General features: G+C 38.3%; 1 protein-coding gene across 1 annotated transcript; it reads left to right on the top strand.

The window, feature by feature from the left end:
- Positions 1-40,267: 40,267 nt before the first annotated feature.
- LOC149085706 (uncharacterized) lies at positions 40,268-98,703 on the top strand. Its single transcript, XM_089232087.1, has 6 exons — positions 40,268-40,354; positions 55,890-55,997; positions 60,556-61,169; positions 71,216-71,341; positions 86,158-86,324; positions 94,778-98,703. Exons 2-6 carry the CDS (start codon positions 55,890-55,892, stop codon positions 98,599-98,601), a joined length of 4,839 nt encoding a protein of 1,612 aa, XP_089088213.1. The 5' UTR covers positions 40,268-40,354; the 3' UTR covers positions 98,602-98,703.
- The last annotated feature ends 45,476 nt before the right edge of the window (positions 98,704-144,179 follow it).

The following is a 144,179-nucleotide window of genomic DNA, read 5'->3' as shown; positions in this document are numbered from 1 at the left end:
TATGGTAAACCGTTGACCCGCAGACCAAATGCGGCCCCTGAAGGTTATCTGATGTGGCTTGCCCCCTCAAACCCAATTTTGTAAAAATGAACTAAGCGGCACATTTTTACAGATCACTTAAATGATCCGTGGCACAATTCCAGAGCATTTAAGTGGCTCGTGGCACATTTTCAGATCGCTGAAATAGGCCTCAAAGATCACTTTCATATTCAAGGATCACTTAAGTAACGTGCGACACAGTTCCAGAACACTTAAACGAACCGTGGTACATTTTAGAGATCCCTTGAGTGACATGTGGTACAGTTTTGGAGCACTTAAGCGGCCCCACAGTGCGGCTCTAAATCACTCAAACTACCCGCGGGACAATCCCAGATTACTTAACTGATCCGTGGCATAATTACGGATCACTTGAGCGATGCGTGGCACAGTTCCAGAGCACTTAAAGAGGCGGAAACATTTCCATAGCACTTATGCTGCCGGGACATATTTCTTGAGCACGTGAATGATCCGTGAAACATTTAGAGATCCATTAAAATGGCTCTGTAGGAGACTTGGCAATACGAAGAATGTTAGTTCAGTTACCCAATAACTATCGAAATTTTTTTTCCCGTTTTTTGTGCAACGAATAAGATGCCATTCAGAATATTTCATATCTTCATGAAGGGTGGTTGATGACGTAAGCATCATCCAAACCCCCCCCCCCTCCCTCCTCCCCTTGTCATCAAAAGTCAGCAAATCGGAAATCCCCTTCTCCCCATCGATGCTGACTTAATACTTGAATGACCCCCCTAACGCAGATTTTATATTTCTGGATGACATTTTGATCCTTAATGCTAGAATACAAACAATGCGCTTTGATGGGGCAGTAAAGCATGGGGTGCACCCAGATCGTTTTTCTAGAAAACCACGTATTCCACGGTTTAAAAAATCTGTGACGGCACATCGAGAACATCCAACTTCATTTGCTACGTACGTTATAGATACACCGTGGAGACGCAATGGCAAAATTTCACCACGAATTTCACTTTTGTGCAGCACTGCACCTTTTCTGCTGATGAGGTACTTTTATAAAGAGGGAATATTTTTATTAGTTTGTTATCCAGTGACGCAAAAAAAAAAAAAAAAAAAAAAGATTTGCATAAAGTAACGCAGTGCTACACTACTATATGAAAATGTCTTATATTTCTGTCCCACTAATTTCTTACTGCAATTCACAAAAATATTAAAAATAACAAAAACATTTTCTCGGACGTCCTTGTAATTTCACTCGCAATTGTATACAACATGAACGATACATATAATAGAGTTTCATTATTGTGGACATATTATTCTTTCCGTTTTCTTTTGCGAATATTCGTAGCGTCTTGTAATTATGGCTCGCACTGTAAGTAGTTTTCAATTTATTCCATTTCATAGATTCTTAGCGTTGAAATCAAACAATTATTTTATACTGTTTTCCTGTTAATTTTGATAGTCTCTTTTCTAACAATCTCGTTGGTCATTTTGCCTGTTGTGGCTCTTGAGGTTGAATTCTGTGGTGTTTGGTCAGAACACGATAACTTCATTTTTGAGATATAAGCATTTTTATTGTCATTTAAAAATCAAAAATTAAGCGTGCACACAAATACAAATGAAAATACCATACATCAGCATGTCGTTTAGCCGTACGCACGTATTTGTGCATTTATCTCACTTCTAATTAGTTATAATTAGCAAGACTTACTACAAGATCAAAAAGTCATTTTTTGTAGATATCACGTTCTGACCAAACATCACAGATTATTAGTCTCTCATTATAAGAAACTCAGTCCTTTTTTTGCCTTGAAAATTTAGAAGAGTGTAAAAAAAAATTTTATCGGTGGTGTTCAACCTGCATTTTAAATATGCGTGAGGAATGATGTATACCCATCAAGCGGTTAAAATTATCCAACAGTGTTTGGATCGTTTTCGGTTTTAAAGGTAAAAATAAGAAGTGTGTGATGTGTGTGTGTGTGTATCTTTCATTTATTAGCGATCGATATAACGTTATGAGCGTTTCTCGATCTAAACTTGAGGTTGCATGCAGACTATCTTCAAATGACGAATTTCATGGAAATTGTCGATTCTGTTTTCTTTTTTTCCCCCCCACAGAAATACGCAGCTATTGTATTCTTATACATGTAAAGTGTTTAAAAAAATTCTAGCTGAGTTAATTCATCTCAGGAGTATAGGTCTCAACTAATTTTCAAACGTGTTCCATGAAGATTCGTGTTTTTCGTTACTTCACTGCATGCAAAACTCATTCCCCTCAAAAGTATGTTCGATATTTTAATGAAATTTTTGTTTCAGACGATACTGACTGTGCAATGAACTGGTTGTACAGTTCAGTTGTATTTTACGATTGTTTAAATGAGAAATTTTGAACTTTTTTTCTTTCAAACTTTATGATTTGTTTCATAAAAATTAACATATTTCAGAAAACATTTAGCATATCTTAGAACTTCTTTATTGCATTGGCAACTGCTATAGCCACGTAGTGTATAAAAATGAGATACATACATTAGTTTTTCAGTGTACAATGTTCAGCGTAAGCATAAAAATAAGCTAATTTCGAGGAAATAATGTGTGACAGCTCAAAAATATCTCTCAATTAGAACCACACTTTTTGTAAAAACTGCTCCATTTCTAAAATTGTCTCAAACGTAGTCAGTTGTAATAAACATAATATTCCTGACACTTAATTTTTCAATAATTTGGTTTAAACTATTTTTACGCTCAATAGAAAAATAAAATCGATGCTAAAAAATATTTTGTTTTCTTATTAGTATCAACATTTTAAACATGCTATCGAAGTGAGACACGGCTTTTGATCGGCATGATTTATTCAATTTCACCGCCATAGTTTCACAAACTGTTTTGTGTGTGATCAAAGGGGAACAAAAATTTATAAATAAATAAAAGTTATTTTCTTCGGTTGTCTATATAATCTTCAACACTAAAATTCAAATTTTTTGTAGGAAAACTCTAAAGAATAATTTTGCTATTTTTAATTTAGGGCCGTTCAAGTATTACGTCAGTAAATTTTTAGCCATTTTTGACCCCCCTTGTCAGCAAAATACCATCAGCACTGCCCCCCCCCTCCTAACGCATGCACGTGGGATCAGAACGTACGCGAGAGGGGGGGGGCATAGGGGGCTCGTGCGCCTCCCCCACAGACGAAAAAAAAAATTTAATGTAAAAAAACATTTAAAAAAATTAAGATTTCGAAAGAAAATACCTTTCATATGTTATTATAATCAATTTCTGTTCATTTCAATGCTATTTGAAGGGTAAGAACTCAAAAAATTTCTCTTTAATAAATTCATTGCCAAATGACCCTTTAGGCCATATGTGGCAAATCTTTGACCCACGGACCAAATGTGGCCCTGAAGGCTATCTGATGTAGCTTGCCCCCTTAAAACCTATTCATTTGTAAAAAAAAAAATAAAACCCCATCATTTGTAAAAATGAACTAAGCGGCACATTTACAGGTCGCTTAAATGACCTGTGGCACAATTCCAGGACACTTTAGCTGCCCGGACACATTTTCTGAGCACTTGAAGGATCCGTGAAACATTTAGAGATCGCTGAAGTGGCTCTGTAAGGGATTCGTCATTAGGGAGAATGTTAGTTCAGGTGCACACAAACTAGTGAAAGATTTTTCTCGTTTTTGGCGCACTGAGTAAGATGCCATTAAGAATATTTTATATTTTCATAAAGGGTGGTTGATGACGTAAGCATCATCCAAACCTCCCCCTCACACCGATGCTGACGTAATACTTTAATGACCCCTCATCTATTTTTAAAATTAAAGTTCTTTTTTTTTTTTTAATTTTTCATTTTTAGACTCAACAACGTGTTCGAGATTGGGCGAATAATCGTGAATCAGCCAATGAAGTTCTTTTAATTGACATCTCAAGTTCCCCACACTATTCGACAACCCCGATATATTATCAGATACACAGCTGCACCCAGAACTTCTTACGGATGAGGATGATGACTGGGATAGAAACTTGTGGCCAAATCCAAATGGAGATCCACTAATAATGAATCACGGTGTTGATGATACTGAGTTGGATGGAAGATGATACGATTTAAAGAAATTATACAGAATAATCAATAAAAATAAATATATGTTAAAAGTACGGGGTGATTATAAAAAAACTATCCCGACATATGGGCCCCTAACTATCATACCATTCACAGAAACCTAATGAAATTTTGGCATAAGGTATTTTGAGGTATGCGCTCAAGAATGATATGGAAAACAACAGTGTCACTCTAACAGTTACGGTTACAGTGAGAAAATTTCAAAAATATCAAATGGCAACACCAAGTTTTTTGTATTGGAATGCGATCTCCATACTGAAAAACACTAAATAGCGTTGGAATGGCACCTGTAGCACGAAAATGCCCGGAGCTAGGCAAGGAAAAAGGACTTTGCCGTGCACCAGAGCATTAATGTTCGTTTCATTCGTCACACCGTTTCTTCGGCTGAGATCCCAGCCTGATTAGTCCTCCACAAGGTCATGTGGGAAATTTGTGAAACACAATAAAATGCTTTATTTTATGCTGCTTCTCTGTCCTTATTGGTTGTCCTCACTTTTAGCCTATCTACCGCCGGTGATTTTCATGCTACAGTTGCCGTTCGAACGCTATTTAGGGTTTTTCACAATGGAGATCACATTCCAATACAAAAAACTTGGTGTTGCCATTTGATATTTTCTCACTGTAACCGTAACTGTTAGAGTGACACTGTTGTTTTCCATATCATTCTTGAGCGCATACATCAAAATACCTTATGCCAAAATTTCATTCAGTTTCTATGAATGGTATGATAGTTCGGGGCCCATATGTCGGGATAGTTTTTTTATAATTACCCTGTATTTCAAAGCCTCTTAGTATTACTATCTGTTTGATTTTATTGTTCCTATAGCATCTTCTTCGCTGTTATTTTTTCCCCAATGTTGACAAATGCGTAAGTTTGCAGGTAAAAAGTTTGAAGTTAGTACTAAACGATGTAAGCTAACGTTTCCGCATAGTCTCAATAAACGGATGAGCATCCATCTTTGTAAGTGATTCTCGACTCTTCGTTGAAAGATGACCCTTTAATTTTTTGTTACTTCATGAAATCATATAAATTCGGATAAAATAGTTTGTCTTTTCACACTATTTGACTGCGAGATCTCTAAAACGTCGTGGGGTTTCTTTAAGATTAACAAATGCATGCGAAGATATGTATATAAAGTCGAATCCCGTTATAACGAACGCCAAGAGACCGGAGGAATCACTTCGTTAAAACGAAATTTTCGTTATTAAGGAATTCCAGGTTACCTAGCATTGTTGCTACGTTAACTTATTTGGGGGATTAGAAAAGTGTTTGTTAAAACGAGATTTTTTTGCTATAACGGTATTCGTTAAAACGGGATTCGACTGTATATATATATATTATTTTCTATGAAAGCTAGAAAGTTTACCTGCTGGTTGACAGTTAAGAAAGAACGCCGCTGTGGTGGTCGAGTGGTCACAGTAACGGACTCGCATCACGAGGATCCGGGTTCGAATCCCACCACAGTGGTGGTCAGCTGAAGTTGGTTTTCTGTGGTTTCCAACTTCAAGGCGTGAATGCGAATCGATCTCCCCGTTAAAAAATCTCGCCACAGAGAGCAACAGGTCTACAACGTTACAAATATTCAATCATTACACTTCACTCACAATTTGAAGTATAGATGGCAGCACTGAAATATCAAACACGACACTAGCTAGACAATCAGACTGTTAGGTGCACTCACTTTGTCCCAGACTCTGCCACGAAGCTGGGCTGGAAGAGATCTCGGCAACGGGATAAGACCGGTGGCAGAGCCCCTGGCGTTCATTCATTCATGCTAAGAAAGAATGAGCTATAACGATCGAGAGTTTTTTGCTAGTTCGACGTTTCTTTAACCTCTTTTCGTACAAAGTGTGACATCTCTGTTTAGAGTAGATGGAAGAATTGCACATTGGAGCTTTTTTCTCTCCTCCTTTCACAATTTATAGTCTTCCCAACAGAACTAACATTATGTTACAGTAACTAGAGAGGATGTCATTGGAAAAAAATAATAGAAATTAGCGTAAAAGAGACAAAAAACAAGCTAAAGTGATGAACACGAGTTCTACATTACTGTGATACTATAGTCGGAAGTTATAAAAAAAAGTTATGATTTCGTAGGGAAAAAAATTGTCGGTCATGGATGCGCTATGGGCTATCAGTTGGGTACGGATGCCTACAGTTGCGTGATAACTTAACATATTACAAATATTACGATCACGCCTGGACTTTGATTGACTTTCATGACATCGCTAAAATTCTAGCGGAAAAACATAACGTCTTGGAAAGTTGTTTGATTAATTATGAAAATTTGAAATGTTTGATTGAAGAAAATTATTTAAAAACAAAATACAATAAAAAACTTGATTTGTAGAAAAGACTAATTCATTTACAATAGCTCTTCTATTTTACAAATACAAATACAACGCCACAACAGGCAAATTGCCCAACGAGTGGCTGACTTAAGAACATCATGGATACCCGAGCCATTTTTTTGGAGGCCCTACCTACTACTGCTACACCACACAACCCCCCCCCTCGCGGAACCCCCAACGAATCGGTACATGCGGGAATGTGCGTGTACGTGTAGTGAAACCTGACGTGAAGTTTTTTGTTTCTCTGTAACGCTTGTTATGTGTAGTGCTGCCATCTGCCACCAGTTTTTCTAACTATGAGTGAAGTGTTATGATTGAATGATTTATCGTTGTAGGACTGTTGCTCTCTGTGGCGAGACTTTTTAACGGGGAGATCGGCTCGCATTTGCGCCTTGAAGTTGGGAACCACAGAAAACCAACTTCAGCCGACCACCACTGTGGGGTTCGAATCCGGATCCTCGCATCGTGAGTCCGTCCCTATAACCACTCGACCACCACAGCGGCTTACAGATCGGAAAATTCTCTCAGTTATGTAAAAGAACTCATATTTCAATAGAAGTTACAGGATGGTAAAAACATGTGAGAACGAAAAGTTTTCCAAACGATAATTTAATGACGTGTGAACGATAATTCAAGAACGACCCCTGTGAAACAAAAAAAAAAAAAAAAATATATATATATCTTTTAGATTATATATATATATATATATATTTCCCAAAAAAAAGTTTTCTGAACGATACTATCGGACATCACGGAGTGTTGTGACGTCACGGAATTAGTGAAAACGATAATTTTGAAAGGACGTATGTACGAAAATAAAGTGGTATTCAAATATTTTGTTGCGTAAGATTTAAAGTCTTGTCACGTGCTGATTTATAGCGCCCTCTTGTGGAAAATCGCATTACTTGGGTGAAACTCAGATTTGAACATGGGGATAACAAAAATTTCCAAACGATAATTTAGGAAAGACCCCCCTCTTTGAAAAAAATCTCATCACCTGGGATAGAAAAGAAAATTTCCAAAATTATAATTTAATGACGATCTCTTTTAGGATATAGCAACTTGGAATCTTCGAAAAAATTTAATTTAGAAAAATGTGGCTAAAGAAAAAAAATGGTAATTTTTTTATTTTAAAATAATTTAAGCCCTCTTTGTAAAAAAAAAAAGTAAGTTAGAAAAAACGACAAGTCAAGAAATATCCCTCTAAATCATAGAGTTTCCTAACCCTTTTTGTCCCATCACCCCTTTCTCTTCAGAAAGTTTTTTCTCCCATCGCCCCCAATGCAATCTAACCCATAGGATCGTATGTTATACACGTAGCTTCTACCGCCCCCTTGGAACATTCCAACGCCCACGTTGGGAATCACAGCTCCAAATCCTATCACGGAGTGTTGTGATGTCATCGCTGAGACTTGGAGGGCGGAATGGAGTTGAAAACTTTTAGGAGACTTGAAAAAGAGTAATTTATAGAGTATATGTAACATAAAAAAAGTTTAATGCCCCCTGTGGGGGGAAAAAAAAGCTTCCCATGTGTTAATTTAAGAACAAGCCCTCTACCTCACCAACCTCTTCGACGTCAGCAAATCGGACACCCCCTCCCCCATCGATGCTGACGTAACACTTGTAAACGTAAATTCTAATATTGACATTTAAATATCGAATTTCAATTTCAGACGTTTTTTCCGCCATGTTAGTAGATGAGAAGGTTCAAGGGCTACGTATTTCGGTATTTTGTTTTGAGGAATGACACGCTACGCGTTCCTCAATTTAAAATAAATTTCTGGTTACGGCATTGATTCCTGGGATGCCCAAGCTTCAGGTACACCCTTTCCCCCGGAAATCAGTAAAATGCTTCCGTAATTAGAAAACCTGTGCACCCTCCACCCCCCCCCCGTAAAATATGTAGGAGGCATCCATATCAATAAAACCAAGTAGAGTCATTGCCCCCAACCCTCAGAAATGGGTAGGAGACATGCTGATTACCTAGACATGTGTTTGATTCTCACCAAAGACTAGTAAAGAGCTCGAGACCTGCTGACTTTTATAAATACGTAGGAGTCATGTATAGGCTTCTGTATTCCTTGAAATGCGTGGAGGGCTTGCTGTGTGATATCAAGTTATCAAAAATGTGTAGAGTATTTGCTGATTCCCTAGAAATGCGCAGAGGGCACACTTACTGATCCCCTAGAAACGGGAAGTGAACTTTCTGATTACCCTAAATAAATGCGTAGAAGTCTTTTTACTGGACCCTAAAAATACGTAGAACGCTTGCTGATCCCCCTAGAAATGCGAAGACATGCCCATCTCCTAGACAGTCGTGGATGACATTACCAACTTCTAGGCAGTCGTGGATGACATTGCCAACTTCTAGAAATGCGTTGAAGACTTGCTCATCCCCCCTCCCCTTGAACTGTGTAGAAGACTTGCGCTCCCTCTCGTATAGTGCACCATAATTACTGTTTTGTATTGGGAGAAAGAGGGCTATTTTTTCCGCCAAGGAATTGGACAGTTTTCTGGATATTATGCCGAGGAATTCAGTGGTGCATATGGTATCGCACTTGTCCTATTTACTACGGGACTTGGGTTCGTGTCCCGATGGATAACAGATGAGTTTTCTTTCACAGTTCACTATGGCATAATATCCATAAAAGAGGCTAATCCCTTAATGGTTTGCATTATTTTATTGTTCTAGTCCTTTCTCTCCACAATGGCTGATTATTTGTAAGTACTGTCATCTGTCCTACGAATCAGAATTGATAGATCCAATGTTCTAATGAGTGTATTTTCGGATTTTTCTGGTTCTACTTCAGTTTAGGCGAGACTTTTCCAGCTTGTAAGCTGGCAGTAATTAGACGCCATATTTCATCCGAATTGCTGAATAGCGATTATAGATGGACCTGGGTCATTTGCTAATTGCCGCTGATGCTACATCAAAGGATACAGACGACATGTCATCTGTAAGAAAAGAATAGAGCGCTGCCATATTGTTCAACGTTTGTCGAACCTAATAACCATTATACAACTCCTTGCTTCATTATTATCACTGGAATCACCTAGAAACAAGTTCCGCCATCACGAAACTTTCATTAAAAAAAGAGGGGGGGGGGGGGACTTACACAGGGTAACTGGCCGTTTCAAGTTCATTATCATCGTGCAACGGTAATGAGTGGAGAGAGAGAAGAAAGATTGGATTGTAATAGTAATGAGGACGGGGACACGAATCCCCCCCCCCAGAAAAAAATATCATTGATGATGACGATAAAAAAAACATAATTAAAGAATGACGTGCTTATTTAAGATGGAAAAATCCTTAGGCCGTGCCCCGGCTTCGTGGGTGATGCTGATGATGATGATGGTAATGCTTCCGCGATGCACGCGCGTGGCCTTGCCTTTGGGCGAATCCTCTTATTAAGAAGTAGGCCGAACAGGGCTCATCGTCATGTCTATCTGTCTCTGCCTACTTCTATCATGTCACAAGAAAAAAAGTAGGGAATTTACGAGACATACTCGCAAGAAGGCCAACATTGACGAACGAGTCCTGCTGTGGCCTAGAGTTGTTGATGCGGCCGATATTTTATGTTCCTGGGGAAATATAGCGTCGGGGAATTTGGGTCTCTTTTTTTTTTTTCGAAAGGACTCGCGGCTGTTGAAACCCTTTGCTATAGCCCATGCCTACGGCCTCTACTTAGGATATAGGGAACAGGGGTTCCCAACTTTTTGAATTTCAAGTAAATCTCCAAACAGACTCACCCCAGAAATGCGTTGATGGCTTGCGTTGCTCTGAATCAGAGGTTCTCAAACTTTTGTCTCCCACAGCCTCCGTCATCCCAGAATAGTCTGAAAAATTTTACGAAGCACATATCTGGCGCACATCAATATCGCCAGCTCGCCACGACATTCCCTGGAAAAAAGGTTGACGGCATCCCAAGGAACTTCGACACGCACTTTGAGAAACACTGCCCTTCATATAAGTAAGAGGCACGCGTTGTGAGTACTCGTAGAAATGCGTTCGTAAATGGCATTTTTTGAGAACCCGAAATGCGTTCTTGGAACTCTTAACCCTTGAAATGTGCGTTCTTGGCATGCTTACTCCTAGAAATGCTTTTTTGGCGTGCACCCCTTGAAATGCTTTCTTGTCGCGAGTGTCCTTGAAATGTGTTCTTTGCGTGCTTAATCCTTGAAATTTGTCCAAAGAAAATCCCCTAAAAATGCGTTAGAGGCTTGCTTATCCGAAATGATGTCATTCTCCGCTATTACTACAAAGGTTACGACAGCTCGCTGATGCGAAGACAAATCCAGGAAAGCCTATTCAAACCTTCATAGTAATATCCGAGAGTGACATCATTATCTTCGGATAAGTTGGCATCTGCTGGCAGTGTCAGAAATTGTGATCTTTGGCCCGTTATGTGATTACAGCCCCGTTCAGCGAGCTGTACATAGGGAAAGTGGATCCGCTGACTTTGTAGTCTAGTGGTCTAAGTCACTCACCCAGCAGATGAGAGGACGTGCGTTCGAATCCCCGCAAGGCCAGCTGAATTTCCTTTCCTGGATATATCTTCGCATCGACCAGCTATCGAAACCTTCGTAGGCCTTGCTTGGGGTCATTCAAGTATGACGTCACCATCGATGGGAGTTTCCGATTTGCTGACAAGGAGGGAGGGGCGCATTAGTTGATGCTTACGTCATCAACCACCCTTCATGAAGATATGAAATATTCTTAATGGCATCTTATTCTCGGTGCGCCAAAAACGAGAAAAACCTTGGGATAGTTATTGGGCACCTGAACACCAACATTCTCCCTAATAATAAATCCCTTACAGAGCCACTTCAGCGATCTCTAAATGTTTCGCGGATCCTTCAAGTGTTCGGGCCGCTTAAGAGTTCTGTAACTGTGCAACGCATCACTCAAGGGGTCCATAATTATGCCACGGATCACTTAAATTATCTGTTCCACGAGTAACTTGAGTGATGTAGAACCGCACTGGGGGCCGCTTAAGTGCTCTAAAATTGTGCCACATGTCACTCAAGGGATCAATAAATGTGCCACGGATCGTGTAACTGTTCTGGAACTGTGTCACGGGTTACTTAAATGATCTTTGAATGTGCCACGGGCCTACTTCATTGATCTGAAAACACGCCACGGGCCTACTTCATTGATCTGAAAACACGCCACGGGTCACTTAAATGCTCTGGAATTGTGCCACGGGTGGTTTAAGCGATCTGTAAATGTGCCGCTTAGTTAATTTTTACAAAATTTGGTTTGAGAGGGGCAAGCCACATCAGGTAGCCTTCAGGGCCAAAGGGTGGGTCGCAATGAATTTCTTGAAAATAAATTTTGAGTTCTTCAAATAGCGTTGAAATTAACGGAAATTGTTTATAATAACATATAAAGGTATTTTATTTCGAAATTTTAATTTTTTAAAAATGTTTTTTTTACATTAAAAATTTTTTTTTTCGTCTGGGGGGGAGGCCACGAGCGATCCATGCCCCCCCCCGGGCGTACGTTTCTGACCTCACCAATATGCGTTACGAGGGGGGGGGGCAGTGCTGACGAAACTTTGCTGACAAGGAGGGTAGGGTGTCAGAGTTTTGCTTACTTTTGCTGACAAGGTAGGAGGGGGTTCAAAATGGCTAAAAATTTGCTGCGTAATACTTGAACGACCCCCCTTGCCCCTAAACATGGATACAAGATGTGCGGTAGCTTAAAATGTATAAAAAGAGTCGTACTTTTTCAATTATATATACACGAGAAGCCTCCATATTCTTAAAAATGTGTACAGGGTGCGCGTGGGGTAAAGGTATAAGGCTTATTTCCAAAAACAAAATTGTCAAATTTAAGTAAAGTAGCGAACTATCGCTAAAAATGCTGAAAAATCCCAAATGGCATGAAATAGAGAGATATGCGATATGAATATATTTATACACGACTATAATTAATTATGACGGAGTCATAATTGTCATAATATAATTTTTAAAAGACATGAAAATAAAATCTTAATTCCACATTTCAAAAACTCAAGTGAACTTCATTGAAAATACGAGGAAAAACAGGACATTTTATATGAATAAGTCGGAATATCCCCCGATTACGAAAATGTACCGTAAAATACATAGGTCATATGGTCATTCCCTATATGTACAAGTTTCTGGCCCGCGAGCGGCAGAAATGCCGCATATATGGCACCCGCGTCCTGTAGGCTTTTAACGAAACAAAAATTGGATGACTTAAAGTACCAGTGATATATCACAGTAATATTTACTACTTTACCGCACACCAACTCCGGTTATATATCGCCATACGGCAATTTCCAACCAGAGGAGTTGGGTGGGAAATGAAGGCTCCATCCATCGGTGGTTGCCCCAGACTCGGTAGGTAAAGAACTTGCTTCTAACGTTCTATGCGCGGATTCGAACCCATGGACCTTAATGGAAACCTTCGTAGTGGAAGACGAGCATCTTACCACGGTGCTACTCAGACCATATGTGTTTTCTGTTTCCATCTACTCTAGGCCGAGATATCTTGCCCTTGCAAGGGAAAAGCTTAAAACGAGTGTCTCAGACTGAATTAAACCTGGAACCATTTGCTTCAAAATGATCTGTCAAGTGGAGCGCCACTTATTAAATAATAATAAATAAAAATCTGTTAATTAACAACGAAAGTATGGCAATTAAAAATTTGTTAATTAGCAAGCAATTAAAAACTAATTATAAATATTGAAGCAGAAAAGTGTTCAATTGGAATGAGAGGGAAGTGAAAGAAGAGTTATATATAAACCATAAAATTAATTCTACCTGCTTGTAAAAAGTAATTGAGAATATTCTCTTCTAAATGAATTCACACACAAACTTGCCAGTGCAAGGAAAAATATGCGTTATTAGCTGACCGTCTCCTTGAACAAAACAGATATTTTCTGGATTTTATGCTGAGGTGAACTCGGAAAGAAAAGTCACCTGGTCTCCACCGGGACTCGGTCTCAGGCCCTCGTGCATTCTACCTCACGCCACAGTGCGTGAAATAAAGAGGACGGGACCGTGTCTCCAGTGGTGCAGATGGTAGCATGCTTTCCCGGAAGGGCCTGAGTCCGAGTCTCGGCGGAGACCAGATGACTTTTCTTTCCGAGTTCACCTCAGCATAAAATCCAGAAATATTACCGCTTAACAGTAAAAAATCAACTAAATAGTGTGAATAAAAAAGGAGCAATTACATCACACGCAATGCATTAGTGCATGATGTGATGTAAATGTAATGTTTATATTTTTTCCTGGTAAAATCTTCTCAATACTTGGCTTCTATATTTTCATATTTAAATTTGGAGAGTCATTTTATAGATAGCATATATGTTTAAGAAAAGGCAAATCTTTTCAAAATTAACAAATTTGCTATGTGGTACGATGCTTATTGTAAAAATTCAGTACGATTAAATACACTCATGTCCATAAATTAAGGATAATGCCAGCTCCGGCAAATAAAGGTTCAGAAACAAAACAAACGTTACTTAATCATAAAGCCCATTTATTAAACAAAAGATAAAGAACAAAAACGATGGTGTATGTATGATACCATTCATAAAAACTACGATTTTTGCTCCCTGGAGCAATTGTAAAAAATATCTCCTTTACAAAAACTTATTATTACATGGTTGGTATGATGGTTAATACATTGTATGTCTCCCATGCGATGAAATACAGTCCGTACAACGTCTAGGCATGCTGAGTATCAAATCATCGATCTGATCTTGGGGAAGATCACTCCACTCAGCAAGCAATGCTCTCCGAAGTTCCGGTACACATGTAGGAGGTGGTTGACGGGCTGCAACTCGTCGGCCAAGCATGTCCCACACATGCTCTATCGGATTCAAGTCAGGTGAGAATGCTGGCCATTCCATACGGGTTATATCCTCAGATTCAAGGCATTCGTTTACGATGTTTGCTCGGTGAGGACGGGCGTTGTCATCCATAAACACAAATTCTGCGCCCATGACACACCTAAATAAACGTACATGTTGTTCCAGAATGATGTCCCGATAAATTTGGGCTTTCATGGTTCCGGTTTGAACATGCAGATCTGTTCTGGAACCCAGTATAATTCCACCCCAAACGAGCAATGCTGCACCACCGTAACGGTGTCGTTCAATGATGTTGTCTTGGTGGTAACGGGTACCTGGCGTTCTCCATATGAAAGTCCGACGTGAATCAGACTGCAAGCTAAACCTGAACTCGTCGGAAAACATCACACAAGCCCACTGTGACGATGTCCACATTGCATGTGCTCTACTTCAGGCTAATCGTTGCCGACATTGAGTTGCCGTGAGCGGAACACATCTGACAGGCCTGCGAGCATATAGACCAATATCTCCCAAACTTCTGTACACGGTTTGCCTTGAAACTGTGGTACCCGTGGCTGCAGATAGCTGACGAGACAGGTCGGATGCTGTGCTCCGTCTGCTTCTTTTGGCAGTTACTGCCAAATACCGGTCTTCAGTCGGCGTTGTAACTCGGGGGCGACCTGTACTGTAACGTCTACTGACATTTCCGTTATCTTGGAATCGTTGCCAATTCCAAGTTCCTCGGATACTTCCATCTAAGTACGCCCACATTCCAGGCGGCCGATAATTCTACCACGTAAAAAATCATCCACATTCGCTTATGGCACTGAGCGCCTTACAGAACTCTTGTGATCAATTTCACTTCTTTGCCACCATTCCTTATATACCCCCCTCTTACACTCTCGTCATTGTGACGTACTATCGGCATCGTCTGGTGGCTTCCTAAAATTTGCATATCGTTCTTGCAGATGTGTGTGATAATTCTACAGGTGAAATTTTTACTTTAGATTTCGATTTCCGTGTGATTCTGAATTATCCTTAATTTATGGACATGAGTGAATATTGCACTAAAAAAGAAACGGCAGTCAAAATAACTACCAGCGGCTCTTATATGTATAACGGCCCTCCTTGTGATGAATACATTTCCTTCAATTTCGCTGTAAATCTTAAGTAACTAACGTATTTTCTGTCACGGCTACTAGTTTGTTCATAGTAGATTGATATTTTTCCCAAATGCATAATTTGATACAGATTTGATACCCCGATGCCAGAAATATTTTTCCGCGTTGGGGTTCCGTGAATAAAAAAATAAAAAAAAACTCTTCAGTGATGTTCATATTATGACGAAAGACGTCACTCTTCCTTGATAATACGACAGATACGGAAAACTGGCCGAGTGAGGAGATATCGATGTTTTTCAGGAGAGAAAGGAATATTCATCTCTGCCCTCACGGCATTTTTGCAAACCTTCATTTTTGAAGATTTCACAAACTTTTCGCGAAGTCCGCATATTACGACCAATATCCAAAGTCTGACCCAGACTGGCCGTTGCCTGGACTCTGGCAAATGTGTGGAGTGGCCAGACAAGCAGAACATGCAAATAAGGGGGGAGTAATCGGATCTGGTGCGGGGGCGCAAATTTAACCCTCCAACTTCTAATTCAGCATTACCAGGGGGAAATGCGTACTTGCCCCGGCTGACCAAGTATGTACTTGCGGCCCTGCAGACATGTGGTCAGCAGTCATGTCGGTTCGCAGACATGTAATTCGTAAATAGTTAAAAATTCCATGAAAATTCATGGAATTGGCATAATTGAATGCGGTTCGTGAAAAAGATATTCTCTAGAACAGTGATTCTCCCAACGTGGGCGATGGAATGTTCCGGGGGGAGGGGGGGGCGGTTGAAGATACGGGTATAACATTACGGGATCCTATGGGCTAGATTACGTTGGGCGCGATGGGGGAAAATATTTTCTGAAGAAGAGGGCGATGGGACGAAAAAGGTTGGGAAACTATGCTCTAGAACAGTAATTCCCAACGTGGTGTTAATGCCCCCTGGGGAGCGATGCAATGTTTCGGGGGGGGGGGCGGTAAAAGCTACGGGTATAACATAGGTTTCTATGGGTTAGATTACGTTAGGGGGCGATGGGAGAAAAACATTTCTGAAGAAGGGGGCGATGGGACAAAAAAGGTTGGGAACTATGCTCTAGGATTTATTTATTTTTTGGTACAAAGGAAAAAAAAAACCCAAATTAATCAATAGAGGGCGCTGCACAACGCACCGTAATTGCAGTAATAACTGCACATATGCAAATCAGACGCCTATAAAATGTGGGATGTATGATTAACAGCTTATTTTTGGATTTTCGTGTTACTTGCTCTTACATAAGGTTTCATTGTGATGTTGACATTAGTAGAGTCGTTTCACCTCAGCCACGAATCGCTAACTGAAGCTTACGAAATGCAAACATTTCGAACGCAGAAGAAACGTTCATGGCCAGAATTCTGTAATTCACTTTCGTACATCGCCCTCTATCGACAAAAATTGAACCTATTCTTTTTTTCTTTACCAAAAACAAAACTTTTACACATAACGCATTCAAATATACCGATTCCTTCAATTTTTATGAATTTTTAAACTTTCAACGAATTTATGAGACACCCTGAAAATGCGCGAATGTTACAAAAAAATAGGGTAATTCTCTTATTAAATAAAGTTGCTACGTTTTTTATCGATAGTAGATGGCAGCACATAAACATATTCCCATTCAATTTATTTTCCTAACAGATGGCAGCATAAGTTTCAGTTGTTCAATTTGAGTAGTTTCTTCACATTGTCAATAGATGACACTGTATATAAACTGAGATCGATCGTTGATTGATTGGCCACTGGTCAACAGCATTGTGCATGCACTTTCACAAAATTCAAGGCACTAGAAAAATATTAGATGAAAAAGAGTGGATAAAATAATCATTATTATTATTGCATAAGTATCAATTGTCAAATAAATGAATCCTTACTGGTCACTAATTTTATACGATAATTATATACATAAAATGTGAAAAACTCGGGAAAGAGCTTGCACAGTTAACAACGTCACTTCTACAATTTTCAGAACAGATGGCGCCTCTGTTCTGATCGATAAACCCAGCAATATTTCTTTGGTCAACAATTTTGCTTTTTTTCCCTAACATGAGTAAAATAAGTTATTTTAGACAAGTTTTTGGGTGCTGAATTCAAATATGATCATAAAAATCTTCATGACGTACGTGAATTTTTTTCTGTATGCATGATGCCATTTTTTGAAATACGCATCCACTATGAAAAACCTACACGTCTTGAAAATGGAGATAATCGGACTATGGTTAATAACAAAATTATAAAATATTTATTACGTTATATATAATATTATATATAATACATTATTATATATATTATTATAGTAATTTTACTATATCTATACATCGCTATATGTGAAAGAGAGCAAAAAAAAAAATTTTCCCCTCATACACATACATGTAATATACACAGAGTGCACATGCATACACACAAAGCGAAATTTATACTGATTTTTCTAGTATTTTATAAAAATAATTCATTTCTTTCTCTTATATGTATTGTGTTGTCTTCTTTCTGCAGAAACCAACAGCAATCACTCATCATTTAAGGGTTCCCCCCTGCTTGATTCCCAAAAAAAAGAAAATCCTTCATTGCAGATTAGAATGATTGCCATGCATCGAATTCTATGTGAAAACAAAATCACTTGATAGTTCCTTCATTCGAGGACTTACAAACACATCGTTTAGAACAGCGGTTCCCAACCGGGGGTACGCGTACCCCAAAAAAATTAATGTGATGTTTGGGACTGTATTGAATTAAAAAGTTTTGAAAAATTAAGCTCAAAAAAGAGGATAATAAATACAAACTCAAATCCGGAGCTTCGTTCAATTTGTTTCTATATTTATTTTTTATATAAGTATACGAAGACCAAGCGCCGAAGACGAGAGGCCGTTAAGGGGTAGGCCATCCATCTAAAAAAAGAACAAAATAATTAAAACATTAAAAATTCTTTTTAAAAGTAGGTAAAGGTTTTAACTAATATTGTCAATTTTGTAATATATTGGCCTCCCTATCAATAAAATCTTCTGTAACAGAGGGGTTGTGCCCGCTGGGAGGTTCAGCCTTCCCTCCTCCCGCCCGCGCCCAACCTATGATCGGTATTCGTGAACTCTTTCCTCTAGGCTCACTTTTCTTCGACGTTTTAGATTTGATTGTCGGCACATGCCGGCTGTGCATAAAAAGCGAAGAATTAATTCGTGTTGTATTTAACTTTTGTTGTTGTTTGTATTGAGACGTGTTATTCCCACAATTTTCTACGTCAACTTTTCTACCAAGCACCTACTACTCACGCGATTTGTGCTATGGATCAGTGGCTAAAAACTAGATCTGTGCGGAAGCGGACTGAAACACCAAAATGAAATACCGTGCATCTGTAAACGTGAAAACATATTTTGAATCTTCCAAAAGTGATTCTGCCAAAGCTCCCGAAACCTCCTTCTACATTAGCTGCCGTATTTCGAGACGAGGAAAAAAATCACACTATTGGTGAAAAGTTGCTGTCAGATGCATGTTTGCAGAGGAAAGTGCTCTCTTATAATGAGTTCAATACCTCTGTCAAATAATACGGTGTCTCGAAGAATACAGGGCATGTGAGACGATGTTGGGAGCACAGTCACAAGTCACGTCAAAGGTTGTGAATTTTTTTTCTATCCAAGTCGATGAAAGTACCGACGTTCAGCGCAATATTCTGTGCTACTTGTAATTGCTGAGTACTTGAAAGAGAATTCGAAGTAAATCTTTTTATTTGTCACCCATTGAAGGGGTCGTACGACTGTAAAAGACTTATTTGGAAGCAATTAATCATTATTTCGTTGAAAAAAATAATTCAATGGTCAAAATGCATTAGGTTCACAACAGATGGAGGAAAATCCACGGAAGGTTGTTACTCAGATTTGTCCATAGCCTTCACAATGTTCTCCATCAGCCCCAGAGGTGTACGCAGGATCGTTTAAGGAGGAGTCACAAAAGATTGCGGACGGGGGGGGGGGGTGGTTTCACAACAATTATCTTCCACATAAATTATTAGTTATCAAACTTCAAAAACATTTAAGTTAACAGAAATTCATAAAAATAGCCGAGATAAAGATATTTTATTAGTCTTTCGATATTTTATTTTCTGCAAAAAATATTTTTAATTTTTGATCGTCTTTGTGTGGAGTGGCATAAGCGCTCATGCCACCCTGCGTCCACCTGTGATCAGCCTCAATCTAATGTGACGTGGTGGCTGCAAAACTTGTTTAGAACGTTAAGTGCATCTGCGACATTAACTTAGCTCCAGTTTTATACTAAAGTGTTGTACATAAATAAACATATAGCGTGTTTCTCTTTCAATTAAAAAAAAACGGAGAATCCGGTTGCAATTAGAAATGAAGTAAGTGCTGCCATCAGGGCCGTCTTAAGAGCATAGTGGGCCCCCGGGCCAATTGGTTTTCCTGAGGCCCTACCTCGTAAATTCTAGAAAATTTCAACCGAATCTCCTTTATGTGAGGCCCCCTCTTCTCCTGAGGCCCCCGGGCCGTGCCCGGGTGGGCCCATGCGTTAAGACGGCACTGGCTGCCATTACCCAAGTTTTAGACGGCAAAAAATAGAAACAAGATTTCTAGTATCATTTCTCTCGTATAGCCCATCGAGCTTATGTTACTGGAGAGAGTATGACGTCAACGGTCTCCGCCTTGGCAGTGCTGAGAACGGTGTTCCCCCAACATCTTTCGTTGGAAGATCACGTGACTCGGTGAAAACAAACACAATCCCCCGTTATTTTCTTATGGTATCCACAGAAATTTAAAACAATAAATGTGTGTGCGTGTGTGTGAAAGAAATAATTTCAGCATCGATGAGATAATTCCAGAATAAATGAAATATTCTAGAATTAATGTAAGAGATAATTTCAGCATTAATGAAAGAGATAATCATAAAATTAATGAAAGAGATAATCATAAAATTAATGAAAGAGATAATCATAAAATTAATGAAAGAGATAATCATAAAATTAATGAAAACGATAATTGCAGCATTAATGAAAACGATAATTGCAGCATTAATGAAAGATCATTTCAGATTGATGGAAGAAATAATTTCAGCATTAATGAAAGTGATGATTCCAAAATTAATGAAAGAGATAACTCCAGAATCAATGAAAGAAATTATTTCAGAATCAACGAAAGAAATAATTTCAGAATCAACGAAAGAAATAATTTCAGAATCAACGAAAGAAAGAATTTCAGAATCAACGAAAGAAAGAATTTCAGCATTAATGAAAGAAACAAATCAAGAATTTATGAAAGCAATTATTCCAGAAGTAATGAAAGAAATAAATTCTAGAACTAGTGAAAGAAAATTCAAGAATATTAATGAAGAGGGAAATTCCAGAATTAATGGAGGAAAAATCCAGAATTAATGGAGGAAAAATCCAGAATTAATGAAAGAAAATTCACAAGAATTAATGAAGAAAAATTCACAAGAATTAATGAAGGAAAATTCACAAGAATTAATGAAGGAAAATTCGCAAGAATTAATGAAGGAAAATTCGCAGAATTGATGAAAGCAATTATTCCAGTATTAATGAAATAAACAATTTAATCTTTTTTCATCTTCAGATGAATGATCTTTCAATCCTTTTTTTCAATCTTTAAAACTCAAAATTTAGAGACCGAATTGTACATTTCTATGGGTAAATTGTCAGGCATGAACTTTGTTTTCACTGAGTCACGTGATTTATTTGCATTTGATGTAGCTGCCGTCGCGGCACCATGATGCTCCCTCCAGTAATATAAGCTCGATGATATAGCTTGAATATGACAGATACGGAAAAGTGGCTGAGTGAGGAGATACCGATATTTCAGGAAAGGAAAATTCATCTCTGCCCTCACGAGGACACGAACCCCGGTCTCTCGTTTGGTGGACGAGTGCTCTACCAACTAAGGCTAAGAACATAGTGGAAGCGCCGAGCAAAGCGACGAATGAGAAGGAAGAGAAGCGAGATGAGAATACAGCTGCGAGCAATGAACATAGCACACCTAGTGGGGGGGGGGGGCATTTGATGTAGCAGAGAGTATGGAATAGAAACTCGTAAAAAGCTTGGTTTTTTAATTAAAGAATGCTTAAAAATTTCATAACTATAAAAATCATTTCTCAGACAACATTTTAGAAATAATAGTGTTGTGTGAATATCCCTATTTTTAAATATAACGACGTAAATATTCCTCATATTTTGGTCGCTTTCCTCCCTACATCTTTTTCCGCGGCACTTGAGTGCGATCACTTCTCGAAAGATCAATAATATTTTTTACTAAATTTATGAGTAAAAATTGAGAAAAATATCAAGTTTACCAAAGCGCCCCCACCGTTTCAATTTGTATTATTAGCATAGGTGGCAGGGTAGAAGTGGAAAATCCTCCCCGAATAGCTTTATTTGTAGAAATATTTGTTGGTTTCATTGTTTCATTCTTTTACACAAGAAGCGTAATTATTGACACCCAAAAAATCCAGCATAAAGAACATTCGGTACGCTTCCAGTATGGAAATATTGGCAGTACACAGAAAATAAACAAACAACTAAAACTTACCAATTTTTCCACAGAAACATGCGTGATTTTTAATTCAGACTACGTAAATACATTTTCCCACACACGGTGCATTATAAATTAGTTTAAGACTCAAAATATAAATCATTTTCGGTTTGGTTAAGCACGTGAGCACGAAAAAAGTTGGACGGGAAATATATGAAAATTGTATTCGGTACTTGCTGTTTTCATTTGATCGTCCACAGTAAATAATTTCTGTGTAATCATTAGCTTCAAAGTTTACCTCAGGGGACACAAATTGTCTAATTGTCTTTGTTTCTTTAGAGGCGGATTATCTTGCTTTTAATGTTCTTCTATATCCAAGCTCTATCGAATGTGTTCTCTGTCATCAACGATCATAGCCAACAGTAAATTTTCAGGGTGTGCAAAGAAGTCATTGTGTTCAATTACTGGATTAACAACTTTAAGTAAGTCGTCAAATAAATACCTCTCTGGACAATATCCAGGCTTTATTGTTTTTTGATATGTCAAGTAAATACAGTACTGCTCGTCTTTGCTCAGCATCTTTCTGTCTACTTTCAGAATCAAACAACAGGTTCATACTCCCCTACAGAGAGCTCTCACATCCAGTAAGCTGTTATCCAGTGGGATCAGAATAAGATTTTGGCCCTGTGGTTGCACCATCTATATCTGTGGTTCCCAATTTCGAGGCGCGAATGCGAGCAGATGCCCCCCCCCCCCTGTTAAAAAGTCTCGCTTCAGAGATAAACAGGCCTACAACGGTAAAAATATTAAATCATTTCACTTCATTCGTAATTTCAAATATAGGTGGCAGCACTAAAAGTTCCCACACAACACTACATACGCACTCAGACTGTTAGTTACACACACTTTGTTCCAGACTCTGTATCGAAGCTGGGCTGGAAGAGATCTCGGTAACGGGATAAGTCCGGTGGCAGAGTCCTGGCGTTCATTCATTCATTGCACATAGTTTATGTGCTGAAAAATATGAAGGAGAGGGGAATGTTCGTTGTGAAATGTTGTAGACACACAACATTCCAACGGGCAGTTCATATGTGCTTCAGTCGCACTCGGGTAGTCGAGATGTGGGCCAACTTTTTACCGAGGCCTCAACTAAAGTATGTGTACAGGAAGCTAGAGATAGCTACATCACAACGCTGTTATCAAATCAGTCGTGCCTGATTTCTTCTAAAAGTCAAAAGCTTTGAAAAGAAACAGTAGGAGTGTGCAACAGTGAACCACCGGACCCTAGTCAATTTCGGTGACTAGTTTTGAAATATAATGTACTGCCTACTTTGAATGGCTGATTGGGTAGGGTTTGAGTAGAACTCGACATGCAGCTACCTCCTAGATGATGGATTCTGTGTCGTTTTGTTGCGAAAAAACGGGCGAAGTGCTGCACAATGAAACTTGCAAAAATTTGGTAAATTCCTGTTTTTCAAATGCGTTGCGCGACCGGAAGATATCAACCGATTTGAAAAATGTTTACACCGTTTTTCTTATTATTAAAAGGAGGCAACTTTTCCGCACCTCCGACCCGTGGGCCAGATGGCCGTCTAGATGTAGTTCGGCATAGGCGGAGATAGACTTGGAAGTCTTGGGGGCACGGTCAGGGCCGTATTTATGTTTTTGCCGCCCGTGGGCTATACAAATTTTGCCGTCCCCTCCCATTTCAGTCTAACTTTTAATCCCCTTCCCCTTGCCTTCCACCCCTCCCCATTCCATTACTAATAAATCATAAACAAGCAAAAGACAAAAAAGTGGTACTGTATGTAGTTGCGCCTAAATTTTACTTTTCTGTCCTGCATTCGTATCCTATTCCAATCCATAATGATGGCCATATAACGGAGGATGGGGGTGCTCAACCTCCGGCCCGAAGGCTTCTACCACGCATACACATCGATGAAGGCATATAACCCTCTATTATACATATAACCGTTTTTTATGCACAATAACTGGATTTATCACATTCACCGTATCACGCATAACCATACGTTATTATGCAAACTATTTGGTAAGACGACCATTTAGATAAGCTTGATAAATTCCGTTAAATTTATCACTTTTACCGGCGTTTGTGCATAATACTCAAACGTTGTTGGTAAATTTAATAAATACTAAAAAAAAAATGATCACACATGCATAATTTACCGGCTATTATGATAAATGTGCGTGTTTCGAAATACCCAAGCATGTTAGTTAACATAATTTCATCGATACTAAATTCATCACGCATTCTTCCGGTAATTATGTATAATCAGACCTCGACATAACGAACTATCGTTTAACAAATTCTTTGATTTAATGAATTTTTCCGGTTTCTGTGCGTATACAATAAGAAGCCCCCATATAACTCCTATTTGACGAATTCTACAATCAGACCTCGGTATAACGAACTCCTATTTAACAAAGTTTACGACTGTATCATGATCAGTGTTCGCTAATACCCATCTAGATGCATGATTCACTCATCAAAATTCAATTTTACTCCAATAAATTTCGTTGAGAAGTGATAATACTTCTTGAAATTTTAGGTCACGTTTCTATAATAGTTCTCACTGATTATTTATTCAGTGACTTATAATTACTATTTCTCACTGATAAAAAAATAACCATTTTTTTAAAAAAATACTCCTTAAAACTTGGGAGAGTAGTAAAATTACTCTCTCTAAAGTTATATTTTCGAACAATACTTATCCCAATAAAATGAATTCTCAATTAACGAGTTCAAAACATTATAAATACAATAGAAAATACCAAAAATATAATGATAAATAAAACACTTAAATTTCAAGTATTTATCAAATTTACCAGGTATGCTTGGGGTTTATGTATAATTGCCACAGGAAAAGTGGTGATTTTTCTATTATTCACAAATTTATCAAAGCTACTTGGGTATTATGTATAAACGGTGGTAAAGATGATAAGTTTATGAAACTTGCGTTCCGAGAAGATTAGAAATTATGCATAACAACCGGTTATATTATGATATTCATAATATTTATATTTCTCAACTTCATACAAGTTTAAAAATTTCCATTTAAATTCATATTCAATGCTTCAATGTTTATAAGTTGAAGCTAACAAATATTTTGAAGAAACTAATAATTTTGATTATATTAGCTTCAACTTATAAATATTGAAGCATTAAATTTATAAATTTTAATGGAAATTTTTCAACTTGTGTGTATGAAGTTGAAAAATATGTGTTTCTACGATGATTGTTTCAGTACCGAGAACGAGCAAACTTTCAAACTTTCGAGTGTTTATTCAAATCAATGGTTACAAATAATCGAACGTTCCTTCATGAAAAGTCTCAAGAATCCCGTCCAGGCGGCTCCTAATGATGTCTTCTTAACCGGGGTGGCGTCCTGAAACAGCTACACGGCTTTTGAATCTGCAATTATGGAAAATAGAATCGGCAGTATCGCGAAGAAAAAGTATTTTGAAAGACGCGGAATAGAGAAAATAAAATTATTAGGAGGTTTTATTAAAAGAGTTAAATATCGAAGCTTTTATCATCTTGAATGATTTTAATGAGTGACTAAGCTTGAAGAATTTGAAAGACTTCAGCGTCTTTAGCATTATTTTGTATTATTAGTCTTTAGTATTATTAGGTCTAAGGTGTTTTAGCATTTTTAAAGTTGGTAAACTTTATACAAACGAGGGATTTTTACCCTAAAAGTTTGATTTAAAAATTCAGTTTACTTGCGTGTGCGCGTTGAAAAAATTAGCGGCACATTAATATTTGTAGTGTGATTAGGGCAGTAATGATAGTTTTGAAACCGTTTAAATCGTAATTTGAAATAGTTACTATATATTACTGTTTTTGCGAGAAAAATGATTACTTTCATTTATCTCCGCTGAATCTTATGGTCTACAGTTTTTTGCTTTTTCTGCACTTTGGCGTACACGTAGATGCTGTCAACGCATTTCAAAGGCAAAGTTTTCAGCAACGCTCACCTACTCACTTGCCAGTGGAAATAACGCTTCCAGAAATCTACGTGTGAGAAGCGTGTACACACGATAAGAGCCACGATACAACCTCTCCACACCCTGTTGGTAAATTTTTCCGCAACGCTCGTCTACTCGTTTACCAACAGAGTAGACGCTGAGCCTCACACGGAAATACTAAAATACTAAATGGCACCTGAACTAAATAAATGGCAATGAATATCATATATAAATTGTTAGAAATTTAATTCTTACTGCGAGATTATTTTTTTCGAAAAAAAATTTTTTTTAGTTAATTTATATGAGTGTTTCCCAAAGTGGACAATATCAATCTCGTACCTGAGGGGCGATGGAAAGGTTCAGGGGTGGAAAGAGCTTTGAGTTTAATATAGGATCCTATGGTTCGGCTTGAGTTTTGGGGGCGATGAGAAGGAACATTGTTTGAAGAAGGGGGCGATGTAACAAAAAGTTTGTTTGGGAAACTGATTTATACCCTTAAATTCCAGGTTAGATTGAATCCCATATGAATACCCTTTAATTTTTCGACTTGAAAAATTGCTATTTATTTTTGAAAAATAAGGACTATTTCTCTGAATCAAGCTGTACGTTTTCTCTTTGGGTCATTTGTATGTTTTTAACTAACTTTTTTATTCAAAGTTTTTTGAGTATTCTTAAAATTAAAAATAACTTTATTGCATTTTAATTTACGTCTATGAAGTGAGTAGGTCATATGTATAAGCAGTAATTTTAATGGATACTCATGGAGGACGAATAAAATATCATTTCCTACAGCAATCGAACTTCTATTTTATATACAAAAATGTTGATTTAATTTTTTTTCTCGTTTTATAGCATAATTTTTTAGTTTTTAAAAAATTAAGCTCAATTTATAAAGCTGGAAATAGTTCGTGATGCATTTTTATAGAGTTTGTTTTTTAAAAATGTTATAGTTTAATTTAATTATGTATAGTTCAATATTACTTTCATTCTGAAAATTAATTAATAATGCTTTCACAGTAAGTTTTTAGTCATTCATGTAATTTTTTGCACTTTAGCATCCACGTAGATGTTGTCGACACATTTCAAAGGCAAATTTTTCAGCACGCCCACCTACTTGTTTGCCAGTGTAATGGCACCGCAAGTCATCTACGTGTGAGAGGAATGTATGTATATAGCTGAGACACGCAAAAATAGCCTTTTCATACCCTCTTGGTAAAGCTTTCCGCAACGCTCACTTACTCGCTTTACCAACGAAGTAGACGCCGTGCCTCATATAGGTCTTAAACTCAACTATTACCGTCCTAAATTTAGATTTATCTAATTATCTATGGTTCTTTTATTTTAATTATGATTCTTTTATTTTAAAAACTAATATTGATGTTATTAACTGCTGTACCTGAAATTGAATTGTTCCATGTTTAATTGGTTATTTATTATTCGACAGCAAAATTTTGTAGTGATTTTTTTAGGTAAGCATCTAGAGACAAACGATTTGTCGTATCAAATAGCTTTCGCATTTAAACTTTGGATGCATTATTTGCACGAAACAGTTACTACTTATTCTTAAAAAATAGGGTCGAACGTTTCTTGTGGTCGAGCTACATGGTTTCTATTCAGAATGGATTTTTTATATCGAATGCTTTTGTGTTGAATGTGAATTAAAAGATTTTTAGATTCGGATTACAAGCTTTTCTGTCATTGTTTCATGAAACGTTTAATTGAAAATAGCTTGTTTAAATTTTGATTAACATGTAATAAAATATGTAGATTATATAATAAAAAATCTGGAATTAAAAATTAAAATATATTTTAAAAAAATATATTTTTATTTTTAAAAATTATGTAAGTTATGTAAGTTATTTGTATATATGTTATTTTATGTAAGTTATGTAAGTATTATGTAAGTTATTTTGTTATGTAGTTTATCAGTTAATTAAAAATTGAGCTCCATTTATAAATTTGAGAATAGTTTGTGCATTAGTATTTCCATAGGTTTGTTAAATGTAGGTATATTAAGTAAGTATAGCTTCTTTAATTATTATTTGTTTCGTGAAAATTAACTAATATTAATTTTATGATTCGTTTAGTCATGCTTCACATTTTCTGCCCTTTAGGGTCCACACAGATTCTAGTGACGTATTTCAAAGGCAAAGGTTTCAGCAACGCTCACCTACTCATTTACCAACAGGGTAGACGCCGTGCTTTAGGCCCTGGGATCTACTTCCACTACTGCCGTTTCAGCTACTAACCGTTAACTTTATAGAAATCAAGTATAATTGTATTTTAAAAAAATTAATATTATTTTTCCACTCATCTTCTTATATTAGTTTTTTTTAGATCTTAATTCATTAATTTCAAACTAGAATATATTAATGTTATTAATAATATTATTAATATATTAATGTTATTAATACTATTATTAATATATTAATGTTATTAATAATATTATTAATATATTAATGCTATTAATAATATTATTAATATATTAATGCTATTATTAATATATTAATGCTATTAATAATATTATTAATATATTAATGTTATTAATATATCCTAAATTGATCTACATGTAATTGATTTTCCTATAGAAATGGCTTTTTTCATGAATTTCTATGCTTAGCATCGAGATATAATCAGTTAATTATGTGACATAATTTTATTTCTGTTTCGTATCAATGTTTCTTTAAAGTTATTTTGGTGTAATAAATACGTATAGTGCAATAGCACTCATATCCTGGAAATAATTTATACAAATACAACGCCACAACAGGCAAATTGCCCAACGAGGTGGCTGACATCACGGATCCCCGAGCCATTTTTTGGAGGCCCTACCGACTACTGCTACACCACACATGCACCCCGCGGAACCCCCAACGAATCGGTACATGAGGGTATGTGCGTGTACGTGCAGTGAAACCTGACGTGAAGTTGTTTGTTTCTCTGTAATGCTTGTTATGTGTAGTGCTGCCATCTGCCACCAGTTTTTCTAACTATGAGTGAAGTGTTATGATTGAATGATTTATCGTTGTAGGACTGTTGCTCTCTGTGGCGAGAGTTTTTAACGGGGAGATCGGCTCGCATTTACGCCTTGAAGTTGGGAACCACAGAAAACCAACTTCAGCCGACCACCACTGTGGGGTTCGAATTCGGATCCTCGCATCGCGAGTCCGTCACTATAACCACTCGACCACCACAGCGGCAAGTTTGTTGTTAACTGGATAGTTCGGATAGTGTCATTCACGTTTTCTGCACTTTGACATTCACGTTGATGCTGTCGACGTATTTTAAAGGCAAAGATTTCAGCAACGCTCACCTACTTGTTTGCCAATGAAATTACGCTTCCAGAAATCTGCGTGAGAGGCTGTATACAAGGCCAAGACCTATATAGAACCTCACCATTCCCTTTTGGTAAAGTTTTCTGCCCCCCCCCCCTACTCATTTACCAACAGGGTAGACCCCGTGCCTTACATGGTAACCCTATACCATAAATCATTTTTATCTGTTGACTCCCTATCTTATGTCGAACTAGGTATTTTAGGGTGCATTAAGTATAGAAATCCAAGTAACAATTACATGATGTGAACTTTTAGATTGATTTTCGTCGTAGAGCGTGTCAACAGGGCCTCTCAAATAAATAATCTTATTTGTTACTTCTTATATGTTTCTTCTTATTTACAGTTTATGAGTATTTTTTAAACCAATTCTATTTCTTAGATTAAGTTATTGATTTTGAGTTCATATTAATTACCAGGCTTTGTATGAAATTGTTCCTCTTCATAAAATTTATTTGTTATCAGTAATCTCTCGAAAGTGAAAATTTATAATTTTCTAAATTCATCTCTAAATCTGTATCCAATGAAGGTTATGGAATCAAAGAAATTTTTGAGAAAATATTATTTTTTGGATATTTATAAGAATTTTGTAAGTTTCAAATTTATGTTATATGATACAACTATGATATTAAAGGTGTATTATGCTATTATTTATATGTGTGATGCCGCTAAATCTTTAGTATACTTTAATGATAAATATTTAATTATAAATATTAGAAAAATGATCGAACTCATGGAAATATATTCATCGAAAAAATTAATATTATACTTGCTTATACAGAATTAAAATGCATTGTATTTGCTGATTGTCTATAAGTATTTCATCTTTGTCAATTCAAGTTACGATTAAAAATTAATAATAGTAATTTTTAATCAATCTGTTGTCGTCATCGATTTTTCTTATTTTAACTCATATTTAACTCTTATATAATTTACAATTACAAATCTTATCAGAATACTGTACAATTTATACTTTAGTCATGTTAAAAATACCTTTTGTTTGAAATATTATGTTGTACTTATGTTGTACTATATAATCTTTACATTTGAATATGTTCTCCCAGCTTTAGATCTATTGACTATGTATATTATATATGACTATTTGTGTATGACGTAATAATGATGTAGTCCATAATTTAGATAGCTTATACCATTTTAAATATGTTTAATAATTTATAAGTTTATAAACCTGATATTTAAAATTATCCGTTTCCTTAAAATCTTAAGTAAATTAGACGAGTAGACACACGCAGGACAATTAAACAAATACCGTGATGTGAAGATGAAAAAGTATACCTTCTATCGTATTTTTTAACTTGAATAATTTGACAAAAGTGTGTGTTTATTGTGAAACAAATTAAAATTATTCGTTACAATAAATAAATTGCTTTGTCTTTTTTTTTAAATTTTAGGAATGCATTTTGATATGATAATCAAGGTTTAAGCCTGTTTATTTTTAATCAGGTGAGTTTGTTCTACATTGTTTGTATATTATGGTCTTTTCTGTTAATTCACTTTAGTCTCCAGATCAGGGAATATGTGAGGACTATTTGATTACTTCACTTTTCTTTTGGTTTGTTATCAAATTATTCATGACTATAACTTTATTATAGATTATTATCCACCATTAGTTCTCTTCAGCACTCGTGTGATTTATTTTGGGAATATATATGTATGTTTTGTACTTTTGCCCATAGAGTTTCAATTTTACTCGAACTCGTGAGTATTACAACTCACGCTCTTCTTACTGAACGGAATACGCTTTGGCACTTGGTAAACACATTGAACTTTCCATCTTTAACACTAATTGAAATTGTTTACCCGATTTATAAGAAAACTTACGTTAACTTAAACCCCGAATTAGTTATTGATAAATTTATTGGAAAATAATATTATTCTATGGCAGAGTTACCCCAGACTTTTTGCTTCATCACCCCTTTCTTCCGAAATTTTTTTTCTCTCATCGCTCCCCAACACAAACCAACACGCAGCCGTAACTCCGATCGCCCCCTTCCCGAACCATTTCATTGCTTCCCAAAGGGCGATATTGCTCACTTTAGGAACCACTGGTTTACGCGTATCAAATATTTTGAGTATCTTACACTAAATTATGGATAGCGATAATAGCTACATGGATTGAGCTCACCCCCTTCCTTAAAAGGTCCCAGCAAGATGGAGTCTTTTCTTCGATGTCCTCCCTCAGCAAGTTGGAGTCTTTTCTTCGATGTCCTCCCTCAGCAAGGTGGAGTATCTTCTTCGATGTCCTCCCTCAGCAAGATGGAGTATCTTCTTCGATGTCCTCCCTCAGCAAGATGGAGTATCTTCTTCGATGTCCTCCCTCAGCAAGGATGTTGTACTTCGAGACGATTATCTTCTTCAAGATAGCATCTATTGTAATATGACATATCGAATTATCATCTATTAATAAATGCATTTTGGTGATTCAATGTGATATAAGGATCCCCAGTTACCCATCCCCAATATTTTCAGAGCCAAAAAATAATAAAGATTAATATTTGTTTTTATGTACATGCACCGCATCTCTCCGTATTAGCCAGCATGCCGGGAAACAGCGAGGTAAACCAGCATTCCAGGAATACCCGTATTTTCCTTCATTTCGGGAGATGCGAGTCACAGATTCTGGAAAAATTCTTAAACAATTTTACTCTAAAAATTCATTATCTGGTCGAATGCTTACTGCGAACCTCGTTTTTCCCAGCATGGCGGGAACAGACCAGACCCGAATATTCAGAAACCAGGTATCTCTCGAAATTTATGGCATGCCGACTAATGCCAGGGAATACGGTAACACAACTTGGCTATCAATTACGTAAGTCGTGGTAGGAGAAATTATGATCACTTAAATTTCCACAAAGATATTTGATTCACGAATCCGTATTTCATTGTTCTGCTCTATAATGTATCCTATATTCAAATAAAGTATAAAAACATCTCTAAACTTTTTGATTTTCCCACTGGTTTAACCAATAAAATATTTGACTGATCATTAATTTACAGTAGAAACTCGTTATAACGGACTAATAGGGGCTAAAAGTCATTCGTTGTAATGAAAATCCGGTTCATAACAAATAATTCTTATAAGGAGTGTAATGCTACGTCATTGAAAGTACAGCAGTTAGCTGTAAAAAGGGTTTATTATACATCAAATGAAAAACAGCCTTCAACATAGGTTGAATTTAAAAAGATGTGTACGTATACACTTGCATTAATCTTAATTTTTCTGGCTGGCGAGAGCAGTACGAGTCACGCAGCGCATACAAGGTTTACTCAAAACAAAACAGCGATTCTGAATAGCAGTGTCCGACATTTTCTTTTTTTAATACTCACCGAGGGGTTGGTGAGCTAACCCCCTTCGGTGACGGACCCCGGGTAAAATGATATTTTCAATGATTATCTGTGTTTCCCCAAAGCCCTTCCGAGATCAGCATTGGACCCCGGATAAAAAAAAAGTTGTAACTAAGGGTTCCGTGACGTTTGAAAACACATAGGAACGCCAGGGTTCTGAATCAAGCCACGAGCTAAAAATTTCCTCGGAAAACAAGCTTCCAGACATTTATTTAGGCGCATTATGCTTATGGTCAAAGAAAACTTTAGCAGCTTCAACGATAAAGGTTTGATTTACTTGGCGTTACAATATATTTAGTTTAATTTAAGACATATTTGTCAAGTTTTTACGAGAAATCCCTACATCCGTCTTCTACCGAGGATTTAGCTGTAACTACGGTGCTCACACTAAAGCACCTAAAGGTACTCGATTCTGATTTCGTGATGCAAACTATTGATTGAGCACCACATTTTGACAATCACCAATTGAGCATCTTACTCAACTTGCATAATTAACGTTTTACTTATTTTATATCTGAGGACATGTCCAAGTTGCGTATGGGTGCTTTTCTGATAACAATAGGCACAAACCACCGCTTGGTATTTAAAAAAGTTTAAAGACCGCTTTCCTAGTCACTTAATAGTTACCACTGCACTAGATTCGTACCAAAGCATGTGCTTCAACTACAAATTACCCCTACTAACAAAATCGGTTTTTTTTACCAAACTTCAATTTTTTTCCTCTCATCGCCCCTGAATCAAGGTAACTTTTACAGACCCTCCTCTCCCGGACCATTTCACATTTCCCTCTTTGGGAATTCCTAGGTATTGCCCACTTTGGGAAACACATACAATCCTACCAAAAGCCTTTCCCCCATACATAAAAAAAACCGCTCTTATCCATAAGGAAGAGCAAAATATGGGAATTCTAACTATAGTATAAAATATAAAACATATTAATTGATAACTAAAACGACTATGTTTCCTTACCCGAACGGGGATCCTTAGACACGACTTGTCGGTCGAACCTCTTCAGCAGGTTTCCGGACCTGCCATTCATCTACCAACTGGAAAAACAAATAAATATATTAGGTTTCGTACACGTCATATTTAAAGACAGTGAAATAGTTACATTTGAAAATAAAAGAACTATCAATACCTACATTTAGCGGGATTACCTAATTGATAAAACAAAGGAGGTCTTGAGAAATTCTCCTTCACCGGACGGACGACAATCCAAAACTGAAGAATAATTCACTGTTGTGCTTTCGAATATTTTTTTTTTACAAGAATGCATTCAGTTTAAACAATCACAGTAACAGTGAAACGCAAAATATTGTTTGATATATGGAAATTTTTTTCTATATTCCTCTCTATCCATAAATTAAATACATTATACCTAATTAATGAATTTCTTCGGTAATATAAATGTTGTAGCTATATAGCCTAATTGGAAATATACGGGACATATAACTCAATTTACTAGATCAAAAACCTTCGACTTGTTGCTTGTGCGCATATAGGTGCTCACTGAAATACCCAAAGAGCATCCCATATGTTCGTTTCAGTCATCGCAAACTATTCATGTTTGACCACTTAAAAGATCCAAGAACTGGTGTAATGTTGATTTGTGCAAAAGCATATTTGAGAGCAGCTTTATGGGTGCTCATCTACGATAGACATTAGCGGTGCTCATGACTCCGATAATACAGAAAATTATGACTTACTTATTACCCTATCATTATGAATTTAAACTCCTAGAGGAGTGATCATTGGAATTATCTTCAAATACGTTTTTTGACGCTTTGCATGTCAAATGTGCAGATGTTACTGCCAAAGGCCGAAGTGCGGCCAATTCACGACGGGGCCGGCAACTTCGCGAATTGGGCAAGAGTTTTGGCCATAGTCCGAATTGCAGAAATGATTAGGACTTTGGCCGGCCATTTCGCGAAGTTGCCAGAGATGCCTGGCCAAAGCTCGATGTGCTCATTGGGCAAGAGTTTGGACCAAATTCCGAATTGCAGAGATGACTCGGATAGTTAAAAAAAATTGATTGCAGTTAGCAGCACTACACATAACAAACAAAAAAGCGTTATACAGAAACAAACTTCGGAAGGTTCACTATACATACACACACACACATTTCAACAGGTACCGATTCGTTAGAAGTTCCGCAGAAGAGTATGGACGAGGTGCATGTCTGATTTAGTAGTAGAGCCTGACCGTGCCGCACGGTCATTGTTGCTGGGGGGGGGGAGCACGATGATGTTAATTCATATATATGTTACGGTAAAAGCCCGAAGAGTGGTAAATCCTAGGTTTTACCAAGTCGAGTTGGTAAAAGCCCGAAATGCACTTGAAAACGTATACATTTCGGGCTTCTACCAAGCACTTCGGTAAAAGCTAACATTTATAAATTATAGTAACTTATTATTTTATAGTAACTTTCATGAAAATTAGTAAAAATGCGAATTCAGCAATTTTTATAAATTTGAAAGCTCGTCATTTATCGATCACAACGATCCTGATGCTAATTAAGATCATAATTACATATATAAATGTACATATATGTACATTAGATCAGTCGACTCCACCTTTGACGCTCCCCCGTATTTCCGCCCATGTAGCTCGGGCTACATCTAAACCAGGGTTATTCAACCTTTTTACGCCAGTGGACCGGTGGAAATAGGCGTAAATGTTCGCGGACCAGTGCCATCTTAACGCAATGGGCTCACCCGTGCACGGCCTGGGTCCCAAAGAAAAGAGGGGCCTCACAAAAATGAGAACCGGTTCAAATTTTCGAGAATTCGCCAAGTAGGGCCTCAGATAAATCGTTGTACCCGGGGACCCATGATGCTCATAAGACGGCCCAGTCGCGGACACGGGTAGAAATGAGAGAAATGTTTTGTGGACTAGCAAAACGTGAATAAATGGAGGGGGGGGGGATAATTTGTGAGCTATACAAAATTTATAATTTGTAGATATTGTTTGCGGACTGGCAAAAAAATTAAATTAATAAGTAAGAGGAAAATTTTGGACAGGTAAAAAACGCATACGTAGGAGAGACAATTTTGCCAACCGACAAAAAATACACAAATTGTAAAAATAATTTGAGGACTGGGAAAAAATATATATAAACGGTATGCAGAGACGTATTATATTTTATTTATTAGATCGAAAATTATGTTACGGCAACATGAATAGTGGACCAGCAGGAAATTCCTTCGGACAGGCACCGGTCCGCGGACCAGCGGTTGAAGAACATGTTGGCGCTACCACACCGAGTGGCATCAGAGCCGGAGGTGCATTGGGTGCTAGAGCACCCACAGTATTTTGTAGCACCCCTAGAAGTAATTCAGAAATACGAATTTCCTTTTTTTGAGATCAAGTCGAGCACTCAATTGTCTAAAACACTTCCGACGCCTCTGGCGCCATATACACTGTATTTATGCCGTATTTTGCTTGTTATGGTGGATTTTTCATGATACAGTGCCATCTGTGAGTGAAATTCGCACAATTTGTTTTCAAATTTGTCAAAAAAAACCACACTATATAAGTATTTTAGCGCTAACTCCCCCCCCCCTACATTTTTTATGTCAATTGGTTGATTTTTTATTCATTTTTAAAATATGTCACGGACTTTTCATCCACCCTGTACAGTATATTAATTATTTTTGTATAAATTAAAACCAAGCAAAGTTTCTCATTTTTGTGATAATACTGTATTAATTATTATTTTTCTTAAGGCTGGGATTACACTATAAATGTACCATGAAAAATCATTTACAAATCTTGAAGAAAAGAACAACCAATAAGCCTATTGGCAAAAGGATACGCTTGTTGGTCACATTTTAGTTTTATAAACGAACTTTTATCAAACTTTTATAGTACAATCCCGGCTTTACAGAGGAAATTTGTAAAGTGAGAGAATAAAAATATTTGTGTGTGTGTGCCTCTCTCTCTCTCTCTCTCTCTCTCCCTCCCTCCCTCCCTCTCTCTCATTTGCGTGAAAAAGTGTGTGAGTGAGGGCCGTATTCACCGACATGGTTTAAACTGTAGTCACAATTTTTTGATAAGAGATCGACACGGATTGGTTAAATTCAGGTTTTTAACCAATCTATATTGATCTCTTATGAAAAAATTGTGACTACAGTTTAAACCATGTCGGTGAATACGGCCCTAAGACTATACAAGTTCCCAACAAGAAATGAGAAAACAAGCGTTTTCTCTCAACTCTATTTATTTTATAGAGTTGGAACAACGCGTGTGATTGGGTATATATTGTTAGTCCGTTATTATCTTGATGATTGCATAAATAAAAGACGGTATAAAAACTGTTCTGAAAGCAATAAAATTCGTTATTGTTTACGATAGTCTCCAATCTGACATCACGGTTTTAGTGGATTGGACAGTTGACTGGTTAATAAGCAGGTGCAAGCGCCAAAAGAAACGGCGTACACAAAGAAATTCCAGTTGCTAGTTGCTTTTTGCAATTACGGTAGATCCATTCTATATTCCCTTTTACGGGGCGAACGCAATATTGAACCTTTGTGGGACGAGGGGGGGGGGGAGCACAAGGAATTTCTTCCAACGAAATTTTGAGTTACCAACCTTCAAAAAGAATTTAAATTAACTGAAGTTTACTGAAGTAGCATAAGAAGGTATTTCTTTTTTATGTAATATCTTTTATGATTAATTCTACTATTTTTTTTAACTTTTGGAGGTGGCACGAGCCCCCATGCCCCTCTACCCCCGCGTACGCCTCTCTGCCCTTGTGTGTAGAAGATACCAGTACTTAATTTTTCTTTAATTGACCTTATCATCGGACCATTGTCATTCTTCAGACAAAGGTGTCAAGGACTTTTACATTTAAGGCAGGAGTTCTCAAGCAAGCATCCCCATGGATCTCAAGAAGGGTCTTTTGAGAGATTTCAAGGAGTTCATGAGCTTGGATGAGAAAAAGTTGCCTCATTGTTCTTACATCCGAGGATTTGCTTCTCGGCGGTTATAACGTCAATAATTTGCGGTAGCCCATGGCCCCGCAAGGTTGGGGCTAACAGGGCTAACAAGCTCTGAGACCCAGGTCAATTACCATAATTTTTTGTTTTTTGGTGCAATATATTTACTATAGAAGGGCCTGCGAAATGCCTGACTTGGGAGTCCGCCAAAGATCTCAGACTGGGGGCCGTGCTCCAGAATATGGGGCCATGGCAGTCCCAGTTGATTCCCATAGAAAATAATTTTAATAAACACATCGTCGATAAAAACACTACAACCTCGGATATAACGACGCTTTCGTTTATTTTGTTTATTCTGTGGCATAGGAGAAATTGATGCCCACAAAATTTATACATTATTACAAAATATACAGGAATGCTGAAAAATATCCATACAAAAAAATTGTAGACACAATTAAATATAAATTAAAAATAATTCATGAAATTCGGATTGAAGAAAATTTTAAATTGATGAAAGAAGTTATTCAAAAACGAATCAAAATTAGGACCTTAGAACCTTTAGAAATTGCCTGAAAACTAATTAAAATTCATAATCGATAACATGAAAATAAGAAAAATAATTGGCAGAGATAATTACAGTTCCCATGAAAATTCAGAATAAATGAAAGAAATAATTCCAGAATTGGTGAAAGAAATAATTCCAGAATTGATGAAAATTCAGAATAAATGAAAGAAATAATTCCAGAATTGGTGAAAGAAATAATTCCAGAATTGATGAAAATTCAGAATAAATGAAAGAAATAATTACAGAATAAATGAAAGAAATAATTACAGAATAAATGAAAGAAATAATTACAGAATAAAAAACCACAAAAACTGGTAAAAATTCAGAATTTATTAAAGAAACAATTGTAGGAACTATTTGGAGGAAATTCAGAATTTATGAAGAAAATAATTCTGGAATTAATTAAGATGCAGAATTACAGAATTGTTTCTTTCTAGATGAAAATGTAGATTTCTAGAGTTGATGAAAATTCAGAATTTTTTTATCAATGAAATAATTCCAGAATTTTGATGAAATTTCAGAATTTATGGTTTATGAAAGAAATTATTATTATATACCAAGTGCGTTGGTCCCAAAAACGCGTGGCCCGGTGCAACCGCACACCCCGAATTGTGGGTCTGTCCGATGGTATTCACAGAAGAACGATTTAATTTGCATAAAACGTAAAAATGGCGATGGGCCTACACGGCAATGGGGAAGGTGTGGGGGCGAGTTCTTCCTCCTCAAAATGATGGCGAATCGCTAATTTATATGAAATAACATATATATGTTTAATTTTATCGTTCTCTGCCACTTTGATTAATCCCCTCTCCCGCCCCAGAAACATCAGTTATTATTGTTTATAACATTGTTGTAAACATAGGCGGAGATAGACTAGGAAGTCTGGGGGGCACGGCCATTATTGCTGAGGGGGGGGGGGCACGATGATGATGTCAATTCATATATACATTAGATCAGTCTACTCCACCTTTGAGTCTGGGGGTGGGGATCAAGCCCCCGTACGCCCCCCCGTATCTCCACCCATGGTTGTTAACCAGGGGCGTAGCCAGAAATTTTCGTTCGGGGGGGGGGGAAGGACCAAAGTAATAGATCAACAGATTTTTAGCCATCTTTTTCCCTTTTTTCGGTCATTTTCTCACATTTCGGGGGGACCAGACCCCCAAGTCTCCCCCCCTCCCACGCTACGCCCTTGTTGTTAACAAGTTATTGTTTCTCCCTCGGAATTAAAGTTCTGGCTACGGCCCTGAAACCGATGGTGAGAAGGTTCCAATTGAATGATAAATTCGACGTCGATTCTAATGCAAAAAAAAAAAATGACGAAACAAATACAGAAAATGGAAAAAAAAGAATAAAATTATTATTTTTTCACGAATTTTCCCTCCCACTGCTTAAAAATTTGGATTTGGGAAATTTTTTTTCCTATTGCGCAGCTGCAATAGTCACAGATGAACGTTATATCGATATCGATTAAATTAACTTCTTCTGTATCGATTAATCGTTCAAGAAACCATACTTGTCCATTAAAAGTGACAAAAGACAAATGAATTCGCATGGAAAACCATAACCATGGATTAAAATACTCAAAAAACCTTTTTTGCATGTCCACTTGTTACACAATATCAGTTTTCTATGAAACTGCATCAATCGCAACACTAAAAAAAATTACAAAGTAAATCATTTGAAAAAAACTTATTTCCTTTTATTGAAATAATAATTGACTTCAGAGTGATTTTTGAGCTTCATTTCTAAGTTTTTCCACTTTTTTCGTCATTTTCATTCAAACTCACATTTTTTTGTATATCTGGGATTGAAAACAGTTCAGGAAAAAGTCCATAGTAACATTCACTGTTGTATAATAATCACACTCCAGTTCACAAGCAGAGGATGAAAACCCATAGTTATTGCGAGTACAGATCACGTTTCGGTGGCTTTCCGAATCAATGTATCGACTGTTTGGATGTTTTTGACTGGCAAAAAATATTAAAATAATGATAAAAATAACGTATTTAATCCATTATCTGTGATGGGTTATCCATATATCGCCCTCTATTGTCTGACACGAGTACTAAAAATCATTCCGTTTTTGGGCACCATCTATCGGTGAGAAACGAGTCCGACGCTTCTTTCTAACGAAAAGTGTGACTTATTTGTTGTGATTTGCACACGAGGCCATGTTGTCCGTGATTTGATCGTTCTTTGAATATTCGGCCGCGATTTTAACAGTTGAAAGGTAACGTAATTTGTAATTTACGGCGTATTTAAGTAAGTTTATATTGTATTTGGATTTATCTTGAATGTATTTATAGTAGTGATCTCGGCGTAGTTTTGTGTTTGGAGTTCGTTCTAGAAACCGCTGTTGTTTGTAACATGATGCCTCTTATTAAGTTTAGATTCTCGAATCATCGCCAACATTGGCTTCTAATGTCGCCGTAGGGTCCATTAAATTCAATTAATTTATTCGTCCTGCATCGTTACTTGGTTATTTTCTTCATCTCTAAACTATTGCGGTTTCTAATGGTTTCTAAAACAAAGCATTGGCGAATTTTCTTGAATTGTGGGTCACATTCAGTCATGTCTAATTGGCATAATTTTTGGGAATCTAACGCTCGCCAAGATAGGTAATTGTATTGTGTTGGCTGTGAGTTCTCTAGTTTGATAGACACGTTCAGGGTTCCTCGGGTAAAATGAGCTTCATGTGGGGACCCTTTGTGGAGGGGGTCGAAGATATTTGGGTAGTCTAGTGTTTCCAAATATGTACCCCTAGGCGAAAATCGAAAAGTGTAGGGGAAGGGCTTTGAGCTAGGACGTCCTAGGCATCAGTGGGTCACCAGGCCGAGTGATGTTTTTGGAGGCACCTATGCCTGCGTACCGATATATGCTTACTCAAGAACATTTTAAGCATATCTACTTTTCATAAATCCCCCACAGGGGTAGCAGGGCCCCTTGGCTGGGATCTCTGGCGTGGACTCTCTGTAGTGAATTTATCGTGGTAAAAAACAAAGTTACGAGAACCCAGGGGCTGGAGCCCTTTCAGCCCAGTCTTTGTAGGGGGCAATCCCATGGATGATCAAAACTGTGGATTTAAAAAAAAGCATTGGTGAGTTTTTGTTTATTCTAAAAATTGCTCTTGTTCGTTCTGTGTATCAAATAGCAAGGCTAAAAGCTAAGTTTAGATTTTTGAATCATCACCACACCCGACTGCGAATTTCACTGTAGAACCCTTAAATTCAATTAATTATTTGTATTATTTTGATTGATTGTTCGTGATATCTAAAGTATTGCATTCCTAAAGGCTTTTAAAAGAAAGCATTGGCAATTTTTCCTGAATAGTTAATTGGAAAATTAGGTCGTTATTAATAATTTAGCATAATTTCGATCAAATAAGCCTTGTGTGTGTTCTTCGTGAAGGGCCGAAAATGTTCGATATGTCCAGTGTTTCCCAAAGCATGCAATATTGCCCCGGGGGCAATTGAAAAGTCGGGGGGGGGGAATGACCATCTTTAAAGCATCATGGGCCCCTGGGCTACGTGATTTTTTTTTTGAGGCCTCTAACTGGCTATAAATATGCCTACCAATCCATAAGCTTGTGAAATTGAATTTTCTGAATGTTATGCCGAAACTGATATTTGCAAAGAGAAATTATTTGTCTCCTCCGGGAATCGAACCTGGGTCCCCTTGCGTACCAGGCAAGGGCACTAACCGATAAATCAGAGACGCACTTTTCAGTCCCTTATGAATTGCATTAGTAGCATGAAGCGCTGAGTATAGACAAAGCCGCTTCCGTTAACGACGGCAATTTTCGTTCCAGTTGGCATTTTCGTATGAAGAGATGGTATGAAAAGTGCGTCTCTAGTGTATTGGTTAGTACACTTGTCTGGTATGCAAGAGGACCCAGGTTCGATTCCAGGAGGAGACAAATCACTTTTCTTTCCAAATATCAGTTTCGGCATAACATCCTGAAAATCCAATTTCGCAGTATATTCTGGGCCGAAAAAATACCATCTCTACAATCTATAAGCTTATTCTCAAGAAGTTTAACCAGATCTACTTTTCATGAATCCCTGACGGGCTGTAGAGCCGCTGTGGTGGGCAAGTGGTCATAGTGACGGACCCGCATCATGAAGTCCCAGGTTTGAACCCCACCATTGGTGGTGTTGGTTGCCGTTGCCACAGTGGGGGTTGGCTGAAGTTGGTTTTCTGTGGCTCTTCCAACTTCAAGGTGCAAATGCGAGCCGATTCCCCCTTTAAAAAGTCTGGCCACAGAAAGTGATAGACCTACAAACAGTACAGATGTAATTCAAATCATTACACTTTACTTCTGAAAAATCAGACACAACACTTGGTACACACTCACACTGTTAGGTATGCAGACTTACACTTCCGGCACTACTCACTAGGTAGTAAAATTTCCCACAGATGGTGATAGACCTTAGTTGTGCTCAGTTTGAAAGAAAGAAAGAAAAGGAGTAGTGGGGGGGGGGGGGCTTGGCTGGAACCTTTGGTGGGCCACTCAGTAGTCAATGTATCATGCGAAAAAAATTATGCGAATCGATCTTAGGACCCAGGGCTGGAGCAGCACCTCACCTCCTAGAGGCCTCTGCACTCTGCTTGTGATGTCAGTAAGTAGTCCATTTTCCCTCAGAATATTCAGGGGGAAAATTCCCTGCTCGTGCCAGTATCATCGTTGTGAGGAAAAGAAATGATCGGGCTCAGAATTGGCGATTTCTGTGCCCCACAACCAATCACTATGCAGTATTTCTGAGCCAATCAGGAAGATTATATGCCAAAATAAGAAGAAACGTAATAGGATGCTGTGTTTCAAAATGTGGCAAACTTGCTAGATAGTCTTAATGACGTTTATGGCAACCCGTGCGGAGGCCTTCTATTGCTAGGAGGTGCTGGCTGGAGCCCTGTCAGCCCTGCCTTTGGGGGGGGGGGGCATGGATGATCAAAAAGGTTGGCAAAATATAGGTTAGTCTGTGAATCTGTGCCATTTAGATTGCCTGTTCGCTAGCGTTGAATGTGCAACTTTGCCATGTAGAAATGCCAATAGAGGGAGGTGTTTTTTTGATTTTTTTAAACATTAGTTGCACTTTTGCAATCAAGTTGATTGATTGATTATATTGCTTTAATATGCTGTTATTTTTCTATACCTTTGATATTTTGATGGTTTTTAAAAGAAAGCATTGGTGAATTTTCTTAAGCAGTTAGTGCTATTGCCAAAATTTCAGTTATGTTTAATAATTCGGCATACTTTCAGGTAATCTAATGCTTGGCAAGAGAGGTCTTGTTTGTCGGGGTCCCCTAGATGAATAAAGTTTTTGTGGACCCTACCATGAAGGGTCCAATTCTGGCATAGGAGCAGGATGAAGTGGTTTAATAGAGTGTCCCTTTTCATGGACACCTAAAGCCCTTTATCCTTGCAAGAAATGCCTGCCTACCGATTTACATGCTTACACTCGAAAATTTTAACCTTACTGACCCGTAGGCCCCACTAAAAATGACTTTTCTGAAACCCCCCCCCCCTTTAAAAAAAACACCTGCTTATCATTTTACATATGAAAAATTATAATCAAACTGATAATGACTCCTTGAAAATTTTAAATAGATCTAATTGTCACGAGGCCCAGGGCCATGCAGTAAAGTGGAGAGGGCAACAAAATCATTTAAGTGCTTAGGGCTTTCATATGGGTTAATGCGGCCCTCCTTGGGGGGGGGGGGGAAATGAGCAGGAAAAAAGCAAACATTAAAAGGCTTCAACTTCGAAAAAAATGTCTGGTTTTTCAACGAAGATATTTTGTTTAAATTAGTTGGGGCCTATGCAGGAATAAGGTCCAACTGGAACAGTCTCTAACATTTTGAGAACTTATGTTTTTTAGTTGGCAAATGAACTTCCTCAGCGTGATTCTTGTTACTTGAGCTGTTCCACATTTTGGTACATAAGACTTTAGGGTTGCATATGACAATGCTTTTATCAAGCTGTTTCTTTAAAGGGAGAGGTAGAAATCATCCGTTTCTCTCTTTCTTTCAAACTTTTCCATAGCAACGAGTTAGCCAAAATTAGTGATGAATAAACGAGGGTTTAATAATTATCTAGCACCCAAATCAGGGTTGGGTTTTCGACATGACAAGCGTCAAAAACTGGTTTAGACCATCGAAAACTGGCAAAAACCTAAGTGAATGCCTTTTGATAATGTTTTGAACACAATATGTATATAACATGATGAAAAACTTACTTTTTGTCATATTACAATGTTTTATTTTTAAACATTAATTTATTACCATAATTAAAAAAATATTAATTAGAATTTGTAATTTTGAATTCTTCAACATAAGAGCCTAGAACATATAAAATATAATTTTATGGTTTATTTATCTAAGCTACTCATTACCTGTGTTCAATTTGTTAAGTGGATTAGAGCTGCTTATTCAAAATATGTATAATAGAGCATCAGGGTTATGTTTTTGACCCCAGAAACTAACTCTGTATTAAAACTATCAAAATCTTACTGTCAATGATGTCAAATAGTTTTTGTTAACTTGATAGATATGTTAAATAACAAAATACTTACTTTTATTTAGATTAAAGGGTTTTATATTCAGAATTATAATTACTGAGGAAAAATATATATTTTGATATTTTAAATTTTCTGATCTGCCCAAAATTTTATTCCATATAAAATTTTTCACTCACTGTTAATGCACTAACTAAACTCATTTATTTTCACCTAAAAATTTCTTAGATCAGTGTGTATAAATTCACAGAGCTTTAAAGATTATTTTCAACCAAAGCAGAGCTGACAAGACTTGATACCCAAAGCATTTGTTTTGCATGTTTGAATGCAGCTTCAATTGGAAAACCATTGCATTATAAATACTAGTAAATGTACTATATCATAGTGCAAAAGTAAGAATAAACCAAGTTTGACATATACAAGCTAGCATTGCCAAATTAAATGTCATTTTATTTCTACAATTTAGTATTTTGATCGCTAGATATATTTCAATGTTATGTGCAATAAGAGTATTGTTTTAAGTATCAGTGGTTATCTAGATAATTTAATAATAACAGAAATCAACATTACATACATGATGTAATAAACTTTTTTAAACACTTATCTGTTGTAAAAAGAGTACAGCAGATAGTTTATATCAATGCATATATATAAGCAGTTGAAGAAATTTTGGAAGGTTGAGAATCATTGTGAATCAAAATGTCAAATCAGAATGTCAAATCGTTCCATAGTTTTCCCTTCAATGTTCATGTTTCATGTTCATATTCAAATTTTATAAGAAAAAAAAGCATATATATTGTCCAAAATAATTCTGTCGAGAGTAGGAAGTTATTTTAGAATCATATTTTGAATATTTATTCTTTGTATAACATAGTCACTTTAAATATTACATGCAATTAACGTGTGCATTTCCAATGGGAATTTTTATATTGAAATGCAATATTTGAGGTTTTTGACTTTACAGTTTAAACCGTCAAAAACCTGCCAACCCTGGCCCAAATGGTGCAGTGGTAAGATGCTTGTCTTCCACTTGAAGGTTGCTGTTGAGGTCCACAGGTTCGAACCTGGGGAAAGAACATCAGAAACAAGTTCTTTACCTACTGAGCTTGGGGTGACCACTGATATAGATGGTGTCTTCATTTCCCACCCAACTCCTCTGGTTGGAAATTTTCGTATTGTGATATATGACTGGAGTTGGTGTGTAGTAAGGTAATAGTAGTGCCATTGTTATCTATGAAAGCTAACAGGAAAAAATGAAGACTTAATGAGGTTTTACCATATGTGCCATTTAAATTTTTGGAACCCTTGGCGAATGCCCAGTCTTTGCATTTAGAAGTCACACCCAGTAGAGAGAGTTATTTGTTGCATTATTTTTTAAACATTGGCTGGACTTTGAGAGGGTTACCAGATTTGGAAACCCTCATGGCTAGAAAAGTTGATGGCAGATGGCAGAGCACTACACATAACAACATACGCAGAAATAAACTACGTTAGGTTCACAACATGGACACACATTCTAACATGCACCAATTTGTTAGAAGTTCCTCAGAGGAATGTGGACTAGGTGCATGTCTGGTTTAGTAGTAGTAGGTTTGAAAACAGAGAAGAGGACACCTGCGCATGGGCACTTTTAGGTACATCACTTTTCCTAATTCTCACCAGGACTTGGCGAATTAAAAAAGAAATTAGGTGGCAGCCAAATTTTTCCTAGGAGCTTCACATATTTTCTTTTTTTGAAAATGATCAAAATGATTTTTTAGGCTTTTCCTGGATTTTTCCCACATTGATAGAAATCAGGGTTATACCTGTTTTAACCAGGGGTGGTCTAAACCATGGTTAAAACCTGCTTGGTTGATATTAGTTTCAGCCAGTTTCGGCCACTTCAAGCGGTCAAAACTCAAACCTGATCAAAAAATTTTCCCATTAATTCCTTAAAATGTGTTGCATGATACTGCCTCAATTAAAATCAGTGACTGAAGAAATGAAGTATGAATATTTAAATGTATATTCATTAGTTATATTCTGAAGAATTACTGTCAACTGAATAAAATTGGAATAAAGAAAACAAAATTTCTTAATAATTATCGATACAAATCCAGGTTGGTAAGGTAATTAAAGTAAAAATCAAAGTATATAGGGGCCTACACATGTTTTTAACATATTGTCCAAATCCTTATATCCTTTATTTGAGGATGTTAAATTTTTCAAGTCAAGTGTATGCAGGGGTCTGCCCAGCTGAAATGGTTTAAAGACCCTTCACTAATTCAAAGTCAAAAAAATGACCCCTTCACAAAAACAAATTACTGAGGCTATGAACTTGACTTTTCATTTCTTTTGCGTTAAATTAACTAGATTGCCTTGCTTTGCAGAAAATTACTCACTTTTCACAAAATTAATGACCATTTTGACAAAAATAGGACCCTACACAAAAAAGCGTTTGTACAGATCCCTGGTATGACAAAAAGCATTGACTGGGTTCCCAGCGACGTCAAAGAAAATGTAAAACATTTGATAGAAGTCAGAAAAAATTTTATGGAGTAAAAATAACTGAAACCAAATAACATTTGGGAATAGATTTTAGGGATGGGATGAATAGTGATTTGACCAAATACAGAATACTCTGCGACCGAATATCAATTTTCTTCAAATTCATCACAATTATGAATAAAATTGGCGTTTTGAATTGATTCGCTAAATGTAAAAAGGGGTCATGTCACACTTTTTCAATTTTTATGTTTTGATGGATTCGTGTAATACAGATGACAACGTATCGTTTTATGGTAAAATGCGTCAAGTCTCGTTGCTAGATGTTGAAGAAAAATGAACATTAAAAGTAAAAAGGTGTCTAGTCCAGGACACACACACGACCCTTTTTTACATGTAGTTCTCAAGAACACTAACAGGTGGCAGCAGGGTTTTCTGTTGAGTTACCTTCGAAAGTCAGGACATTATAGATTTCAAGATGTAGTGGCCATCTGTGCAAGAAGAAAGTCTTATTAAGTTTTGAAAACGGGAAAGAATGTTCCAAAAGAACAAAAGTTTCTTTTTCTTTGCCAAATACCATCAATTTTTTCTTCACAAAGATTCATCCCATATAGTGGAATGTGCACAATACATCAATGGCATTAGCTCTCATGAATCTTCCCACTAAGGAAACCTAGTGTACAACTAATAATACCCCCCAAAGCAAGGGTCATCGACAAAACTTCTAATAACCGAAGAAAAAATGAACGACTTGAATAAAACAAAAAAGTACATCCCAATGGAGTATAACAATTTTTGGGACCAGACTTTTAGTGCACCAACCATTACCTCATTAGAAAGGCAACCGGAGGAGTACTTTTGATCCCTGTCTAAATCTGGGATTACACTATAAAAGTTCATTTATAGAACTCGAAAAATACAACCAATAAGGTGATCGATTGCATTTGCTAAAATGTTACCAATGCTCTTATTGGTTGAATTTTTCAACTTTTATAAAAGTAGTTTTATCAAACTTTAAAAATGCAACCAATAAGACTATCGGTTGCATTTGCGCAAATATAATCTGTATGATAGTTGATTGTAATTTCAAGTTTTATAAAAGAACTTTTATCAAACTTTTATAGTGTAATTCCGGTCTAATAGACAGTTTGTATAGTATAAAAAGTTAAATAAAGTTTGTTTCATTGCGTACATTTATTTATTTATGTGTTTTCCTGAGATTTTCATTGGGGAATTGGGGCTCTAAAATGTTTAATTGTAAAAAAAGGGTCATGTCCGTATCAGACTACTCTCTCGTGGCTATTCTTAAGTGATTAAAATTTAAAATCCCCTCTCCAGGGCTTCATTAAATGTATTCCACTTACACTGCAATCAAATTGTTTACTGAAAACAAATTATTGAAGAAGATATACGTTTTTTGCCTCTCCTGAAAACTTGAGAAAATGAGACATGACCCCTTTTTACATTTAGCGATTAAATTGGAAAATAAAATTATTGGTAATTTCAATTGATATTGAATTTTAATTATGAAATTTATTATTCAAATAAATATTAAGCTGGTAGCTGAAAGATTTTTATTGCCATGATACTGACAGTCAGATTTAACAATGATATATTGTATTTTAATATTACTGTGATATCTTGGTTAACGAAGATGATTTACTCTACAATCACGATCGTTAGCTGGAACGTGGTTTCTATGGGAAATCATTTGATTTGTTTCAGGTTCTGCCTGAAATTTGAAGATAAGTTTTCTAAAATAACAAGAAATGCTATAAAAAAGACAAAAATGAATAGCGTCAAAATTATACAATGAGAAGAATATACAGGAAGATGAGAGATGGCTGAAGATCTTACTTATTCCACATTATGTACACAACCAGCACCAGCTTTAGTCTACTATAAAGCTTGTGTTGACACAACCCAATCGAGTTCATGTGTTCCCATCCATTTGTGAACTGGTCAGCTCATTTCTTTGTCTGATACATGCAGACTGTTCAGCATGATGTGCTCAGTCTTGCACTGAAAGAATGCGTGCTCTGAAAACATAGTCTATCTTTTTTTTTTCCAATGCATTTTATATTTTGGCTTAATCATTTTATATGAAATGGTTCCTAGAATTTCAGTAAGAGGTACATCTGAAAAAAGATTCCGAGGTGGACATGAGTAAATCACACCCTAGTGACAGTGATTCTCATGATAATTGGTGCCAAAATCCAGCTCACAACACAGATATTTTATGTTAGTGTGTGCATTTATATCATCGAGAATGTTTGTTAGCTGAATCTGTATTTGTTAGCCAAAGCAGAAAAATCGCGGGAAAATTTTTGTTAGAAGGAAAATGTGTAGGACAAAGCATTCATTAGCCGACGTATCACTATACTTAGAGAATCAATTCTTTTTTCAACACTTGTTGCAATTTTATATCTAATTAAGAAAATTTCAACCATTATTTTTACACTCAAGTATTAATGTACCCTAAAATTATTGACTTATTTCTCCCTCTTTTGATGTTCTCTGCCCCTTTCAGTAGCTCAATACATTTCTTGTTTAGGTACAGCTTGTGTAATACAGTGAACTTGTGTAATTCATGCTCACTTCCACATTATTGCAGTAGGATTCTATTTTCAGTTTCATGTTTTCTTTATCCTAAAAGTTCACCCTGAGCAACCTGTTGCACAGAAACTGATAGGTATGCACCACACAATAAAATATAATCTGTGAAGGTCATATTTCCATGTGTGACTCGCACCGCATTTGTAATTTTTGTCTAATAAGCAATCTTAATATTAAACAAAAATAAGTTTTTGTATTTAAGATAATTTTTGAAATTGGGTAATATTTTCCAAAATGTTTAAAAATTTACCAAATAAACCAAAACTTTCTATATATTTCTATTTTTTTTAACCTCTATAGAAATAATTTTATTGCACCGTGACACATTACACAAAAGGAAGTCATATTTTTTATTCATAGTGATGTTGAAATATCTTCCTCTTATGAGTGGGGGAAAAAAAATCTTTTGAAACAGTTTTCATCTTTAATAGTCATTCTTTCTATTTTGTTATGTATCCTATAAGTTGAATCATTCTGAAGAATGTTTTATGTTTGATTCAGTGCCGTCTTAATGCATGGGCTCACTCGGGTCTCAAGAAAAGAGGGGCCTCACAAAATGAGATCCGGTTGTAATTTTCTGCAATTTATCAGGTAGGACCTCAGAAAAAACAACTTGGAACCACAGAATGTGTACTGCATCTGTTTGTCAAAAGAAGGTTCGGGTATTCTTGTCACAGTAGTGTTTCTATTTCTGCAACACATGTTTCCGGCTATGAAAATTTTCTGGTGTTTCTGTAGCCTAATATTTTAGAAACTTTAGTTATTTTCTTTAAATTGGAGGAAGGAATAATTTGTCTGGTAAAATGCTTAGTACTGGTTTTTTCCTTAAGAAATAGGACCAAAACTCATTCACTAACATTGAGATTTTTGTTGTCTGGAGTGCTCTTATTTGTTATTGAGGCTTGCTCATGTGCTCCAGTGATGAAATTAAATTCTTTATATTCTTCTAAATCTTTTGATACTAGTGAGAATTTTACTTCATATGGCTCCAGCTTTTGAAAAAATGCCTCTTTCTTGTGTCTGTACGGTGTGAATTGCATTCATTTGGGGAACATACATGATCTAATTTTGGTTTTCTTGATTCAATTGCTTCCTTTGCAACAAAGCTAACAATGACATTAGAACATATATCCTCTGCATGTTTGTAAAATTCCGCTGCTGTTCTCGGGTCAATGCTTTTAGAACAGGTAGCTTTAATTCTGTGCTTCACAGTTCCATCCAGTCCATCAATTGCATCTTTATCATGGCTGGTGGCTGTAAAATGCCATTCAAACTGATCATGAATAATAGTGCCAAGACAAATGAAATATTTTTGAAGTTTTTCCAGTGCCATCTGATTGACAAATAACTTATTTTATCTCACATTTTGGAAACTTTTCTTTCAATTTTTTTACTATTGTGTGTTGTGTCAGTGAAAACTGCATATTTATCCCGTTGAATGTAATCAGATATAATGATTATTAGGAACTAACATAATTCTTTATAGTTTAAAGGCCGAACTATGAACAAAATCACTTATTGCTTGAAATTTTGAATTCGAGGTCCTTTTTGCATGCCTATATATACTTTATATAGATCAGCTTTGAAATTTGAAGAAAAAAATTTTTCTTTGTTTTCCACGATGTTCCATAAATGGAACATTGGCACTTGGGGAGAGGTGGAAGCAGAAACTGGTATCGTATATATTCTCACAATTTTTTATTTTTGGAGTACAGTTATCGGAGTACAGTTATCGCACAAAATTTTCTATTTTCTACTACAAATTCAAACTCGCAACACATACCAATGTTTTTAACATAAAAATGTGTCAGAAAATTCAATTTTTTTTCTAATGTCTCTAATAAAAGAAGGAAAACATTTTTGATGGACCCATTGGTCACATTGGTAGCATTTAGTGTTTTTTGGCAAACCGCACCCCATCCTTGTGTCACAGACACAACATAATGGCTATCAGATGACCTGGCATCTTTTTTCAGTTGACAATGTGGACCTGGATGAATAATTAATACAATTTCATATATACCGGAATCAATTTCATATACAAATACAAATACAACACCACAACAGGCAAATTGCCCAACGAGGTGGCTGACTTAAGAACATCATGGATCCCCGAGCCCCTACCTACTACTGCTACACCATACATGCACCCCCCCCCCCCGCGGAACCCCCCAACGAATCTGTACATGCGGGAATGTGCGTGTACGTGTAGTGCAACCTGACGTAAAGTTTGTTTCTGTGTAATGCTTGTTATGTGTAGTGCTGTCATCTGCCCCCAGTTTTACTAACTATGAGTGAAGTGTTATGGTTGAATGATTTACCGTTGTAGGACTGTTGCTCTCTGTGGCGAGACTTTTTAACGGGGAGATCGGCTCGCATTTGCGCCTTGAAGTTGGGAACCACAGAAAACCAACTTCAGCTGACCACCACTGTGGGGTTCGAACCCGGATCCTCGCATCACGAGTCCGGCACTATAACCATTCGACCACCACAGCGGCGAATTAACCCCTCCTTCTTTCGTAGGAGGTTCATTGTCACTTCTCTTTGGAATTCTAAATGCAAAATAAGATTTGCTTCTCGCAACTCCAGAATAAATTTTCCAACATGCTATAATGGTCATATGACAAATCTTTTGGAATGGAATCCAGAGCTGCGTTTTTGATTGGATTCTAGGAAGAGTTTTTGTTTATCCCATGGAATGGCTTTTTTTTTTTTCAGGATTGCTTAAAACTGTCTTGCTTTTTCTTGAAAGGCTGACGTGAGTTTTGCACTTTTTCTGCCCTACATCTTTTGAAGAAATCCTCGTTGTTGCAAAATATATTTACCATTCCACATACATCAGTTGGAACTGTTTTCACTAGATCAACAATAACATCTTCATCTGATGTTCCCATTTTTATTAGCAAGTAATTGGCATATATCTGTGAGTTATAAATATCCTACTAGTTATGTATATCTAAACGCTTCTAAATATCCTACAGCTTCTTCTAATGTGAGATATCTTTTGGATATGGTTACATACAGCTGAACATAACAAAACTATCTATGATTACCAGTCACCCTTTGATTAGTCTGCAGTTCACAAAAACATGTATTTCTAAGAATGCAAGAATAAAAAAGTACTCAACCAATAAGAATATAAACAATTCACCCTCAGTGTCATATTCCTCTGTGTCATATTACCCAGAATTCGCTCCCATACACATGTCAAATGATGACAACACCCTGGGGTTCCAGTGGGAAAAATCGAAGCAGGGCACTGCACATTAGCTATCTCTAAAATGGCGCTGTCTTGAAAGGCCAATGTTCCATTGGAATATGCATATTTGAACGCGCCTAGTTTATTCGTGTATAACAATGCAAAAAAATAATTGATTTACTTTGATATATTAAGTGGTAGAAACACACAAAATAATTTTCAATTTATTTCCAAATTGAAATTGTGGCAAATTTTAATCAAAATGGGGAAAAATACCCAAACAGTATCAAATTTCAAAATTTTGTCAAAAACGTTTATATTAACCTGAAGTTTCCAAATTTATTTCAAAAAATACTTTGAACTCTTCTGTATGTGCGATAAAAAACCTGAAATATTGGAATCAATTTTTATCTGATGCAAATTAAAAACTATGTTCCATTTATGGAACATTGGCCTTTAAACGGTTAATTATAATTAATATAGATCATAGCGGTGAAAATTTAGCCTAGTATGCAGATTGGATTTCATTTTGGTAGGGAATATATAGTTTTCACTAAAATCCATGTGAATGAAAAGCTCATTCTCATGAACATTGGATTTTAGGTATCTTGCTTGGTATGGCGAACAAATTCATGCTTTAAAAATTGGGGAAGCTTGCTTTCTGAAAGTATAAATAAACTTATGAGCAGTTTTCAGTACTTCAACATTCAAATAATTAGAAGAAATAATGAAATCTAGTGTCAACATACTTTTCAGCTATCAAACTTGGTAAAGCAATCTGAAGGAATCAAGTAGAGGACATGTTGCTACCAGAGCGATTTCTGATTGTTGCTGTTGCCAGATTCATATACACATGATACTTTTTAAACAATTAAATCATAAAATCAGACATCCTTAGCACAAAACTAAAGTACAGAAATATTTCTAAAAGTGGTTTAAAAAAAATGACCACTATGGTGTACTTTATCATGAAATTAACCTAAATTGTTAATTTATGAGAAAAATTCCAATTAATATAATTTTTTTTAAAAATTAGTTTGTTATATATATATATTTGGCCAAATACCTATGCATTATTCGGCTGAGCTTAATATACCGCAAAAGGGCCAAATACAGAATAGCGGCCGAATATTCGTCCCATCTGTAATAGGTTTGATAACATTTCTTTCTTTGGGAATTTTAATTGGGGAAATGATCAATCAGGTATTGCTGGGAACCCTGATGAATAATGTAGCTATGGAAAGATAAAAATTTGGGTACTGGGGTTATTGGGACGACTATTGGTGTGCTTTAGAATGTTTCTAATGGTAGCCTGGCATTTATATTCTTGCTTGTGAGTTGAGCAAAACCTTTTTGTTTCCTAACTTTGAAAACAGCCCCATATTAGGCTTCGCTGATTTTTTTTCGCTGCCAATTGATAATGCTTCTGATAGTGACTAGGTCCTTTACCAATATTTTTATTTTATAGTGAAACACATACTTTGTAGTTTATTTGTGATCACTTGATACGTTTTTGAACTACAGTAGACTCTTTCTTATTTGGCACATATCAAACCAGGGTTATGACATATTACAAAATCGCTGGATAAAATATAACTCATTTAAATAATGAAAACTCTCTGCATTAAAACTTCTATTCACAGCCCCAATTTCAACATGGGCAATTGGAGCTCAGGACCATGGCCTTAGGGCCCCCAAAATTTAAACAACCTATGTTCATTGGTCAATGAAACATCATTGACCTTTGACCTAAGTTGCAGGGCTTCACCCCCACCCCCACTTCTTATTAAAGTTGGCCCAAAAACATGCAGTAACATTTTTTGTTCCTCTTCCACACGCAAAGAAAGCCAGCCTTGAAACACCAGATTAGTTATGGCTGTATTATACAGAGTCTACTGTGTATTAATTGGTTATTATCTGTATCTAAAATTTTCTGATTTCCTTACAGTTCCATCTTTCAATCCTCATTATTCAATCATTACACTTCACTCACAATTCACAATGTAGATGGCCACACTGCAAAATTGGGCACAACTCTAGATACACACTTAGACTGTTAGTTACACACATACTCACACTTCCGGCACAACTCACTTGGTAGTAAATTGCCCGTGGCAATAGACCAGAGTTATGCTCGGTTTGAAAGAGAAGGAAAAGAAAGTGGCACCTTTTTTTTTCAGCCGCTGTGGTGGTCGAGTGGTCATAGTGAGGAACTCCCATCACGAAGACCCGGGTTTGAATCCCACAATCGCGACAATGGTGGTCGGCTGAAGTTGTTTTTCTGTGGTTCCCAACTTCGAGACGTGAATGCGAGCCAATCTCCCTGTTCAAACATCACACCCAAAGAACAACAAGCCTACAATGGTGCAAATATTCCGTCACTTTACTTCTGAAACATAGATGGCGGCACTGAAAAGTTTGACTCAACACTAGATACGCACTCAGACTGTTAAGTACACACATTTGCGCTTCTGGCACAACTCAATCGGTAGTAAATTCCCATGAATAGATTGGAGTTGGGCTCGGTTTGAAAGAAAAAGAAAGTACCACCTTTTGACTTTGAGAAGGGATCATTAAAATCCGAGAAGAAAAAAAAACCCTTCATTAATTAAGACTGTTTCTCTTTGGGAGGAGGGATTCACACCTTAATTATCTCTCAAAAAATTTGGTTGATACCTCAGTTGCTTTTTGATTGGCTGAGCTCTGCTTTAACATAATTTCAAATGTCAAGTTAAATTTAGCTTGCAGTCGTATAATTAGTTATTTCAGTTCAGTTCACTTAGTTCAAGAAGGCGCAAATGTATTTTGCTTTTCTTTGTGTTATATAAAGCTTTATATTATTTACATTTCATATATTCTTGCTTTGAATGTAAACTATTTGAACAATCCCATGTAGACTATCTTTTACCCAAATTATATATCTTCTGTATTTATTTTTCCATACTTTACAGATGGATATCGATGAAAACTTTTGTATATTCTGTAAAGGGCCTACAGGGGCGCCTCTGAGTTTGGAGCCATCATATGTACTTCCTACAAAAGTGTGTCCCAATATTGAGGTAATCTTTGTTTTATAATTTATTTTTTTTAACCACATTGGGTTTCAAGATTTTATCATTGAAATTTTAACTGGTTTTCCCTCATTTTTGTTACCATCCCATTATTCTCAAGAGTTTTCTTTGTTCTCTTCTGATTTTGTAATTTTATTCTGACCTCCAGTATTTATATTCGCAAAATTAACCTTTTATGTATCACATTATGAAAAAAGAAGAAGTAATTATCATGTAAATGATTTGGTTGGTCGTTTTAATTCTCATTAAAATCTAAAAAGAAAAAAAATTCAAAAAAATTAGTACACAACAAATTAATTGACCTGGTATTTCAAATTACTGTCAGTAGGGGAAGAGTAGACAGATATGGCACAGTGGTTTTTACTCATTAATAAATTACTTTAATTTTTTTTTTGAATGCGTGAAGCTTTTAATGCTTAACATTTATTGCTAACAAACTTTGGACAGAAGATTTTATACAAATACAAGGCCACAACAGGCAAATGCCCAACGAGGTGGCTGAAAAGATGGCCATAAGAAATTGAAAAAATAATTTTCACTATTCGAAAGTAAGTGAATGCATTTAATTTTAATGAAGTAATTTTAAAATTTTAACTTTTAAACGCAAATTTTCATGCATAATAGTTAGAAGAGATCAATTCTGAATACATTCAAGCTTTGGCATTCAGCCTAAAAACTAAGAGGCGGTTTGTATTTAAGACTAATCTTTTCAGGACATGCCCAACCAAGAATCTCTGAAATCCTGATGTCCCCCGTCAGAGCTGTTACAAGTTTTGCTTCACCCTAGTTCTGTCACTTTCCCTTTACTTATTTCTCATTTTATTGGGGGGGGGGGGTGTTCTGGACTTATTCTTTTACTTGCACAAACAATTCGTCTGTGGTACACAAAACGTCAAGAACCCTTAGTCAAACCCCTTCCAAAAAAAAACACTGAAAGGGAAAAAGTATAAATTTGAACTGATATAAAAAATAGTGGGTGTTCTAAAAAGTTCCAAGCCTTAATAGAAAATCCCATTGTATAATTGCCCCCCCCCCTCCCGAAAATCAAATTGCCCGCCTTGTGGCTGGTGGGGTCCCCATGTTAGGAATGGCAACACTAGAGGGAGGAATGGGACATCCTGAATTTAATTAGTTGAATTAGCTTATTAACTTGAAAATATTTGATATTGTGACTGTTTAATGGTTTTTCTTGTATTTGCAGACATTTTAACTTTTGTTCAGATGCTGGTTTTATTTTTTTTGATGAATCTGTTATAAATAACTTGAGAATATTCTTCTTATTCTCTATGAGAATATTCTCCTGTTATTTATAATATAAATATATATAATAACCTGGAAAATATTCTCTAAAAGGAGTACTTTTACAAATTACCAGGGAATATTCTTATCAAAAATAATAAGAATTATTCTTAAGTTATATTAATAATGGTCCTTCCAGAGAATATTCTTTTCGATGAGAATATCTTCAGTTATTTATAATAGTGTAGTCCTTTCAGAGATTATTCTCAAGAATATTTGTAATAACATGCATTATAATAAATAATCTCTACAAGTAACTTAAGAATAATTCTTATTATTTTACGATAAGAATATTCTCTGGTGATTTATAATAGTAAACCTTCGAGTAAATTTCTGTCTCCCATCTCTCTTCCCGTCAAGAAGACGGAATAGTGAAGTTTGTAGCCCATTAAAGTTTAAAAGCAAGAAAATAAAATCAACATGGGGCTGCATTCCGCAACTTACAAGAAATGTTATGTAAATGTAAAAAAAAAAAAGAATAGCTTCCTTTGTCAATCAACTTTGACTTTTGCACTTTGCTTTGAACTTATTTCTGAAAATTTATCTAATTTTAAATACCTTTTTAAGGTTTCAATCTAAAGGTTTCTAAAATCTTCATAATCAAACTTTTAAAACCTCTCATCATGACCAAGAGAGAATATTCTCAGAATATTCTATATAATTTATATTATAAATTATATTCTTAAACTAAAAGTTGTCATTTGGGGGTGAATATGTCGAAAATTGTTTTGTTTTAAATGTTTCAGGCAATGAAAACTGATTTATATTTCATAATATTAACAAAATTAGTAAAAAATTTAAATTATTTAAAATAAAAATGAATATTCTAGATTATTCTCCAATTTTTACATCCAGGAGAATATTCTCAGAATGTTCTCATTCTCATATCTCTAGGTTTAAAAATAGGTTTTTTAATTTTCAATTTAATTCAAATCGATCACACTCCAGTATTTATTAAATTTTCCCTTTTTTAATGACTGTCCCATTCCTCCCTTACCCATGTCTCAATCCTCCCAAATGGGAGGGAGTTAATGTTTGTAGCGACACAAATGAACAAAGAACAAAAGATTGAAATGTTTGAAAAGCTAAAGGATGAAAATGTAGCTATCTCAGCAAACTTTGAGGTTTCACACAATTCTATTTATCTCATTTATTGAAACTTTGTCAGTGTCACCAACATCAGGAAATGAGAAAACATCTGTTGCACCCATGTAAGTTCTCATAAAACAGATTGTGAACTGATCACTAATCATAAAACAGATTGATGATCTGTCCATCTGAACTAGCATCTATGACCATTACTATGCAATTAATTTGTAATTCTATGTCACACACATGTGCCTAGCATGGGACAGTGTTAGACAAACTTGATTTTTTTCTACTCAAGCCGGGCTGTTACTAACAGTAACAATGATAAAAAAAAAGATTGAACCAACATTCTATAGGGGAGACCTTACCTAACATTGCCTTGAATTAGAAACGTCCAGTATCTAAACGTAATTATGATGCAAACCTTTAATAGATCATTAATAATACACAGATTTTCAGGAAAACACATGAAAATTTTTTCTCAACTAAAACATGTTCTACACTACTAAATCTAATTATGAAATGTTAACACTACAACAAACAAACGTGATGTCCTGCTGAGAGGTGTGAGGTGAGAATATTCTTCTGGATGCAAAAATTGGAGAATAATCGAGAATATTAATTTTTCTTTTAAATAATTTAAATTTTTTTTACTAATTGGGTTTATATTGTGAAATATAAATCAGTTTTCATTACCTGAACCATTTACAACAAAACAATTTTGGTATAATCACTCCCCAATGACAACTTTTAGTGCTAGAATTATATAGGTCATGATGAGAGGTTTTAAAAGTTTGGTTACAAAGATTTTAGAAACCATTAAATTAAAACATTAAAAAATTATTTTAAAATTAGATGAATTTTCAGAAATAAGTTCACAACAAATCAAAGTTGATTGATAAAGGAAGCAATTATACAATCACCTTGTAAGAAGATACCAGAACTATTGTTTTTTCAATGCACATACACTTAAATTCTGTATCACTCACATTTCTTTAAAAGTCGTGTAATTCAGCCCTGTTGGTTTAATTTTCTTGCTTTCAAACTTTAATATTGTGGTCTGCAAACTTCAATATACCCATCTTCTTCACGGGAAGAGAGACAGGGACATTCTCTGGAGAATATTTTCTCAAAGGACTACTATTATAAATTACTAGAGAATATTCTTATTGAAAATAATAATTATTATTCTATAGTTATTTATTGAGATTATTTATTATAATACATGTTATTACATATATTCTTGATAATACTCTCTGGAAAGATTTCGGTAACTGAAGAATATTCTCATCGAGGAGAATATTCTCTGCAAGGACTATTATCAATAACTTCAGAATAATTCTTATTATTTTCTGTAAGAATATTCCCCAGTAATTTATGAAAGTAGTCCTTCCAGAGAATATTCTCAAGGATATTATGTGTAACTATATTATAAATAAGAGGAGAATATTCTCATCAAGGACTTATAAGAATATTGTGAAGTTATTTATAATAGTAGTCCTAGCAGAGAATATTCTTGAATATTCTCCTCTATGAGAATATTCTCCGAAAGATTATTCTCGAGAATTTTACATCTCTAGTCCTGCTTAAACATAATCTACAACAACCGTCAGGTTACCAAAGCTCCTAATTGTCCCAAGTATAGGCACTTAATTGTATCGTTGTAGAGAGGTTATATATAAAACTTTACAAAAATACCTGAATAAACTCAAATTTGAAACAATAATCAGTAAGGTGAAAAAATATTTTACATTCACCTTAATTATATCTTTAATATAGGGCTTCTCTTTCTCTCTCTGTAAAGTTGTAATAACTGCTTTTAATGGCAACCATGAAAGTACATTTTTATACATTATAATCTTTGTTGTACTCAAAAAACTAGTTTTCCCACACCTGTGCTGTTACTTGGTAATAATAAAGTTGTAAATAATCTTCATAATTTGGAGTACCAATGCCCAACAACGTTAACGTGTGCAAGGGATGTTATTGGGTTGAAAATAAAGTAATAGTTTAAAAAAACATCCGTAGATAAAGAGTTTACTGAAGATATGAGGGAAAAAAATCCCTATTTATCATTGTTTTTCCTATTAATAATGTTCATGGTGGTGAAACATTTTCAGTATTTAAGTGTTTTGTCCTCTGATTTACTTTATTTTAGTGCTTCTTCGACCCAGCAATATGGAAGTTAGCCATAAGCCTTAATGATGCACACATAATCAGGAGAAAAGAACAAGAGATGGGAAGTAAAAGACACACAGAGACTGATGAAGATAGTGTTTTAGTTAGCTCATCACCTGAAAAAGTCACTGCTGCAGTGGTTCCTGTGACGCATGTGATGAGCCCAACCTATGAAGAAGCATCTGGGAAGCTCTACCTCATGTGGCCGAATCGAGAATCTCTCTGCTGGCTCAACGCATCGTTGTCGTTGTTGTTCAACAGCAAAAGTCTCACAGAGGTCCTGGTTGCCGAAGATGTTCAGGAAACAATATTAGCAATCACATATAAGGAGTACATGGAAGCGTTAAGGGAACTGGAGATAGATGAGTCCCTTGAAACAGTGGCGAAGCTTCAGCAACGGCTCCAGGATTGCCAGCACATCATAGTCGACATCTTAGAGAAAGCGATGGGAATAAAGCGAGGGAACCCAGATTCACCAATTTTTGCCATACCGGTGCTGCTGAAAGAGTCACACAAATTCTTGCAGTTTTTCGAATTGAAGCACAGATGGTTTTTGAAGTGTGAAGTGTGTCACATGAAGCATACATCACCACCGTAAGTACATAAAATTATTTTGATTGAATATTTCAACCACACATTATGTTTCAGAAAGCATGTTCATGTCAGTTTTTACAATGTAAGCAACTTTTAAAACATCAGATTTTTGTATGTGTAATTCCTATATGAGGATTTACGAAATAAGACGAATTTTTTTTTTATCACAAATAGTTGCCAACCAAAAAAATCAGACAAAGTTCCCTGGGACACACAAATTTTACTGCTAATAAATGAAATACAGTCAGCAAATGAAGTTTGCTAAAAATTCATGGTGAAAAAAGTTAATTTCAGTTTAACCATGTTATGTGAGATACACAAATCTGACGAGACATTTTGCCTGCTTCAGCACTAAACTTGATGTTAATGCTTGATATTCGCAACATGCTCCATTTATTTTGGTAGATCATTCTCAACTTGGGCAAGCACTGATACTCTGCACAATTTTTTTCAAATTGCAATTTTATTTATTTTTTGTGTTTATCACTCCTTATTTCATCAATTTTATGCGAACAACAGATTTCTAATTTGTCGCTGTCTTCCTAGAGTGTGAGTTACATTCTCAAAGTAAAGTCTTTAGATGGAATACACATTACTGCAGATCAGTGTTTGCCAATATGCATTTAGATGCATGGTTCACACATCAAAATTCAATTTTACTTCTCAAAATTTTGTGGAGTAGTGAAGTAATCCTTTATGCTTTTGGTAATTTTTTCCTAATCAGTATTTCTCACTGATATGAAAAAAATATCCCTATTTCTTACAAAAAATACTCCTTAAAATTTTGGAGAGGAGTGAAATTACTCTTCAAAATTATATTTTTGGATAACACTGTGCTGCGGATTGATTTGCAAACAAAAATTTTGATTTTGTTTACTTTTTTCCCGTTATGATCATGAAACCTTCCTTCTGGTTCCCTAATGTAAGGAGAAAGGCATTTTTTAGATGTTTTGCAACACGGATCAAAAACTGAGCATGTTGAAAACATTTGCTTTTAAGAAATAATAGAAGTCTTTGAACTGATATATGAGGTAAATTGAAAGTAATTTTCAATTATATATTTCTCATAAAAAAAAAAAAACGTCCAGGAAAAAGACATTTAATAAAACTACTCGCCTCTTTTTTCTGGTAAAAGTAACCTAGTATGGTATGCATGTTATTAATATGTGGTAAAGTTTATTATCAAAAGTGTCTTAATTAAATGAAGTATAGAAGAAGAGGAGCTAAATAGCACTAAGTATTTTCAAGGCATTACAAGAGGGCAATAGGGTTCCCCGATTAAAAAACAGAACTCATTTTTTATTTGAAGCCTTGAATTCTATGCCCTAATTGCTGATTCAAAATAATAATCAATGTTGAACCAACATAAGTACCATCGGATTTTAGACTTTTCACTTTTTGTTTTAAAATTTCTAGTTTGCTCATTTTTTTTCAAAATTCATTTTATCTATGAAAGAATGAAAATGTGTAAATTATTCAGCAACATTATACACGTCTAAAACACATCATAATAAATGCATCCATCAATTGTGGAAGAAAAGGTCTTGTGTCAATGGAATATGTTTTTCATTTAGTTGATGGGTGAATGGCCCTTTCGTTGTACATTGGGTGAATCGAGAAATCTGCGCCATGTGTGTGACGCTGAGTTGCCACCAGGCATTCACTTTACAATGGTGCATAAATAAAAGCACTCTTTTCTGCAAGAAAAATGTTAACCCGTGAAGTTAATTTGGCCTCAATGACCTTTCATGTTACACGAACACAGATTTTTGGTGTTTGAATCTTTTGCTTGTAGTTCATTTGTAGTTTATTCATAAATGCTGAATTAAATTTGAGAGATTAGGAGATAAAAGCAGGTGATATGAAAATATGCATTCTTAATGATTAACAAGATTTGTTTTAATTAATGAGCTGTTAGTTAATTTTAATCAAAAAAATCTGATTTTAAAAAAAATTATGCTTTTTTCATACCCTGTAGGTGACAACTGGTGTTGTAGGACTTGAAATAATGTTTTTCAAATGTTACAAATACGAAAGAAAAGCTGGGGAAAATTTTCATTTGGCTGTAAATTATTCATAAAAATATTTGAAATTATAAAAAAGATGAAGTATGAAATTATATTGGTTGTTATTTTTGTTTTAAGTCTAAAGTTATTTTAAAATTTGGAAAATGGGCTGAGGGACTACCAAGCACAGGACATTTCCTTAAAAAATGAAAGTTTATTCAAGAAAATTAAAAACATCCATTGATTAAAAAGTTATGAGCGGTGATTTGTTAGAAACATGAATATAAATGGAAAGTGATGGAAAAAAAATTCACTGCCAAATATATTAAATGTAAACTACCAGAGACACAATTTAGGCCAATTTCGTGAGAATCACCCATATACTATATACATGGTCAGGGTGGTCAGATGAACTAGGTACCTGTGAAATCACGATCCTGGAATTTATTATTAAAAACCGGGACATAATACAGAATCCAATAAAATCTGGGGCATTTTCAAAACCTCATTTGATGAGCTGTTACAGTGTAAAATTACCAACTTACAATGTGATACGAAAATATTATCACACTACTTTGCATGGTTTCTCAGCTGTTATTCCAGTGATATCTTGATAGAACTATACTATGTGGACCACTAAAAAATTTAGTCGTAGAGAGACTCTTTCTATTGAGAGGCTATAATTTAATATTAGACTACAGTAAACTCACGTTAATCTGGCACATATCTGACCAGGGTGTGCTGTGCCACTGAAATCACCAGATTACTGGAAGTCATGGAAAAAGCCCATTTGAATAATATAAACTTCTGGGTGAAGACATACAGTAATATGTTTTTCTCTTCTATGCTCTAAAAAACCTGGCCTAAAAAAGCAGTGGATTGTTGGACGGGCTGGATTAGCACATTTTTTTTTATTATTTGTTTTATTGAACAAACAGCACGATGAAGAACACAGTGAAAAAATTATAAACAAACAGTTTTTGACCCAAAGGGAAATAAATAACTTTCCATGTGTCGTACTAATGCATTACATAGAAAATTTCTTTTCAACATACAAAGGTATATTCTACTACAATCATAGGCGGAGATAGACTTGGAAGTCTGGGGGGGGGGGCACGGTCGTTATTGCTGGGGGGGGGGCAAGATGATGATGATGTCAATTCGTATGTACATTTATACATTATAACCTGCGACTCCACCTTTGACACCCCCCCCCCCTGTATCTCCGCCCATGACTACAATAGCTGCAGATAAGTCACATGGTTTGTTACATTGCAGATATATTTTCCTACAACAAATATACATACTAATTTTACTCCTTAAAATTTACAAATTCCTTAACCATAGAATGAAATGAACCGCTCAATATGGTGTGGAGTGTTGATATACGTGAAATCATGTTTGAGGGCTAGAGAGTGTAACGTGCAGAGAAGTGATATTGAAACCATATGGGTTGAACTTGAGAACAAAAGACGTCATAAACTTATTGTTGGGGTTTGTTACAATCCACCGAATAGGGATCAAAACTACATCGCCAAATTGCATGATGAAATTTCCTACATGTGTAAGCGAAAGAGGGTTCTCATACTAGGGGATTTCAATTACCCAGGTATTGATTGGGAGAACCTTTCATTTGGAAATCAGTATGAAAGAGACTTCCTTAAGTTGGTGCTCGAAAATTTTTCGTATCAGCATGTATCACAAGCCACTAGAGGGGTACTGCTATTTTGGATTTAGTTCTTACTAGTTCTGAGGATCTAGTTGAACATGTTTCGGTGGGGGAAGAGTTTTCTTCTAGTGATCATTGTATCGTCAGATTTCACTGTAACTTTTTCTTGGGTAAGGATGATAACAAAAGACTGGTTCCTTGTTTTCGGAGAACTAACTTTGATGTTTTGAGAGGAAGGTTAGCGGAAGTTTTCAAAGACTGGTTGGAATCAGTAGGGGTGGTAAGTCAGTAGGAAGAATTTAGTACGAAGCTGTCCTCTGTTTTGCACGACGTCATACCCTTTGTTCGAAAAAAGTGTGTTTGTACATCGCACCTTCTATGGTTCACGGATAGCGTGCGGAACCTTTATCTTGAAAAGAAAAGAGCATTCAGAGAGTATAAAAGTGGACGAGGTGACCTATCATTGTTTACTGATAAAAGAAGACTGTTGAAGAAAGTGATAAGGGATAGTAAAAAGGAAGTTGAATCTAGGTTGGGAGATAACATTGGCTCTGACCCAAAATCATTTTTTCGATACGTCAATAATGGATGTGAGGGGACAGTTGGCCCCCTCTCGATAAGAGGCTCTAGGGTAGAGAGCAATGTAGGCATGTGTGGTGCTTCCAATGACTTTTTCGCTTCGGTTTTTAATGGAGGTAATGATATTCGATATACGGGTGTTGCATGGGGTAATAAAACCCTCAACGATATTCAAGTAGAAGACGTGGAGGTCCTAAATCTTCTAAGAAATGTATGTGCAAGCAAAGCACCAGAACCAGAAGATATCTATCCCAGGGTCCTCAGGGAATGTGCTAATGAATTATTGGGGCCAGTGGCACAGATATACAGGAGTAGTGTTGCTGAGGGTATCGTCCCAAGAGATTCGAAACTTGCTAACGTTGTTCCGATATTTAAGAAGGGTAGTAGAGAAGCGGTGCCGAATTATCGTCCAGTGAGTTTGACGAGCTCCCTCTCGAAAATTTTGGAAATTATCATCAAAAGGCAGTTTGTGAAGTGTATAGACGAGAATAATGAATTGTCGGATAATCAGCATGGGTTCAGGAAGGGGAAGTCATGTGTACAGGGTTTGTACGGGTCAGGGAAAACCTGGAAAAGTCAGGAAAATTTTTTTTACTAAAAAAAGTCAGGGAAATCAGGGAAAATTGCCCATTTTTGTTTTAAAACCTGGAAATTTCAGACAATGACCTGGAAAATCGTCACAATTGTCGTCTAATCGGGAAAAAAGATCAATAAAAAATAATAATGAAGAGAAAAAAAATTCCGTCGGGATAAAAAAGGGGATTCTGATAACATCGTAAATATTGATAATCCGTAAAATATCGCAAAAAAATATAGATACTGCCGAGGAGGAACGAGGATTTCGTAAGTCCGCTTGGACAAGCGCATTGCTATGACCTTATCGTAACTCTTTCTAGTGTTTCGGGAAACATAACTATGCATTGTAGCAATCCATGGGTAGCTCAGTTGCGATAATTTCGTAAGTTGACTTTAGTTAGGAACGGCGAATAACGCACGTGTATATTTAGATTTTCCACATGGGTATTTTTATTTGAAAACAATGTGTTGTAAGAAAACTCAAGTGAGTGGATCGTCAGTAGGCTGATTGGATCGAAGCAGTCAAAAATGACCCGTGTAAAGCATGGGAGCAGCTTTGCGGCAAAACTCGCAACATGGGCAGATAAGTTATCCAGAACCATGCCAAGCATGTGAAATTAGAGTTCAGTGAACAACCCTGGATTGCTGAACTTTTTTATTCTAGCGCTTACACGAGTGCAAGCCAACTGTAAAGAATTTTGATGGAGTGAAACCAACTACATCTTTGACTAATTATGTCACAAAGGAAACAACTGTAAAGGCTTAAATCTTGTGGGCATTGAAATTGCAGACAAAAGGGAAATCTTTGTTTCATTTTTCTTCTCCATCATGCGTATTTGAAAAGCATAAATGCGTGTAAAAAAAATCTAAGATTATGATGCCATTATGATATTGTAATTAAAGTTATTAATTTTATAATTAATATAAATAATTAAAAAAATAATTTTTTTTGTAAATTTTTATTAATTTCTATCAATTTTTCTTATTTAAAAAAACCTAAAATTTTTGTTGTTTCATTTTAATTGTTTTTTTAGGTAATGGTATATGATAAAGATGTTGTGATCTTATATTGCTTCTTTGTATATTCACTCTGGAGCTCCTCAATCTGGATTCTTATACATGAATAGTAAAACTTTATACAAATAAAGTTGATATATATTAAATCAGATTAATGATACTCTATTATAATGTAAAGAACTATGTAAAGATACTATGTAAAGAACTGTTGGTTTTTAGAATGTCACGTCTGAAACAGTCACAAAGATGATTTATAGTAGGCCTATAGATTGAATTTTTATATGTTCTTCCCCCCCCCCCCCCCCCGAAACTTCTAATCCATATAAAATATGTGGGAATGCCCATGCGAAAAACACTTCTTTGAAACATCGGTGTGAGATGATAGTCTTCAATTTGATACGTTTGCAATAACATCGTTGCTGTAATTTTTCGTAATTTATTGACAATTTGATCAATATGATTTCCATTTTAGGTTAGCCCAAATAATAATTCCAAGATATTTGTAATGCAATACTCTTTCAATATATTAACAATTACATATAGTATTAGAAGGAATATCATTTCATATTCATGAAATTTCATTAAATCTGTCTGCGTATTTGAGTTTGTTAAGTTGAAAAGAACCCATTTAGTTTTGTTAGTATTTAGCCAAGTCGAAGATTTTGAATTCTTTTATTTATTGTATAGATATATTTTTCCCAATTTTTTATAAGTTCTTCAGTTGTTGTAGCAGAGGAAACCAGAACTGTATCATCTGCGAATGAGATAAGTTGACCGGAAATATTGATATTATGAATTTCATTAGTGTAAATAGAAAAAAGTATTGGACCCAGAACTGATCCCTGAGGTACACCTATATCTATTGCCCTTACCCAACTTATATCGCATTGCCTACTTTAACAGTCTGTCTTCTATCTGTTATAAAAGATCTGGACCAATCAAGTGGGAGCTCTCTTATTTCAATATTTTTTAGTTTTTCCAATAAGATATTCTATAAATACGGCTGTTACTTTTTTGTTTTTATTTATTTTATTTTGTATGGAATCCATTAATTTAATCATAGCTATTTCAGTATTCCTTTTTTCCATGAAGCCAAATTGATGATGTGAGTAGTAAGCAATGGAGTGTAAATAATTAAGTTGTTGTTTTACCCATCATTAATAATTTCGACATCATAGGTAAAATCGAAATTGGTCTGTAATTGTTCATGTCATCTTTGCTACCTTTCTTGTATATAGCCTTAATCATTGACTTTTTTAGTTCATTATAAAATATTCCAGTGTCTAGAGATTTACTAATCAAATGGGTTATTAGTGATGGATGGTGACGATAGATAATCTTAGACATTCTTAGTGTCAGACCATCACTTCCTGCTGGCTTATTAATATTAATTGAATTGATTAAGCTTTCAGTTTGTGGTAAGTCAATTTCATGAAGAACAATTGAATTGAGATAAGAACTTTCATTATTTACAAAGGCATTCATTTGATTGTTTACATCAGTATTCTTCATTCAATGTATAAAATTATCATTAAAATCATTAACCAGTTTATTTTGGTCACAATTTGGTAATTTCATAATTTTTTTGTTGTTTACAAAATGTTTTATAAATTTCTGCTGTTTTCTTTTATTTGATCCCAAATTGATAAACTTTTCACCTAAAATAGTCATCTTTCTGTTTTTTAATTACTTTTTGCAATTAATATTATATTGTTTATATTCGATTTCATAATCATGTCTGAATGGATTTTTGCGATGCTTCATATAGTTTTTCCTTAATATTTATCATTTTAATTAGGTCATTCATAATCCATTCATTAAGTTTTGCCCTATTTTTGTCTTTAACATAAGTTTTTTATAAATAAGTTAGAATTCAATTTAAGGATGTCAATAAAATGTATATAATCCTGATTTGTATCTATTCCATCGATAACCTGCGTGAAATTAACACCTCTAGTAAATCGTTCAAATAATTCATAATTTATCAAAGTTTTTCTACATAATTTAAATTGTTATCATTACCATATGGTGAGCATTTTCTTATGTAACCCATTATTAGATGATGATCAGTAATTCCCGCATCATATACACCCATTTTACACTGAAAATTATTTTTTAGCAAATGGTAAAAAACATGGTCAACAACAGTTGAACCAGTAATTCCAATTCTTGTAACACATTTTTCAAATGAAGAAAAACCATTTAAACAATAAATTCAAATATTCACTAATATGTATGTCATTGTCATTGAATTGGTTCACATTTATGTCACTGATAATAACCATATCTGAGTTTTTTTTCAAATATATTCTAAGTTCATCATTAAATTGTTTAATAGTATAGTTATGAGATCTATAAAATAACGAAAAAATGATATTGAAATCACAAATTTTTAGTGTTAAAATCTCTGCTGTTAGAAATTGGCAAGAAATTGAATTACCTTCTCTAATGTATATGCAAACCCCTCTGGATTTGTTATATTCACAACAATTATAACAATTATTAATTTATTCCTCCAGTTAATAATAACCTGGGATTGTATACATAAGCTGTTCACTTCACATTCCTTAATCCAGATTTCAGTTAGACATATCACATCAAAATCTTTATTAGCATATTTTAAAAATACCTTAAAGTTATCAAACTTTTTCCTCATACTTCTCCACATTACAAACAATGTAATTCAGTGTCGTATAAGAAGCTGTTTCATCAGTATTTAGAAACTCTTTTATAGAATTAGGCGAATCCAAAATAGTCACTCTATCTTTGTTCATTTCTAAATAGTTTTCAGTTACTAAGTCAAACATTGTTTACAAGTATTTTTTCCAATTCATTGGTGTTTCTTATCCTTAATACTATTGATGCTTCCGCCTGCCTTAAAAACAAATTTCCATTTTTGGTTCAGGCAAACTGGTAGTTTTGTTCATACTTGAATTTTCTTACAGCATGAAACAATTGTTTGATGTGTCGAGTCAAATGTTCATTGATGTAAATTCTCTGAGGAATGAAATTCTTATTGATGGTATCAGTATTTAAGGATGGGGTGCTTTTTAACAGCATCAATCCAAATCATCTTTGATGATTCCTCTTTGAATCTGACAAGAATTGGATTAGGTTTCCCCTTTTTGAATGATGGTACCCTATGTGTTTTCTCAATTTTGGTGTCTTGGGTGATGTTCAGTACATCTTTTATGTCATTCAACAATTCAACTATGTTTTAATTTTTCTCTTCAGGAATACTATTTATTTCGATGTTATTTGCTTTACTCCTATATTCCAAGTCTGAAAGTGATTATTTTAGTTCAAATGTAAGTTTTCATCTTACAAATAGGCTATCTCATTAAATAAATTTGGCACCTTGTTGTCAACCTCCTTTAATAATTCTATATGAAACTCTGAATAATTCTGAATTGGAAACCATGTTATTTTGGATCAATGCTTTCATCTCTTGCTTGAATTGATCTAAAAAGTTTTTAACGTTTTGATGAGTACTCTCAGATTTCTCACAGGGTTCAACACAATTTTTGCATACGTAATTATTTTTAGACTCATTGTTCATTTTATGGAAAGCAGCTCCAGTTTTCCCTATGCAGATTGGGTGGACTAATTTTGAACAGCAGTACCTCATTAATATTGTATATCGTGGCTGAGCAAACGTATCTTTTCATTTTGCAATGTTTTTCTCAGGAGTGTATTTTTTTGAAATATAGATGGTGATTTGATTGTTTGTCATTTAAATTTAAGGTCAAGTCCAATTTTATTTATTTCCTTTGCATCTTAATTAACACATCTAATTGTACAAACGATTTTAATTTTCATTTATTGACATAGTTAAGTATATCTTGCATCACTCATCATATTCAGTAATAAAAGAATTGAATACAAAACAAATTTTTTTAGAAGTGTCACACGGGTGTGTTTGTATACAACAGTGGCTGTTGCCACCAAAATATTCCACATGACCAGATTATCGAGAGTGTACTGTCTAGGCACTTTCAAACAAGACTTTGTTGTAGAGGGATTTATAATTGTAGCAAGTTTTTCACTGAATTTAATTTCTTGAGAAATTATTATTATTTTTTTTGCTATATGGAATAGTAATCAAAGTATTCCTGAAAATATATTATCAAAGAGATTGTTACCATCTTCAAAATTTGGCATAAAATAACAAACTGATTGTTTTTCTTTATCTTTTCCAGTGCCAAGAAATCTATCATCTCTTTCCAGAATGTTCCAGATAATTTCTCGATGAATGATCCGTCAACTTATGCTGGCTGCAAGAAATGTCGTGCTGGGGATCAAATACGACAACTGCTAACTGAGAAGTAAGTGTTTTTTTAGCGACTATGATTAGTTCTATGGTCATTATTTTTATTTATGTGGCCTAATGAGCAAAGTATCTACTAAAACTTCAGTTTATGAATAGCTTTGTTTAAGGGTGTTTCACAAAAGGAGCGAAAATTTCATAGAAATTTTGACTTTATAAATCAGCAATGTCACTGTGATATGAGCAAAAATTGAAATTTTTATTTGATGAACTCACAATATCTAAAGTACTATGTGTACTTCAAAAGTTTATTTTTAAACCAAATGGTAATAAATAATAAAAGTACAGCCCCCCCCCCCCCCGGTATTTCAGTTCCCATGTTCGTGGTTTCCATATTTTCCATATTCACGGTTTTTCTCCCTTATCAAAATTTTTTTTTGGCAACACTCAGCAACCACCATTCACGTGTTTTGTTTACAAAATTTGGGTTTTGAGTTTTTAGGATGGCTCATTTGTCTAGTGCCACTGATAATGCTTCGAAAAAACTTTACAAGAAAAATTGGATACATTGCCAATGCTTGGCGAAAGTAAGTTGATTGCTGCTGCGGCTCGGGATTACGGAATCAACAAATCTACGATGAGATATATCAAGAAAAGGAGATCTGAAATTTGATCAGCTGTAGCTGCACCTGTGGCAGCGAAAACTTTGCATCTCCTAAGAAATCCATGTTTCTGGTGCAGAAAATTCTGGTTTTTTTTTTGTGGGTACAAGACTGCTACAAAAAAGGTATTCTAATTGACAGTAATATTATAATAGGAAAGGTGAAAAGATTTTACTCTTGTATAAAGGTAAGGGTTGGTAAAACATCTATTTCATCGGAATTTTATGCAAGTAAAGGTTGGCTTCATAAATTTCAGAAAGGATTCGGATTACACAATGTAAAAATCACTGGCAATCAAGCCTCTGCCGACTGGGATGTAGCTAGAAAATTTCCAAAGACTCTGGAGAAAATTATTGAAGAGAAGGGTTATGCACCTCAGCAGGTGTTTAACGCTGATGAAACTGCACTATTTTGGAAGAAAACACTGCAAAGAACATTTATCACTCAAGACTAAAAGCGAGCCCTTAGTTTCAAGGCAAGTTAAGGTAGACTATGTTGTTTTGTGCAAATGCTTATGGGTACATGATAAAGCCCACTGTCATTTTCAAATCTACGAATCCCCGAGCATTGAAGGGAAAGGATAAGTCAAAGCTCCCACATGGTATTTTTGATGAACAATGAAAAAGCTTGGACTATGAAAACTTTTTCTGGATTGATTTAAACCGTGTTTCGTTCCAAAAGTCGGGGGGGGGGGTACATTGAAAGTGAAAACATTCCATTCAAAGCTCTTTTGATACTGGATAAAACTCCTGGACACCCAGATGTTAATGAGTTCAAAGCTGATGGTATAGAAGTCCTTTATATGCCTTCTAATACAACATTTATCATTCAGTCCCTTGATCAGGGGGTAATACGAGCATTCAAGTCTCACAATACATGTCACTCAGTAAAGATGATTGTGCATTCAATAGAAAATGCAAATGCAGAAAATATCTTGAAGGTATTGAAGAATTACACTATCGCTAATGCAATTGCTGTGTTATCTCTAGAATTGTGGCAGCTCTTTAAGAGAGAAACAGTCAACTCGGGTTGGATTTGGAACCTTTGGCCACAAAGGCAGCATTTCTACAGTGCCAACTGAAGAGCTTATAAAAGACAAAGTGAAAGCAATCTAGCTAATCGATCACAAATGAAATGAAATGCCAAATTCATGGTTTCATTCATTTTTATTTTGTGAAGGGTCCGCTTTTCAAATCCAGAATTTTGTGAAGGGTTTGGAAACCAGACCCAAATTTTCGCTGGACAAACCTCTGAAAGGATTTGCATATAAGAATTATCCGTCGAGCATCATGATCACAACTAAACTATCCATTTCTCTTTCCTTTCACTGAGGCATTAACAAGATCAAGCGCTGGGGCCCAAACACTTTTCAGGTCTTCTTTTGAAAACTTTTCCCACACATCTATAATTTTTTTACCCAAATCTCTGTGGCCTCTGTAACCCACCTGTCATAGATCCCTTTCCACTCCATATCTATCAGTGGCCCATCCCCTGAGAATCTGCTAGGACTACAAAGGGGGGCCCTATGGCTCCAGTTTGAGAACCAACCACTGGTTCAAACAATTCTGAAACCCACAGAGCCCCCAAAGATTTGTGAACCCCTGGGGTGTGCAATTGGTTGCTAATACAGATTTATGTAATGTGAACAAAGTATAAATTTGAATGAAAGTATAATGAGCAACATGGACAGTGGGGTCTTTGATTCCTCAGTGTTTGCCTTGGGGGGGGGGGGTCCAGGCTGAATTCCTGCTCAGGCCTGTGGCACATTTACAGATACTTAAGTGACCCACGACACACTTCCGGAACACTTAAGCGATCTGTGGCACATTTTGAGATCCCTTGAGTGACATGACACAGTTTTAAAGCACTCGTGTGGCTCCCAGTGCTCTTCTACACCATTCAAGTTACCCATGGCACATTCCCAGATTACTTAAGTAAACCGTGACATAATCACAAATCACTTGTATGACACGTGGCACAGGTCTAGAGAATTTAAGCAGCCAGCAACACATTTCCAGATCACTTGGATCCATAAAACATTTAAAGATCATTAAAGTAGCTCTGTAGAGGACCATCCCCTGAGAATCTCCTAGGACTACAAAGGGGCCCTATGGCTCCAGTTTGAGAACCAATAAGAAGAATGTTAGTTCAGGTGGCCATAAACTAGGGAAAGGGTTTTCTATTTTTTTGGCGCACCGAGTAAGATGCCATTAAGAATATTTCATATTTTTATAAAGGTGGGTTGATGACCTAAGCATCATCCCAACCCCTCCTTCCCCCCTTGTCATCAAAAGTCAGCAAGCCTGAACCCCCATCGATTCTGATGTAGTACAGTCAAATCCCTTTATAAAGAACTCCAAGAGACCAGAGACATCACTTCGTAATTACGAAATTTTGTTATAAAGGAATTAAAGAATTTTTACATTGTTCCTACGCAAACCTATTTGAGGGATTAAAACATTTTTGTTAAAACAAGGTTTTCATATTCGTTGAAATGGGAATCGACTGTACTTGAATGACTTCTGACTACAAAGTCTGTTACATCCACATGGTAGAAGCACACAGAGTCATTGTTCTTTCTGGCACTTTCTGGTGACACCACGATTCACATAGCTCTTATTGAAGGAGGCTGATTACTGAAAGAATAGATTCAAGCGACGGTCACATATCATCATAGACATGATGATCGTCGATCTTCATGAGAACTGCAAAATGACAGTCAAATAGAGTACTAACATGAGCATCTCCACAGAACCGGTGAGTGAGACAATGATCTGAGAGTGGCTACAGCATGTTCAACCTTATGGATTAGTCTCAACATCATCTCTGAGTGTTGAGGTGTTCAAGGCACCTACCGTTACTTAGCTCATGCTGTAAAAAACAAAAGGGTTATCCAAGTATTTCATCAGCATTGATGGGGAGGGGGTTTCCGATTTGCTGACTTTTGATGACTGGGGGGGGGGGGGGGGCGGGGTTGGATAATGCTTATGTCATCAACCACCTTTAATGAAAATATATCAAATATATATTCTTAATGGCATCTTACTCGGTGCACCAAAAACAAGAAAAACCTTATGATAGTTTGTGGGCACTTAAAGTAACATTCTCCTCTATTGATAAGTACCCTACACAGCCACTTCAGTAATCTCCAAGTGGGCCACTTAAGTGCTCTGGAATTGTGCCACGCATCACTAAAGTGATCCATAATTTTATGCCGCAGATCACTTAAATAATCGGAGAGTATGCCGCCGATAACTTGAGTGATGTAGAGCCGCATTCGGGGCCGTTTAAGTGCTCTGAAACTATGCCACATGTCACTCAAGGGATTTCTAAATGTGTCGCGGATCGCTTGAGTGTTCTGGAACTGTGTCCCGGGTTCATTTAAGTGATCTGAAATGTGCCACAGGCCACTGAAATGCTCTGGAATTGTACCATGGGCCACTTAAGTGATCTGCAAGTGTGCCGGTTAGTTCATTTTTTACAAATTAGGTTTGAGGAGGGCAGGCCGCATCAGATAATCTCCAGGGCCATATTTGGTCCGCGGACCTAGAGCTTTTATACGATTAACCATATATGGCTTAGAGGGTGGGTCGCAATGAATTTATTAAAGATAAATTTTGATTTCATAGCCTAGAAATTGATTATAATAATATATAAAGGTATTTTCTTCTAAAATTTCAATTAAAAAAAATAGCCTATATATATTTTGCATTAGAAAAATAAATTTTTGATCGTCGGGGGGGGGGTCTGTTTTTTAAGAAGACTTTCTTCTGATTTTGTGCAGGTGATTCCCCTTACAAACTGTGAGAACAATATACTCAAGAATAGAAGAATACTCTATATTTTCCTGCTATTTATATTGTACAAAAAAATCTGTGCACCAGATTTATAAAATAATGTTTTTAACTTTATGTTGCGAAAAATGAAAAAAAGTCTAAATAGATAATAACAACAACAAAAATCATAATAATGATGCAAATGTAACAACCACAAGTGTCCTCCATTCAACTTAACTACTGGGGGTGCTAGGCAGAAGAACAGGTATTGGTTTCAAGTACCGTCAATGGGACATAATAATCATTACATGTAATTTTTGTTTTATATATATTCATTCTTTATAAATACGGCCAGCCAGAATGAATCAATTCAAACAACAAGACCAAAGCTAATTCTTTGTTAAGGCTCTCTTTGGACAATCCCCTATTTGAACTAAATACAAATACAATGCCACAACAGGCAAAATGCCGAACAAGGTGGCTGAGAAAAAGCTGCCCATAACAAATATGGATGTCATATATTCATTACTAAAATACAGCAACCAAATTAAAAATGTAATTACAAAAACTATATAAACAATATATAGGGTGATTATAATTAGAGTTTGTTTTTGAAAAGGCTGTAAAAAAAAGAACCATTGGTCAGAATGACCTAATATTTCACCTGAATATACGTGAAGCAATGGAATTTTGTATAGGAAAAGAAAGAGAAAAAAGGGGTTAAAATATTGGCCGATAGATGGCGCTGCACTGGTAATAAAATGTGAATTAAAAAATGTGACCTTAAGAAAAATCGTAGAAAAGCAAACAGTGATGAAACCATCAGGAAAAGGTGGTAAATTAGCTGCTACTCAAGAAATGTTTAGTATGCTGTCCACCGTTTTCTCCTGTGAGCTGAAAGTGCATAACAGCATGTTACACAATAGATCGAAGTGTATCAGGGGTGATGTTGTGAATGTGTTGTGTAATGCGGTTTTTCAACTCAGCTAAGTTCACAATCAGACCACTGTACACAACATTTTTTAGATGACCCCATAGCCAGAAGTCACAAGGATTCAGGTCAGGTGATTGTGGCGGCCAAACTGTTGCAAAATGGGGACTTATAACTCTATCATTGCCAAAATGGAAATTCAACAGTTGCTTCACTGGTGTTGCAATATGAGGAGGAGCACCATTGTGCATGAAAATTGTACTATCCACACACCCGTGCTGTTGCACTGCTGGAATGAGCTGGTTGTGCAAAAGAGATTCATACCATGTCCCATTGACTACAGGTTACAGAACCCAAAGGACCTATCTCCTTGATAAAGAAAGGGCCAACGATAAACGCTGCCATAAACCTGCACCACACAGTGACCTTTGGAGAATGAAGAGGCAATGGTTGCATTTGGAATGAATTCTATCTTTCCCATATCTTGCAATTTTGTGTATTGACAGAATCTTGGAGATGGAAATGGGCTTCATCTGTCCACAAAATGTTCCATGGCCTCGGATGGTCCACTTCCATCCGAGCGAGAAATTGCTGGGCGAAATGTTCTCATATTGGCTAGTCCGCAGGAAACAACTCTTGAAATTCATAAGTTTGTGTGAATAACATTACAGGATGTTTTGTAAAATTTTACAAACCATGCTGACAGGCTTGTCTAAGGTTGGGCCAATTCCCAGAGCACTCACTTTCCCAAAGCACTGCTTGACGATTCCTGCAATGCTGACTTGCTCCACTGATGTCGAAGCAATTGCTTTCCTCCCTCTACCACATTGCACGTCAAACAAACCATCTTTTTGAATTTACCAATCATCTTCTTTAGACCATTTGCAGACATCGGACCAGAGCCACTTCTAATAATTTCCCTTTTATGTCCAGAATTTCTTTAATGCAGATTCCACACAGTCACTGTTCTTGTAAAAATGTTTCAAAAGTAGAGCCGATCCTTCAATAACAACGTCATGATGTCCTTCTCTGACACAGAGAATAATATAAACTACATGTCCCCAGCCTTTTATCACAATTGCAATACGTGGTGCGCATATCATGTCTTTTAAGTGTATGACAAGTACAGTTCCATCTATCGGTCAATTTTTGAACTATTCTTTTCTTTTACCAGACAAAATCCCATTGCTTCATGTATATTCAGGTGAAATATCAGGTAATTCTGACCAGTGGTCCTTTTTTTACAGCCTTTTCAAAAATGAACTTTAATTATAATCACGGTGTATATATGTGCATCAGGGTTTAAGCTCAATAAAAAATTCCTTTCACAAAAAAGCGTAAATGTGGGGGGGGGGGGGCAGAGAGCTTTGGCAAAATGCTATAATGCTAATGTAATGATTGATGGTTGGATGCCTACTCATTTCATACCTCCTGTACACATTTTTGTGAAAGTGGCTATTACTTTTTTGCATTCTATGATTTTCTCTTGCATTTTGCAAAAAATGCGACTGTAGCTTAAACCCTGATGTGCATGATAAAATATTATACAATGCCCGTAAAATGTATTTATGGTTGTCTTATTCTAAGTACGAATGGCTTCTCTTGTTTTACCCCAACATGTTTATCATATTTCTTTTTAAACATGTCGATTGTGTTAGAATTTAGTACTTCCGGGGATAAGCTATTCCATTTATTGATAATCCTATTACAGAAAAAAAAATTCCCTACATCACTACAACCTAGAATTATCCCATAGCCTACCAATTGACTGATTCTTGCGTCCGCTTGTCGAAGTAGTTGATCGACAACATGTCTTGTGGTCCATTTTAGCAATGTTGAAAATTTTAAACTCTTCGATCATGTCCCCCCGACACCTGCATTCCCCCAATGTAAACATAATCAAGTCTTTCTTCATAGCTCAAGCTTTGTGTGCCAACAAGCGCACCCATAGCTCTTCTCTGCACCCCCCTCAACTTGTTCCAGACTCTGCCACAAAGCTGGGCTGGAAGAGATCTCGGCAACAGGATCAGTCCCGTGGCAAAGTTCTCGTGTTCGTTCATTCATGCACCCCCTCAAACAAGTTTATATCCCTCCATAGGTATGGTCTCCAAAAATTTACAGCATACTCCAGTCCAGGACGAACTAAGCTTCCAAAAAGCAGAAGAATGACTTAAGGAGAATGTAAAAAGACCTTTTTGAATATGAGACCTAGCATTCTATATGTTTTTTTGACCCCCGCTAAACAATGTTCAGAAAACCCAAGCCGCTTGTCAATGAGAATTCCCAAATCGGTGACCCTAGTTGCACCCAGGATAGTGACACAAACTACTAATCCAACATTGTTCACCAAAAATTGTTTAGAGGGAGACAACTCAGCGTGGCAGTTATACATATATGTGTGTGTATGTACACTGTAGTGTTAAAATTAAGGGCAAGGCTGAAAAATTGAGGTTGAGTACTCTATATATATATATAGTGTGACTAGTGATTCTGGACGCATGCACATCTGGAGAGAGTGCGGAAAATGCAATAACCAATCCAACATCATCAAAAGGGACCAGTTTGGAGAGGTATCATGCTTGGTACCCGTATATCTTCCAAGGCAACTCAGCTACTAGTGCCCACTATTGTAACAAGGTTCTCCTTCCTTATATACGTTTTTTTAGAGGTGCTATGGTGCCCTCTTCATGGATGTCAATGCCACACCTCATCATACAGTGGCTGTTGGAGAGTGAAGATATTCAACGATTGATTGGCTGGTAAGGTCCCCTGATCTAAATCCAATCAAACACCTGTGGGACACTAGGGAGCATTTGGCAGCATGTGACCATCTGCTAGCAACGATTCTGGAGCTGCAATTGGAGCTACAATGGGAATGGGCAGCAATGCCTCAACAGCTTGTTGACAACCTTGTACTCAGCATGGGCAGATGATGTAAATGCTGCATGGATTTTCTTTAACAGTCACTTGTCACATGGCAATGCCCCCCCCCCCCACCATCAAAAGTGGAGTGGGCAGATCTAATGTATATGTGTGTACATGAATTGACATCATCATCATCGTGCCCCCCCCCTCCCAGCAATAATGATCTTGCTCCCCAGACTTCCAAGTCCATCTCCGCCTATGTCACATAGACGGACCCTCTACGACCTACGTCACTATGGACGTTTCTGTCTTCTGCTCATTTTTTTTAGTATTTCTTTTTTCAGAAAGATTTGTTTACTTTTCCCATGTTCTTATGTCTTGGGGATCTTATGGTATTATTTGTGTTGATTTGGAACACTTTTTCACGTTGTTACATTAGAAAAATTGTCTCATCCTTAATTTTTGCACACCAGTACATATGTCATTATATAAAGGAAAATTCATGTATATGTGTGCATTCTTTCCCCCCCCCTCTTTATTTCAATTCCTCATGCATTTCATGTCCACAACACATGTACATACTCATATTGTCATATTCATGTTGCTCACCAAATGAGGTGCTAAGCGAGATGGCACAGGTGGTCCCTAATTGTATATATTCTCCCGCAAGATATACTTATTTTGTATATTTTCATTAGATCCACCAAAGCAAGTGAACTCAACCCAATAAAACTGATAATGGCTTCTTGCCGGATATTTTATATTATACAGTCACCCCCCCCCCCATATTCGCGGGGCTTACGTTCTGGGGGTAACCTCTAATACAGGAAATCTGCAAATAACCAAAACCATAGTTTTTCTTGTACATCTCATTTATTGAACATGAGAAGAGTGAAGTGGTGCAGTGGTAAAGTTGAATGTAAAAGATGGCGCAGAGTGATTGTTGGCAATGTGTCCTGAAATAACTTTGTGATTTCTGTTTGCCGTTTCTTCCTCTTCATATCATCAAGTATGTTGGAGTATGTTGACAAGGCTTCCTCTACCAATTTTACTACATGTGAATAACGTACTATAGAGGGATGTCATGAAAATTATCTATTGCTGATGTGAACTTGTGAAGCCCTTCAGCTATGCTATTCGTGGTGAACTTGTCTTCCACATCTTTATCTTGATCTTCTTCATCTGGTACCGCTTCAGTTTCAGGAGCAGTCAGCTGCATTAATTTCTCCACACTCAATGCCTTTGAATTGCTGTTAATTAGCTGTTAATTCGAATGGAACCATTTTTCGACTTCTATATTCATATCATTGAACCCTTCTCCATCCACCTGTTTCGCTAACATTACAATGTCTTTTATAATATCTTCAGTTGGCTCTGTAGAAATGGTTGTGTTCGCACATTATAGCCAAAGTTTGATCCAACCCAAATTGAATTTTTTTCTCTCTTAAGAGCTGCCACAATTCTAGTGATAACACAGTAATTGCATTAGCCATAGTGTAATTCTTCAATACCTTCAAGATATTTTCTGCATTTGCATCTTCTATTGAATCTAGGTTGGCAGATAACATTGGCTCTGACCCAAAATCATTTTTTCGATACGTCAATAATGGATGTAAGGGGACAGTTGGCCCCCTCTCGATAGGAGGCTCAAAAGTAGAGAGCAATGTAGGCATGTGTAGTGCTTTCAATGACTTTTTCGCGTCGGTTTTTAATGGAGATAATGATATTCGATATACGGGTGTTGCATGGGGTAATAAAACGCTCAACGATATTCAAGTGGAAGACGTGGAGGTCCTAAATCTTCTAAGAAATGTATGTGCAAGCAAAGCACCAGGACCAGATGATATCTATCCCAGGGTTCTCAGGGAAGGTGCTAATGAATTGTTGGGGCCAGTCGCACAGATATACAGGAGTAGTGTTGCTGAGGGTATCGTCCCGAGAGATTGGAAACTGGCTAACGTTGTTCCGATATTTAAGAAGGGTAGTAGAGAAGTGGTGTCTAATTATCGTCCAGTGAGTTTGACGAGCTCCCTCTCGAAAATTTTGGAAATTATCATCAAAAGGCAGTTTGTGAAGTGGATAGACGAGAATAATGTATTGTCGGATAATCAGCATGGGTTCAGGAAGGGGAAGTCATGTGTAACTAACCTCCTTTGCTTCTATGATTACGTGACTAAGGCTTTGGGTAAGAGCAAAAATGTCGACGTTGTTTACCTTGATTTCCAGAAGGCATTCGATCGGGTCCAACATGGCAAACTCTTGAAGCGTTTACACGAGATTGGAATAGGGGGCAACTTGCTGAATTGGATAGAATCGTGGTTAAGAGATAGGTCGCAACGAGTTATGGTGAACGGGGAATTCTCTGGTTGGACAGACGTCACAAGTGGAGTTCCTCAGGGAAGTGTCCTTGGCCCCATACTTTTTTCACTTTTTATCGATAAACTCGATCAGGGTATCGATGGAATTACTAGCAAATTCGCAGATGATGTGAAGCTAATGGGGGTAATCGGGAATGAAAGCGATAGGGAGTTGCTCCAGACCAACTTAAACAAGATTGCAGCATGGGCAAATGAATGGAGCATGACGTTTAGCGTAGATAAGTGCATGGTCGCTCATTTTGGTTCGAACAACCAACGGTTCTCTTACGAGTTGAATGGTGTCACTATCCCGGATGCAACTAGAGTCACCGATTTGGGAATTCTCATTGACGAGCGACTTAAGTTTTCTGAACATTGTTCAGCGGTTGTCAAAAAATCGAATAGAATGCTTGGTCTCATTTTCAAAAAGGTCTCTTCGCGTTCTCCTAAAGTCATTCTTCCTCTTTTTCGAGGCTTAGTTCGTCCTGGACTGGAGTATGCTGTAAGGTTTTGGAGACCATACCTACAGAGGGACATAGACTTGGTTGAAGGGGTGCAGAGAAGAGCTACGCGTGTCCTTATTGGCACACAGGGCTTGAGTTATGAAGAAAGACTTCATTTTTTGAATATGTTTACATTGGATGAACGCAGGTGTCGAGGAGATATGATCGAAGTGTTCAAAATTTTCAATGGGATGGATAGGATGGACCATGAACTTTTAGTACACCGCCAATCGACTGCTTTTACAAGGGGACACCAGTATCGATTGGTGAGGGACAATGCAAGGTTATGGTGTCGCAGGGAATTTTTCTCCAATAGGGTTGTTAATAAATGGAATAGCTTACCCCCGGAGGTAGTAAATTGTAACACAATTGACACGTTTAAAAAGAAATACGATAAACATGTTGGGGTAAATCGAGAAGCTATCCATTCTTAGAATAAGACAACCATAAGTAATCTTTATGGGCATCGTATAATATTTTATCATGTGTATATATTGTTTGTAATTTGTGTTAATTGCATTTTTAATTGGGTTGCTGTATTTTTGAAACATATGACAACCATATTTTTATGGGCATCTTTTTATCAGCCACCTCGTTGGGCATTTTGCCTGTTGTGGCGTTGTATTTGTATTTGTATTTGTATTTGAATGCACAATCATCTTTACTGAGTGACATGTATTGTGAGCCTTGAATGCTCATATTACCCCCTGATCAAGGGACTGAATGATAAATGTTGTATTAGGAGGCATATAAAGGACTTCTATACCATCAGCTTTGAACTCATTGTCATCTGGGTGTCCAGGAGTTTTATCCAGTATCAAAGAGCTTTGAATGGAATGTTTTCACTTTCAATGTACCCCCCCCCCCGACTTTTGGAACGAAACACAGTTTAAATCAATCCAGGAAAAGTTTTCATAGTCCAAGCTTTTTCATTGTTCATCAAAAATACCATGTGGGAGCTTTGACTTATCCTTTCCCTTCAATGCTCGGGGATTCGTAGATTTGAAAATGACAGTGGACTTTATCATGTACCCATAAGCATTTGCACAAAACAACATAGTCTACCTAACTTTCCTTGAAACTAAGGGCTCGCTTTTAGTCTTGAGTGATAAATGTTCTTTGCAGTGTTTTCTTCCAAAATAGTGCAGTTTCATCAGCGTTAAACACCTGCTGAGGTGCATAACTCTTCTCTTCAATAATTTCCTACAGAGTCTTTGGAAATTTTCTAGCTGCATCCTAGTCGGCAGAGGCTTGATTGCCAGTGATTTTTACATTGTGTAATCCGAATCCTTTCTGAAATTTATGAAGCCAACCTTTACTTGCATAACATTCTAATTAAATAGATGTTTTACCAACCCTTTATGTAAGAGCAAAATGTTTTAGCTTTTACCATTATAATATTACAATCAATTAGAATACCTTTTTTGTAGCAGTTATGCCCACAAAGAACAGCATTTTATATACTCAACACATGATTTTTGCAGCCACGGCTGATAAAATTTCAGTTTAATTTTTTTAGATATATCTGTTGATTCCGTAATGGCAGGCCATGGCAGCAATTGACTTACTTTCGCCAGTCATAGTCCATATATCCAATTTTTCTTGTAAAGTTTTCACTTTTTTTGTGTTTCTGAAGCATTCTACAGTAACACTAGAAAAATGAGCCATCCTAAACAAGCAAACCTCAAATTTTGTAAATTTTTTTTGTTTGGGGGGGGGGGGAATCAACTGTACAATAAGATGCTGCTTTGTTTGCTTGTTGTATTCTATGCATATAATATGACAAGTGCAAGATAACAGATGAGGTGGCAGGGCCCCCTTCAAGTGCTTTTAAAATATACTGTTTTTTATATATATACATTCATCCCTGTTAACGAAACCCCAGAATTTTTTTCTCCAACTCCCAACCCCATCTCATCTGTTATCACCACAAAATCTGTTAATCAGGACAGTTTGAAGTTATACACCCAGTGACCAAAAACCTAGGAACACCTTGCTATTCATTGCTAATATCGTGTGAGAATCAACTAAAGAACCTCCTCTAGCTTCAATAATAGCAGATATTCTTCTAGGCATGGACTCTACAAGTTGCTGAAACTGTTGAGGAGGAATATTAGCCCATTTCATCAGCCCATGCTAATGAAATCGCAGCTCTTAATTACCTCAGATTAGAAGATGGTGTTTCAGCACTTTTGAGACAGACCTTTCAACCTCGCCTAACAAATGCTCAATTGGGTTGGGACGGGTGACTGATAGGGCCACTGAAGCAGTTGAAACATTGAATCATGTTCCTCAAACCAGTTGCGATAATTGCTGCTCTGTGGGAGGGTGCATTGTCCTGCTGGAAATAGTCACTACCTTGAGGAAACATTATGGTCATAAACAGCTGCACATAGTCAGTAATGATGTGGAGGTAGGCGCCGACATTGACGGATGTTTCCTATCGAAATAATAGACAAAAAGTATACCAGGAAAATACTCTCCAGACCATGATTCTGCTGCCACCCGCTTGAACAGTTGTCATATGGCTTGCCAAATCCATGGCTTCGTGCTGCTTTCGCCAAACATGGATCCTGCCATCAGTGTCATAGAGAAGAAATCTTGACTCGCCAGACCAGACAACATTCTTTCATTCATTAAGTGTCCAATTTCAGCTTTCTCTGACCCACAAAAGATTTTTTTTCTGTTTTGCAGCAAATTCAAAGTGACTCTTGTTGGTCACTGGCTAATCAAACTAATTTATTTTAAGATCCATCTTGCAGAGTGTATCTTGAGTTGTATTGTGCTGAAGCTCTTCTGTTGCTGCACACAATGTATGCCAGTCGTTTCACACCTCTTTGGTTCATAAGCTATTTCCGCCCACTATGGCTTTTCTTCCATTCTTTGAAGACTCGAGATACTGTTGTAAGAGAAAAGACTAGTTTCATCAGCTATACTGGAACTACATTTTCTGGTGCCCACAATCATGCTGCATTCAAAGTCACTCAAATCTCTTGTTTTCCCCATGAACTAGTGAATTTCTCTCTTCCCTGTCCCAGCTTTCTTCATCACATTATAAATTGTTCCACCATGTCCATTGAAATATAATTTTTTCTTCTTCTCTTTGTATTTGCTTTCAAACATTGTAAAATATATTGGCTTTTGCCATTAATGAAAATGGGGAGGGGAAGATCTTACATTGTTTTTTTCAACTTGGGATGGCAAAATTCGCTTTAATGTCTTCTCATGGGGAATGATATTTGCATCTTGAGTGTGACCCAAAGCATTTTTTCTTGGCTCAAAATGGTTTTTCTTTGTACCATGTAGCTTGGAAAAACCCAGTAGGTTAAACAGCCTGAGTGATGCAGTGGTAAGATGCTCATCATCCAATATGAAGGTATCTGTCAAGGTCCATGGGGTTTGAAACACGGGAAGAACATAGAAAACCAGTTCTTTATCTGCCTAGCCTGGGACAACCACGAATAGATGACACCTTCAATGCCCACCCAACTCCAATGGTAGGAAATTTCTGTATGATGATATTACCAGAGTTGGTGTGTGGTAAAGTAGTAAAAAGTCAAACACCGCCCCTGAAATACACTGTAGGTCTTGGTATAATATGTCTTTGCTTACATAAAAATGTAATATTTTTGATACGTAACAAAACATATAATACACAACAAAATGTAATCAGCGTTGTGAAAATGATCAGATTTTATTATTTTACATGTCTCTGTCATTTTATATAGATTCTTTTCCATAAAACTGCTTTTCATTTTAATTTAATGTTCTTTTTTGTAGGTTGCCAAAAAACATCATCACGTTGTTCCAGCATGGGCTCCCACATAGCAATATGAAAGATTATGACTTCATCTGTGACTCGAGGCAATTTAAAGTCAAAGGATTTGTTCAGTATACAGAGGTGAATGGGATAAAACATTTCGTGACAGTCATCCGGGATGTAAAAAGTATGTGTATTGGAATTACCATTCCAAAATTTGTCAGAATATTACAAAATATGTAAATAATCATGATTTCACATTTAGTTATTGTGATAGTGTAGGGCAGTAGTTTTGAAACATCTGCGACCTGTGACTGACTCCCTTGTCTGTTCATTGTTTATCCAGGGCTTTCCAGAACCATCTAGAAAAGTACCAATTTAAAGCACTGATCAGGCACATATTGTTGCCAGGTCATTGTAATTCCCTTAACAAATAATTAGCAAAGTTCCTGGAAGCCATAACCATTACTTAACTTTTATTTCTTTCAAACTGAGCACAACTTAAGTCTGTTGCCACGGGCAATTCATTACTGATTGAGTTGTGCCAGAATAATAAGTATGTGTACCTAACAGTGAGTGCATATATAGTGCTGTGTGTGAATTTTTAGTTGTGCCATCTGTATTACAAATTCGGAGTGAAGTGTGATGTTTGAATATTTGTGCTATTGTAGGGCTCTTGCTCTAAGAAATAAAAGTTAAGTAGTAAATAGTAAAATAGTAAATAAAAGTTAAGTAGTGGTTATGGCTTCTAGGAACGTTGCTAATATTTGTTAAGGGAATTACAATAAGCTGGCAACAATAATATGTGCCTGCTCAGTGCTTTAAATTGGTACTTTTCTAGATGGTTCTGGAAAGCCCTGGATAAACAATGAACAGACAAAGGAGTCACAGGTCGCAGCCCTACAACAGCACATGACGGGGACATCAGCCCACATTCACGCCTTGAAGTTGGTAACCACAGAAACCATCTTCAGATAACCACCACTGTGGTTTGAATCCAGGTCCTTGCAATGTCAGTCAAACTCTCTAACTACTCGACCACCACAGTGGCCTACTTCTTAACCATACATGACACCTTGCGTACATTGCTCTGCAGAAGTTCTATCAAATTGGTACATGCCGGAATGTGTGTTCTGAGTGCAGGTGTGGCCCTATAGCATAACTCTGACAACATATTTATATTGTCAGAGTTATGCTCTTGTTTTGTGTTACACTGGTGCTGTCATCTTCTTCCATATTTTGCAGTAAAATGGCAAATGATTGAGAAGCCTAGAAGCTGTGATGCACATTTTGAGAAACACTGTCATAGTCATATATGTATTACATTACATAACTGCCAAATCTCCCAGATTTTTCAGGAAGCTCCAGAATTTCTACTTCATTTTCCAGACTCCAGGGGTGGGAACTCCGCGCCAATTGCGCGGCAGTGCGCCAAAACTAATATCTTGCGCCATCCTGCTCCAATAGCGTATTTTTGCATTTTTCTGCGCCAAATAGCGAATTTCGTTTCAGTATGCCTGGAATATCGGAAAGGACGCCAAAAAATTTTTGTTCCTGCTAGCCACGAAACGTTTCTTTACGAGAAGAGCGTGTTTTATTCCACTATACTTAAACTATCGGCCCCTGATCGGGCTTTCCATTGCGAAACCCCGATATTGTCCGTGATCGTGGAACTGAAGATGGTTTGCAATGCCTTTCAGCTTTAAAGTGCAAATTCGAGTGTTTCCGTTTAAAAAAAGAAAGTCGTGACTGGAAGCAGCAGAAATTACTGTAGTCGATTGTCATTGTGTTAAATCCCTATGTTTCGTGAAAAAAATTTTCATTCCGGGAGTAAAAAGCGCATGTCCGCCGAATTACGAATGTTAGTTTAGAAACTTTGCCGAATAACGAGCGTTAAATCGCCAATGTTGCCGAATAACGAGCGTTAAATCGTCAATCTCGCCAAATAGCGACTGTAAGATCGTCAATCTCGCCAGATAATGAGTGCTGAATCGACAAACATCGAGTTGATTCTTCCGAAATTCTCTCCCATTTTGCTACAATAAAAAAATTAAAAACTTTAAAAATTTGCAAAAAATTTTATGACAGCCACTCTTTCAAACAAGGTGTCAAAAACTTAAAACACCAAAACAAAAATCAAGCTGATGAAAAGATGTTTGATAACAAAAGACAGTGCAGTTTTATTTTGAAAAGGGTTGAGGGTTAAAGAAAATATTCTTGTTAATTTCACTGCTCCAATTTATAAATATCTGCTCCGAATCCCATATTTTGCTGCTCCAAAATTGCTCCAAATCCTGAATTTTGCTGCTCCAAAATTGCTCCAAATCCTGAATTTTGCTGCTCCAAAGCTGCTCAGAAATGGACTTAGTCACTTCCCACCCCTGAGACTCCGAAAAAATCCCTACATCTTCCAAATTTTTATCATAATTACAGTAAATCCTTACTTTTGGGGGGGGGGGATATTATTAAGAAATTTACTTGTGTGGTAAAAGCCTTTTGCCTGTTCTTTTGCCTAGAAAGTTCATCAAAGCGTGTGTTTTCTAGCATGATAAGTCTTATACAATATACAAATACAATGCCACAACAGGCAAATTGCCCAACGAGGTGGCTGACTTCACGGATCCCCGTGAACATCATGGATCCCCGAGTCCTACCTACTACTGCTAAACCACACATGCACCCCGCGGAACCCCCAACGAATCGGTACATGCGGGAATGTGCGTGTACGTATAGTGAAACCTGACGTGGAAGTTTTTTGTTTTTCTGTAATGCTTGTTATGTGTAGTGCTGCCATCTGCCACCAGTTTTTCTAACTATGAGTGAAGTGTTATGATTGAATGATTTATCGTTGTTGGACTGTTGCTCTCTGTGGCAAGACTTTTTAACAGGGAGATCGGCTCGCATTTGCGCCTTGAAGTTGGGAACCACAGAAAACCAACTTCAGCTGACCACCACTGTGGGGTTCGAACCCGGATCCTCGCATCGCGAGTCTGTCACTATAACCACTCGACCACCACAGCGGCGGAGATAGTCTTAATATCTTGCATATTTTTCAACAATATTTGTCTTAACTTATGAGGCTATTAATAAATAATTAATCAAATAACTACTCATTTTTGAAGTTATATCTGAAATTAGTTGCGATTTGATCCTTTTATTTGAATGCTGTCCAATTATGCTTACATGTTTCTCTTGGTGACCGCATTTTTTCGGCAAATGAGATTCGTGTTTTGATGACTGAAACAGTCAAATTTTTGTATGAAATTTACATCATTCGAAATTAAAAGTTCTAATGAGTGCCACAGTATTTTTAAACATTTGTGTACAAAGAAATCTAAATTTTTATGACTTTTTAGAAATTAAATTTTTGGAAATTTATCCTAATTTTCCATGATAAGAAAATCCATGAACAGAAATAATTTTTTTAAAAAACGGAAAAAATTGGTTTTTTTTCGTAAATTTCTTGTGCCCTGTGAAACATGGTTTCCAAAAATCATCATTACTAATTATTTTAATTAAATGATGTTAATTTATGCTGATTAAAAAAGATAATTTGAAATGTGCACTAACCACAAAGAAAAACATGCTAAATTAATATCCAATTTTTTTTTAATTGTCAAATATACTACCAGTTATCATATTTAAAAATGAATATATATAAAATAAATTTGGGGACTTATTTGATTGACTGTTCTAATGTAAATGCATATATATGACGTCATGCCCCTCCCCCCCCAGACTTTCAAGACTATATCTCCGCCTATGATAAAGAGTTGATATAACTTTTGCAGAAGTTTATAACAATTTATAAAAAAAATTTCAAGAAATATTTTTTTTGCAAGCATTTCTTTTTCAAAGTTGATCGCCTGATGAACAAAAACCAGTATGTAATAAAAAACAAAAGCAATATGAATTTTTAAGATAGAAAGGGGAAATAAAGCTTATATCTTGTTTAACATTCGCTGAATTTTTCTCAAAGCCCTCAACTTCAAACTCGTTGAATTCAAATTGTGAGTTAAAAAAATTATCAATTTGTCGGAGGTTTAACGATGGAGCTCCTCTGAAAAAACTTTAACAACCATCGAACTGAAAAAAGAGTAGAAGGAGGAAAATGACACGTCGCCAAATTATAGATAGTAGCCAACCACCAATGGCAGTCATGTAGTGTTATGTTGGCGGGCACTGTATGAAAGAAATGAATAGACTTGTTTTCTCTATATTATTTCTTCTTTAAGGATGAAACCCATTGCAAAGTTGCCAACTGCTATGGATTGTCTGTAGTTTATACAGACGGCCGCAATGAACTACGAGTTATGGGTGGCACACTCAATACTAGGGAATTCAGATTTAAAAAATCAGGTCTTTGAGCTTGTTTGTGGTGTTTTACTCATTTTTATTATTATTTTTATAAAATTACATCAATCTTTACTGTAACGATGAATTTGTACATGCATGGAGATCGTTTGAGAGAAGACAAACTCAGTGCCGATCTGTTTTGCGCAGAAAGCAATCTGTAAAGCTACGTTTAAACCTGGAACTCTACCAACACCTATAGCAGAAAGCCTCTGTGCGAAGCTTTGACATCACTGAATTCATTCATTCCACCTGTAGCCGTTTGATATAGCAGACCGACATATGCAAAATCTTTACCTTTTTTGCGGTATATTCAATAACTATAGGTGAAATGGATGACTTCAATGACGTCATGCACTTCACGCGGAAGCTTTCTGCTATAGAGGGTGTTAAGTCTGCTTGATGCCCAAATGCGTAAAAACCTGTTTTCCATCAAAACCGTCCCACGCTGTGGGCTAAAAAAAGGTTTTTTTGAATGGTTCTCAGTGTGGCAGCTCTGGACCCAGCTTCATTTGCATAGTGCATGGTTGAGCGCGCGGAACTTGTGTCGGAAATGTTTTGTCGTGTCTCCTGATACAAAGGAAACAGCGATGTGGGGCAGTCTAGGGTTGCTAGACATCCGTACATACGGCCCACAAGGGCATATGCAGGTTGGAATTGCATTGAATATTCATTAATTATTAAGGGACCTTGGAACGTTGCTTGGGGGGGGGGGGGCTCATGTGGCCTGAACCCTCCAGGTTTCAATGCCACTGAGGTGTTGTATTTAATGAACTTTGAATTAAAATTTAAAAAAATTAAATTTTGAATGATTATTTTTTTTATTTTACTATGATTATGTTCTCCGGGGGCAAAGCTGAATATTCATCACTACTGATAAACTTTAAGTCAATGTTGGCATCCACATTTGGCCTACAGGCTGGAATTCCCTCCCCCCCCCCCCAATGCTCTAGTCCAAAACCTTGCCAGCCCTGACTTTCAGATTTTTGGACAGTTAAACAGAGTTTTGAAAGAGTTCAGATAGTTTTATAGTGTATTTTAGTATCAAAGGAAATTTCATGTTATATTTTGACACTTAAAAACTTGTTTTGGACAGGTTTGCGACATTCAAGGACAGTTTTTTAGGCTCTTACTCAATTTTTTTTACTAATTTGAATTTTTAAAATTTTTCTTTTAATTTTCAACTACAGTCAAGTGTCTATACTTAGGACGATTTTGAACTCTGCGCTGAAAAATCAACCCCTCAATGAAATGTTAAAATTAAAGAAGAGAAAAAAAAAACCGCATTCTGAAAGGTGTCTAGGTCCTTTGCACTGATAATTTGAAATTTTTAAGTGTTCATCGAGTACCTAAAAATAAAATAAAATGGCATTTGTCTTAAGTTAGGCGCAGAAACAATAACTTGGGATAGTGTACATTTTGTGTGTTGGCTCATATTTAAGTGCCTTAGTTTAAACTTGGAACAGGTTAAATCTTTTTTTTTTTTTTTAAAGTCCTTAGACAATACCAGACAGAAAACAGTTCAGAAATTGTTTCATTCATCAAAAATAACGTCACAACCTCTGTGACAAAATCACAGACAAAGTCATCCTGGTAAGAAAATATCACATATAACCTTCAAAAAAGGAATGAATGAATGAACTTAAAAATTACAAGGCCACAGCAGGCAGTATGCCCAATGAGGTGGCTGAAAAAAAAAAGATGCCCACAACAAATATGGATGTCATATGTTTCTAAAATACAGCAACCAACTCCCCATTAAAAATGCAATAAGAAAAACTAGAAACAATGTATATACATGATGAAATATTATACAATGCTGATAAAATGTATTCATGGTTATCTTATTCTGAGTGCGAATAGCTTCTTGATTTACTCCAACATGTTTATCGTGTTTCTTTTTAAACGTGTAAATTGTGTCAGAATTTATTACCCTGGGGGTAAGCTATTCCATTTATTAACAACCCTGTTAGAGAAAAATTCCTTGCGACTCCATAACCTAGAATTGTCCCTTACCTTTTGATACTGGTATCCCTTTGTAAAAGCAGTTGATTGATGGCGAATTAATAAATCATTATCCATCCCGTTGAAAATTTCACACTTCAATCATATCTCTCCGCCACCTGCGTTCATCCAATGTAAACATATTCAAAAAATGAAGTCTCTCTTCATAACTCAAGCCCAGTGTGCCAATACGGACACGCATAGCTCTTCTCTGCACCCCTTCAACAAAGTCTATGTCCCTCTGTAGGTATGGTCTCCAAAACCTGACAGCACACTCCAATCCAGGACAAACTAAGCCTCAGAAAAGCGGGAGAATGACTTTAGAAGAACGCGAAGAGACCTTTTTTAAAATGAAACCAAGCACTCTATTCGCTTTTTAGACCACAGCTGAACAATGTTCAGGAAACCTAAACTGCTCATCAATGAGAATTCCCAAATCGGTGACCCTAGTTACCTTTGGGATAGTGATACCACTCAACTCATAACAGAAACATTCTAATTTTCTGATGTTGATGACATTGATGAAGTTTCAGTAAATGAGATAACTGAAATTATAATAATTGATGATGTAATTAAATGAGATAACTGATAATTGAATTGTGAAACCTCTTAGCACAGGGATTGATGGACTTTTGTCCTCAAGCTTTTCAAACTTTTCAAACATTTCAATATTTTGTTCTTTGTTCGTTCATATCAACCAAAATCGCTACAAACATGAAAAATTTTCAGGTCTGCTCAAATTTTTGTATTTCTCTAAAGTTTCTCTACTTTTTTTTCATTTTGGTTCAAAAAAGCAGAGAAACTTTAAAAAAATAGAAAAATTTGAGCAAACCTGAAAATTTTTTAATGTTTGTAGCGATTTTGGCTGATATGAATGAACAAAGAACAAAATATTGAAATTTTTGAAAAACTAGAGGACAAAAGTCTATCGATCTCTGTGAATGCTAAGAGGTTTCACAATTCAATTTATCTCATCTACTGAAACTTCATCAATGTCATTAACGTCAGGAAATGAGAACACATCTGTTTCACCCATGTAAGTTCTCATAAAATGTATTGTGAACATGTGTCTATCTGAACTAGCATCTATGACCATTCCTATGCAATTAATTTGTAATTCTATGTCATGTGCCTAACATGGGACAGTATCCTAAGTTTAGAGGAAACTTAACTTTTTTTTTATACTTAAGCTGGGCTGTAAATAACAATAATGGTGATAAAAAAAAAAGATTGAACTTGCATTTTATAGGGGAGACGTTACCCAACATCACCCTCAATCAGAGAATCTCCCCCCCCCCCATCTAAACGTTACTGTGATGCAAAACTCAGTTAACTAGTTCATTAAAATAACTTACCGGTTTTCAGGAAAACATATGAAAAACTTTTTCTCAACCTAAACCCATTCCGCACTACTGAAACTGTCACAAATTGTTGGCACAATAACAAACAAACGTAATCTGAAACAACTGTCTGGGCTGAATGAATGAGCGCCAGGGTCTCTGCCACCAGACTTATCCCGTTGCTGAGATCTCTTCCAGCCCAGCTTCGTGGCAGAGTCTGGAACAAAGTGAGTGCACCTAACAGTCTGAGTGTGCAGCTAGTGTTGTGTCCGGTATTTCAGTGCTGCCATCTGTACTTCAAATTGTGAGTGATGTGTAATGAATGAATATTTGTCACATTGTAGGCCTGTTGCTCTCTGTGGCAAGACTTTTTAACGAGGAGATCAGCTCGCATTCGCGCCTTGAAGTTGGGAACCACAGAAAACCAACTTCAGCCGACCACCACTGTGGCGCCGATGGGGTCAAGGGATACCAACATATTATAAACAAAAAGCCCAAAATTGTTTGAAGTATAGGTAATTTACTGTTATTAGTTTTCAATAGGTTACTTTCATTGAAAGAGACTTCATTTCTGTCTTACATGTGGGCTTTTTGAGGTTTTGGACTGTGAAATCCAAAACTTCAACCCTGGAAGAAATTAATGTATAATACAAGTGTGGCACCCAGCCTATACTGCTAAGGGTATAGGACACTTTGAAAGAGGATGATCTAAGGGGCATACACAGTTCTAGGGATACACAAAAGTCTCTTATCCATCTCAATGAGGTATTTAAAGCATGATAAGTTGGGAGACACTTATATAGAAAGAATACTCTAAAAATTAATTAAATCGATTTGGCAAAATGTTTGAATGCAGAGGGACAACATTTGTTGTTGCTGATTTAAATGTGTGTGTTTTAAGTTAATTGTACATCAGTTGATCCTCTCTTTTGTGTTTTTCCAGATGATTACTGGCTCGACTGCAATGATTTAGGAACTAAAATACGCCGTTATGTGAGAAACATGCCTGAAATTCCACCTTCAGAGGTCCACCTAGTGTTATGGGAAGAAGTTAGTATCCAGTCATTATCCCCACCACAGCCTAATGGTCTGGTGGCAAGCGTCACACAACCAAATGAACATCCAATAGGCAACACCGCCTCATCTGTTGTGTTGCCTCAGTCGCAAGATATGCAGATGGAAATACCAGCTAAATCTCAGAAAAGGAAGGCTGATCTTGACTTAGATGCTCCTAGATCGAAGCAGGCATGTCATGAAGAAGAAGATTTTGCCAATTTTATGGAAAGCCTGTCATCACCCGTCCAAGCAACTCCAAGCCCCGTCAAAATATCACCCGACTCATCACCCATCAAAACAGCACGTAGTCCAACGCCTTCTACCCCCATCAAAATGGTGCAAAATCCGCTACCTATCAAATTAGTACAAAATTCACCAACATCGGACAGCCTGAAGGTATCAGAACTCTCTAACCAAACATCTTTGGCAGTAAAAGCTCCTGCTGCTTCTGCATCAGTCAAGTACATTAAGGTCATCAGTAATGCTGGAGGAAGCTGCATCGATAAAAGTTCGTTTTCCTCATCAAACATGATGCATGCGAGCGGTGCACCATACAAAATTATCACAGTGAACCCAATCACAAATACAGTTCAAAGTGCTTCTGGTTTTCCAACTGAAATCGCAGAGAGAAAACTGAAGAAGGCCTTGAGTGTCAGCCAGAACAGCCCCATTATTGCTCCAGCCACGAAAGAAACCTCTGCTGATATGAAGATCATTACGTCGTCCCTCATTCAAGGAACTGATACGATCAGTTGTGCAACTGTCAATCTTGGAACAGAATCGACTGCATCTCATAAAGCAGTAAACAATTCACAAACATTGTCATCTGGTAATGTCAGTGTCTCCAACAGTACGCAACCAATCAAGAATTTTATGCAGGTGGTGGCTTCTAGTCCCATCATGTTGAAACAGGATTCCGCGGATGGTGCTAATCCGATCGCATCTAATGTCTACTACGTCCCAGCTAGTCGTACTCTTAAATCAGTTCAGGGGTCAAAACAGGTGATTTCCATTAACCCAAGTGCCATGGCAGAGATGAGCAAAATACTTTCTGCGACTCCACCTGGTTCGAATCAGAAAAGTCAGATGCAAGCAAACTCATTAGCCACCCAAAAACCTCGGAGTACTGTTGAAACCATTGAAAAATATTTTGGGCCAAAGCAATCTAGTTCAACAGAGGGGCAAATTTCAAGCAGGAATTCTAAGAAACCTGATTTGGTAGTGTCGGAGCAGGAGCTGCAGCGTATTTTAAAAAAGCTTTCACCCAAAAGTGTAAGCGGCAGCAGGCAAAGTCCACAGATGCTCTTGACTACAAGTTATAAACATCCACTTGTCTCACAAGTCATCTTACGCAAAAATCGCCATGATGTGAAAATGCTGGAAACGGCTCAGGTGTTGACCTCTCGTGCTGTTTGTAATCCACGTGACACTCCATCTGTCCTGCCTACTCCAACTAACAAGGCAAGAGGTAGGAGTCTGGATCTTGTTGATGTAAATAAAGACAGGGAAGAAGAAGAATGCATTGATGAGCCTGACTCGGTTGAAGAAGGTTTAGAGCTGACCGATACATCAGTTGAACAAATTGACACGTCGGTTTCACAAGAGGAGGAAAATCATTTGTCATCTGAAATAGAAGAAGGTATAGCTGAAGAGTCACATCCAGGTTTGCGGAGAAGTGGCCGCAGTCAACCTTGTTTTAATAGAGGGAGGAAAAAGCCGTACGTGAATCAGGCACAGAGATATAAGACACAGGCGCAGACAGATGCTTCTGTGGAAGAAGACTTTGTTCATACTCGAGGGAAACGTGAAAGCAGCCTTCGCTCGCCCGAGAAAAAATCGCCAAAATCAGTCAGAGGCAGGCAAGTGTCCCTCAATCAAAATGAAAGCACAACTGTGATTGATGTCGGCATGCAGATTGTCGAAAACTTGGATGGCACTAAAGCTTTTAAAGCTCTACCTCCCGCCAAATCAGTCTCACCTAACAGAACCCCATCAAAAACTGCAATTCCCACCAGTCCACTATATGATATGCCGGCTGGTCCCTCCGCTGTTAAGAATAACAAAGGCAAACACGCTCGTGGTCGCAGTGGACAGAGTAAGAGGGGCAGGCGGAAGAAAGGTGTCTTGTTCTCTGAAACTGACAGCGAGTCAAGCCCAGATAGAGAATTTAATGATTCTAGACTGGACTCAGATGACGATAACCCCAAGAAAGGTGTGCATGGCAAGGAAACTAGTTCACCCTCCAAAGTACCCGTGGTTGACAAAAAGCAAGAGAGTCCTTTAACTTGTTCGATGCTGATGATTGACATAACAGATATAATTGCTCATTATGCAGGCAATGACATCATTCAAAAAATCACATCTAATCAAGGATGTGTATTGAGTATCGGCTGTATGGACAACAACTATGCCATAGAGAGCATAAGTCAGCCTCCTGCTGTTCCTGGTGGGAAACCTAGAAATATGGTGTGCATAAAACCTCTGAGCGCCAACGCTTCGTTGAAGAATCTCAACATTAAAGATGTGCTGAAGTGCAGTGCGGAAAAACAAGAAATTCCCGGAAACATCAACTTAAATATCTGCATAAATAATGCAGATGCATTGCTGGGTGAACAGTGCTCAGGCAGTCCCTCAAAGCAGCAAAGTCAGTCTAATTCTTCAAGTGGGACAAATAAGGAGGAGGCATCACCAGTAACACCTGCTCCTGTCCAGCCAACTCCCTCTAGCAATGCATCACCACAGTCACCTAAGAAGAGTGCATTCAAATCTTACTCTAAGATGGGTGTCGGTAAAATTCTACCGGAGTTCTACCAATCTAAATTGAAAGAATCCAAAGTACAGCTGGAAAGATTGAATCTTCCAGAAAAATATTTTGAAAAATTCAGTACAGATGGGAACGACCATGTTGATGGTGCTTTGAAAAAAGAGACGACTGTGCAGAAAGTCATAAAACCTGCATTATTGAATGAAGTCCCGATGGGTCTCGGTGCCGAAGAAGAAATAGGCACTAGCAGTACAAAAGCGAAGGAAGAGGATCTCGTATTTGTTCCAAAGCAAACTATTCAAACACCTTCTGTTCCATCTCGTAGAAAATTACCCATTGACGTGAAGCCTGTCCAACCCTCATTCGAGGGAATCAAAACCACCAGAAACACACAGACCCTGGCTAAAAATAAGCCTAGACGTGGCCAGTCTGGAAGAAATGCTGCAGTTGGTGCTGGAAAAACACGGCAATCAAATACTCGAGTTTCTAAAAGCGTGAAATCTGCAGAAGCTGTCACGGTCGTGGGGAAAACGAAAAATGGAAGTATCCCTGCCTCCTCACCAAAATCTCCCTCTGTGACACCAGCTATTACTAGGAGCGAGCTGGCAGATCTGAAAAAATCCAACAGCAAAGCTGCCAATCTAAATGAAACACAGCAAAAAAAGAATGCTAACAGCAAAGCGGCCAATGTTGATGAACCACAGCAAAAAAAGAATGCTAACGTCAAAGCTGCCAACAATGAAACACAGCAAAAAAAGAACGCTAACGTCAAAGCTGCCAACAATGAAACGCAGCAAAAAAAGAATGCTTACGGCAAAGCTTCCAGCGTTGATGAACCACAGCAAAAAAAGAATGCTGATGCCACTGCAAATGAGGATGACAAGTCATTCAACAACAATTACTTTTTGACCGAAGAAGAAGACGATTTGATGGACCTTTTTAAGTGATTGTGACAAGGTCTGAAGGATGGCCATAATAATTTGCATTGGCAAATGGCAAGTGAGCATCTCTCGGTGTGTTTCAGTGACTGTAGAAGCAAACTTGTTTTGTTATCATTATGTGAATTCTTTTTTTTTCTTCATATTGTTAACCTTTTGTATCATTGATCATTCTCATAGAATCGACATTTTCTCTGTTGACGTTTCTTTGTGCTTTTATTATTTTTAGGTGAACGTTGATATTTTTCATTATGTGCCTTTGTACAATTTTCGTGTGTGTGCAGGAAAATGCAGGGTTCACTCAATGTGTATTGCTAATACTAAACATAATTTCCAAGTTCTACCGCTCTGGAGAAATTGTTGCTGTTTCAGTCTTATCTGTCCGGATATGTGCAGTGATTACTTAGTGAGGGCTGGCAAATGTTTGAATGGTTTAATTTTTCTCTCAAAACCAGAATATTTAGCACCTATACTATCTCAGCAGCGACGTGTAACTTTAGATGCGCAGAGTGAACTGCTTATAATTTGCCGAATGAAATGGGCGATTCAGGAGCCCAAGTGGAACATAAAAACACTATAGCTGAAAGACTAGCAAAGTTCAAAATCAAATTGTCACCAAAATATTTATTCGCAAATTCTGCAAATATCCTTCTAGCTACAATTGAGTGATTTTAGAAAAGCTATTATCTAGCTTTATTTAGCTATCAAAAGAGCCTACAATGAACCGTATCATTGTTCTAGTTCGGGAGAAACTTTTGTTGGCATCTAGAAGCTGACACCACCTCTATCAAGATATCTGAATTAAATGGTGAGCTACAGGCGGTGAAAGATTGATGGAGACCAAAATGTCTACTTCATCAAACGTTGATTTCAGTGTTATTAGTATTGCAAACAAAAGGCTACATTTTTTCTGAACCAGAATACCAATATGGTTTATTGTAGGCTCTTTTGAAAGCTGTTGTAATGGACACGTTTTTTTTATAAATTTGACCAATTATAGAGGCAAGAGTGTTTGCGGAATTGGCAATTAAAATTTTTGGCTACGATTTGATTTTGAACTATGCCAATCTTTCAGCGCTTGTAGTTTGTCATTAAATCCAGGTATTTCGATGAAATTGTTGTCACCTTATAGGATTTTTTTTTTTTGCTCTTTCCAAATATGTGCCTGGTTTGCATAGATCTTTCAGAAACAACAAATTCATGTTTTTCAGATGTGAAGCATTTTGATTCCATAATCCATTATCCACCATACCTCAAAAGCCGTTAGAGATAGGACACGATTGCTATGGTGTTTTATGTTCTGCTTGTGTTTCTATCAGCAATTTTTGTTTGGCAGATTATTCACTGTTGATACTCTATTCATGTCGGTGAAAGGCTGTTGCTCAAACACTGTACAATGGAAACTGGGACCAAAAAAAAAAGAAAGCTTAAACCATCCAAGATTCGTTTTTGTGATCAATACTAAATGTCGTTATGTACAGTACATATCTTTATATATATATATATATATATACACTTGTATATGAATAGATTTATAATTTTGTTGGTGTAAATTGCGATCAGACTGAAAAATGTATATCTGTGTAGGGCTGAATTGGTATCCTGTGATCAATTTTTTGTACAATAGCTGCGGTTTATTGTATATAAGCAGAATATGCCAGATTAATCTTGTATCGTTTTTTTTCCCAAAGAGTTCTCATTCCCCTGTAAGAATTAAATTTTTCATAAAGCAATTTTAGATTGAGATAATGTTAGGCTAAACCTCAGTGAGAGATTCTGCTAATGCTTCAGCTTAATTATGATTGCACATATTCCAGCCTCCCTCTTGAAAGTAGGTAAATTCTGTTGAGTGGACTGGGTCACAAGACCTCAGTGCTCTCCACCTGCTGGGTCAAAAAATGTGAAGTCAAAGCATTGTCGAAACCTCTCGCTGCTCATAGATTCATCCATTTTAATATCTGGTGAAAGTTTCCAAGCTGTTGGGCTGCCATCTTCTTGGATTTTTCGCCTAATTTTCATCCTGCTTGCTGCTGTGACAGCTATATTTGGAAGCGATGTCATTCTGTTGATTATATTTTTTGGTATTCAGCTGTCAATATTTGTCGGCACAGATATGAGTGTTCCTTCAAAAATGAGAGTCATGCCTCTTGAGAATCATGAAATTGTATTGCCATTCATAAAAATCTATGAATCGGAGATATTTGTTTTAGCAAAGTTATTAGTTGTTCAAATATCATACCCATTGCAAAGTCTCTCGGACTCCCAAAACTCCTACTCTATCTCTCAGACTCCCAAAAAATTCTTATATCTCCCAAATTTCCATTTTAGTTGTAAAAAATCCCTACTTTTGGGGTAGAAAAATTTCCCCGAAGAATTTACCTTAAGAAAAAAAAAAAAAAAACGATCACTTTAGTTTTTTTTTTTTTTATATCCAAAATGACGTGAAATGTGTTAATTATTGCTATAGCGTAAAATCACAAAAATATATTTTATTTTTGGGAAGAAAAGACTAAATTTTCACCAAACAGCTAGCGTCAATTCGATCTTTTGACATCCGAAATTGACAAGATGACTTGTATCTGCTTTGACTATGTCCCATCAAGTTTGTATGTCCTGTTGCGGGCCAGATGAAATTTTTATTGTTGCCGAGATCTGATTTGGGAGTAGTGATGGCCGGAGTAATTTAACCTACTGGTTGATGATTGGCGACTTTGCAAACTTGCCCTAATTGGCGATGGCTTGCATGATGTCACGTTCTTGCAAAGGGAAAAAGTTTCTCACAATATTACTTTTCTTTATGAAAAGTCCCTTTTATATTTATTTTTTTACGGAAATTTGGATCTACGTGAAAAACTTCTTGTATTTTGATTCTTCGAATTTGGCAGCTGTGCCATCAAAAATTTGGGACCTTAAATTAAGCTTTTCATCTGTCCGGTCTTAAAACCCCTAAATATATCTGTTGTAGAGGCATGTGAAAAGATCAAGTAAAATATATAAGGATGTGGTCATAGCGAAACAGCCGCAAAAGTTTCACCCATTCATCCTGATAACTGTTAGCTTGTGCTATGAAATGTTTATCTGTTGGCCTGGGCTTTTATAGTGTTGTATGTATGCATTGATATTTTTCTACTCGAACACTTTTTGTGGGCTGGATGAAACCTCTTGCCCTTGGGCCGCAGGTTGGGCACCCCTGCATTAAAGGAAAATGTTGGTTCTTAGAGCCTTACTTCTTTCCAACCCAGAAAATTCTATATTCTGCAGCCTCTCAACACATCCTGTTGGTGCTTTGGTGAGTGGCCATAGTGACAGACTCGAATCATGAGGATCCAGGTTCAACCCTTATCGTTGCCGTAGTGGTTGTGGACTGAAGTTAGTTTGTGGTTCCCAACTTTGAGGCACAAATGTGAGCCGATCTTTCTGTTAAAAAGTCTCACCGCAGAAAGGAACAGGCCTACAACAGTTATTATGCATTTATTACACTTCACTCTCTACGAGTTGAGAGAAAACTCATGGCTTAAGAAATTTATTGCAGATGGCAGCACTACATATAACAAACTTTACAGACGGTTCACTATATGTACACACACACATTCCGACATGTACCAATTAATTAAAAGTTCCGCAGAGGAATATGAACGCGGTGCATGTCTGGTTTAGTAGTGGTAGCTTCAACACATCTCCCTTTCTAAATTCCATTTGAGTAGCCTTCTTCCCCTTCTCAAATGGGTAATATCACAGATTTGCGAAACACTGGTGTAATTTGTCTTTAGAGGCCGTTCAAGTATTACATAAGCAAATTTTTAGTCATTTTTGACCCCCCCCCCCTTGTCAGAAAAATTTTGTCATCAGCTCTGCCCCTCTGAATCCTAAGTCATATTTTCATAAAGGGTGGTTGATGACGTAAGCATTATCCAAACTCCCCCCCCCTTGTCATCAAAAGTCAGCAAATCGGAACCCCCCACCCCCATCGATGATGACGTAATACTTGAACGGCCCCGTATCATTAAGACTTTCACATACCATACATATTCTTGATACCAAAGAAAGACATTTTGTGAAATGTCTATGGACCCTAATTTTCCTTCCCCCTCCCCCATATGTAGTGTCACATGTATGAATGTTTTAATTGATAGCGTGGGAAGTATTTCCCATTTATTCTTTGTTTTATCATTGTATAGTATATTGTAATGTGTGTTTGATAATCATTGCGTGTGTGTCATTGTCCCAAGTAGTAATAATCGTCATCAAACATTTTCAGTATCTCTAACCCAATTATGATGATAATCGCCTACCAGTTTGTTTAATTTTTTTAAAGGTTCTTTTAGAGTCTTGTTGGATGAATATTATTTTGATTTAATAGTCAAAATTATATTGTGGATTGTATCTCTTTTTCTAAGTTATAGGATATCACTTTTGGTTTTCTTTGTATCTGTGTTTTAACGTGCACATTAATTTTGCAAATTATCTAGTGTTGAAAGTTCTTAAAAGGTGCCATGTTGTTTCTTGAAAACCACATTTCTCCCCTGTCATTGAATGATGGCATATATTCTGTTCGATGTTTGACGTTCATTGTGATCGGTCAATCTTGATACACGATATCATATTGGTTTTTTTTCCTAAATATATATATATATTGCATTATATGTATATTCATTTGTCTGGAAATAAATAGTGTAAAGTTTGATTTGGTCGTTGTTGTTATATCACCCAGAAATCATATATACAGTCGAACTTGATTAATTTGAAGTTCCAAGTTCACTGGAGAAAAGTTCTAATTATCCAATTAATCTATCTGGATCTGTAAAATGACCACAAATTGCAACTTAATAACTGACATTCACATAGGATAGCGATTGACAATTATTAAAATTTTATCATCAGTTACGAAACTGTTTCTCAAATTTTGATTATTTAGAATTATAATATACATTACATAGCTGCCAAGTCTCCCGAATTTTTCGGGAATCTCCCGAATTTTAGCTTCATCGCTCGACATCCCGAAAAGTTCTTAAAATCTCCCGAATTTTTACAAAAATCACAAAAATCCCTAATTGTCCCTTAAAATCCCCTACTTCATTAAAAGAAATCCCCGCTTATGAAAACAATCCCTAAGGAATTTCTTGTGGGGCATCTTTTTTCCCCTTTCGAAATGACGTCACAGGTCGTAAATGGGGAAATTCCCTTTTTAAGGAAGTTTTACAAACCCTCTGATGGTAACAAGAAAGTTGTTTGTCTTATCGTGCAGGGAAATGGCTTAGCAGCCAATAGTTCTGGATAATAATTGAAGATTATGGTGATGCACATGTGGTCAAAATTTCTTTTGTTGAAGTTACGTACGTGCGATATAACAAAGCATGAATAATGATAAGCAAAAACATATTTAATCAATTTTAAAGATACTTATTCCGATGAATTTCCTTTCATCAAACGTTCCAGAAGAGGGCTGACTTTTCCTTTTTGTACAAGTTGTGTTACGGACATAAACATCGGTCATGGAAAGACTGCCATCATCACTCGTGAAATGAAAAAAAAAACATCAAGCAAGTGTCACAAAAAGTCAGTGTTCTTCAAAAATTGACGGTGTTTTCCTTCATCTTCCGATGATTTTGGGGTCATTCGCGGAGAATGTTTGTTCACAGCGTTTCTGATTGAACACAATATTTATTTTTACATCATTGAAGTTTTGGCCCCCAATTTCACTTGTTTTTTGCGTAGGAATTTTATTCCCAAGGGTTTAACTTCCATGTGTGTAAAATCCCTATTTTAATTGGACTTCAGTTTTTGAGTAGGGATTTTATTCCCTACGCTTCAACTTTTATGTTTGGAAAATCCCTATTGTATTTATTAGGGAGTGGTTTTAGCATAAAATACGGGTTTGCGCGAAAATCTCCCGAATTTTCAAAAGTTGGCAGCTATGACATTAGTAGAACCTCGATTATCCGAACACATCGGGACCGAAGGGTGTTCTGAAAATCGATTTTGAAACTAATTCGTTAACGTTAAGAAATGTATTGAAATTCAGCAATTATTATTAATCCCCCCGGCAATAAGAACTGTCTTATCATCAAGAAGACACACTCCTCCCTCTTATTAAGGCACACCCATAGGATCAAGATTAATTTGTCAGACAAAAAAAAAAGATGGCAGCTAAATCTGCTCCTATATATCACGTTTTTTTTTTGTCAGTCTACATAAACTACGCGGATCCACCCCTGCTTACATCTATAGCGCACAGGTACGGTATGTACAATTGTCTGGTAGTGGATTATACAATAGAACGAAGCTATCGAGTTGAAACATAAGAGGATTTAAGTTCCAAGAAAATACCAACTGTTCAGTGTAATTGACTATAGAAAACTGAAGATGCATTAGATTGAAAGGGTGTTCAGTTGACCGAATTGTTCGGAAAATTGATGTTCGGATGAATGAGGCTTAATGAGTTAATCTCTAAGTTGCTACAGTATTCCACTATTCTCTGGAATCATCATCACTGTTTAATTTATGGAAACTGTTCATGATCATCTGTTATGAAACTTCCCCAAATTTTGCTTATCGTTATTCTTCTTATGCAATCAAGGAAATATACTGCCATTAACGTATTACAATCCCCAGTAGCACTAAGATATAGATCTACAGTCAAACCTCTCTCTCGAAACTGACGGGACGGAAGAAAATTTCGAGATGGAGAATTTTCGAGTTTTTTTTAGTAAGAAAAAAACGCCAAAATTGGCGAAAAATTCCATTGATAAAACTAAAAATTCCCGTATTATATTTTACTACGTTTACATATTATTGAAATTATTGGTTACGCAATCAGAGTATGCAAATACACTAAAATATGTTCGAATGTTTTTTTTGTTAAATTTTATTTACATAATGTATTTAAAATAATCCATAAGCTTAGATTGATGAATATTTTTTGCTCTTTGAGAGCCTTAAATCAAGGGCGTAGCCAGGGGGGGGGGGACTTGGGGGTCTGGCCCCCCCCCCCCGAAATGTGAGAAAATGACCGAAAAAAGGGAAAAATATGGCCAAATCCATTGTTCTGTCACTTTGGTCCCCCCCCGAAATGAAAATGGTCCCCCCCCGAACGAAATTTCTGGCTACGCCCTGCCTTAAATATTTCGGGCCCCTAAATTCTCAGTTCGCTCCGGAAAACGGCGCAGCGTTTTTACAGCATGCGTTCAGCGTTTTTCACACTGACTTTTTTCTAATTCCTCTGGAACATTTCGTCACCCGTGTCGGCCATACATTCAGCAATAATTTCGGTATCGATCAAGGTGCTGCCAGTTGGTAGTGAACACTGTCCATTTCCACAAAATCGGAGAATGAAATTTCTAACTTCCAATGTTTTTTATAGTAATGCCCCGATGTTCTGAGAATCGTTGAAATTCAAGCGAACCCAGTGCCGTCGTAACGCATGGGCCCACCCGGGGGCTTCAAGGGAAAATGGCTTCACAAAAATGAGATTCGGGTGAAATTTTCTAGAATTCACCAGGTAGGGCCTCAGAAAAATCAACTTGGCCCATGATGCTCTTAAGATTGCCCTGAGTGAACCACCAGATATGATCTTTCATTACTGAGATGAAGTGATTCCAAACCCACAGCTTTCTTGAATCAATTTTGAATTGCCCGATCGCTGACTTTTTGCCATGCTGACCAAGCCATCCACATGGCCTCCATTCGATTGTCAATCATATACCAGCTTATGATTGAAAAAGATCGATCAACACAATGGGCTGCAATAGGAATAATCCTTTCTTACCAGTTTATTTCACCTCCGGAAGAAAGCCGTATTTGCTCGAAAGAAAATGAATTTATATGTGTTTTCTTTTTACTATCATTGGTAGGCTTGGCCTTCGAGATATTATACTTTGAGACAGAGGATATTGTCTCAAAGTATAAAGGACATATTGGATATTGGGTGAAAATGCATTGCTTTAGTACCAATGCGTTCGGTACTAACCAAATACATTACTAAATAAATACCAACAACTGCAGACTCATCATCTGGGAGGGTCAGGAGGCCCCCCCTGGCTTTTGAAAATACACTAAAAATGGTATATATATATATAATTATAAATAAATTGAGAGTACATGTTCTTTGCCCCCCCCCTGGAAAAAAGTTGAAATGACGGCCCTGAGCAACTGCAAGGATTTTTTCATTTTTCGAGATAGAGTTTTTCGGGAAAGACGGTTTGACTGTATATCATTAAAATTTCAGTTTTCAATTCAGTAAAATTCACAATATAATTGTTCCTGAAAAGTATAACACTATGATTGAAATACAGAAGAGATTTCAAGATGGACACAGTATCAAAGATACATACGACAAGTTTTTTAGCGTAAGCGCTAGATTTCATACTTTTTTAATAAGCATGAGCAGTTATATGAAACCCCCAGAGACCGGCAAACCGCCTGTCACAGGGAAGTCGTCACAAGCACCACTCAATTTTCCTGATGCTTATCACAAGATGAGAGGTGATTGGTGGGACGGATACATGGAACATGACGTAGTTATCATTAACGACTTCTATTCATGGCTAACCATGAGTGAGTCTACTCAGTAGCCCCGGCCGGAACGTGATGACGTCACGGCATCGAAAACATTGTGAGCGAAGGCGTTCTGCTTTGAAAGATGTTGGTCCAACCCACCCACCAGATAAACTCTAGGACCAACTGGGTTTGGACCAATACTGAGGATATCGGTCTATCAATCTTGAGAGTGAGTCTACTCAGTAGACTCACTCTCAAGATATCCTCTACGTGTACCGGTCAAAGGCGGTTTTGTACAGTTCAAGGCACGACGTGATTATCTTCGCGTCTAATCAGGACCCCGTTCGATTGGTATCCTAATATCATAAACAGATCTGCGCTCTTTAGAAGGCTTAACCTTATGGATACGTAACGTTAGGGATACGTAAATTTTGTATTTACGAAATAACAGCGATAAATGCGAAATTCACCAATTTTAACAAATAAATGCAAAAATTTGAATTTTTACTACTTTTCTGCGAAATCTCGATAATTTAAATTTTATCATTAATTCTTCCGTGTGTTTCCAAGCTATAACTGGCACTATAAAAAAACACTTCTTGGTGACGACATTTTGCACTACCAATGCTGGGCACATAAAGTGAATCTCGTGGGTGAAGAAATTCATTAAAGAATTAAAAGAATTTAATTCTGTTGTGGCCAAGACGAAGATAACTTATTTTGCACTCAAGAAAAATGAGCACTGCGTATTTAAGCTACCAAAAAGAAAAAAGTATCACTGTATAAGTAGGCTATTACTGGCAGCAAAATTCTTCCCAACGCCTGTAGTAACCAGGCAGAATTCGTGGTTCTTCTGAGCGAATACCATATATTGCTGCTTTTCTCAATAAATATGAAGATAATTACTCCAGCATAGGTTTCTTAAAAATAAGTTTTGACAATGAAATTCTAGCTCCTAAAATACGGGTTCAGTTGACTTTTGTTTCCGAGTTCTGTAGAAAAATTATGCAAATCGACAATTTGAAAGGATCAAACTTTCCAGTCGCACATGTTTTGTGGAGTAAGTTAGTAGATTTGAAATCTTTGGGCTCAAATTTCAAGGACATTTTTACGAGAGAAAAAAATTGACAAATGAGTACAGTAGAGTCTCGCTTATCTGACATAAACGGACTGGCAGAACGTCGGATAATACGGAGGTGTTAAGGAAAAGCCTATTAAACGTCAAACTATGTTATAATTTTGCACATTACGAACCTAATAATCATGTTTACAGCAAAACAACAGAAAAAATTAAGTGAGAAAATGAACTTAGAGTTACAGAATATTTTGAAGTTAAATACAGTACTTCAAAATGTTCAGTCCTGTGATGATTTAAAAAGTTTTTGATCGTAGACTACTTTCCTGACGGGTGCCGTTTTTTCACTGCCAAATCTCGCCATCTTTGCAGCATCAATATGTCGATTCCTGTTGCTTCTACTTGTTGCTCAATGTATTTAATTGCAGTTTCTGAAGCCTTAACTCTGTGGCGCTGCTTGTCTTGTACAATTTTTATATTTTTATTATGTTTTTTATGCCACTCACTAGCTAGGCATTATCTAGTGTGTTCTTGTATTGGAGTTCAGTCTGGCTCCAACTGTCGACCGAACATGTCGTAAAAATCTCTCTCTCTTCTATTAAATAACTTAAAAAAGAAAGGAGTCATGACTCTGTATGTTTCCGAAATAACAACCAGACATCCACCAGCACTAGGATCACCATAGTACTGGTGACCCGCGTAAAGCAGATGTTTGACAGCCACGAACGCGAAGACATAAACAAGTACTCTTTCTCGCTTCGTAATACAATCATGTCCATAAATTAAGGATAATTCAGAATCACACGGAAATCGAAATCTAAAGTGAAAATTTCACCTGTAGAATTATCACACACATGTGCAAGAATGATATGCAAATTTCAGGAAGCCACCAGATGATGCCGATAGTACGTCACAATAACGAGAGTGTAAGGGGGGGGGGGGTATATAAGGAATGGTGGCAAAGACGTGAAATTGTTCACAAGAGTTCTGTAAGGTGCTCAGTGCCATAAGCGAATAGTTATGACACAGAGGACGCATGTGGATGATTTTTTACGTGGTAGAATTATCGGCCGCCTGGGATGTGGGCGTACTCAGATGGAAGTATCCGAGGAACTTGGAATTGCCCAAAGTATCATCTCTAGGCTTTGGCAACGATTCCAAGACAACGGAAATGTCAGTAGACGTTACAGTACAAGTCGCCCCCGAGTTACAACGCCGAATGAAGACCGGTATTTGGCAGTAACTGCCAAAAGAAGCAGACGGAGCACAGCATCCGACCTGTCTCGTCATCTATCTGCAGCCACGGGTACCACAGTTTCAAGGCAAACCGTGTACAGACGGTTTGGAGATATTGGTCTATATGCTCGCAGGGCTGTCAGATGTGTTCCGCTCACGGCAACTCACTGTCGGCAGCGATTAGCCTGGAGTAGAGAACATGCAATGTGGACATCGTCACGGTGGGCTTGTGTGATGTTTTCCGACGAGTCCAGGTTTAGCTTGTAGTCTGATTCACGTCGGACTTTCATATGGAGAACGCCAGGTACCCGTTACCACCAAGACAACATCATTGAACGACACCGTTACGGTGGTGCAGCATTGCTCGTTTGGGGTGGAATTATACTGGGTTCCAGAACAGATCTGCATGTTCAAACCGGAACCACGAAAGCCCAAATTTATCGGGACATCATTCTGGAACAACATGTACGTTTGTTTAGGGTTGCCATGGGCGCAGAATTTGTGTTTATGGATGACAACGCCCGTCCTCACCGAGCAAACATCGTAAACGAATGCCTTGAATCTGAGGATATAACCCGTATGGAATGGCCAGCATTCTCACCTGACGTGAATCCGATAGAGCATGAGTGGGACATGCTTGGCCGACGAGTTGCAGCCCGTCAACCACCTCCTACATGTGTACCGGAACTTCGGAGAGCATTGCTTGCTGAGTGGAGTGATCTTCCCCAAGATCAGATCGATAATTTGATACTCAGCATGCCTAGGCGTTGTACGGACTGTATTTCATCGCATGGGAGACATACAATGTATTAACCATCATACCAACCATTTAATAGTAAGTTTTTGTAAAGGAGATATTTTTTACAATTGCTCCAGGGAGCAAAAATCGTAGTTTTTATGAATGGTATCATACATACACCATCGTTTTTGTTCTTTATCTTTTGTTTAATAAATGGGCTTTATGATTAAGTAACGTTTGTTTTGTTTCTGAACTTTTATTTGCCGCAGCTGGCATTATCCTTTATTTATGGACATGAGTGTATGTGACTTGCTGCCTTCTTTTTTTTCTCCCCTGTGTATGGTGCGTTTGCTGACTGATTGAGGGGGCATCTCCTCATTTCTCTTCCTGGATTGTGCTGAACTTTTTTTGGATACGCCGAACGCTACCGAAGAAACAGGTATGTCTTCTGAATTAGAACTTTCGCGTGTTTCTTTTCGCGCGCCTTCGATTTGGAAATCCGATGTCGATCTTTGGTTTCTTCAGACTGAATCGAACTTTAAAATAGCCGGAATTACTGATCCTAAAACGCAATTTCACTGTGTTGTGACAGCTCTCGATGTCGAAGTGTTGTCATATGTTAGCGATTTGATCAGAGCTCCTGTTACAGATGATTCTTACAACCAGTTAAAAACACGCATTTGTCAACAGTTTTCACTGTCGGAAACTTCCCGCTTACGAGTTCTACTCCACTCTTGGGGATAAGCGACCTTCTCATTTGTTGCATGAGATGCATACATTAGCTGGCAAGAAAATTTCAGATCAAGTGCTTAAAACCCTTTGGTTACAACGTTTTAGTGTACACAAGCGCTAGCATTTCGGTTTTCCCACGAGATACACAGGTACATAAAACAGCAGATACAAACTTTTCGCTATACGCAGCTAATGATACTAAAATTTCTACGTATGGTTGCAAATCTTAATCAGTGGCTTTAGGGTTACGCAGACTGTTTAGATGGTCCTTCGTTATAGCTGATGTTAATCGCCCGATATTAGGTGCTGATTTCTTAGAACATTATGGTCTATTAGTTGACGTAAAAAAGTCTCGTTTGATTGACAGTTTGACTTCACTTTCAATCAAATGTAGCAATGCCAGTTGCATTACATTAGGCTTAAAGACCATTTGTGGAGATTCGCCGTACTTGAAAATTTTATCTAAATTTCCTAATCTAACGAATCCTTCTATGCTTGGGGCTACTTCTAAAAAACACTGCGTTACACATTGCATTACTACTAAAGGTTCTCCTGTCTTTACCAAAGCCCGCAGACTTTCTCCCGAGAAACTTGCTATTGCAAAGCGTGAAGTTCAAACACTAATGGATCAGGGCATACTGAGACCTTCAAAAAGTCCATGGGCAATCCCGATACACATTGTTCCTAAACGTAATGGAGAATACCGTTTATGTGGGGATTACAGAAAACTTAATTCTTCAACGTGTCCAGACAGATATCCTATACCACATGTTCTCGATTTCAGTTACGGTCTGCAGGGAGAAAACATTTTTTCTAAATTGGACTTGGTTAAGGCTTATCATCAGATACCTTTAGATTCTGAGTCTGTTGAAAAAACTGCCATTATTACCCCATTCGGACTTTATGAGTACTTATATATGTGTTTTTGATTGTCTAATGCGGCACAATCATTTCAACGGTTCATAGATATTGTCTTAAGAGACTTGAACTGTTATGCATATTTAGCTGACGTACTAGTTGCATCAACAGCAGAAGAAGAACATCTTAGAGATCTAGAATTATTTTTTCAACGTTTAAACAGTTTTGCTATAATTCTTAATCCTGATAAATGCATATTTGGGAAATCTGAGATAGAGTTCTTAGGATTTTTGGTTAACAGCAACGGCATTTCTCCTTTGCCAGAAAAAGTTGACATTCTTCGTAATTATCCGCAACCAAAAACGGTTGATGAATTTCGAAGATTTCTAGCAATTCTCAACTTTTACCACCGTTTCTTAAAAAATGCAGCATCTGACCAGGCTCCCTTACACGATTTGTGCAAAGGAAAGAAGAAAAAACATAAATCTCTCATCGCTTGGTCGGGGGAAAACTATTGCTGCTTTCGAAACGTGTAAACATGCTATTACCGTCGCCACGCTTTTGGCTCATCCTAAACACGATGCTCATCCTACGTTGACAGTCGACGCATCGGATTTCGCTCTCGGAGCTGTTTTACAACAAACTTCCGATGGTGTCGTCGAACCACTCTCATTTTTTTCTCGAAAGTTAACGACAACTGAAAAGAACTATAGTACTTATGATCGCGAGTTGCTTGCGGTTTACAGTTCTATTAAACATTTCAGGCACATGTTAGAAGGCAGACCATTTACGATCTACAGTGATCATAGGCCTCTAATTTACGCTTTTCACAAAGTCAATGACAACAGCTCTCCCAGACAACGTCGTCATTTAGAGTATATATCACAATTTTCTACGGACATTCGTTACATTCAGGGTGAGCGAAATATTGCAGCGGATGCTTTTTTCCAGATTATCCGAAATTAATTTACCTGACTCGAATATAAAGTCCTAAATCACATATTGAAATCAATAATAAAAATCAGATAAAATTCATAATCGATTTCATCTTCAATTTAAATCGTTCGATTTCCATGACATTATACTGGTCTTGTGCTATCAGTCAGTCTTCTTTGTAGTTGATCAGTTTCTTTTTTCTTTGTGAGCGGCGAGGTGGGGCAGTTTGTACTTGTGCTATAGGCTGATAAGGCGTCCGTGGGATCACTTTGTCTTCATTGTCTTCTATCCATCTAATTATTTTCTTGACTTTATTTATTCTACTTTTGTTTTTAAAAATCTCTCTGATCCAGAGTGTGGCATTTTCAGCAGCGGGCACAGCCATGTGCTTTAGATGTGCAGTTAATGTACATGTTGTCAAGTAATGGATGGGAGTGCCGATTTCACCACAAAGGCAATGATCTGTTCCTCGTTTTTTGAAGCGGTGAAGGTAATTTGGAAAAGGTCCGTGATTGGTTGTAAAAAATACAAGTTCTCTGCTCCAATTTTTTGCGATGTATGAAACTTTTGGTACTATTTTGTGGACACTTCTTCCAGTTTTGGCATCATTCCATCGGGTTTTGAGTTCCAGTGGGTATATGTTTGTTCTTCCTTGCTGTTATGTAGTAGATACAATCTGTTGCTCTGAATGAAGTTCAGTATGCGAATTCCTCTTTGGTTTGTATCTGGATATCCCCATAATCTGTTTCTTCCGTTTAAGTCTGCTGCTATGATAGTTTTTGTTATTTTGGCTTTCCGGATGATTGCTGTGAGCTCCTGTAGCGTAAGATCTATGTCGTCGTAAGGTGATGAATATCCACTGATGAATAATAATTGTTCATTATTTAATGGCAACTTCACAGCTATTGTATGTTTCTTAATGTCAAAGATTGCTCCTTCTATTTTCTTGCTTAGTATTATAATAGCTGGTTTTTGGTTATACGAATGCCATATGTGCCAATCTGAGGGAAAACCATGCAGTTTTCCTTTCCTAATCCATGGTTCTTGTATTAGAATGATATCAATATGGAGTTTTTCTGCTTGTTTCACTAAAAGTGATGTTGCATCTATACATTTGTCAATGTTTATTTGCAGTACTTTCAGTTCATCCGTACTTTTCCCAGCGATCATTTTTTTTTGGGCTTATGGAGATCAGTATCTGCTATTATTATGTGCTCTGAAATGATTTGTGGATGATTCAGCTGCCGTTCTGGCGTGCTTTTGAAATGTTGGACATTGATTACTGGTTGCACTGTGGTTTACTGCTATTCTCACGGAACTGTTCATGTTGCTTTCCATGCAGTTAATGCATCTGCGTGTTTTCGTCGTGCATACATCTGTATTATGAATATTTCCACATTTTGCACATCTTGGATACGGATATTCGCAGTTTATTGCGTGGTGGTGATATTTCTGGCAGCGTGTACACCTGCTGATTTCTGAGCTGTGCGATGTATGTGAACTTGAAGATATGTTTCCAGGGGTTCTTGCGGTGGTTCTGCCATTCCGTATTGCCGTAACGTGTTTTTGCCGTTGTCTACTTGGACATGCTTGATGTTCCTTATTATGTTGCCGTTCGTAATTGTTGTTCATCGCTAGATTACTCATGTAACAGTTCATACGTTGTCTGCTGTTGTGTTTTCTGCTGTCGTTATGTACTCTGCTATGAAATGTTCGCTGATTTATTGTTGGTGTTTTTTTAAGATTGTACTCGTAATGGCGATTCCCTTTGTGAGAACGTGGGGATGAATCAACTACGAATTCTCGTGAATGTTCAGTTTCGTCTATTCTGGTCTTGCGATTTGTATACCTCATAGGCACATGTCCCTCGAACTCGGTATTGCTCTGGGGGCGACCGTGCTAACTGCCTTGTTTCCGGCCATCTGTCAATGAGTTCATAGTCTGAATCGGCTTTGCTTGGGTCCCAAGATACATTTTCTGATACTTTGAAATCATCATATGTTGCATACCTGATAGGCGTAACTCCTCGTACACGGTATTGCAAACGGGGTGATCGTGTTGACTCTTTTTGCTTCGGCCATCTATCAATCAGTTCATATTCGGAGTCTGCTCTGCTTATGTCATGAGATGAATTTTCAAACCAAGCACTATCACGATAAATCCCCGAAGATCCTCAAGAATGAGAGGACTGGTTCTTCTGTTTGCTGAAGTGTCTGAGGGCGAGGGGCTCTTGAATGAATGATACTTCAATTTAGGAATTAGTCGTTGCAGCGCTGTCTTGTCCCTAGTCAAATTTGCTTCTCTCTCGATGGCAAATACTATTTCTATGTATATATATATGTACTACTTTTTTGCACTTTTACCTCTTTTGTGTTTTCTCAATTTATGCTAGATGTGTTAAGCATTTAATCTATATATATATATATAATATTTTTGCATTGCTTTTATATTTTTTGTACTGTTTTTGCATTCTTAATTGTTTTTGTGCATTTTTTTATTTACTTCACAAATAAAAATATGTAATACACAAATTTAGACATCTGTTACACGAATACAAACATATAATACATAAAACATACATACACACATATTACGAACAAACACTTTGTAGCCTTAAGGGACTGAAAGTCCTTCCAGCAGGCCTAAAGGAATGAGCTATAGAATATTTTTTTTTCTTTTGCAACAGCATTATTTATATTTATTAAATATGTGTTCAAATGCATTTTCTCGTTTATGTATATATCTGAATAAAGTTCAGAATTAAGTTGCTTATCGTGAAGCTCAATATAATGTAATTATCGTACATCATTTCTCTTTTTTATTATTATACTCCTTTGATACGAAGGGCGGTGTATCAATTAAAATTAGACACTACAATTCAAATAAAAAAATACTCATATAACTCCAGGCTCTATTGGTCCTGTTTATTCCTACATCCATTCTTCTCTTCAACACTAAAAATACATATTCATTTAATTACCGCGAGGTGGCAAGTTGGGAGAGGGAAGGGATGTAATTAGTTACTCACCACCGCCAGGAGGGTCTTCTTCCGTCGCTGTTCACTGTCACTCTGTGACGACGTTTTTTCTTCTTAGTGAAGGTCTCATCCTCTGTCGCCAAACGACACCCCCTTGTGCGCCAACTGGCGTGGTGTGACAAATTATCCATATCCCTTTACTTGTACTCACTTCACTATATATTGTTTTTATATACTCTCTCAATACATTCATCTGAATGGTATCGTAATCTATGCGTCTGACGAAGTCAAAAATCACATGATTTATGATTTTATTATTATTAAGGTATCCGACTACCTTTCTTGTCACTTTTCTTTAAAATGGTTCTGGAATGAACTTTAAATAAATTTTTTGATAGAAAGTGTCTCGAAATGGTGAAAACAGTGACAAATTTTGGTCTATCTATTATATTTTCTTTGAAAAAGTCGTTTTTATGTCAAATTTTAGGCAAAATTCATGTGATATTCGAAACACGATTGCAAAAAGTTTTATTAATGAAATACTTTGTGATTTTCACAGTGCATTTAGCTAGTAATGTTGCAGGTTATAAACCAAAATTTAAAGGATTGCATGATATGTTCATAAGTTACACCAAAATATGTTTAAGTACGTGTGAATTTTTTGAAATTTCATCCTACATTTTGTCTATAAAACACTGTAATTCAAAAAATATATGTGATAGACCTTAGATTTTGGTTCATAACCTCAACAATATATAGCAAAATATCACATTAAAATTTCGTAAGGATGCAATGCATCAATTTTTACAAATCATGGCACAAAGTCAAGTAAAATGTCAAAAAAATAGCATTCTTCGTAAAACACGTTTAAAGTCTTTATTCGCGTATTACTTGTATGTAAAAACGCAACACTAAAGTGAACGTAACTTTTATTCTAAGCGTCATATAAACAAAACAAGGACCGTTTCGGAATCGCAACAAATAGGGCTTTTATAAAAAATAAAATAAAAAAATGAAAATCCATATTTTCTTCCAAAATGACGGTTTCAACGTAGTCGGATCCCTTAAATTGATTTTTAGTGTGAAAATTTTTTAATAACTTGAGGGCAACGAAGTAAAAGCTCTTTTTACATAATGTTTTATTTGGTTTTTCACTTGATAAATTCGATTATATCTATTTCTAGTTCTATTTTGATTTTTTGTTAAGTAATTTTCATTTGTGAAAAATTGATAACTCTGTACAAAAAGTTTTGTCTCAGAGTTAGTTATATATAGACATTTCTTTTATTTAAATTTTTTTTAAACACACTTACAAAACATTTAGGGGCTAAGCAAGCTTGTGAGCCTACAAAACCATAACCGATACATATCTAAACGAAGGTTTTTAACAACTGGCTGTTGCGAAGATGAATTTTTGGAAACAGAAAATTCAACTGCCTTTGCGGGGAATCGAACCCACGTCCTTACACTTTCCGGGTGAACGCCCTAGACCCGGGGGAGGGCAAACCGCTACTCGCGAGCCACATGCGGCTCTATGGCCCCTTGAGTGTGGTTCTTTCACAAAATACCACGTGCGGGCGCACAAAAATTCGAGATTTTTCCAAAATCTTGTTTAGACAAGTATTTTGGCCATTTTGTTCTTGCTCCCTTCCCCTCCCCTCCCAAGTGAGTCATCTTTTTCACGGTTTTTTCCGAAAAAAAGGGCAAAAGCCTGACGCTGCTGTCACGTGACACTTCTGCGACCAATCATGTGGGTTGAAACTGGGAAGTTCGAGAAAAAGTTGTCAAAAACTAGGCTTTTTTCCTAAGGTACGCAGGGTAGATAGACGTAACAGACGAATCTCCTCCCAGAACATGGGGGGGGGGGACGTGCAATGTTTCCCATACTCCATACTAAGGAACGTCAACCTCTACTCGATCAGATCGTAGAAGACAACTGCTCCTGGGCCACTACCTCTCATGACGGCTCTCCAGAGTCCCCCTCTCTCAATCCAACATCGGTCAACACTGCTAGAAGCGATCCACTGGGGGGGGGGGGGGCACACATCTGAAGACGATGGTCCTGGACCACCACCGTACCACCTCTCATGACGACTCTCCCGTGGCCACCTCTCTCCATCCGCATCCAACATAGGTAGACACTGCTAGGAGCCATCCACCAGGGGCCACACCTCTGAAGACGACGATCCTGGGCCACCACCTCTCATGGCGACTCTCCCGTGGCTACCTCTCTCCATCTGCATCCAACATCGGTCATTGCTGTTGAAGCAATCTACCAGGAGCGACCATCCGAAGACGATGCTCCTGGGGCCTCTGCCCAACAAGACGGCCTACCTTCGTCTCGTCGGACGAGCTTACAGTGAACCTGTCTTCCGCACATTTCCCAGAGAAGGGAGCCAGATATCCGTAAGACAACAAGTAAAAAATAATAACTTGAAAAACTTTTAGTAAAGTTTATTAAGTTAATTTTAGGCAGCGTTATGGAGTGAAAGAAGATATATATATATATATATATATATATATAGAGAGAGAGAGAAGATGAACACGAAAGGAGATAGACGAAACAAGTATACAAGACGAGTGTAGATGGGAGAGTTGGTAGCGATCGACCTCAGCGAACGTACCTCAATCAGATCGAGGACGTTTTTAGCAAAGGCCAGCTTAGGAGTACCTTAATTAAGTTAATAAAAATGTATCTACCTATATAGTTTAAGTTTAAAAAATTTGGCTCTCAAACGAAATTTCAATCGTTGTACTATTGATATTTGGCTCTGTTGACTAATGAGTTTGCCGACCACTGCCCTAGACCACCAGACTGCAAAGGCAACGACTTTCGCACTCTTTCCTTGGAGCTCGTGTACATGGACGGCCAGACCGGACGCTGCCACCAGATGACAACTTCTACAAGGATGACATCACTCTTCGCTACCATACGTTTTTAGCAACTGGCTGAATGAATGAACGCCAGGGGATTTGCCACCAGTTTTATCCCGTTGCCGAGATCTCTTCCAGCCCAGCTTCGTGGCAGAGTCTGGAACAAAGTGAGTGCACCTAACAGTGAGTGCAATTAAGTGAGTGCATTAAGTGCACCTAACAGTGAGTGCAATTAAGTGAGTGCATTAAGTGCACCTAACAGTGAGTGCATTAAGTGCACCTAACAGTGAGTGCATTAAGTGCACCTAACAGTGAGTGCATTAAGTGCACCTAACAGTGAGTGCATTAAGTGCACCTAACAGTGAGTGCATTAAGTGCACCTAACAGTGAGTGCATTAAGTGCACCTAACAGTGAGTGCAATTAAGTGAGTGCATTAAGTGCACTTAACAGTCTGAGTGTGTAGCTAGTGTTATGCTTGATATTTCAGTGTTGCCATCTATACTTCAAATTGTGAGTGAAGTGTAATTATTGAATATTTGTTACGTTGTAGGCCTGTTGCTCTCTGTGGCAAGACTTTTTAACGGGGAGATCGGCTCGCATTCGCGCCTTGAAGTTGGAAATCACAGAAAACCAACTTCAGCCGACCACCACTGTGGCGCCGGTGGGGTTCGAACCCGGATCCTCGCGATGCGAGTCTGCCACTATGACCACTCGACCACCACTGGCTGTTGCGAAGATGAATTTTTGGAAAGAAAGAAAATTCAAATCGTCGATACCACACACATATATGTCGGTATAAATAATAACGAAAGAAAAAAAAAAATGTGTAAAGAGAAAAAGAAGGAAAAACACACCAAGAAATAAGTGGCAACAGAAATGCAGGGGATAGACAAAAAAAAAGGTATTTAGCAGCGTATGCAAGATAAGAAAAGATAACATCACAATGCCAAATAGACAATTGAAATCTTAAGTTAACAACCAAGATTTCAAATTGATAAAAAAAGATGTACATGAAGATTGTTCACTTATTAACTGAGGAAATAAATTAAATATTTTGGGAGTTAAATGAATATAAAAATGTTTGGAAATGAGCTTTATTTGGCTTTGGTACCTGTATAGTATGACGTCTAAATTGTATTCCAGATTTATGTAATTTCAGATTGAGATAGCCACTTCTTTTATAAAACATTTTTAAACTTTTATAAACGTACAAATGTTGTAGAGGGAGTAGCTTTAATTGATTAAAAAGTGAGTCAATGCGTGAGTCTATTTTTACTCAGAATGATACGGATGAAGGATTTTTGTGTGACGGAAAGTGTAGAAAGATTGCTGAAGTATATGTTCTCCCCTCTCCCCAACATGTAATGCCACAACTCAGTCTAGATTCTACCGCAATGTAAAGCAGTTTTAAAATGGATTGGGAACATTTATTCCTGATAAAATAAAATTTCCTAAAGTTGCGACTTAATTCTACACTCAAATAATTAATATGTGTTTTCCAGGATAGTTTTGAATCTAAAAAAAAAATCCCTAAATACTTAAAGGGGCGTACTCTATTTACAACTGTGCACATACAATCCCAGATACAACCATCTGTCATACTATGATATTTTAGGACACCAGAATCATCGAAAGTACCAGAACCAAATAACATATATTTAGTTTTATCTATATTTAATTTTAAATTGTTATTTCTAAACCCGATATTTATTGAGTTAAGATCATTTTGCATGTTATTCCTCTAGTTGATTGAAGAGCTTTATGAGTAACAAAGAGCTAAATCATCAGCAGAAACAGTGATTTTTCCTTTCAAATTAAAGTAAAAGGTCATTTATGTATATAAGGAATAAAATAGGTCCATGTACTGATCCTTGAGGTACACCAGATGTAATTTGTCTTTTAGAACTCAAAACATAATTTACTTTTACACTTTGAACTCTGTTGGTAAGATATGTTTTAAGTGTCAAACCCCAAATTCCTGTATATCTAGTTTTGTTAGAAGTACCTATACTATGATTCACGGTATCAAAAGCTATGCTCTAAAAATAATGATGCAACTTTACAATCATTGTTATTTGCTCTATATACACATTTTGAAAGAAAATTAACAAGAGCGTCCACTGCACTTTTTGACTTTCTGAATCCTGTCGTAGAAGGAATAAGGCGATTGACGACAAACACTTCCTTCTACGATTCAGAGATATTATTAAACATTTATTAAACGATTAAACACAAATAAACAGAATCTACAAGAACGAGTGAACCGCGTGACTGTCTCGTTTGAGCGGCAAAGTCCAAGTTCAGTTCCACCATCGCGCAGGCGCGCTCTTTTCCCTATTAGGCGGACAGCGCCATCCAGTGGTGGACGCTGTCACCACAATCCAAACTGATTCTCACTAAAAAAATTAATGCTGTCAAGAAATTTAATTATTCTGGATTTAATTATTTTTTCTATGACCTTTGAGATATGACTCAGATTTCATTGAGTATTATTACTGAGGGATATATACTGATACATCAAGCTGATCAAAATATGCCAGAAAGATGTCAAAATTTGTGCGTAAACTACGTATATTCACAAGTGGGCTATGGTAAGATTCTTTATACTCTGGTGTAAGAAATTAAGAGAATTTGCAGACTTGGTCGATTATCTCTAGAACTACTGCACCGATTTTAATGAAATTTGATATGTACATACATTGATACAATACAAAACAAACAAGTATTCAATAATTGTAATACACACGCATGATCGTTTGTAACACTCGTTGGAGTCGGAAGGTATGAAACAGCGGTTGCAGAATAAACAAAAAAATGGGTTAATAGATGGGTTAATAGGGGGTATGGTCCCCTCTTACAGATATACAGGTCTCGTAGCGTGATTTCATACTTGAAATAAGGCAGTTTATCATTTCCTGTGGAAATTGGTCCCACTCGTTCAGCAACGCTATTTTCATTCCCTCGATGGTTCCCGGAGGGGGGGGGTTGCGAGTTGCAATTGCCCTCCCCAGAGCGTCCCAGACATGCTCTATAGGGTTAAGGTCTGGAAATCTGGCTGGCCAATCCATCCGGCGAATATCCTCACTCTCTAGAAAATCGTCGAGCAGAAGAGCTCTATGTGGCCTCGCGTTATTGTCCATTAAAATGAACTCAGGGCCAACTGCACCCCTGAAAAGGCGAACATAGGGCTCCAAGACCTCATCCCTATACCTCACACCAGTCACAGTGCCTCTTTCAAAGACATGGAGAGGTGTGCGGCCATCCAACATGATGCCTACCCAGACCATTAAACCTCCTCCGCCGTAATGGTCGATTTCGCGGACATTGGAGGGTAGGTAGCGGGTCCCTGGTTCTCTCCATATGAACGTACGGCGAGAATCGATGTTTAGGCTGAACCGGGACTCATCAGTGAAGAGAACGGTCGCCCATTGATCCATACTCCAATCTCTATGCTCTCTGCACCATGATAAACGGATTCTCCTGTCTGTAGAAGTGAGCGGGATGCAAACAGCAGGTCTTCTTGCAAACAACCCTCTCTCATGAAGTCTTTTGGAAACAGTCAACCTTGATACACGGGTTCCTGTGGCTGCATACAAGTCACGAGAGCTGAGCAGCTGTAGCACTCCTGTTACGCCTCGCTATAATCGACAAATGGCGATCTTCTCTGGCCGTCGTGGCTCTTGGACGACCTTGCCCAAGCTTTCTCTCGATGGATCCGGTATCCTGGAACTGTTTCCATAAGTTACACACGACGCTGGGCGTTAAATTGAAATCTCTACAAATCTGAACTTGAGATTGGCCTGCTTCTAGCCTCCCCACAATTCGCCACCTCATTCCATCATCTAAACGTTGGTGGTTACTCATTTTTACTGTTACAATTTGAAATTAACCGATTGCTGCAAAATAACACCAAGAAATTCGCCGAGGTGTGCTAGCGAACGAAATGCGACTTAACTTACACGCGCTTATAAAGTCTGTTTCTCTACTGGCTCCGCCTACACACACGTGTACGCTTACGTATTTGACGTACAAGATTTGCATTTTTGTCTAGAAGCAGTGGTTTTACATTCAGTTTAGTTCTTTTCATGAAATTAGATAAAATATGCAAATTCTCTTAATTTATTTCACCAGTGTATTGTCATAACAAAATATGTTGAAATCGTCAATTGTAGAAAATGTCAAATTGATCCATTTAAAAAAAACCAGCAAAAAAAAAAAAACCAATCACATACCTGAGTTACAAATTTATCAATTCATCTGAATTCACTACGCGAAATGATCGATCACCTGATTGCTTTCTCAATACTTCCTCAACTTCCTTGGCCTCCTTGAGACGTAGTTTATTCCGATGCGTGAGGTGCTCGTTGATGAACACTCGCTATTGTGTCGAGAAGGTACCATGAATGTCTTTCGTCGGCAAACGCATTTTCCGTGATGCGGTAATGTAGGTATCCAGAATGTCGCGTGAACAGAATTGTGCAACAACTTTGTCAGGTTGTTTGTTGGTCACCGTAGTTTCTGATCCGGTGCCAGACATCAATGTCCATTTCCGATACTTAAAATCCAGCTTTCTGCCCCGATTGTGGATATGATAGTCTTGACATTTTCATCTTTCGTGCGTGGAATTTAAGGAATCTCGACATTCCGATTTCGGTATTACTGTGACAGATCATTTAGTTGGCACATTAAGTCACTTACTTTAACTTCTAGCGGTGGCTGATTCCGAGAAAGGGATTCTTCTTTTGAACGTATTTCATCGGCTGACACTTGCAATTCGTGTATTTGAGCCCGGTAGATCTGAATTGACTCCTTCATTTCTTCAAGCTTTTGTGAGTTGTGTTTGATCTCCTTCAAAATCTCCGTCTTGAAAGCCGCTTCCTAAATCCAGTTCGATGACATACAGTGCTGTCTAGTAGCGAAGATATATGACTAACGTCCCAAATTGATTAGGGCTCTAATCTCGTTATATTCAACTTCGTTAATTCTCCTTAAGAAAATCACACCTGTATCCAATATTCCAAACATCCTTAGAGTCTTCTTAAACTTAATTTGAAGTCATGCAGTGTAGTCGAGTGGTGAAGATATCTGACTCGCATCCCGAATTGTGAAACCTCGCTATTTCTCCTAAAGAAAATCAGACCAGTTCCCAATACGCACCGCTAAGGTGGTCGAGTGGTCATAGTGACGGACTCGCATCGCGAGGACCCGGGTTCGAACCCCACCGTCGCCATAGGGGTGGTCAGCTGAAGTTGGTTCCAAGCTTCAAGGCGCAAGTGCGATCCGATCTCCCCGTTAAAAAGTCTCGCCACAGAGAGCAACAGACCTACAAACAGCACAAATGTAATTCAGTCATAACATATCATTCACTTCTGAAATATAGATGGCAGCACTAAAAACCAGAACAACACTGCATATGCATTCAGACTGTTAGTTACAGACACAGTTACACCTCCGGCACAAACCGCTAGGTAGTAAATCGCCAATAAATGGTGATAGACCTGAGTTGTGACCGGTTTGAATAAAGGAAATAAAGTTTCAAATATCCTTAGTCTTAAAAAACTCAGTTTGAAGACGTGAAGTGTAGTCCAGTGACGAAGATATCTGACACTTATCCCAATTACCTCGTGCACGAATCCTGCATGCTCAACCTCGATAATTCTCATGAAGGAAATCGGAAAATTTCCAAATATCCTTAAAATCTTCCTAAACCCAGATCGAAGACGTGCAGAATAGTCCAGTGATGAAGACATATGACTCTCACTCCGTTGACTCGGACTCGAATCTCGGTATGTTCAACTTCGTCACATATACTTAAATATTACCGAAATTAGACCTGTTTACACAATATTCCAAATATCCCTAAAGTCTTCCTAAGCATAGTTCGAATAAAATTGGGTTTGGGAGGACTAAGTATATTCGGAATATTCCAAACTGGTATGATTTCTTTCAGAAGAAGTGAAGAGGTTGACCATGCCGGGATTTGAAACTGGGCCATCGGAACGAAAGCTAGATATATTCGCCACTGGACGCCTTTACACTGGGTTTAGAAAGAGTTTATCGATATTTAAAACTTGTCTGATTTCCGTAATTGTCAATGGAAGCACCGAGGTTGAACATGACGAGATCCGAACCCGGGTAATCGGGATGAGAGCCGCATATCTTAACCAATAGACTACACTGCCCATCCTTGAACTAAGTTTAGGAAGACTTTGAGCATATTTGGAATATTGGAAACGCCATTTTCTTTAGAAGTAACGAAGTGAATAATGCGGGATTCGAACCCGTAGCCACCGGGATGAGAGTCAGAAATTCTCACCTCTGCACATTTTCGAATCGGTTTAGGTCCTCGATTTGTTGCGGTCGGTAGGTACAGTTAATACGGCTAGAGCGCCGAAAAAGTCACGATGACAATTACGGATTTCTCGTAGAAATTCTGTGGAAAGTTCGCTACAACAAAGTCGAGTGGGAGTTTTTCCCCGTTCCGAGAATTAACGGAATCCTTCTGAGAATATTTAGGATCTCTACAAATCGTCGAATTTCAACGAAATTTTTCCAGGTATTTCCCTCGATATTCCACGAATTATTTGGAAACTTCGAGGCGACGAAAGTATATAAAGGTTGCCCGAACCGTTTCTCGTCCTCGGATACGTTCCGGCTATTATAATTGGTGTATCTACGTTCCCTCTGTGCACTCGTATTAATGATGTCCGTGGTTGGTTTTTTTGCGTTTGTTGCTGCCTTGTACTTCTGGTGGCTGTGGAGAAGGGAAACTGCCCGTGCAGCCGGTCCCACGTCTCGCCGCCGTCGTCAATGGGAGAGACTACGTCTTTTTTCATTCGTTGCTGGCAGTCGTACCGTGGAGATCGTGCCTCCACTGACCCTGGTTCCGGCATCATCCTGGCTTCGTCGTCTGGACGACACTTTTGAGGTTTTTGATGATAGCTTCCAACACGGGTTTTTGGAGGTCGAGCATCCTCCGATCGAGCGTCTCCCGCAGATGGCCGTCGTCCCTTATTCTGTTTTTCCGACCTCGCACCGACCGGAGAAACTAGTTGGACGGAGGAGAGTGAGAGTGACTCCTCCGGCTCAGACGATCCTTGCCTCGGCATAAGATTGGCACCGGTAGGTCGTCGGATTGGTGATCGCGGTGACTTCAACCCGTCTTGGCTCAAACCCACCAACACAAGCATAATGCGCGAAGCTCTTGCTCAAAAGAGGAAGAAACAGGAAAACGCGCGATCGGTCAAAAGTGGGAAGCGAGGTTCCTGGCGGTAATGAAGTCACATCGGCGAACCTCCGACAAAACGCACGTGAAAGCGCATTGTCTACGACTGGAACGGATACTGGACGGGTCTTTTCCTATTGACTAATTGAAGTTCGAAATGCAGAAAAAAAAAATACAAAAAAACCATAAAATGAAAAAAAACAAAAAATATTTTTGTTCTTTTTATCCCCTCCTTTCATTCTCTCGGGTGTACTGGAGTGTTTGGATATGCTTTAGGGGCCAGGTTGTTGGCCCCACTTTCCTCCTCAATATGTCTAAGCCTTGTCGTGTCGAGGGAGCTTGCGTGTGCCAATGACGAAGTCAGCCGAACCGGCGGCAGCAATACGCTGCCAGCAGGGTCACCCTTGCCGGATGGGTGGCTTTGAGAGGCACCAGACGAACTAGACTTGATCAACACTTTGTATTCCCTTTGAAACTAGGAGTTCTTCCTGGGGGAATATTTTCTTCTCTTTTTTTTTTTTTAAAACGAAACCACATCTCTGCAGTCTCAATCGTTAGACAAGGCAGAGATATCAAAATTACTTTCTTCAAATGCGAAGTGGAACTCAAACCATTTTCACCAGTGCGAAAGGATCGACCTCCGCCTCTGTTGAAAATCATTTCAGTGCCTCTCTTCTCCTCATTCGAAAAAGCATTCTAATTCCTCTTTTTCCTTCAATGAACGGATCTCCAGAGTTTTTTTTTTTGTCAGCGAAAGAAACAAAAAAAAAAAAAAATAAATAAAAAAATAAATAAATAAAATACTTCAGCATGATCATCCGAACACCTTTCTGGATTTCAGGAGCCCTTGACAAACAAAGTTTTCCACATCCACCACCAGTCGTGAAGTAATAGCAATTCCAATTTGGAATCTCGTAATGTTGTTTCAGAACATTATTTTTTTTAGCAGATGTGACGAGTCAAAGAAAATAAAGTGCTTTATAAAACGTACAGCGCCATCTGGTGCTGACCGTGAACAGCTCAATCGTTTTAAGTTCAGACGCTTTTTTTTCGGAACGCTACGCATCAACGAATTGCGTATTCACCGAGCGAAGTTAGTTGGTACGAAAAACTTGAAATTTCGGTTCGTAAGACGACGGTGTCTGACGATCGGCATGTGAAGAAGGTATCGCACACTGTCTTGGGAATCTGTTTATTTCATATAGGGAGTGTGGCATGAGCCACGTCCTCGATTTGTTGCGGTCGGTAGGCACAGTTAATACGGCTAGAGCGCCGAGAAAGTCACGATGACAATTACGGATTTCTCGTAGAAACAAACTCTGTGGAAAGTTCGCTACAACAAAGTCGAGTGGGATATTTTTTCCCCCCTCCGTCCTTAAAAAAAATTTTTTTGGATCTCTACAATTCGCCGAATTTCGACGAAATTTTTCCAGTTATTTCCCTCGATATTCCACGAATTATTTGGAAACTTCGGCGAAATTTTTCCAGGTATTTCCCTCGATATTCCACGAATTATTTGGAAACTTCGAGGCGACGAAAGTATATAAAGGTTGCCCGAACCGTTTCTCGTCCTCGGATACGTTCCGGCTATTATAATTGGTGTATCTACGTTTCCTCTGTGCACTCGTATTAATGATGTCTGTGGTTGGTTTTTTTGCGTTTGTTGCTGCCTTGTACTTCTGGTGGCTGTGGCGAAGGGAAACTGCCCGTGCAGCCGGTCCCACGTCTCGCCGCCGTCGTCAATGGGAGGGACTACGTCTTTTTTCATTCGTTGCTGGCAGTCGTACCGTGGAGATCGCGCCTCCACTGACCATGGTTCCGGCATCATCCTGGCTTCGTCGTCTGGACGACACTTTTGAGGTTTTTGATGATAGCTTCCAACACGGGTTTTTGGAGGTCGAGCATCCTCCGATCGAGCGTCCCCCGCAGATGGCCGTCGTCCCTTATTCTGTTTTTCCGACCTCGCACCATGTTTTGAACGAGACTTACGTGATCGAAAACGCAGAAGACCTCGACGGTCCTCTGGGCGATCCGAAACTGAACTGCACTTTTTCGTTATTTGTTGAAAATCATTTCAGTGCCTCTCTTCTCCTCATTCGAAAAAGCATTCTAATTCCTCTTTTTCCTTCAACGAACGGATCTCCAGAGTTTTTTTTTTGTCAGGGAAAGAAACAAAAAAAAAAATAAATAAATAAAATACTTCAGCATGATCATCCGAACACCTTTCTGGATTTCAGGAGCCCTTGACAAACAAAGTTTTCCACATCCACCACCAGACGTGAAGTAATAGCAATTCCAATTTGGAATCTCGTAATGTTGTTTCAGAACATTATTTTTTTTAGCAGATGCGACGAGTTAAAGAAAATAAAGCGCTTTATAAAACGTACAGCGCCATCTGGTGCTGACCGTGAACAGCTCAATCGATTTTACGTTCAGACGCTTTTTTTTCGGAACGCTACGCATCAACGAATTGCGTATTCACCGAGCGAAGTTAGTTGGTACGAAAAACTTGAAATTTCGGTTCGTAAGACGACGGTGTCTGACGATCGGCATGTGAAGAAGGTATCGCACACTGTCTTGGGACTCTGTTTATTTCATATAGGGAGTGTGGCATGAGCCACGTCCTCGATTTGTTGCGGTCGGTAGGTACAGTTAATACGGCTAGAGCGCCGAGAAAGTCACGATGACAATTACGGATTTCTCGTAGAAACAAACTCTGTGGAAAGTTCGCTACAACAAAGTCGAGTGGGATTTCCCCCCCCCCCTCCGTCCTTAAAAAAAAAATTTTTGAATCTCTACAATTCGCCGAATTTCGACGAAATTTTTCCAGGTATTTCCCTCGATATTCCACGAATTATTTGGAAACTTCGAGGCGACGAAAGTATATAAAGGTTGCCCGAACCGTTTCTCGTCCTCGGATACGTTCCGGCTATTATAATTGGTGTATCTACGTTTCCTCTGTGCACTCGTATTAATGATGTCTGTGGTTGGTTTTTTTGCGTTTGTTGCTGCCTTGTACTTCTGGTGGCTGTGGCGAAGGGAAACTGCCCGTGCAGCCGGTCCCACGTCTCGCCGCCGTCGTCAATGGGAGGGACTACGTCTTTTTTCATTCGTTGCTGGCAGTCGTACCGTGGAGATCGCGCCTCCACTGACCATGGTTCCGGCATCATCCTGGCTTCGTCGTCTGGACGACACTTTTGAGGTTTTTGATGATAGCTTCCAACACGGGTTTTTGGAGGTCGAGCATCCTCCGATCGAGCGTCCCCCGCAGATGGCCGTCGTCCCTTATTCTGTTTTTCCGACCTCGCACCATGTTTTGAACGAGACTTACGTGATCGAAAACGCAGAAGACCTCGACGGTCCTCTGGGCGATCCGAAACTGAACTACTTTTTCGCTCCGTTTACCAAAGAAGACGTCTTCAACAGCACTTTTTCGGTCGATGGAGCGAATGGTACTTCACATGGTGAACCTCGGGGGGACGGCGAGAATTCTGTATGCGATTGTACCGCGTGCATTTTCCGAGGCTGGCCCGACGAGCGAGAATCTTCTGAGTCGGATTCCGGAGAAACTAGTTGGACGGAGGAGAGTGAGAGTGACTCCTCCGGCTCAGACGATCCTTGCCTCGGCATAAGATTGGCACCGGTAGGTCGTCGGATTGGTGATCGCGGTGACTTCAACCCGTCTTGGCTCAAACCCACCAAGACCAGCATAATGCGCGAAGCTCTTGCTCAAAAGAGGAAGAAACAGGAAAACGCGCGATCGGTCAAAAGTGGAAAGCGAGGTTCCTGGCGGTAATGAAGTCACATCGGCGAACCTCCGACAAAACGCACGTGAAAGCGCATTGTCTACGACTGGAACGGATACTGGACGGGTCTTTTCCTATTGACTAATTGAAGTTCGAAATGCAGAAAAAAAAATACAAAAAAACCATAAAATGAAAAAAAACAAAAAATATTTTTGTTCTTTTTTTCCCCTCCTTTCATTCTCTCGGGTATACTGGAGTGTTTGGATATGCTTTAGGGGCCAGGTTGTTGGCCCCACCTTCCTCCTCAATATGTCTAAGCCTTGTCGTGGCGAGGGGGCTTGCGTGTGCCAATGACGAAGTCAGCCGAACCGGCGGCAGCAATACGCTGCCAGCAGGCTCACCCTTGCCGGATCGGTGGCTTTGAGAGGCACCAGACGAACTAGACTTGATCAACACTTTGTATTCCCTTTGAAACTAGGAGTTCTTCCTGGGGGAATATTTTCTTCTCTTTTCTTTTTTTTTTTGAAACGAAACCACATCTCTGCTGTCTCAATCGTTAGACAAGGCAGAGATATCAAAATTACTTTCTTCAAATGCGAAGTGGAACTCAAACCATTTTCACCAGTGCGAAAGGATCGACCTCCGCCTCTGTTGAAAATCATTTCAGTGCCTCTCTTCTCCTCATTCGAAAAAGCATTCTAATTCCTCTTTTTCCTTCAACGAACGGATCTCCAGAGTTTTTTTATTGTCAGGGAAAGAAACAAAAAAAAAATAAATAAATAAAATACTTCAGCATGATCATCCGAACACCTTTCTGGATTTCAGGAGCCCTTGACAAACAAAGTTTTCCACATCCACCACCAGACGTGAAGTAATAGCAATTCCAATTTGGAATCTCGTAATGTTGTTTCAGAACATTATTTTTTTTAGCAGATGCGACGAGTTAAAGAAAATAAAGTGCTTTATAAAACGTACAGCACCATCTGGTGCTGACCGTGAACAGCTCAATCGTTTTTACGTTCAGACGCTTTTTTTCGGAACGCTACGCATCAACGAATTGCGTATTCACCGAGCGAAGTTAGTTGGTACGAAAAACTTGAAATTTCGGTTCGTAAGACGACGGTGTCTGACGATCGGCATGTGAAGAAGGTATCGCACACTGTCTTGGGAATCTGTTTATTTCATATAGGGAGTGTGGCATGAGCCACGTCCTCGATTTGTTGCGGTCGGTAGGTACAGTTAATACGGCTAGAGCGCCGAGAAAGTCACGATGACAATTACGGATTTCTCGTAGAAACAAACTCTGTGGAAAGTTCGCTACAACAAAGTCGAGTGGGATTTCCCCCCCCCCCTCCGTCCTTAAAAAAAAAATTTTTGAATCTCTACAATTCGCCGAATTTCGACGAAATTTTTCCAGGTATTTCCCTCGATATTCCACGAATTATTTGGAAACTTCGAGGCGACGAAAGTATATAAAGGTTGCCCGAACCGTTTCTCGTCCTCGGATACGTTCCGGCTATTATAATTGGTGTATCTACGTTTCCTCTGTGCACTCGTATTAATGATGTCTGTGGTTGGTTTTTTTGCGTTTGTTGCTGCCTTGTACTTCTGGTGGCTGTGGCGAAGGGAAACTGCCCGTGCAGCCGGTCCCACGTCTCGCCGCCGTCGTCAATGGGAGGGACTACGTCTTTTTTCATTCGTTGCTGGCAGTCGTACCGTGGAGATCGCGCCTCCACTGACCATGGTTCCGGCATCATCCTGGCTTCGTCGTCTGGACGACACTTTTGAGGTTTTTGATGATAGCTTCCAACACGGGTTTTTGGAGGTCGAGCATCCTCCGATCGAGCGTCCCCCGCAGATGGCCGTCGTCCCTTATTCTGTTTTTCCGACCTCGCACCATGTTTTGAACGAGACTTACGTGATCGAAAACGCAGAAGACCTCGACGGTCCTCTGGGCGATCCGAAACTGAACTACTTTTTCGCTCCGTTTACCAAAGAAGACGTCTTCAACAGCACTTTTTCGGTCGATGGAGCGAATGGTACTTCACATGGTGAACCTCGGGGGGACGGCGAGAATTCTGTATGCGATTGTACCGCGTGCATTTTCCGAGGCTGGCCCGACGAGCGAGAATCTTCTGAGTCGGATTCCGGAGAAACTAGTTGGACGGAGGAGAGTGAGAGTGACTCCTCCGGCTCAGACGATCCTTGCCTCGGCATAAGATTGGCACCGGTAGGTCGTCGGATTGGTGATCGCGGTGACTTCAACCCGTCTTGGCTCAAACCCACCAAGACCAGCATAATGCGCGAAGCTCTTGCTCAAAAGAGGAAGAAACAGGAAAACGCGCGATCGGTCAAAAGTGGAAAGCGAGGTTCCTGGCGGTAATGAAGTCACATCGGCGAACCTCCGACAAAACGCACGTGAAAGCGCATTGTCTACGACTGGAACGGATACTGGACGGGTCTTTTCCTATTGACTAATTGAAGTTCGAAATGCAGAAAAAAAAATACAAAAAAACCATAAAATGAAAAAAAACAAAAAATATTTTTGTTCTTTTTTTCCCCTCCTTTCATTCTCTCGGGTATACTGGAGTGTTTGGATATGCTTTAGGGGCCAGGTTGTTGGCCCCACCTTCCTCCTCAATATGTCTAAGCCTTGTCGTGGCGAGGGGGCTTGCGTGTGCCAATGACGAAGTCAGCCGAACCGGCGGCAGCAATACGCTGCCAGCAGGCTCACCCTTGCCGGATCGGTGGCTTTGAGAGGCACCAGACGAACTAGACTTGATCAACACTTTGTATTCCCTTTGAAACTAGGAGTTCTTCCTGGGGGAATATTTTCTTCTCTTTTCTTTTTTTTTTTGAAACGAAACCACATCTCTGCTGTCTCAATCGTTAGACAAGGCAGAGATATCAAAATTACTTTCTTCAAATGCGAAGTGGAACTCAAACCATTTTCACCAGTGCGAAAGGATCGACCTCCGCCTCTGTTGAAAATCATTTCAGTGCCTCTCTTCTCCTCATTCGAAAAAGCATTCTAATTCCTCTTTTTCCTTCAACGAACGGATCTCCAGAGTTTTTTTATTGTCAGGGAAAGAAACAAAAAAAAAATAAATAAATAAAATACTTCAGCATGATCATCCGAACACCTTTCTGGATTTCAGGAGCCCTTGACAAACAAAGTTTTCCACATCCACCACCAGACGTGAAGTAATAGCAATTCCAATTTGGAATCTCGTAATGTTGTTTCAGAACATTATTTTTTTTAGCAGATGCGACGAGTTAAAGAAAATAAAGTGCTTTATAAAACGTACAGCACCATCTGGTGCTGACCGTGAACAGCTCAATCGTTTTTACGTTCAGACGCTTTTTTTCGGAACGCTACGCATCAACGAATTGCGTATTCACCGAGCGAAGTTAGTTGGTACGAAAAACTTGAAATTTCGGTTCGTAAGACGACGGTGTCTGACGATCGGCACGTGAAGAAGGTATCGCACACTGTCTTGGGACTCTGTTTATTTCATATAGGGAGTGTGGCATGAGCCACGTCCTCGATTTGTTGCGGTCGGTAGGTACAGTTAATACGGCTAGAGCGCCGAGAAAGTCACGATGACAATTACGGATTTCTCGTAGAAACAAACTCTGTGGAAAGTTCGCTACAACAAAGTCGAGTGGGATTCCCCCCCCCCTCCGTCCTTTAAAAAAATTTTTTGGATCTCTACAATTCGCCGAATTTCGAGGAAATTTTTCCAGGTATTTCCCTCGATATTCCACGAATTATTTGGAAACTTCGAGGCGACGAAAGTATATAAAGGTTGCCCGAACCGTTTCTCGTCCTCGGATACGTTCCGGCTATTATAATTGGTGTATCTACGTTTCCTCTGTGCACTCGTATTAATGATGTCTGTGGTTGGTTTTTTTGCGTTTGTTGCTGCCTTGTACTTCTGGTGGCTGTGGCGAAGGGAAACTGCCCGTGCAGCCGGTCCCACGTCTCGCCGCCGTCGTCAATGGGAGGGACTACGTCTTTTTTCATTCGTTGCTGGCAGTCGTACCGTGGAGATCGCGCCTCCACTGACCCTGGTTCCGGCATCATCCTGGCTTCGTCGTCTGGACGACACTTTTGAGGTTTTTGATGATAGCTTCAAACACGGGTTTTTGGAGGTCGAGCATCCTCCGATCGAGCGTCCCCCGCAGATGGCCGTCGTCCCTTATTCTGTTTTTCCGACCTCGCACCATGTCTTGAACGAGACTTACGTGATCGAAAACGCAGAAGACCTCGACGGTCCTCTGGGCGATCCGAAACTGAACTACTTTTTCGCTCCGTTTACCAAAGAAGACGTCTTCAACAGCACTTTTTCAATCGATGGAGCGAATGGTACTTCACATGGTGAACCTCGGGGGGACGGCGAGAATTCTGTATGCGATTGTACCGCGTGCATTTTCCGAGGCTGGCCCGACGAGCGAGAATCTTCTGAGTCGGATTCCGGAGAAACTAGTTGGACGGAGGAGAGTGAGAGTGACTCCTCCGGCTCAGACGATCCTTGCCTCGGCATAAGATTGGCACCGGTAGGTCGTCGGATTGGTGATCGCGGTGACTTCAACCCGTCTTGGCTCAAACCCACCAAGACCAGCATAATGCGCGAAGCTCTTGCTCAAAAGAGGAAGAAACAGGAAAACGCGCGATCGGTCAAAAGTGGGAAGCGAGGTTCCTGGCGGTAATGAAGTCACATCGGCGAACCTCCGACAAAACGCACGTGAAAGCGCATTGTCTACGACTGGAACGGATACTGGACGGGTCTTTTCCTATTGACTAATTGAAGTTCGAAATGCAGAAAAAAAAATACAAAAAAACCATAAAATGAAAAAAAACAAAAAATATTTTTGTTCTTTTTTTCCCCTCCTTTCATTCTCTCGGGTGTACTGGAGTGTTTGGATATGCTTTAGGGGCCAGGTTGTTGGCCCCACCTTCCTCCTCAATATGTCTAAGCCTTGTCGTGGCGAGGGGGCTTGCGTGTGCCAATGACGAAGTCAGCCGAACCGGCGGCAGCAATACGCTGCCAGCAGGCTCACCCTTGCCGGATCGGTGGCTTTGAGAGGCACCAGACGAACTAGACTTGATCAACACTTTGTATTCCCTTTGAAACTAGGAGTTCTTCCTGGGGGAATACTTTCTTCTCTTTTCTTTTTTTTTTTGAAACGAAACCACATCTCTGCAGTCTCAATCGTTAGACAAGGCATAGATATCAAAATTACTTTCTTCAAATGAGAAGTGGAACTCAAACCATTTTCACCAGTGCGAAAGGATCGACCTCCGCCTCTGTTGAAAATCATTTCAGTGCCTCTCTTCTCCTCATTCGAAAAAGCATTCTAATTCCTCTTTTTCCTTCAACGAACGGATCTCCAGAGTTTTTTTTTGTCAGGGAAAGAAACAAAAAAAAAAATAAATAAATAAAATACTTCAGCATGATCATCCGAACACCTTTCTGGATTTCAGGAGCCCTTGACAAACAAAGTTTTCCACATCCACCACCAGACGTGAAGTAATAGCAATTCCAATTTGGAATCTCGTAATGTTGTTTCAGAACATTATTTTTTTTAGCAGATGCGACGAGTTAAAGAAAATAAAGTGCTTTATAAAACGTACAGCACCATCTGGTGCTGACCGTGAACAGCTCAATCGTTTTTACGTTCAGACGCTTTTTTTCGGAACGCTACGCATCAACGAATTGCGTATTCACCGAGCGAAGTTAGTTGGTACGAAAAACTTGAAATTTCGGTTCGTAAGACGACGGTGTCTGACGATCGGCATGTGAAGAAGGTATCGCACACTGTCTTGGGACTCTGTTTATTTCATATAGGGAGTGTGGCATGAGCCACGTCCTCGATTTGTTGCGGTCGGTAGTACGGCTAGAGCGCCGAGAATGTCACGATGACAATTACGGATTTCTCGTAGAAACAAACTCTGTGGAAAGTTCGCTACAACAAAGTCGAGTGGGATTTCCCCCCCCCCCTCCGTCCTTAAAAAAAAAATTTTTGGATCTCTACAATTCGCCGAATTTCGACGAAATTTTTCCAGGTATTTCCCTCGATATTCCACGAATTATTTGGAAACTTCGAGGCGACGAAAGTATATAAAGGTTGCCCGAACCGTTTCTCGTCCTCGGATACGTTCCGGCTATTATAATTGGTGTATCTACGTTTCCTCTGTGCACTCGTATTAATGATGTCTGTGGTTGGTTTTTTTGCGTTTGTTGCTGCCTTGTACTTCTGGTGGCTGTGGCGAAGGGAAACTGCCCGTGCAGCCGGTCCCACGTCTCGCCGCCGTCGTCAATGGGAGGGACTACGTCTTTTTTCATTCGTTGCTGGCAGTCGTACCGTGGAGATCGCGCCTCCACTGACCATGGTTCCGGCATCATCCTGGCTTCGTCGTCTGGACGACACTTTTGAGGTTTTTGATGATAGCTTCCAACACGGGTTTTTGGAGGTCGAGCATCCTCCGATCGAGCGTCCCCCGCAGATGGCCGTCGTCCCTTATTCTGTTTTTCCGACCTCGCACCATGTCTTGAACGAGACTTACGTGATCGAAAACGCAGAAGACCTCGACGGTCCTCTGGGCGATCCGAAACTGAACTACTTTTTCGCTCCGTTTACCAAAGAAGACGTCTTCAACAGCACTTTTTCGGTCGATGGAGCGAATGGTACTTCACATGGTGAACCTCGGGGGGACGGCGAGAATTCTGTATGCGATTGTACCGCGTGCATTTTCCGAGGCTGGCCCGACGAGCGAGAATCTTCTGAGTCGGATTCCGGAGAAACTAGTTGGACGGAGGAGAGTGAGAGTGACTCCTCCGGCTCAGACGATCCTTGCCTCGGCATAAGATTGGCACCGGTAGGTCGTCGGATTGGTGATCGCGGTGACTTCAACCCGTCTTGGCTCAAACCCACCAAGACCAGCATAATGCGCGAAGCTCTTGCTCAAAAGAGGAAGAAACAGGAAAACGCGCGATCGGTCAAAAGTGGAAAGCGAGGTTCCTGGCGGTAATGAAGTCACATCGGCGAACCTCCGACAAAACGCACGTGAAAGCGCATTGTCTACGACTGGAACGGATACTGGACGGGTCTTTTCCTATTGACTAATTGAAGTTCGAAATGCAGAAAAAAAAATACAAAAAAACCATAAAATGAAAAAAAACAAAAAATATTTTTGTTCTTTTTTTCCCCTCCTTTCATTCTCTCGGGTATACTGGAGTGTTTGGATATGCTTTAGGGGCCAGGTTGTTGGCCCCACCTTCCTCCTCAATATGTCTAAGCCTTGTCGTGGCGAGGGGGCTTGCGTGTGCCAATGACGAAGTCAGCCGAACCGGCGGCAGCAATACGCTGCCAGCAGGCTCACCCTTGCCGGATCGGTGGCTTTGAGAGGCACCAGACGAACTAGACTTGATCAACACTTTGTATTCCCTTTGAAACTAGGAGTTCTTCCTGGGGGAATATTTTCTTCTCTTTTCTTTTTTTTTTTTGAAACGAAACCACATCTCTGCAGTCTCAATCGTTAGACAAGGCAGAGATATCAAAATTACTTTCTTCAAATGCGAAGTGGAACTCAAACCATTTTCACCAGTGCGAAAGGATCGACCTCCGCCTCTGTTGAAAATCATTTCAGTGCCTCTCTTCTCCTCATTCGAAAAAGCATTCTAATTCCTCTTTTTCCTTCAACGAACGGATCTCCAGAGTTTTTTTTTTGTCAGGGAAAGAAACAAAAAAAAAATAAATAAATAAAATACTTCAGCATGATCATCCGAACACCTTTCTGGATTTCAGGAGCCCTTGACAAACAAAGTTTTCCACATCCACCACCAGACGTGAAGTAATAGCAATTCCAATTTGGAATCTCGTAATGTTGTTTCAGAACATTATTTTTTTTAGCAGATGCGACGAGTTAAAGAAAATAAAGTGCTTTATAAAACGTACAGCACCATCTGGTGCTGACCGTGAACAGCTCAATCGTTTTTACGTTCAGACGCTTTTTTTCGGAACGCTACGCATCAACGAATTGCGTATTCACCGAGCGAAGTTAGTTGGTACGAAAAACTTGAAATTTCGGTTCGTAAGACGACGGTGTCTGACGATCGGCATGTGAAGAAGGTATCGCACACTGTCTTGGGACTCTGTTTATTTCATATAGGGAGTGTGGCATGAGCCACGTCCTCGATTTGTTGCGGTCGGTAGTACGGCTAGAGCGCCGAGAATGTCACGATGACAATTACGGATTTCTCGTAGAAACAAACTCTGTGGAAAGTTCGCTACAACAAAGTCGAGTGGGATTTCCCCCCCCCCTCCGTCCTTAAAAAAAAAATTTTTGGATCTCTACAATTCGCCGAATTTCGACGAAATTTTTCCAGGTATTTCCCTCGATATTCCACGAATTATTTGGAAACTTCGAGGCGACGAAAGTATATAAAGGTTGCCCGAACCGTTTCTCGTCCTCGGATACGTTCCGGCTATTATAATTGGTGTATCTACGTTTCCTCTGTGCACTCGTATTAATGATGTCTGTGGTTGGTTTTTTTGCGTTTGTTGCTGCCTTGTACTTCTGGTGGCTGTGGCGAAGGGAAACTGCCCGTGCAGCCGGTCCCACGTCTCGCCGCCGTCGTCAATGGGAGGGACTACGTCTTTTTTCATTCGTTGCTGGCAGTCGTACCGTGGAGATCGCGCCTCCACTGACCATGGTTCCGGCATCATCCTGGCTTCGTCGTCTGGACGACACTTTTGAGGTTTTTGATGATAGCTTCCAACACGGGTTTTTGGAGGTCGAGCATCCTCCGATCGAGCGTCCCCCGCAGATGGCCGTCGTCCCTTATTCTGTTTTTCCGACCTCGCACCATGTCTTGAACGAGACTTACGTGATCGAAAACGCAGAAGACCTCGACGGTCCTCTGGGCGATCCGAAACTGAACTACTTTTTCGCTCCGTTTACCAAAGAAGACGTCTTCAACAGCACTTTTTCGGTCGATGGAGCGAATGGTACTTCACATGGTGAACCTCGGGGGGACGGCGAGAATTCTGTATGCGATTGTACCGCGTGCATTTTCCGAGGCTGGCCCGACGAGCGAGAATCTTCTGAGTCGGATTCCGGAGAAACTAGTTGGACGGAGGAGAGTGAGAGTGACTCCTCCGGCTCAGACGATCCTTGCCTCGGCATAAGATTGGCACCGGTAGGTCGTCGGATTGGTGATCGCGGTGACTTCAACCCGTCTTGGCTCAAACCCACCAAGACCAGCATAATGCGCGAAGCTCTTGCTCAAAAGAGGAAGAAACAGGAAAACGCGCGATCGGTCAAAAGTGGAAAGCGAGGTTCCTGGCGGTAATGAAGTCACATCGGCGAACCTCCGACAAAACGCACGTGAAAGCGCATTGTCTACGACTGGAACGGATACTGGACGGGTCTTTTCCTATTGACTAATTGAAGTTCGAAATGCAGAAAAAAAAATACAAAAAAACCATAAAATGAAAAAAAACAAAAAATATTTTTGTTCTTTTTTTCCCCTCCTTTCATTCTCTCGGGTATACTGGAGTGTTTGGATATGCTTTAGGGGCCAGGTTGTTGGCCCCACCTTCCTCCTCAATATGTCTAAGCCTTGTCGTGGCGAGGGGGCTTGCGTGTGCCAATGACGAAGTCAGCCGAACCGGCGGCAGCAATACGCTGCCAGCAGGCTCACCCTTGCCGGATCGGTGGCTTTGAGAGGCACCAGACGAACTAGACTTGATCAACACTTTGTATTCCCTTTGAAACTAGGAGTTCTTCCTGGGGGAATATTTTCTTCTCTTTTCTTTTTTTTTTTTGAAACGAAACCACATCTCTGCAGTCTCAATCGTTAGACAAGGCAGAGATATCAAAATTACTTTCTTCAAATGCGAAGTGGAACTCAAACCATTTTCACCAGTGCGAAAGGATCGACCTCCGCCTCTGTTGAAAATCATTTCAGTGCCTCTCTTCTCCTCATTCGAAAAAGCATTCTAATTCCTCTTTTTCCTTCAACGAACGGATCTCCAGAGTTTTTTTTTTGTCAGGGAAAGAAACAAAAAAAAAAATAAATAAATAAAATACTTCAGCATGATCATCCGAACACCTTTCTGGATTTCAGGAGCCCTTGACAAACAAAGTTTTCCACATCCACCACCAGACGTGAAGTAATAGCAATTCCAATTTGGAATCTCGTAATGTTGTTTCAGAACATTATTTTTTTTAGCAGATGCGACGAGTTAAAGAAAATAAAGTGCTTTATAAAACGTACAGCACCATCTGGTGCTGACCGTGAACAGCTCAATCGTTTTTACGTTCAGACGCTTTTTTTCGGAACGCTACGCATCAACGAATTGCGTATTCACCGAGCGAAGTTAGTTGGTACGAAAAACTTGAAATTTCGGTTCGTAAGACGACGGTGTCTGACGATCGGCATGTGAAGAAGGTATCGCACACTGTCTTGGGACTCTGTTTATTTCATATAGGGAGTGTGGCATGAGCCACGTCCTCGATTTATTGCGGTCGGTAGGTACAGTTAATACGGCTAGAGCGCCGAGAAAGTCACGATGACAATTACGGATTTCTCGTAGAAACAAACTCTGTGGAAAGTTCGCTACAACAAAGTCGAGTGGGATTTCCCCCCCCCCTCCGTCCTTTAAAAAAATTTTTTGGATCTCTACAATTCGCCGAATTTCGAGGAAATTTTTCCAGGTATTTCCCTCGATATTCCACGAATTATTTGGAAACATCGAGGCGACGAAAGTATATAAAGGTTGCCCGAACCGTTTCTCGTCCTCGGATACGTTCCGGCTATTATAATTGGTGTATCTACGTTTCCTCTGTGCACTCGTATTAATGATGTCTGTGGTTGGTTTTTTTGCGTTTGTTGCTGCCTTGTACTTCTGGTGGCTGTGGCGAAGGGAAACTGCCCGTGCAGCCGGTCCCACGTCTCGCCGCCGTCGTCAATGGGAGGGACTACGTCTTTTTTCATTCGTTGCTGGCAGTCGTACCGTGGAGATCGCGCCTCCACTGACCCTGGTTCCGGCATCATCCTGGCTTCGTCGTCTGGACGACACTTTTGAGGTTTTTGATGATAGCTTCAAACACGGGTTTTTGGAGGTCGAGCATCCTCCGATCGAGCGTCCCCCGCAGATGGCCGTCGTCCCTTATTCTGTTTTTCCGACCTCGCACCATGTCTTGAACGAGACTTACGTGATCGAAAACGCAGAAGACCTCGACGGTCCTCTGGGCGATCCGAAACTGAACTACTTTTTCGCTCCGTTTACCAAAGAAGACGTCTTCAACAGCACTTTTTCGGTCGATGGAGCGAATGGTACTTCACATGGTGAACCTCGGGGGGACGGCGAGAATTCTGTATGCGATTGTACCGCGTGCATTTTCCGAGGCTGGCCCGACGAGCGAGAATCTTCTGAGTCGGATTCCGGAGAAACTAGTTGGACGGAGGAGAGTGAGAGTGACTCCTCCGGCTCAGACGATCCTTGCCTCGGCATAAGATTGGCACCGGTAGGTCGTCGGATTGGTGATCGCGGTGACTTCAACCCGTCTTGGCTCAAACCCACCAAGACCAGCATAATGCGCGAAGCTCTTGCTCAAAAGAGGAAGAAACAGGAAAACGCGCGATCGGTCAAAAGTGGAAAGCGAGGTTCCTGGCGGTAATGAAGTCACATCGGCGAACCTCCGACAAAACGCACGTGAAAGCGCATTGTCTACGACTGGAACGGATACTGGACGGGTCTTTTCCTATTGACTAATTGAAGTTCGAAATGCAGAAAAAAAAATACAAAAAAACCATAAAATGAAAAAAAACAAAAAATATTTTTGTTCTTTTTTTCCCCTCCTTTCATTCTCTCGGGTATACTGGAGTGTTTGGATATGCTTTAGGGGCCAGGTTGTTGGCCCCACCTTCCTCCTCAATATGTCTAAGCCTTGTCGTGGCGAGGGGGCTTGCGTGTGCCAATGACGAAGTCAGCCGAACCGGCGGCAGCAATACGCTGCCAGCAGGCTCACCCTTGCCGGATCGGTGGCTTTGAGAGGCACCAGACGAACTAGACTTGATCAACACTTTGTATTCCCTTTGAAACTAGGAGTTCTTCCTGGGGGAATATTTTCTTCTCTTTTCTTTTTTTTTTTGAAACGAAACCACATCTCTGCAGTCTCAATCGTTAGACAAGGCAGAGATATCAAAATTACTTTCTTCAAATGCGAAGTGGAACTCAAACCATTTTCACCAGTGCGAAAGGATCGACCTCCGCCTCTGTTGAAAATCATTTCAGTGCCTCTCTTCTCCTCATTCGAAAAAGCATTCTAATTCCTCTTTTTCCTTCAACGAACGGATCTCCAGAGTTTTTTTTTTGTCAGGGAAAGAAACAAAAAAAAAAAAAAATAAATAAAATACTTCAGCATGATCATCCGAACACCTTTCTGGATTTCAGGAGCCCTTGACAAACAAAGTTTTCCACATCCACCACCAGACGTGAAGTAATAGCAATTCCAATTTGGAATCTCGTAATGTTGTTTCAGAACATTATTTTTTTTAGCAGATGCGACGAGTTAAAGAAAATAAAGTGCTTTATAAAACGTACAGCACCATCTGGTGCTGACCGTGAACAGCTCAATCGTTTTTACGTTCAGACGCTTTTTTTCGGAACGCTACGCATCAACGAATTGCGTATTCACCGAGCGAAGTTAGTTGGTACGAAAAACTTGAAATTTCGGTTCGTAAGACGACGGTGTCTGACGATCGGCATGTGAAGAAGGTATCGCACACTGTCTTGGGACTCTGTTTATTTCATATAGGGAGTGTGGCATGAGCCACGTCCTCGATTTATTGCGGTCGGTAGGTACAGTTAATACGGCTAGAGCGCCGAGAAAGTCACGATGACAATTACGGATTTCTCGTAGAAACAAACTCTGTGGAAAGTTCGCTACAACAAAGTCGAGTGGGATTTCCCCCCCCCCCGTCCTTTAAAAAAATTTTTTGGATCTCTACAATTCGCCGAATTTCGAGGAAATTTTTCCAGGTATTTCCCTCGATATTCCACGAATTATTTGGAAACATCGAGGCGACGAAAGTATATAAAGGTTGCCCGAACCGTTTCTCGTCCTCGGATACGTTCCGGCTATTATAATTGGTGTATCTACGTTTCCTCTGTGCACTCGTATTAATGATGTCTGTGGTTGGTTTTTTTGCGTTTGTTGCTGCCTTGTACTTCTGGTGGCTGTGGCGAAGGGAAACTGCCCGTGCAGCCGGTCCCACGTCTCGCCGCCGTCGTCAATGGGAGGGACTACGTCTTTTTTCATTCGTTGCTGGCAGTCGTACCGTGGAGATCGCGCCTCCACTGACCCTGGTTCCGGCATCATCCTGGCTTCGTCGTCTGGACGACACTTTTGAGGTTTTTGATGATAGCTTCAAACACGGGTTTTTGGAGGTCGAGCATCCTCCGATCGAGCGTCCCCCGCAGATGGCCGTCGTCCCTTATTCTGTTTTTCCGACCTCGCACCATGTCTTGAACGAGACTTACGTGATCGAAAACGCAGAAGACCTCGACGGTCCTCTGGGCGATCCGAAACTGAACTACTTTTTCGCTCCGTTTACCAAAGAAGACGTCTTCAACAGCACTTTTTCGGTCGATGGAGCGAATGGTACTTCACATGGTGAACCTCGGGGGGACGGCGAGAATTCTGTATGCGATTGTACCGCGTGCATTTTCCGAGGCTGGCCCGACGAGCGAGAATCTTCTGAGTCGGATTCCGGAGAAACTAGTTGGACGGAGGAGAGTGAGAGTGACTCCTCCGGCTCAGACGATCCTTGCCTCGGCATAAGATTGGCACCGGTAGGTCGTCGGATTGGTGATCGCGGTGACTTCAACCCGTCTTGGCTCAAACCCACCAAGACCAGCATAATGCGCGAAGCTCTTGCTCAAAAGAGGAAGAAACAGGAAAACGCGCGATCGGTCAAAAGTGGGAAGCGAGGTTCCTGGCGGTAATGAAGTCACATCGGCGAACCTCCGACAAAACGCACGTGAAAGCGCATTGTCTACGACTGGAACGGATACTGGACGGGTCTTTTCCTATTGACTAATTGAAGTTCGAAATGCAGAAAAAAAAATACAAAAAAACCATAAAATGAAAAAAAACAAAAAATATTTTTGTTCTTTTTTTCCCCTCCTTTCATTCTCTCGGGTGTACTGGAGTGTTTGGATATGCTTTAGGGGCCAGGTTGTTGGCCCCACCTTCCTCCTCAATATGTCTAAGCCTTGTCGTGGCGAGGGGGCTTGCGTGTGCCAATGACGAAGTCAGCCGAACCGGCGGCAGCAATACGCTGCCAGCAGGGTCACCCTTGCCGGATGGGTGGCTTTGAGAGGCACCAGACGAACTAGACTTGATCAGCAATTTGTATTCCCTTTGAAACTAGGAGTTCTTCCTGGGGGAATATTTTCTTCTCTTTTCTTTTTTTTTTTTGAAACGAAACCACATCTCTGCAGTCTCAATCGTTAGACAAGGCAGAGATATCAAAATTACTTTCTTCAAATGAGAAGTGGAACTCAAACCATTTTCACCAGTGCGAAAGGATCGACCTCCGCCTCTGTTGAAAATCATTTCAGTGCCTCTCTTCTCCTCATTCGAAAAAAGCATTCTAATTCCTCTTTTTCCTTC

This window comes from Pholcus phalangioides, unplaced genomic scaffold (assembly GCF_987345545.1).
Source record: "Pholcus phalangioides strain wild (caught in Gottingen) unplaced genomic scaffold, Ppha-v1.0 ptg000005l_1, whole genome shotgun sequence".
NCBI lineage: Eukaryota > Metazoa > Arthropoda > Arachnida > Araneae > Pholcidae > Pholcus > Pholcus phalangioides.
Note: the sequence above shows the minus strand (reverse complement) of the source record. Positions and strands in the feature narration are given on the sequence as shown.

Bases quoted from the DNA above. Each gene is read 5' to 3' on its own strand.
- LOC149085706 (XM_089232087.1), top strand. From the start codon at position 55,890: ATGGATATCGATGAAAACTTTTGTATATTCTGTAAAGGGCCTACAGGG. The intron at 55,998-60,555 runs GTAATCTTTGTT...ACTTTATTTTAG, and splicing joins AAGTGTGTCCCAATATTGAG to TGCTTCTTCGACCCAGCAAT. The intron at 86,325-94,777 runs GTATGTGTATTG...GTGTTTTTCCAG, and splicing joins AGTCATCCGGGATGTAAAAA to ATGATTACTGGCTCGACTGC.